The sequence below is a fragment of the Eurosta solidaginis genome, chromosome 1, assembly GCF_040869045.1.
Source record: "Eurosta solidaginis isolate ZX-2024a chromosome 1, ASM4086904v1, whole genome shotgun sequence".
NCBI classification, from domain to species: domain Eukaryota; kingdom Metazoa; phylum Arthropoda; class Insecta; order Diptera; family Tephritidae; genus Eurosta; species Eurosta solidaginis.
In genome coordinates this window covers 24,712,531-24,856,709 of record NC_090319.1, presented here as the reverse complement: position 1 = coordinate 24,856,709, position 144,179 = coordinate 24,712,531, and the positions used below count along the sequence as shown (strand labels likewise).

At 38.3% G+C, this 144,179-nt stretch overlaps 2 protein-coding genes and 1 pseudogene across 2 annotated transcripts; all 3 read right to left on the bottom strand.

Moving 5' to 3' along the window:
• Positions 1 to 1,568: 1,568 nt before the first annotated feature.
• LOC137238583 (uncharacterized) lies at positions 1,569 to 5,753 on the bottom strand (annotated as a pseudogene).
• A 31,516-nt stretch (positions 5,754 to 37,269) lies between these two features.
• On the bottom strand, positions 37,270 to 37,991 carry LOC137235505 (uncharacterized). The gene is made up of 3 exons (XM_067758513.1): positions 37,975 to 37,991; positions 37,729 to 37,909; positions 37,270 to 37,671 (listed from the first exon to the last, which is right to left on the bottom strand). Exons 1-3 carry the CDS (start codon positions 37,989 to 37,991, stop codon positions 37,270 to 37,272), a joined length of 600 nt encoding a protein of 199 aa, XP_067614614.1.
• A 26,073-nt stretch (positions 37,992 to 64,064) lies between these two features.
• LOC137250424 (uncharacterized) lies at positions 64,065 to 132,857 on the bottom strand. The gene is made up of 6 exons (XM_067783202.1): positions 132,787 to 132,857; positions 119,698 to 119,815; positions 119,424 to 119,569; positions 69,978 to 70,060; positions 69,794 to 69,913; positions 64,065 to 64,397 (listed from the first exon to the last, which is right to left on the bottom strand). The coding sequence occupies exons 1-6, from the start codon at positions 132,798 to 132,800 to the stop codon at positions 64,234 to 64,236; spliced, it is 645 nt and encodes a 214-aa protein (XP_067639303.1). The 5' UTR covers positions 132,801 to 132,857; the 3' UTR covers positions 64,065 to 64,233.
• Between the last annotated feature and the right edge of the window lie 11,322 nt (positions 132,858 to 144,179).

Below are 144,179 nucleotides of genomic sequence, written 5' to 3'. Positions count from 1 at the left end.
AATTGTTTTCGTTTGCCAAACAAAGGGAAATACATGAACACAAATTTTAAGCGTGAGTTTTGACCCGTACTGCTTTATCGACTTTGAGTCAGTAATGTGGCATGAGAAACCCTTTTGACTCCAACTGAACAGCGTGTCAGCTTCAGACAGATTTTGATTGCATTTATTTTGACCTGATGAAAACCAAGATAAAGCGATATACCCTAACGTGGAAGGGATTAAACGAAGGATACAAAAAAATATGGGATTGTTCGGAAACCTTCACAACATAAGCTTCAAGCCACAGTAATAACACACTCGCAAAGCTTGTAAGATCAATTTAAAAAATGTTTCTTTTGAACTTTACGCAAAGAATTTAATCCACCCAAAATGTTTCACGCGCTTAATCTTACTTGCTTATAAAAAAAAATAAATGTAAGGCGCGATAATCTCCGAAGATATATAAGGCCGAGCTTCTCTTCCAATTTGCGTCGTGCTCCTCTTGATTTTCCCTACAAATTGGTCGGACGGGACCTGCATGTTTTATGTCGACACCGAACGGCATCTACAAGGCAGATGGGTTTTCACTAAGAGCTTTTACTTACTTAATTGGCGCTTAACGGTTTAAACGGTTATGGCCGCCAGTCGCTCCTTCTCTCTGCCAACCGGCACAAATTGGGAGTTCAAATCGTTTTCCAACTGGTCCTTCCAACGTAGTGGGGGCCGTGCTCTACCTCTGCTTCCATAGGCGGGTTCCGATAGAAACACTTTTTTGGCCGGAACGTCATCTTTCATTCGCAAACCATGGCATAGCCAGCGCAGCCGCTGCGTTTCAATTCGCTGGACTATGTTAATGTCTGCGTATAGCTCGTACAACTCATCGTTAAATCTTCTTCGGTACTCGCCATCGCCAACGCATAGAGGTCCATAAATCTTTCGAAGAACCCGCTTCATCTGATGTTGTCATGGTCCATGCTTCTGAACCATACAGCAGGACGGGAACGATAAGTGACTTGTAGAGTATGATTTTCGTTTGCCGGGAGAGGACTTTACTTTTCAGTTGCCTACCTAGTCCAAAGTAGCATATATTGGCAAGAGTGTTTAGGCCGATGATATCAATGTCTACGCATATGCCAGTAATTGCACGCTTTTATAGAATATTGTTCCAGAGCGGTTAAATTCTGCAGCTAGTATAATTTTCTCCAGCATCAAGTTAAAGAAATCGCACGATAGGTGGTCACCCTGTTTGAAACTTCTTTTAGTTTTGAACAGCTTGATGGTGTTGCTCAATTCGTCGTCAAAATGTCATTTTGCACAGCCGTATACGTTTTGCGGGTAAACCAAATTCAGACATAGCGGCATATAGGCAGCTCCTTTTCGTGCTGTCGCATGCGGCTTTAAAATCGACGAAGAGGTGGTGTGTGTCGATTCTTTTTTCGCGGGTTTTTTCCAAGATTTGACGCATTGTGAAAATCTGGTCAATGGTAGATTTACCAGGCCTGAAGCCGCACTGATAAGGTCCAATCAGCCGATTCACGGTGAGCTTCACTCTTTTGCACAATACATTTAACAGGACCTTATATGCTATATTAAGAAGGCTGATTCCGCGATAGTTGTTGCAGTTTGTAGTATTCCCCTTCTTGTGGACTGGGCAAAGAACACTTAGATTCCAACCGTCGGGCATGCACTCGTCCGCCCATATTTTGCTAAGAAGCTGCTGCATGCGCCTTACCAACTCGACGCCGCCGTACTTGAATAGCTCCGCAGGCAATCCATCAGCGCCCACGGCCTTGTTGTTTTTCAATCTGGTTATTGCTATTCTAACTTCGTCATAAGCGGGCGGGGGGACATATATTCCATCATCATCGATTGCGGGATCGGGTTCGTCATCCCTGCGCAGTGAATCGTTGCCTCAATTTAGGAGAGCAGAGAAGTGTTCCCTCCATAATCTAAGCACTCTCTGGACATCAGTTGCAAGGTTGCAGTTTTCGTTCCTACAGGAGTTTGCCCCTGTCTTAAAACCTTCCGTCTGTCGCCGAATTTTTTTGTAAAATTTTCGGGCGTTATTGGTTGCTAGCAGCTCAAGATCCTCGCACTCACGCCTTTCTTTCTCTGCTTTTTTCTTCCTCAAAAGGCGTCACGCTTCCCTTTTTAACTCGCGATAGCGTTCACACACACCTCTTGTTGCACTCGCTTTTAACGTAGCCCTGTAGGGAGCGCCTTTTCTTTCGGCTGCAACGCGACATCCTTCATCATACGAGTTGTTTTTCCGTGGCCGCCGGTAACCAATATTTTCCTCGGCGGCAGTACGAAGTGCTTTGGAGATATGCTCCAACTGCTCCTTCACGCTGAGTTGAACTCTCAGAGAGCAGGTGTGGGAGTCGAGTTGCGAAATCATTGGCAGTCTGTTGCGAGTGCAGCCTTTCAACGTCTAGATTTCCTTGTGTTTTTTGTTCCTTGGTTTTAACCGCGCAGAGGCTGATGCGTATTTTGGCTGCGACGAGATAATGATCCGAGTCGATGTTAGGTGCTCGGATCGTGCGCACATCTAAAATACTGGAGGCATGCCGTCCGTCTATCACAACGTCATTGATCTGATTGCGAGTATTTCGTTCGGGGGACAGCCATGTAGCTTGATGTATCTTCTTATGCATGAACCTCGTGCTGGATATGACCATTTTTCGAGCACCGGCAAAGTCAGTCAGCCTCAGTCCATTAGGAGAAGTTTCATTGTGTAGGTTGAACTTTCCTACTGTAGGGCATTTTAACCGAAAAGCTTTTCGCAGTAGAAATACACAGAAATAAACACTTTTTAAATTTAATGAAAATCGGTTCGGATGTATACATTCTGATAAGATTAAGTAACTTATAACGAAAAAACTAGTAAAATATTGACGGCCTACTTGCTGTACAAGGAAATATTTTTGGGACACCTGTGTCGCATATGCCTGAAGTGGTTAAAAATACGGTTATGTTGTTGTTGTAGCGATAAGTTTGCTCCCCGAAGGCTTTGGGGAGTGTTGTCGATGTGATGGTCCTTTGCCGGATATAGATCCGGTACGCTCCGGTAACACAACACCATTAAGGTGCTATCCCGACCATCTCGGGAACGATTTATGTGGCCACATTAAACCTTCAAGCCATCCCTCCCTCCCCATCCCCAAGTTCCATGAGGAGCTTGGGGTCGCCCGGGCCTCGTCTGTTAATGAAACAGGATTCGCCGCGGTTAAGTGAGGTTGACTATTGGGTTTGGAGAAGATATATATTGCGCTGGCAACCTGAAGGGTTGCGCTACACAGCCCCTTGAATCTGGTATTTTAGTCGCCTCTTACAACAGACATACCTACCGCGGATATATTCTGACCCCCCGACCCGCTGGGGAAAAAATACGGTCATATTGTACACGTATCACTTAACCTATGTGAAGTTAATACCACGATTCAGCTGTACAAATATAGAAACGAACAATGAAGCACAATTAAATTTTCCTTTGAAAAATAATAGAATATACGCACTAATTTCATTTTGCTAGAATAAACATAAAAACCTTGAATTTGCTATTTCGGTAGAATAAAAGCTATTTATTTGTTTAACTGATTCAGAACTTGTATTACGCTTGACGCATTAACCATAAAAAATAAAAAAGAAAATAATGATAATTAGTGCTTGGCGCGATTTATCTCCATGAATATTTATGCCGAACGTCTCTTCAAATTTGCGTCTTGCTCCCTTTTGATTTTCCCTACAAATTGGCAGATGGGACATATATGTTTTACACCTTCTTTGCCCACCCTGGCGTTAAAGTCGCCAAGCACGACTTTTATATTATGGCCTGGGCAGCGCTCGTATGTCCCTTCTAATTGTTCATAAAAACCGTCTTTCATCTCCTCATCGTCTTTCTACTCTGTCGGTGCATGGGCGCAGATGAATGATATATTAAAAAACTTTGCTTTAATTCGGATAGCGGCGAGACGTTCCTCCACAGGCGTCAACGCCAGTACTTGGCGACAAAGTCTCTCTCCCACCACGAATCCAACGCCGAAACTCCGCTTATTTGTATGGCCACTCTAATAGATGTCACACTTCTTTATCTTCCTTCGACCTTCCTTCGTCCAACGCATTTCGTGATGGCGGTGATGTCATATTTTGCTTTGATGAGGACATCAACCAGCCGGGCACCTGCGCCAATCCCATTCAGGGAGCGGACGTTCCAGTTGCATACCCTCAATTCGTTGTCCTTCAAACGTTTGCCATTGTCTTCATCAATAGGAGCGTTTCTTTTTATCCGAGGCTTGTTGGTTCTTTACATTGGAGTGTGGTTTGACGTGGCGGGTTCCAAGCCCAGCGCACAATCCGGTCAGCGGAGGTGAAAATATTAATGGCACGTTTATATAGCTAGCCGCTTGATCCAAGACAGACGCCCGCTTGCAGCCGCACCTCGTTGTCGACAGACGCTGCTGATGAAAGATCCCCTGGGTATCCCTTAAACCGATTATATCAGAGTGGCCTAGCCAGGTTGTCGCCTTCTCACATTAGCTCACCACTAAACGGCTACCCAGAGGATACTTGGCCGCAGGCAACCGGAAGTAGTGAGCTGCTTGAACCGCATGCAAAAGAATCGCTCTGGCTATTTACAGGTGAATGGCGATCAGAAGTTTTGTTTTGCCCACTTTCGTGGCCTTTTACACACGGCTCCACCCACGCACTTTATCATTACTTGTTAATGCATTATCCAAGTTTTTTCATATCTCGAAACTTTCGATATGGAAAGACAGATGGAAGGCTGTGTATAAGAAGTAAGCGTGATTTCAAATTGTTTCCGCCTATTTTTTTCATAAACAGTTATTGTTGTAAAAACAATACTCTAATCAAATATTGTGAGAATTCGTGGATAATTTATTAATAATTTGGGAAATATTTAAAAAACGTCCAATCAGGACGGACAAGGTGACAGGTTTCGCTATTCTACTTTGTAAATATCTTCAGAGCCTTTTCTCACGGGAGAGTGATTCGAACCCGCACTCCTCCGAAGACTGAACCGTAACAAGCACATTCAGTAAAGGCTATGTCTTTTTTATTATGCAACGTGTCCCAATTGACTTCCTTGCATAGTTTATTCTTTGCACAGTACACACTTTGTATGTTAGCTTTGGCTCAAGGCATTTTTTTTTTGTGGTTCAAAGGACTGGTTTCTTTGTTATATTTATAGGAATACAATGAGCTTGTTTTATTATTTTATTATTATTAGGCCTCGAGGAACTGCAACCTTTATTTAGATATATTATTTGTGCTTGGCCTCTCAACCTTCTACTGTATGTGGAGGCTTTTAATGAATTTAGGCACTCCATCAAGCTTTTTGGTTCATATCGCGAAGGAAATAAGAGACACGCTACCTAGGCGGGAGTGTATCTGCCTTAACAGAGCTATGTATACGCAGAACCAGCGTTTCATCCTCCAGCTCACAGAAGTGACAGATTTTTTTGTCGGATAAATTTAATTTACTTAGGTGATATCGTAGACTACAGTGTGTTGTAAAGTACGCAGAGTTCATAAGTAATATCCGCTTAGATTAATGAGTGGGCTAATACTCTCGTTGCTGGGGGCATAAACGAATTGGTCTGTCTTTGTCCTGGTCATTCAATCCAGTGTTGTCTGAACTATTTGGCTTTCCAGTTACTTATGGCTTTCCTAGTATGTGCCTCTGTGAGCCCACAAAAGACATAGAATTTACCAAAATTGTTTATTGATATTAATTAGGCGAGGATTTACCTCATTGATTCTCAATGTATATGAATAAGAGTGATTTACTAAAAAAGTGGCGGTGCCACACCCATTTTCAAACATTTTCTAACTTTCGAACTTTGCTCCATTATATCAATTTCATTTGACTGTATATCGTAGTTGAATTCTTTGTTACCAGCAAGCTAGAAAAAACTGTGAAGTGCGCGTGCCCCCCAAACAGAGTGTAAAAAGTAAGTAAGTAAGTAAGCTATTTGGCCAATTTTAGTGTATTCACAAAAGATGTTTTGTTCTAAAAAATTGTCCAATTATAGATTAAACCCTTCGTTGGTCACCCTGTGTAGGTGAAAACATAACTGTCAAATGAATCTATCTGGTAGGTAGCTATCCTCCAGATAAGATCTAACTTAGCTGGAGATGGTAAAAAGGCCTTTAATGACTACCTCCAAACTGGTGCTAATAGGATGCGTATTGGGAGAGTAGGTAGCCACATTTGTATCAACAATACTGATTAATTTTAAAGGTTTAATTAATAAAAGTTTGCGACTATTTCAGAACCACCTAAGACTGAAGCAATTAGGAACGCTTTAAAAAGGTATACAATGAACATGCCTTTTGAACGCGTCTTTAATTAATTCAGTGGCAGGTGGTTTGGAAATAGTCGCAGACTTTGATTAATTTACTTAAATATATATACCTAGCTCGAACCTAAGCGCTATTGGTACAAGTGTGAATACAAAATATCCCGCTCTTAATTTTCTGCTGGGTACTCATTTTTATTCTAAAGCTTATTGCTTTTTTTTGATTCAATAGCACACAATTTTTAGTTTGGTTTTCTTAAAGTGCTATGAAAAGGAAATTATAAGCTTCAAAAATAAATTATTTACCTTTAAGAGACACGTGTTGTTTAATTTATCTCATTCGTAATCTTTTTTGCATATGTGACCTGGAATCATGAAACGACCTATTGTGCGAAAATACCGTTGTTCACTTTTTGAGTGATTCTTATGGGAAATTTAACGCTCTTTCCAATGGAGCAAACCGAAATTTTTTATCTTCTTAGTTTTTTCACAAATCGCATGTAAAGCCAAATCGGACCACAAATACGATTTTTTGTGAAATATTGCGATCCATGCGCCACTTAGGGCCGTAGAGAGGAAATCCGGGCCCGGGACTAAACAATTTACGGGCCCCTATAATAAATTCAATAATACATTTGATTAATTTGAATTAAGGACATCTCCTGCATGAATAATTATTGATAGATTACATCAAACAAGTTTTTGCCACATCAACTAATTGATTTTTGGCCTAAGATCTGAAAATAAAATCAACACAGAATATTTACTATTTATACTGTTTTATTGTAACGTAGAAATAAAATTCTCTTTTAACAGCCATATATTGTTTTAAATAATCTTTTCTAGTTATTTGGTAACATTTTAGTACATTTCTGATAAATATAATGATGATAATAAATTTTAATTATTCAATATAGAACGTTCGGATATCAAAGAGTGGCTTTTCTTGATTTTTTCGCTTCAAAATTTTTTATAATAATATCCAAATTTAACTGTGTTGCCAAAACAGATTCAACACAAAGCGTGGCAAACAGGGCTGGAGTCGCAACAACAAAATACAGCAAGCAGCTACACTTATGTACAAGTCAACGAAAAACATTCCACAAATATAACCAGCAGCTCGAAGTGAAGAGATACCTCACACACACACATGTAGTCATCAGCCGAAGTAGTTACTCACACATACACATGTATAAACTACAAATATACATGTATATAGCTTGTAACCAAGCCTGACTTACAACAGTTCGTGATATTACTAGACCTTAGGAGAGATGTGTGAACGAGAAAACCGAGAGTATAAAAGCAGCGCAACCTGAGGAATCAGCAATCTGTTTGATTTAACCACGCTTTTATGAAGTACGCCATATTGAAGTATAATTGTGCTAGTCCCAAAGTAGACTAAATATAGACGATATTACAATACTGAATATTGAAGTTATTTCTTCGACAGTTCAGCGTAACGACCGTTAGCAGAAGGTGCACAATATCAGGAAATCCCCAAATTCGTTATTCAAATATGTCATCCATCATTAATCCTTCACTCATTCATCAGTGTAGTTGAAATTTCCGCTTGAAGGGTTCTGCACCCTCTGTTCCAAAACTAACCGAAATTTTTCAAAATAAAACAGCCAGTGTACATTTTTAGATAATTCTTTTTTATACTCAGTTGAGCAGAGCTCACAGAGTATATTAACTTTGATTGGATAACGGTTGGTTGTACAGGTATAAAGGAATCGAGATAGATATAGACTTCCAGATATCAAAATAATCAGTATCGAAAAAAAATTTGATTGAGCCATGTCCGTCCGTCCGTCTGTCCGTTAACACGATAACTTGAGTAAATTTTGAGGTATCTTGATGAAATTTGGTATGCAGATTCCTGGGCACTCATCTCAGATCGCTATTTAAAATGAACGATATCGGACTATAACCACACCCACTTTTTCGATATCGAAACTGCCAAAGGCAGTTAAAGCGATGAAACTTGGTAGATGTGTTGACGTTATAACGCAGAATAGAAAATTAGTACGATTTTGGACAATGGGCGTGGCACCGCCCACTTTTACAAGAAGGTAATTTAAAAGTTTTGCAAGCTATAATTTGGCAGTCGTTGAAGATATCATGATGAAATTTGGCAGGAACGTTACCACTATTACTATATATGTGCTAAATAAAAATTTGCAAAATTGGATAAAGAACACGCGCACTTTTTAAAAAAAAAATTTTTTTAATTCAAATTTTAACATATATATATTATTCTGTTTTATGAGCTCTAGGCCTGTTTTAAATAAGAATTCCCGTTATTCAAATTGATAGCAGATGGGGAAAATCACATTCAAACTATTAAGGAAAAAGATAAACAGGAAATCGAAAGGAACAACTTGACGGCACTTCTACAGAACCACATTAACAAAACAAAAATTTCAGCTAGAGACAAATTCACGGTAGACACACTGCGAGCCACAAAACAATTTTTGAAAAAGAATGAACAAATCTTAGTTCTCAATGCAGATAAGGGAAATGTCACAGTGTTAATGGACAGAACTGAATACGACATAAAAATGCAGAAAATTGTTAATGATATTTCTATGTATAAAGTATTAAAACGCGACCCTACAAATCAGCTTCAAAGGAAAAACAACGATATAGTGGATAAATTATACAACAACAATGTCATTGATTTAAAAGAAAAAGTTAGTCTTAATTGTAAAACTTCCTATCCCCCCCGAATCTATGGCCTGCCCAAAATCCATAAAGCAGGAATTCCACTTAGACCTATCTGTTCGTCCGTCAAGTCTCCGTCCTATAATCTGTGCAAATTTGTCATACGAATTCTGAAAAATCTGACCTCTTCATCCAAATACAACATCAAAGATGCAGCTGAGTTCAAAAATAAGATACACAATACGTATGTGCATGACGACGAGAGTTTGGTGTCGTTCGACGTCGTGTCTTTATTTCCCAGCATACCAGTTGATTTAGCACTAGACATAATAGGTGCAAAGTGGGAAATGATAAAGGAGCACACGTCCATGACGAAAGAACTTTTCTTGACGGTAGTCAAGTTTTGCATTAAGGAAAATCGGTATTTCAAATATAAGGATAAGATATACGAGCAACGATCGGGAATGCCCATGGGATCCCCAGCGTCACCGGTTATTGCGGATATTGTGATGGAGGAACTTTTATCCCGGTTTGAAATGCAGGCACCGAACAAACCACGAATGCTTACGAAATATGTAGATGATTTGTTCGCGATAATAAAAACGGAGGACACAAATATTTTGCTTAACCTACTTAACGGATACCACCGATCGATTAAATTCACTATTGAAGTAGAGAGGGACGGAAAAATACCTTTTCTGGACACCCTAGTGATTAGGAGGAACAACCAATTAGCATTAGACTGGTACAAAAAACCTACTGCATCCGGCAGACTGATTAACTTCAACTCACAGCATGATAGAGGAGTAATAGTGAACACGGCCAATAATTTCGTGAGACGAGTTCTCTCAATTAGTGATAGAATTTACCATACCAAAAATATTAAACTTATAAAGGATACCCTCGAAAAGAATGATTTTCCAATTAAATTAGTGAACAAACTTATATATAATTATTACTCGCGTCTAGGTAAAGATAATAAGGAGAAAAATCAAAATGCCAAAATCTTTAAATCCGTCACATATATCCCTGGGCTTTCAGAAAGGATCAAACATTCAAAAATGTATGATATGGATAATGTTCAGCTAGCATTTACCTACAGCAATTCTTTAAAAAAGGTGTTCAGCAGATTAAAAGACCCAATACCAATACAAGAAAAATCGGATGTTGTTTATAGGATTCCTTGCAACGGCGACGGGTCCCACGTATGCGAGAAAGTATATGTGGGTACTACAAAATCAAAACTGAAGACAAGGATATCCGCTCACAAATCCAATATAAAATTAAGGAACAATTTTTCTGACAACAAAACGGCTCTATCATCTCATTGTAAGGATACCGGACATTACCCGGATTTCGAAAATATAAAAATTTTGGAAGAGGAGAAAAATTATCATAAGCGTTTTACTTTAGAAATGCTTCACATAGTGAACACCCCTAATGATAGAAGGATGAATTTTAAGGCTGACACGGATCATTGTGCTTACGCCTACCGCAACCTGATTTTAAAGCACAATCAATACTCTTGATAAAATAAAACAAAAATAATAACAATTTGCTCCATTCTCTGCACATGCACACTCATGTAGTTTCTGTGCCTTGGTACAATAACTATACACCTGATTACTTGTATGCATACCTACAGTATTATTATTTTCGCCGCTTGCCATATTATTGTTGTAAATTTTTCTCAATTTTTGTTTACAATTACGGTATTTCATTTGATTATCTACATGTTTACACTCTCTGTTTATTTTTTCGTTGGTTCCGATAATCACTTTTCTTCATAATTTTTAGTCTTTGCATCACAGCGGAAGATGTAAGTCGCGCTTATGCATTATGTTTAAGTAGATTAGCATGTTTTTATGTGAAATGTAATATGCTTAAGAGATGGATATGTTTTTTATGTGTAATTGAATGTGTGTTTTTATTGTTTTTTATTACAGTCCTGATGATGATCTCAGATTGAGATCGAAATATCGAAATTAAACACATATAAGCAACAAACGGAGTTGTTTTATTTAAAACAGGCCTAGAGCTCATAAAACAGAATAATATATATATTTATTCATTAACGGCCAATAAACAAATTAATTATGTCAAAACGGAGAGCACACCGAGAGGTAAACGGCAACACAAACGTTTACAAAAACATCAAAAATGGTTACAACAACAAAACCAAGAGAAATATTAAACAATACCAACGCAACACACAGCAAATCGCGAGAATATCAGAATCAACAAAGTTCTTGGAGAGATGTAGGAGAAATAGAGTTACACCGAGTTTCATAACCAATGCAACCAATACCATTCTTTACACTATTAACAACAACATCAATAGCCACAAAATACCAACAAAACTATCGAACACCGTAAATACATACATGGAGAGGATCGGGTACAAACTTTTAAACTTACTAATCACAATAAAACATGAAATTCTACGGCGAAAAGGAAAAGAGGTAAATAGGTTAAAAACACTAATAACACAATCCCTTACAACACACGATGCCACGACATTCTTTAAAAGCGAAGAGCTTTTGACGAATACTCTCAAGACCAACATGAAAAATACACAAGTTAGCAAGTACGAACATCTAAAACAAAAACAGGAACAAAGCTTTAACATTAGGGTGATACCTGAATATATTTGTAACACGACGGATATACAAATACCGACAAATATCATGTGGCTTCTTTCCCTTGGTCCCAAACATGCTCTGCCCACGTTGGTTAAAGAATTCCCGTTATTCAAATTGATAGCAGATGGGGAAAATCACATTCAAACTATTAAGGAAAAAGATAAACAGGAAATCGAAAGGAACAACTTGACGGCACTTCTACAGAACCACATTAACAAAACAAAAATTTCAGCTAGAGACAAATTCACGGTAGACACACTGCGAGCCACAAAACAATTTTTGAAAAAGAATGAACAAATCTTAGTTCTCAATGCAGATAAGGGAAATGTCACAGTGTTAATGGACAGAACTGAATACGACATAAAAATGCAGAAAATTGTTAATGATATTTCTATGTATAAAGTATTAAAACGCGACCCTACAAATCAGCTTCAAAGGAAAAACAACGATATAGTGGATAAATTATACAACAACAATGTCCTTGATTTAAAAGAAAAAGTTAGTCTTAATTGTAAAACTTCCTATCCCCCCCGAATCTATGGCCTGCCCAAAATCCATAAAGCAGGAATTCCACTTAGACCTATCTGTTCGTCCGTCAAGTCTCCGTCCTATAATCTGTGCAAATTTGTCATACGAATTCTGAAAAATCTGACCTCTTCATCCAAATACAACATCAAAGATGCAGCTGAGTTCAAAAATAAGATACACAATACGTATGTGCATGACGACGAGAGTTTGGTGTCGTTCGACGTCGTGTCTTTATTTCCCAGCATACCAGTTGATTTAGCACTAGACATAATAGGTGCAAAGTGGGAAATGATAAAGGAGCACACGTCCATGACGAAAGAACTTTTCTTGACGGTAGTCAAGTTTTGCATTAAGGAAAATCGGTATTTCAAATATAAGGATAAGATATACGAGCAACGATCGGGAATGCCCATGGGATCCCCAGCGTCACCGGTTATTGCGGATATTGTGATGGAGGAACTTTTATCCCGGTTTGAAATGCAGGCACCGAACAAACCACGAATGCTTACGAAATATGTAGATGATTTGTTCGCGATAATAAAAACGGAGGACACAAATATTTTGCTTAACCTACTTAACGGATACCACCGATCGATTAAATTCACTATTGAAGTAGAGAGGGACGGAAAAATACCTTTTCTGGACACCCTAGTGATTAGGAGGAACAACCAATTAGCATTAGACTGGTACAAAAAACCTACTGCATCCGGCAGACTGATTAACTTCAACTCACAGCATGATAGAGGAGTAATAGTGAACACGGCCAATAATTTCGTGAGACGAGTTCTCTCAATTAGTGATAGAATTTACCATACCAAAAATATTAAACTTATAAAGGATACCCTCGAAAAGAATGATTTTCCAATTAAATTAGTGAACAAACTTATATATAATTATTACTCGCGTCTAGGTAAAGATAATAAGGAGAAAAATCAAAATGCCAAAATCTTTAAATCCGTCACATATATCCCTGGGCTTTCAGAAAGGATCAAACATTCAAAAATGTATGATATGGATAATGTTCAGCTAGCATTTAACTACAGCAATTCTTTAAAAAAGGTGTTCAGCAGATTAAAAGACCCAATACCAATACAAGAAAAATCGGATGTTGTTTATAGGATTCCTTGCAACGGCGACGGGTCCCACGTATGCGAGAAAGTATATGTGGGTACTACAAAATCAAAACTGAAGACAAGGATATCCGCTCACAAATCCAATATAAAATTAAGGAACAATTTTTCTGACAACAAAACGGCTCTATCATCTCATTGTAAGGATACCGGACATTACCCGGATTTCGAAAATATAAAAATTTTGGAAGAGGAGAAAAATTATCATAAGCGTTTTACTTTAGAAATGCTTCACATAGTGAACACCCCTAATGATAGAAGGATGAATTTTAAGGCTGACACGGATCATTGTGCTTACGCCTACCGCAACCTGATTTTAAAGCACAATCAATACTCTTGATAAAATAAAACAAAAATAATAACAATTTGCTCCATTCTCTGCACATGCACACTCATGTAGTTTCTGTGCCTTGGTACAATAACTATACACCTGATTACTTGTATGCATACCTACAGTATTATTATTTTCGCCGCTTGCCATATTATTGTTGTAAATTTTTCTCAATTTTTGTTTACAATTACGGTATTTCATTTGATTATCTACATGTTTACACTCTCTGTTTATTTTTTCGTTGGTTCCGATAATCACTTTTCTTCATAATTTTTAGTCTTTGCATCACAGCGGAAGATGTAAGTCGCGCTTATGCATTATGTTTAAGTAGATTAGCATGTTTTTATGTGAAATGTAATATGCTTAAGAGATGGATATGTTTTTTATGTGTAATTGAATGTGTGTTTTTATTGTTTTTTATTACAGTCCTGATGATGATCTCAGATTGAGATCGAAATATCGAAATTAAACACATATAAGCAACAAACGGAGTTGTTTTATTTAAAACAGGCCTAGAGCTCATAAAACAGAATAATATATATATTTATTCATTAACGGCCAATAAACAAATTAATTATGTTCAAATTTTAACAAAAAATTTTATATCTTTACTGTATATAAGAAAATTAAGTCAAAATTCAACTCCAGTAATGATATGATGCAACAAAATACAAAAATAAAAGAAAATTTCTAGAATACTTTTAATGCCATAAGTCGAACAAAAATTTACCAATCCTTCTCAAGTTTGGAAGGGGCATAGATTCTATGACGGTAACTGTTCTCTGTAAAAATGGGCGAAATCGGTGGAAGCCACGCCCAGGTTTTATACACAATCCACCGTCTGTCCTTCCGCTCGGCCGTTAACGCAATAACTTGAGCAAAAACCGATATATCTTTACTAAACTTAGCCCACGTACTTATCTGAACCCACTTTATCGATATCGAAAATTACGAAAAATGAAAAAAAAATGCCATAATTCTATACCAAATACGAAAAAAGGATGAATCATGGTAACTGGATTGGCTTATTGACGCAAAATATAACTTTGGAAAAAATTTTGTAAAATGGGTGTGACACCTACCATATTAAGTAGAAGAAAATGAAAAAGTCCTACAAGGCGAAATCAACAGCCCTTGGAATCTTGGCAGGAATACTGTTAGTGGTATTGCATATATAAATAAATTAGCAGTACCCGACAGATGATTTTCTGGATCACCTGGTCCACATTTTGGTCGATATCGCGAGAACGCCTTCACATACACATCTAAGGGCCACTCGCTTTTAAAACCCTCATTAATACCTTTATTTTATTTCCATACCGTACAAACACATTCTAGAGTCACCGCTGGCCCACCCTAATGGCGATATCTCGAAAAGGCGTCCACCAATAGACCTCATGCCCACTCCCTCTTAAAATGCTCAGTAACACCTTTCGTTTGATACCCATATCGTACAAACATTCTAGAGTCACCCCTGGCCCACCCTAATGGCGATATCTCGAAAAGGCGTCCACCTATAGACCTAATGCCCACTCCCTCTTAAAATGCTCAGTAACACCTTTCGTTTGATACCCATATCGTACAAACATTCTAGAGTCACCCCTCGCCCACCCTAATGGCGATATCTCGAAAAGGCGTCCACCTATAGACCTAATGCCCACTCCCTCTTAAAATGCTCAGTGACACCTTTCGTTTGATACCCATATCGTACAAACACTTTCTAGAGTCACCCCTGGCCCACCCTAATGACGATATCTCGAAAAGGCGTCCACCTATAGACGTCATGCCAACTCCCTCTTAAAATGCTCAGTAACACCTTTCGTTTGATACCCATATCGTACAACCATTCTAGAGTCACCCTTGGTCCACCTTTATGGCGATATCTCGAAAAGGCGTCCACCTATAGAATTAAGCATTACTCCCTTTTAAAATACTCATTACCACCTTTCATTTGATACCCATATCGTACAAACACATTCTAGAGTCACCCTGGCCCACCCTAATGGCGATATCTCGAAAAGGCGTCCACCTATAGACCTAATGCCCACTCCCTCTTAAAATGCTCAGTAACACCTTTCGTTTGATACCCATATCGTATAAACATTTTAGAGTCACCCTTGGTCCACCTTTATGGCGATATCTCGAAAAGGCGTCCACCTATAGAACTAAGGATTACTCTCTTTTAAAATACTCATTACCACCTTTCATTTGATACCCATATCATACAAACACATTCTATAGTCACCCCTGGCCCACCCTAATGGCGATATCTTGAAAAGGCGTCCACCTATAGACCTAATGCCCACTCCCTCTTAAAATGCTCAGTAACACCTTTCGTTTGATACCCATATCGTACAAACATTCTAGAGTCACCCCTGGCCCACCCTAATGGCGATATCTCGAAACGGCATCCACCTATGGAACTAAGGATCACTCCTTTTCAAAATACTTATTAACAGCTTTCATTTGATACCCATATCGTACAAACATATTCTAGAGTCACCCCTGGTCCACCTTTATGGCGATTTCTCGAAAAGGCGTTCACCTATAGAACTAAAGCCCATTCCCTTTTAAAATACTCATTACCACCTTTCATTTGATACCCATATCGTACAAACACATTCTAGAGTCACCCCTGGTCCACCTTTATGGCGATTTCTCGAAAAGGCGTTCACCTATAGAACTAAAGCCCATTCCCTTTTAAAATACTCATTACCACCTTTCATTTGAGACCCATATCGTACAAACAAATTCTAGAGTCAGCCCTGGCCCACCTTTATGGCGATATCCCTAAATGGCGTCCATCCATAGAACTATGGCCTACTCTCTCTTAAAATACTCTTTAATACCTTCCATTTGATACACATGTCATACAACCACATTCCAGGGTTACCCTAGGTTCATTTTCCTACATGGTGATTTTCCTTATTTTGTCTCCATAGCTCCCAACTGAGTATGTAATGTTCGGTTACACCCGAACTTAGCCTTCCTTACTTGTTATTATTCAATATACTCCCCTTTCACTTCGATACACTTCTTTATACGCTCATACAATTTGTCAAATGAGTCAAAAATGTCCTTTTTAAGAACCTTGCCTAGTTCGTCGGTCGTCGCATTTTGAATGCGGTAAATTGAGTTTTATTTATTTGAGTAAAATTTATTTTCAGTTCTGGGCCTGTATTACGTGTTACGATTCGTGATCGAAACTCATTTTTTAAATCACAATAGCTCTTGAAATGTGGATCGGATTAATTGCATATTTGAACTAGCGACAAATAGTACTTGTTAGATCCATTCCTTATTATAATTTTTAAAAAAAAGTTTGACAGTTGCATACTTATTGCTTGAGTGAAAATGGTTTTCAGTCACTGATTGTAATACGTAATACGGGCCCTGAATATATTTTTCTTTCACTCTCTAGAATTTTATGTTGGTAAGAAAATTTTTGAAGACTTTTTACATTTTTCTAGGGCCCCCGATTTAGGCAACTCGCTATTCTGCCTACTGGTTAATCCAGCCCTGGTGGCAAGTCCTGAAACTCGCTCTTGAGATGAACACGATCTATGAAAGTTTTTGGTTCTTGCAAGGACGCTGAAAGAACGTTCCGCACTAGCTACAATGGAAGATATAGTGCTAAAGATACATAAAGCAACACAAATGTTGGGGAAAATTGTATACAGATTTTGAACATAGATGGCATTTAGGACTTCCATTGGCGACAGACCTTTATCAAAATTTGCTTCGTAAATGTGTTTCAAGTGAATTATTTCGCATTCTGGCTTTAAGAAACGTCCGACTTGTATTTTTCGACAAATTTTGCTGCGCTCGCCCGAACCGTAGTTTCATCTATGTCGTCAAATTGCCACAAAAAGGAAAACGTCTCGTTCAAATTTCTCAGTAATGCCGTGGTTACCGAATCAACGATCACCAAGAATGTATTGTTTTTAAAATCAGACTCTGGATCATCCGTAATCATCTCATTTCCATTATCTTCAAAACGTCTTTTGGGTGTTCTCCTCCGAATGTCTGGAAACTTTGGCGAGATGTTTAATTGAATAGCAACGGTTTTGCATTCGTTTCAAATTGTTTCCCATTGGTTCCTGATCAACTTCAAATCAGCAGATAAGGCATCTAGATGTCGGAACTTTTCATCTATGGTGGCGTCTCTAGCTTGGAGTACGACGTTTCTTTCATTAATGGTAGTCAGTATTTTGAACCAAATTGAGTACAGCAAGATACATTCGAACTTGTTGATGTACGGTAACATCTTAATATGCGTGTGCAGTCAAATTTAGCTTAGGTAATGCGAACGCCACTGCCCGCGCCCTACATCCTATTATACAATCAGCGTAGACAGGCTCCACAATTCCTGGTGAATGGAAAGAAGGGGTTATAATCACTATCCCAAAAAAGGCGGTCTTAGCCAATGCAAAAACTGGCGCAGCATTACATTGCTTAACAAAATCCATAACGTTCTAGCATTCATCATACTTGCAAGAATAACGCCCACGCTCAACGCACAATTGCGTAAAGAACAGAACGGCTTTATACCAAATCGATATTGCCTGGACCACATCAATACCTTACGAATAATCATAGAATAGTCTAATGAATGGAGATCGTCACTATATCTTCTCTTCGCTGACTTTCAACGTGCGTTTGACACAATCTTCCGTGACGCGATATGGAGTGCGCTGCAACACTGTGGCGTCCCAGAGAAAGTCATCGATCATGTCCCTTTACAAATATGCAATGATCAGTGTACGCTTCAAAGGAAAAAAACAGCAACAAATTTAGCATAAACAAAGGCGTACGACAAGGGTGCGTCTTATCACCGCTGCTTTCCATAGTAGTGCTGCATGATATCTTGAAGCGCACAAACGCAGAAGCCGCGGATGGGTTACAATGGAGGCTGAATCAGAAACTAAGCGATTTAGACTACGCTGATGATATAGTTTTTACTACTCACACACTAGCTGCTGTTGCCGAAAAGCTCGAAATAAACGCTAGCGCAGTCGGTTTGAAAATTAACTACGCAAAAACTAAGCTAATGAGACTGCAAACAACGAAAACATCTCCTCTCCAACTTGTATCAAATGGCAGCACTACCGTCATTGAGGATGTAGAAGAGTTCTGCTACCTTGGTAGCCAAATTACTAAAGATGGCGGTGCAGACTCGAATGTATCTGCAATGATCTGTAGGGCACAACTGCATTCCATAAGTTAAGCCGAGTATGGCGCTCTCGCATACTGTCGATGAAAACGAAATTGAGGATTTTTAACACCAGCGTGAAATCTGTTATATGGATCCGAAACCTGGCTTGTCTCTGACCGTATTAGCCGACGACTGCAAACGTTTATAAACAAGTATCTGAGAATAGTCTGCCGTATCTTTTGGCCAAGAACAATCAGTAACGCCGATACTGTCACTCACAAACAACCCCTCAATCAACACTGAAAGTAAAAAACGTAAGTGGGGTTGGATCGGTCACACTCTCAGCAGAGAAGATGATAACGTTGCCAAAATGGCCTTCCAATGGAACCCACAACCAAGCCGGCGCAGGGGACGTCCTCGACAAACTTGATTGCAAACGATTTTCAATGAGAGCTCTTCCACCGCCACATGGAATGAAATAAGATGTTTAGCTACTGATAGAAATCGTTTGAGTGCGTTTGTCTCCACCCTATGCTCCGGCTAGGAGCGATAAGTTGTGCTACTGGATGGCTATGGTATTAGTTTTAACTTTTGCGATTGTCAACTAGATGTTCAATTTTATCAAGGAATATAATAATAATAATGCGTTTAGTGCTTGTGTTAATCTTGGAATATAGTTTGCGAATGGTCTGATTGCCTTAATTCTAGCCGACCACCTAGTGTCTGAAAGATTGTGAAGAGAGCTCGGTACACTTTTTTTTTTGAGGATGTCGTTGTGGACTACTGCTGAAAATAGTAAAACATTTTTGTACAACTCCGAAGAAAGTAATTGCAGCCGTTCAACATTCTGCAGCATCAATACCACATAAATTGAGACTGTGGGTTGCACAAGGCGAATAATCAGCATTCGAGCTTTTGTTGAGAATATGTCGTTCTGCTCCGTTGTAAGCTCATTTCATGTTGGCGCCGTTATCATACCCTTGTGCACAACGATCTTTTAATGGGATTTCATGTTTACCTAGAGTATAGCAAATTAAATCTGCGATTTCCTGACCAGTTTGTTGGTTACAATCCACGAAAGCCAAAAACCGTTCTTGAATTGTAAAATTTGTTGCTTTCGAAATGAAATGGAGGTAGCGCAAAATGAACGTAGTCTGTTCAACGTGACTAGCATCAGGCGTAGCATCAACGATAATAGCAAAATACTTAGCTTCCTTGCGTTGATCTCGTATATCGTTAGCTAAATGTGAAAATGTGCTAAGTCACTTTTTTTGAAAAATTGTATTTTAATGCAGTTTTAAAACTGAATTCAAAATACATCGATCACAAGAAAAATTTTTTTTTATTTTTAATTTTTACGTGCTGTTTGCAATGATGTGTAAATGTGCTAAGTCGTCAACTGTTCAAAAAAAAAATGTGCTAAGTCAACCTGTCAGTAATATCAATCTGAATTACTAGTCATTTCTTTGTGTGCGCATTTTATTTATTTATTTAATTAATTCAGTCTAAAACTACATGCTTTGCTGTTCTTGTTGTATTAACGATAAAGACACTCCCCGAAGGCTTTGGGCCGATGTTGATGGTCCTTTGCCGCATATAGATCCGGAAAGTTCCGGTAACAAAGCATTATTAAGGTACTAGTCCGACCATCTCGGGAACGATTTATATGACATTAAACCGTCTAGTCCATCCCGTCCTCCCCACCCCCTAGTTCCATGAGGAACTTGGGGTCGCCAGAGCCTCGTCTGTCAATGAAACAGAATTCGCCACGGGTAGGCGAGGTTGGAAATTGGGTTGGAGAAGCTATATATTGCGCTGGGAACCCCTTTAGAGGGTTGCCTACACAGCCCCTTGAAATTGGATTCACCCAATTGAGACATGCCTTTGGTGTTTGATAAATGCTTTGCGCTGACCATAATCTACTTCAATTCTTACATGTCGATAACTACATGCTTTGTTACAGACTAGTTAAAAATAGAAAACAATTCAAGCTTAAACTTATATAAGCTGTTATTAAAATTAAGAACAGTACTGAATCGATTTGCTAGATGTATAGTCCTAGTTATAGGTTTATTCATAACATAATTCGTTTTATTAGTTATTTAGATACATAATCTATTATGCCGAAGATCATATGGAATGAGCAAATTAGATAAATCAGAGCAATTCATGCTAACGTTTATTAGATTATAGGATGGGAGGCCGTCTGGCCAGTGAAGCATACGTGAATGTAAAAAATTGTTGAACTCTCTCAATTTTATAGGAGTTATATTCATAGAAAGGATTCCATATTATTGAGCAATATTCGAGACGACTTCTGACCAAGGATACATATATGAAGTACCTTCAACGTCACAGGCTCCATAAAGTCACTGGTGTTATGTCTACTGAACCCAAACATTGCAACAAATTTTGAAACAACGAAGTCAATGGTACTAGAAAAAGAGAGTTTGGAGTTAAAAATTAGACTCAAGTCTTTACTCTCTTGACAACGATTAAGACATTTAGTATTTAGTTTGTAGATAAAGTATGTGGCAGTTGTCTTTTTGGAATAAGACACAACACAGCATTTGTTTGAACTTAAATATAAATTATTGTTTGCGCACCATCCGACAAAAGACTTCAGATCAGAACCATTAGAAATAGTTTGACAAATTATTATTATTATATATTTAGGAAAAATTAGTACAATAAGACCTGACTGCAGTCTTTTTTAGTACAACTTTTATCACATAAATCTTACTCAATAATATTTATGTTAACAAAACCAATTTAATTTAAATTTAAAAACAAGTAAGGAAGGTTAAGTTCGGGTGTAACCGAACATTACATACTCAGTAGAGAGCTATGGTGACAACATAAGGGAAAATAACCATGTAGGAAAATGAACCGAGGGAAACCCTGGAATGTGTTTGTATGACATGTGTATCAAATGAAAGGTATTAAGAGTATTTTATGAGGCAGTGGGCCATAGTTCTATAGGTGGACGCCATTTATGGATATCACCATATAGGTGGACCAGGGGTGACCCTAGAATTTGTTTGTACGATATGGGTATCAAATGAAAGGTGTTAATGAGTATTTTAAAAGGGAGTAATCCTTCGTTCCATAGGTGGACGCCGTTTCGAGATATCTCCATAAAGGTGGACCAGGGGTGACCCTAGAATTTGTTTGTACAATATGGGTATCAAAAGAAAGGTGTTAATGAGTATTTTAAAAGGGAGTGATCCTTAGTTCCATAGGTGGACGCCGTTTCGAGATATCGCCATAAAGGTGGACCAGGGGTGACCCTAGAATTTGTTTGTACGATATGGGTATCCAACGAAAGGTGTTAATGAGTATTTTAAAAGGGAGTGATCCTTAGTTCCATAGGTGGACGCCGTTTCGAGATATCTCCATAAAGGGGGACCAGGGGTGACCCTAGAATTTGTTTGTACAATATGGGTATCAAAAGAAAGGTGTTAATGAGTATTTTAAAAGGGAGTGATCCTTAGTTCCATAGATGGACGCCGTTTCGAGATATCTCCATAAAGGTGGACCAGGGGTGACCCTAGAATTTGTTTGTACGATATGGGTATCAAATAAAAGGTATTAGTGAGGGTTTTAAAAGGGAGTGGTGGTAGTTGTATATGTGAAGGCGTTTTCCAGATATCGACCAAAATGTGGACCAGGGTGACCCAGAACATCATCTGTTGGATACCGCTAATTTATTTATATATGTAATACCTGCCAAGATTTCAAGGGTTTTTTATTTCGCCCTGCAGAACTTTTTCATTTTCTTCTACTTAATATGCTAGGTGTCACAACCATTTTAAAAAGTTTTTTCTAAAGTTATATTTCGCGTCAATAAACCAATCCAATTACCATGTTTCATCCCTTTTTTCGTATTTGGTATATAATTATGGCATTTTTTTCATTTTTCGTTATTTTCGATATCGAAAAAGTGGGCGTGGTCATAGTCGGATTTCGTTCATTTTTTATACCAAAATAAAGTGAGTTCAGGTAAGTACGTGAGCTAAGTTCAGTAAAGATATGTCGATTTTTGCTCAAGTTATCGTGTTAACGGCCATGCGAAAGGACAGACGGACGGCTGTGTATAAAAACTGGGCGTGGCTTCACCCGATTTCGCCCATTTTCACAGAAAACAGTTCACGTCATAAAATCTATGCCCCTACCAAATTTCAAAAGGATTGGTAAATTTTTGTTCGACTTATGGCATTAAAAGTATCCTAGACAAATTAAATGAAAAAGGGCGGAGCCACGCCTATTTTGAAATTTTCTTATATTTTTGTATTTTTTTGCACCATATCATTACTCGAGTTGAATGTTGACATAATTTACTTATATACTGTAAAGATATTAAATTTTTTGTTAAAATTTTACTTTAAACAATTTTTTTTTTAAAGTGGGCGTGGTCCTTCTCCGATTTTGCTTATTTTTATTAAGCGTACATATGGTAATAGGAGTAACGTTCCTACCAAATTTCATCAAGATACCTCAAAATTTACTCAAGTTATCGTGTTAACGGACGGACGGACGGACGGACATGGCTCAATCAATTTTTTTTTCGATCCTGATGATTTTGATATATGGAAGTCTATATCTATCTAGATTCCTTTATACCTGTACAACCAACCGTTATCCAATCAAACTTAGTATACTCTGTGAGCTCTGCTCAACTGAGTATAAAAATGTATTTGTAATAATTTTAAGGCAATTCACAAATTCCGCTATCCATCGTGATTTGTCATGTGTTTTTTATTGATGTTTCGGATATAAAATATAAAAAGATATAATTCAGCAGCTTATGTACATTATACTGTAACAAATTTACTGCAAATCCTTCCTCTGTTGAATAAATAACTCCAATATTTAATAACGCAAAATGGCCTTCATTCAAGTACTTCACAATAAATAACTCTACTATTGCTCGAGAGATAGCGTGCTTAATCGAAACTTATTGTAGCGCCTCTACGGTTGCTGCCTTATATACTCTTTGATTTCCTCGTTGCATCTTCTAGGCGCTTCTGTTCTAGAATCTACTAGTAGGTTATCTGCTGTAATTATAACTACAGATGTACGTGTATAGCTCTCATATGCCCGTGTGTTTGTGAGCGACACTTTCACAATTATAATTGCATATCTCAGATAAGATATCTGCATGTGTTTGTGCGTTGCTTCTCCGCTGCTTGTTAGTCACATATGTGTAGATATAATGATTGATTCGTTTATGTAGATACATAATGATTGATTTATGGATGTGCTAACAATCACTGCTCAGCATCAGCTTAGAGATGGCGGTACCCCTTTGTGTTGCTAATATTCGTAACACTGCCCTCCACCTAAGTCTGATCGTCTCGATCTCTCGATCTAAATGGTGCAAACATCTCTAAATGAACCACCTTTCTATTTCGTCGTTTCCCAATGGTTTGAATGCGGTAGATGGAATTACTGATCTTCTTCACAACTTTGTACGGGCCTTCCCAACTGCATCGAAATTTGGATGGAACACCTTTCCGCCAGAGAGGGTTGTATAACAGTACCAAATCTCCCGCCAAGAAACCTTCCGAATTATTGTTCTCATCGTACCTGTGTTTCATCGTACTACTCATTACCCTGGTTCGTTCCCTCACACTCTGTTGTTTGGCCAATGAACTACTTCGTAGAGCTTGCGCTTGGCGGATTTGCTTTGCATAATCAATATCGTTCCGACGCTTCACAACAGTAGTGTACCCTTGCATTCTTTCTGCGAAATTCTTTGCTTCGTTTTAGTACGTCCGTTAGGGCTTTTCAATGCCAGTTTTCTCTCAAAGGTACCATTGGTTTTGATTTGTATGGCTCATTTGTTCCATCAACCTTTGCTCGATCTACTTTCCTTGACTTTCATGGTCTCTGTCGAATCTCCTTGTAGGGTTATATTTATATTCAACTTTAAATGTACCTACTTTAAATAAATTGAATTTTTTTGTTCTTGTTAATTTTTATTTTTCAATTGTAAAATATTGTCTTTCAAAAGTTCTTTCGGTTATGAATTTTTAAAACGTATTGTAACATACATTTAGGAGTCATTAAAATAAAGATATTTTATAAAAATAAAATAGTGTTTGTACAATTAAATAGTAGTATATTTATCAACTACCACATTGGCGATCAGCCAGGCCTTTTTTAAAAAACCTACAGTCATAAGAAAAACGCCTATCGTTAATTAAGACTAAGGATCACGCTGATTTGTTGGAAGTATTTTTAAAAGCTCTTTGGAATGATCAAAAATCGTAACTAAAACAATGCTGCCTTATGTTGCGAATAATGAAAGCGGAGAATCTGAAATATCAGTTTATTAAGTGATAGAGTCTATTGAGCCAACTAATACAAGAGTTTATATGTATGTAGCAGTTTATTTTCATTCCAAGCATTTGGCAACGGCAAATGATTCATCTATACAACAAGCTGAAATGAACGCAGCCAAACAGGCATTAGAAAATTAGCGTGATTTATTCCCTAAATTGGATCATCAAAAATGTGTTATTGCAAAAAGTAGTTAAAAAGCAAAAATTAGAACAAACAATTAGCGGTGCGATTTATTAATAACATCCTGTATAAAATTAAAATAATTAAAAAATAAAATCTAAATTTAACTAAAAGATTAATTTGAAATAAAGAGCAGAAAATTTACAAATGCTCAGTTACTTGTTAATATTTTTGAGATACTGAACGCGGAATATATTAAACCTAGAAAGCAACGAATCAAACGTTAAGCAATAACACCACAAAAGCGTGTAAGAAAACAAGCAGCTACCAAAATAACTACAAAGAAAGCAGGAACAAATAACAACAAATATAATAGGAAAAACAGCTCACTTGCGAGTGCAGAGAACGTGTAGAAAAGGAACTCAAGAATTTGTTATGCAATTTTGGATTTTCTGGACAAACATATTATTTCGAAATAAGTAAAAAATATACAATTGCGAGAAATATTTGGTGAGCTGTATCTAGCATTAATATTATTTATATGTATATGTATATGTATCAAAATAGATTAAACATTTTGGTTTTGTAAACGATCCTTTCCGGACATTTTTATTTCTTCCTATAATATAATTTTTGTAATTATTTTTATTAACAATGTTTCATTCACCATCAATCACCGTAAACGATTCGCTTATTGATTAGGATAATGAAAATTATCAAAATTATTTACCAAATCCATATGTGAATCAAAATAACGAAATTTTTGCTACATCGGTAAAACTTCCCCAATTTGGGACTAATTGCCCTGAAGCATGGTTCATCCATGCTGAAATGCAATTTAGTCGAAAGAACATTACTCAGGAAGGGACAAAATATGAATATGTCATAACTGCACTTACGCAGGATGTAATTATGACAATTCTTGATTTTATTCAAAATCCTCCTGAAGATGACAAATTTTCTGCATTAAAGAAAATTTTAATTGAACGGCACTCATTAAGTGAGAATGCCAAGTTAGATCGAGTGTTATCCGATTCAGAAATGGGAGATTGTTATGCAGGATGTAATTATGATTCAGAAATGGGAGATTGTAAACCTTCTGAGTTTTATCGGTCTCTAGTGCTACTCTCTGGAAACAATTTTAGCAAGGAAATTCTTAAAAGGCTTTGGATAAGGAAGTTGCCAAAAAATTTAAATATTATCCTTGCTAGTTCGAATTCGACTGAAATAAGTGAATTAGTTAAATTAGCCGATAATATTTGGGAAGCTTATAATAAAAATGAAATAGCTTCAGTTAGTAATTTTCCAAATTCTAAAAGCGAAAATACAATTATTTCAAATTTAGTTCAAACAACTAACATTATTTGCAAAAATTTTGAAAAATTATCATTAGAGATCAGTGAAATTAAAAATCAGATGAGTCAAAATTATTCAAGGTCTCGATCTTTTAGTAGGAATCGCTTTAGAAGTCCCTCTAGATATAGATCAAAGTCTCGTGACAACCCCAATTGGCTCTGTAGGTATCATTATAAGTTTGGTAATCAGGCTTTGAAGTGCGAACAACCATGCGCTTTTAAAAATAACAATAGTTCGTCAAACTAAAGTCATCCGTTGTTGCGGCGACAAACAACGGAGATTTAGACACCTTTACACGTCGCTTGTTTATTTTTGATAAAACAAACAAACTTAATTTTTTAATAGATAGTGGAGCAGAAATTTCAGTGCTTCCGGTTTCAAAATCTTCAAGTTCGAAAAATTCATCAGATATTATTTTAACTGCAGCTAACGGTTCAACGATTTCGACATACGGTAAAAAACTTTTAAATATTAATTTAGGACTGCGTCGCGAATTTCCGTTCACGTTTTTAATAGCGGATATAGCTAAACCAATTATCAGTGCTGATTTTTTGTGTAAATATGGTCTCTTAGTTGATGTTAAACGCAAATGCTTAGTAGATCCGATAACAAGTCTTTCAGTTAACACAATTTCATGTGTTTGTAATGTTTCGCTACCAAAAGTTTTCGCTGTTGATAACAAATTTACAAAGTTACTAAAAGAATTTCCTTCTTTATTTTCTGAACCAGATTATTCACAACCAGTTAGACGTACAACAGTTCACATATTAGTCACTGAAGGAAATTTGCCATTTTCTAAACCAAGACGTTTAGACCCCATTAAATTCAAAGTAGCTAAAACTGAATTCGATTTTTTAGTAAAGACAGGGATATGTAGACCTTCTAATTCAGCAGTAGCATCTCCTTTACATCTTGTACCCAAGAAGGAGTTAAATGACTGGCGTCCTTGTGGAGATTTTAGAAGATTAAATGTCGTAACAGTTCCTGATCGTTATCCTTTGTCCCATGTTCATGACTTCAACATGAATCTAAGAAATAAGAAAATATTTTCAAAATTAGATTTGGTAAGAGCTTATCACCAAATTCCAATGGCAGAAGAGGATATCTTTAAAACTGCAATCACTACGCCTTTTGGCATGTTTGAATTTGTACGAATGCCTTTCGGGCTTAGGAACTCCGCGCAAACTTTTCAACGATTTATTAATGAAGTAGTTAATGATTTAGACTTTGTTTTTACATATATTGATGATCTCTTAGTGGCAAGCGAAAATGAGGAACAACATTTCAAAGATCTTCGCGTACTATTTCAGCGCCTAACGGAGTACGGTTTAAATATAAAACCAAGTAAATGTACTTTTGGCGTAACAAATGTTGACTTTTTAGGACATAATATTTCTGAAACGGGAATTAGAACCTCAGAAGAAAAAGTTTTAGCCATTCGAAATTTTGATCGTCCAAAATCTATTAAGCAGGCACAAAAATTTATTGGTATGGTTAATTATTACCATCGATATATACCAAAATTAGCAGAGCTTACGACAGTTATCTATGATTTAATTAATAAAACAAATAAGAAGCGAGACAAGATTTTAATTTGGGACGATACATCCAATAAAGCTTTCGAATGCATTAAAGAAAAGTTTGCATCTGCGATATTGTTAAATCATTTTAACAAAGATGCAAAACTTTCCTTAAATGTAGATGCATCCAATACGGCAATAGGTGGTGTCATACATCAAACGTTTAATAATAAGTCAGAACCACTTGCATTCTTTTCAAAGAAATTGTCTCCATCCGAAATTAAATATAGTGCATTTGATAGGGAACTATTAGCTATTTATTTGAACATTAAACATTTTCGTTACCTTCTAGAAGGACGTGAATTTACAGTTTTCACAGATCACAAGCCTCTTGTATTTGCTTTAAATTCAAAAACAGAACGCAGTCCAAGACAGACTAGACATATGGAATTCATTGCTCAGTTTACGAATGACATTAGGTATATTAAAGGACAAGAAAATGTTGTAGCTGATACATTATCTCGTGCGTTTGAAGTAGAAGCGATTAATAATTCGGACATTAATTTAAAAATTTTACAAAGTGAACAACAACAAGACAGTGAATTAAGCAAACTTACCTCAGAGCAAACATTTTTAAATTTGAAACTAATAAAAATTCCTGTTCTTAACTTTAATATATGGTGCGAAGTGTCAGGAGAAAATCCTAGGCCTTTCATTCCAAACAAGTTAAAAAAAATAATATTTGATATGTTACATGGGATTTCACATCCTGGTAGTAGAGCTACACCTCGTTTGATAGTTAAGAAATATTTTTGGCCTAAAATGAATAAAGATATTAATACTTGGTCTAAAGAATGTATAAGTTGTCAAAAATCGAAAGTACATCGTCATACAAAATCTCCAGTTATGAAAATTCCAATTCCAAAATCTAGATTTGAACACATTCACTTAGATATTGTTGGACCCTTACCTGTTTCAAAAGGATATCGTTACATATTAACTATAATTGATAGATTTACACGTTGGCCAGAGGCATTCGCACTAAAAAATATTTCTGCAATTACGGCTGTAAATAAATTTTTTAAAGAATATATTTCACGTTTTGGAGTTCCATTAGAAATAACAACAGATCAGGGATCTCAATTTACTTCAAACTTGTTTTCAGAATTAACGAAACTTCTTGGAAGTCATCAAATAACAACTTCTCCTTATCATCCCCAAGCTAATGGAATGATAGAACGTTTTCATAGACAGCTTAAATATTCAATAATGGCTAGGAATGGATCCAGAGATTGGTATGAAGAGTTACCAATAGTACTTATGGGTTTGCGATCAATTTTTAAAGAAGATATTTCAGCAACACCGGCTGAAATGGTTTATGGACAAAATTTAAGATTACCTGGTGAATTATTTGTTTCAACTACAGAGAATATAACTTCAGCGGATGTTTTAAGTAGTTTGCGTGAACATTTTAAAAATTTTAAATCAAATTTGGAACATCATCAAAATTCTAGTGGTATTTTTGTTCCAAAAGATTTAAAAGATTGTCATTTTGTTTTTGTACGTGTAATAAACAAATATTCCTTGCAACATCCGTATGAAGGTCCTTATAGAGTTATTGAAAAAGATATTAAAAACTTTAAAATTGAAATAAACAATGAAATTAAATCTATCCCTATTGATCGTTTAAAACCAGCAATGATTGATAAAATACAGATACCTAACACAAAACCAAAAAAGAAAGTTACTTTTAATTTATTTAACATTAAATCTCCGGAAGGGGGAGTATTGTAGGGTTATATTTATATTCAACTTTAAATGTACCTACTTTAAATAAATTGAATTTTTTTGTTCTTGTTAATTTTTATTTTTCAATTGTAAAATATTGTCTTTCAAAAATTTTCTTTCGGTTATGAATTTTTAAAACGTATTGTAACATACATTTAGGAGTCATTAAAATAAAGATATTTTATAAAAATAAAATAGTGTTTGTACAATTAAATAGTGGTATATTTATCAACTACCACACTCCTCCACCAGCACTCGCTTACTGCTGAACCCTTTTTCCAAACTGAAGTTAAGTGGCACATCTTGGTTCTTATACTGCATAATCCTTCTCTGCATATCGATCCTGATATCATATTCAACTAAGAAATCCACTCCCAATATGACTTCATCAACGATCTCTGCCACAGCGAATTTGTGTAGAACCATGACCTCCCCAATTAAGACTTCACATACCACTTCTCCCTGGACTTGGTTATACTCGCCAGTAATCGTACGCAATCTTGCTCCAGGTAATGGCTTTACTTTCCTGTTGACCAAATCAGATCGGATCAAGGAATGAGATGCGCCCGTATTTACAGTCAGTACACGCCCCTTGACATCCACATTTCCTTTGACGGTAAGACTGCTCGATTTCCTTCCAGTTTGCGAGATAGGTATCACACGACATTCAATAGCTGGGGCAAGTTCTCGATCTTTACATTTGATTCGCTCTTGTTTATCTCCTCCAGCGTTGCGTTTACGACCAGCCAAGTTGGAACTACCATGACCGGTGCTGCAATAACGTGCAATGTGACTTGGGTTACCGATCTTGAATCACATCATAACTCCGGCATTGTTTTGTTGTAATCACTTCAGTGCTTCCAAAATTGTGTCTACCCAATGTGGCCTTTCCACTTCCACGCGATGAGTTTTGTATGCGGGCTTACTCAAAACTGACGCTGTTTCCTGAGTCAGTGTATGGGATACCGTTTCAGCAAATGTTGGCTTTGGGTTCGCGTATGTGGCTCGCTTCGTTTCGACGTCCCGTATGCCATTAATAAAGCTCTGAATCTTTACCCTTTCAGTGTATTCCACGGGTGCGTCCGAATTTGCAAGATGAGCCAATCTTTCAACATCTGAAGCAAACTTCTGTAATGTCTCATTTGCTTTTTGGTAACGGTTTTGCAACTCAATTTGGTATATCTATTTTCTATGCTCGCTTCCATAACGTCTCTCGACAGCGGCCATCAATGCTTCATAGTTGTTCCGCTCTCCTTCGGGAATCGTCTGTAGGATTTCGGCTACTGGCCCCTTCAATGCTACGAATAGAGCAGCAACTTTATCTTCAGCATTCCAGTTGTTCACTGCTGACGTCTTCCCAAGTTGAAACTTGAATACCTCGAAAGGAACAGAGCCGTCAAAAAAAAGATGGAGGGTTTACCTTCGGATTGCTCGCTGGAACAGCTGGGCGATTTAGTTGTAACTGTTGCATAAAACCTTTCAACGCTTCTATCTCGGCATCAATTTTGTCATCGAGTTGTAAAATTTTTGCATCCTGCTCTTCCAGTTTCGCATAGAGCTGCGATGATACCTGTTTCGAAATTTTTGTCGACATTCCAGATATACGTGCCTCTTGCTCTTCCACTTGAGATGACATATATGTCTTCTGTTCTTCCAATTGAGATGACATTTGCGACGCCATTTCTGTAATGCGTGCCTCCTGTGACTCCAGCTGAGATGCGATTGTCGATCTTTGCACAGATATTGTGCTCGTCACTGTCACATTTTTGTTGTTGTTTTGTCACTATCATAATGAAAGACATACTCCTCAGCATTGATGATTCCTGCAAATACCATAGCTACACTTAGTCGTTTTTGTAGCTGGGATTTATCGTCAAAAGTAGCCAATCCACGGACTTCCACTCCGCCTTAAGTTGCTGTATCTTCTATTCATTCAACTTTGCCATGTCCAAGTTGTATTCCCAATCTTCGGAATTTATTCAACAATCCCACTTCTCACACCAATTGTAACGAATTTACTGCAAATTCTCTAATTTGCAACCTTCTGGTAAGTTCGAATAAGTAAACTGTTGAATAAATAACTCCAATATTTAATAATGCAAAATGGCCTTTATTCAAGTACTTCACAATAAATAACTCTACTATTGCTCGACAGATAGCGTGCTTAATCGAAACTGATTGTAGCGCCTCTACGGTTGCTGCCTTATATACTCTTTGATTTCCTCGTTGCATCTTCTAGGCGCTTCTGTTCTAGAATCTACTTATCTGCTATAATTATAACTACAGATGTACGTGTATAGCTCTCATATGCGCGTGTGTTTGTGAGCGACACTTTCACAATTATAATTGCATACCTCAGATAAGATATCTGCATGTGTTTGTGCGTTGCTTCTCCGCTGCGTGTACATACATATGTGTAGACATAATGATTGATTCGTTTGTGGATGTGCATACAATCACTGCTTAGCATCGGCTTAGAGATGGCAGTACACCTTAGTGTTGCTAATATTCTTCACAATACATATATCGTGTGTTATGTTTTTTTTATACTCAGTTGAGCAGAGCTCACAGAGTGTATTAAGTTTGATTGGATAACGGTTGGTTGTACAGTAGGCCGGGTCGATTTGTGGGGAGGCAAAAAAATCACCCATTGCCGAAGGAACCATACCTCTAAAACGAATTCTGATGTCCCCCCCTTTGGGTCGTAGAGGCAAATTTTGAAAAATCCCACTTTGAAATGCCTAGGTTTTTTTCTTTTTGGAGATTATTTTTCTCTTTAGAAATTTATTTATTCAGAACATATGTAAATGAAAAAATGAATTTAACTTAGTAATAGAAAAGAAATTAAAAAAAATTATTAGAAATTAGCGTTTTTACAACCCACTGTTAAAACCAAGGCATCACTGTGATGCATTTGCATGTCGTAAACATAGTTGTGTGGGTTTTTTATTCAACCGTTTTAAAAAATGAAGGTATCACTGTGACACAATTGCAGATCGTAAAATTGCTTGTGTTGTTTTTTTTAAGCCCCACAAGACACAGCAGGTAGAATTGAAATTGCCCCTACCCAAAAGTTCGACCCAAAGGGGGGACATCAGAATTCGTTTTAGAGGTATGGTTCCTTCGGCAAAGTTTCTTATTTTGATCCCTAGAATACGTTTTTCACAGAGCAATGAGCGATTTTTAAATCGACCCGCCCTATTGTACAGGTATAAAGGAACCGAGATAGATATAGACTTCTATATATCAAAATCATCAGGATCGAAAAAAAATTTGATTGAGCCATGTCCGTCCGTTAGCACGATAACTTGAGTAAATTTTGACGTATCTTGATGAAATTTGGTATGTAGGTTCCTGAGTACTCATCCCAGATTGCTATTTGAAATGAACGATATCGGACTATAACCACGCCCATATTTTCGATATCGAAAATTTCGAAAAACCGAAAAAGTGCGATAATTCATTACCAAAGGCAGATAAAGCGATGAAACTTGGTAGGTGAGTTGAACTTATGACGCAGAATAGAAAATTAGTAAAATTTTGGACAATTTGGACACTCTTAATAGGAGGTAATTTAAAAATTTTGCAAGCTGTAATTTGGCAGTCGTTGAAGATATCATGATGAAATTTGGCAGGAACGTTACTCCTATTACTATATCTACGCTTAATAAAAATTAGCAAAATCGGAGAAGGACCACGCCCACTTTTAAAAAAAAAATTTTTTTTAAGTAAAATTTAAACAAAATAGTTAATATCTTTAAAGTATATAAGTAAATTATGTCAACATTCAACTAGAGTAATGATATGGTGCAAAAAAATACAAAAATAAAAGAAAATTTCAAAATGGGCGTGGCTCCGCCCTTTTTCATTTAATTTGTCTAGGATAAGGCTGAGTAACACAGCACTTCTGTGCTGTGTTATTGTGTTAACACTCAGTGATGTGCGGCACACACACGCACACTTATCGATTAATTTATAACACAGTGGCACACTCGATGGCACACTCGATGGCACAAAGCTGCCTGTTTCTATAGCAGGCATGCTTAACCAACGAAACGATATCATTTCGTTACGATAATCAACGTTAATAAACGAAACGAAGTCATTTCGTTTCGTTTATTAACGTTAAGATCGTCAAATTAACGAAATGATTTCGTTTCGTTTTCTGCCATATCAAAACGAAATCAAATCGTTTATGTTGATTATTAATTTCAAACTATGCTGGCAAAGCTGATTGATGGCGGAGTCATTAAAGGTGAAAGCATTAGCCAAGCTGATTGCAACTTTTCTCATGAATTTTGACAGTACAAACATTTCTCAGAGTATTTTTGACATTACCACCAACGAATTACACAAACAAATTACATAGAGTTTGTGTGTGTATGTGCGCTCGTTGTTGCCACCTTACGGCTTCACCATGGCTATAGCATTGCCAGCACAATTCAAACATAAAGTATCACGTTTTTGTTAACGTTTTTAACGTCAACGAAAGCTTTTCGTTTCGGTTAAAAACGAGATACAATTTATCTTGATAATTTCTTTATCGATAATATTTCGAAGTGTTTCAACGGAAACGGTGGAAATTTTTTGATAAACGATTAGCTTAACGTTAAGGTGCATCCCTGTTCTATAGCATAGAGAATGACACTCAGATCGTAAGTGCACATTCATACATACATAGTCCATTGTGCTTGTGTTTTGCTTGTGTGTTGATTGTACTCATAATCTTGCCTGTGTATTACGTTTAAAAGATGTTGGCACAAAATCATGCCTAAGATGGCAAACGTCGGATGGGTTGCGGCGGGACTTAAATCCATCCGCACTCGATTCACTTTCTTGCTAAAATGCTATCTTTGAATCCGACGGATGTACTGCATTACAATCCGTAAACTGTATTATCAACATAATCAGCTGTGCAATAATTTTAAAACACAAATAAATATTTGTTCAATGTGTAATATGGATTCAATAGCGTTTTATTTAGATTTTGATGAAAACACAAATAAGGATGCAAGACGAACCCGGAAGCAAGTAAGAGATAAAGCTGTTGAGGTACTTCGATTACCTGATGATGTGTAAGTTCACGGAGAATATATATTTAGAACAGTTGACGTTGTCAATTTATGTGTACTCCTTAGATTTGTTAAACAGTTCCGGCTCAATAAGTTAGCCTTTCAATATGTTCTGGATATATTAAAGCGGGAAATGCCTCCCGCTCGCAACTCATGGTCAATACCACCAGAGCTTAAACTAGAATCCTGTCTAAGATTTTTTGCTGAAGGTGGCTATCAAAATGGTACTGGACAAGATTTTAATATTGGCATGGCGCAATCCACAGTTTCCACAGCACTGTCCGACATTCTTAGTATTTTAGAAGCAACACTATGCCCTAGATGGATAAGCCTGACAATGACGGAGACTGAAAAGGTTGAAGCTAAAAGGTATTTTTTTTGGAAAAACAAGAATTCCTGGTATAGTTATGGGTGTAGATGACACTCATTTAAAAATTTTAAAACCTGCTGGGACAAAGCACACCTTTATTATAATAGGAAAGGGTATTACAGTATTAATGTCATGATTGTAAGTTAATTTCCACAAAATAATTTACTACGAAAATAATTTCCTTTCTTAAGATATGTGACCATAAATTGCGAATAAGATATGTGAATAGCAGATATGCAGGTGCTAGCCACGATTCCTTTATTTGGGAAAATAGCGATGTTTCAACATATTTCCAAGCCTTGTACGAAAATGGAGACAGAAGCACCAGATTGTTGGGTATGTATTTAAAAAAAAAAAATTAACCATACATTTGTAATTTTGTTTTACTTAATCTTGCCCTAGGTGACTCTGGATACCCACTTTTACCCTGGAACTGGAGCTAATACACCCCAAAGCCGATTCAATAAAAGTCATAGCTCGGGTCGCAATATTGTTGAACGCACTATAGGTGTCTGGAAGAATTGGTGTCGATGCCTGCTTTCTGCTCGGCAACTTCATTATTCTCCAGAAAAAGTGGCTCAAATTGTAAACGTTGCGGCGGCACTTCATAACATTCGAATCCATTACAATATTTCAGAGGAATATTTAGACGGGGTTTATGAAAACGATGATTATGAAATAGGTGAACCTGTACAACACCAAAGATATACAAATGAAGCATTGCGAATTTGCAATGAAATGTTACAGAACTTTTTGTGAAAGAAAATATGTTTATTTTCTCTAAACATATGTATATATTTGTTAAAATTATTTAAAAAAAACCTTCCTGGCAAATGTTGCACTTTAAAAACTAAAGCTAAAAAAATTTAATTATTCACACAGGTACTTAGTTTCGTTTAGATTTAAATACTCATACTTATATATACATTTAACATATGTATATATTTGTTAAAATTAAATAAAAAAGCCTTCCTGGCAAATGTTGCACTTTAAAAACTAAAGCTAAAAAAAATCACTAATTCAGTCAGATTTGAATACTTATACTTATTTTTTAGGTGTCAGTTGTTTGTTGATCCCTCCTAGCCCAATACTTAAAAGTTATTTTTTTACCCTCAATTTTTCAACAGCATTCGTCTCCATAGCGATATTGTGCCTTTTTGTCTCTTCAAGAAAAGCTTGGAAAATTACATTATTTTTTTTTTCTGGTACCCAGCCTTTCTACCGATCTAGTCAGTCGTTTTATATTGTTACGAATATTAGCAAAACTAAGGAGTGTTGCCATCTCTAAGCCGATGCTAAGCAGTGACGTGAATTCACATCCATAGATCAATCATTATGTATCTACATAAACGAAACAATAATTGCGTCTACACATATGTACCATGTACGTATACGAGCAGCGGAGAGTCAATGCACAAACACATGCATATATCTGAGATACTCCTATAAGTATGCAATGAGAAAAACTATAAAATTGTGCAATTGTAGTTACAGCTGAGAAGTTTGAGAGCTGCTGGACTAGTAGATTCTGGAAGCTCCTAGAAGATGCGAAGGTTGAAATCAAAGAGTATAAAGGCGACAATTGTAGAGGCGCCGGAATTCAGTTTGATTTGAGTTGTCAAGCAGTTTCGACTAAGACATTATCTAGCGGGCAAGAGCAGTATTATTTTGAATAGTAGAGTTTCATTTGAGCTATCAATCAGTTTGGTTATTAAGCAAACTATTTGTTGCACAGTTTGAGTGTTATTGTGAAGTACTTTAAATAAACGCCATTTTGCATTATTACAACAGATTAGTGATTCGAACTTAGCAGAGGCAAATAAGAGGATTTGCAGTAAATTTGTTACAATATCATCTTTAACATTTCTAAAATGCAGTTCTTGCGCACCAACACCTTCGCTAATTTTTGAATATAAGCTCTCCTGCACACCTATTTGCTTTTCTCATAAATCAAATTGCTCTGGTCTCTTTTTTTTGCGTGCATTGCAAATATTTTGCTGATTTTCTACATTTTCATTTCCTAAGAACTCATGGTCCATGGCATCTCGTGAAGTATATATATTGCTACCCTCACGAGTTCTCTTCGATGTAGATGGAGTAATGTCATCAACTGTCAGCTCTAAATTTATTGGAGTGGTATTCTCAGTTATTTTCTTCTGAGGAACTCCAAACTGCTTTGCATTTCTAATGCCACCGACACAGTCATTTAGACCTGCTAAATCAGCAACACCTTCTTCCAAACTAGTTAGCGGTTGTTGCCTATTTTCTCCTCCACAAGTTGCTTGCATATCTCTTTTGTTGTGTGCCAACTTTTTCTTAACTGCATACTTAAAGTCTGACCAAACCTAAAATTAATACGTAATTAAGTATATTTTCAATTAACTATTGTATCATCTACAAACCTTTTTCCATTCTGCAATGGTTTTCGATGGAGGTCCTAGAGAGTTGAGATCATCACGCACGCCTTCCCAAAATTGTTCTACCTCGTTTGTAGCATTTCTTGTAAAATTTTTGGCTATATCGGGATGCTCCTTCATTTTAGATACCAAGCATTTAAACTGGTCCCTGCTGGTTGTGTGGTTCCTAAAAAAAATAGAATTTTTAATATATATTACTCAAAAAAGATATATAAAAATATTTTCCCTTACATTTTATTGCTCTCCATCTTTATTTTAATAAGATCCGCAACACAATGAACTACGGATGAGAAACGAGTAAATTTGTTTGAAACGCGGATCGAATGCGTTATCGGTGATACCATTTATTTAATCGATCCGCGCACTACATTATCGATCCGCACACTGCTTTATCATGCGTTTATTATGATACCGAATACCGTCGGATCGAGTATAACTCCCTCCGCAACCATACGGCGGATACCATGATAGGCATGAATGTATACTCTAAGTTGAAAATGTTCTTTTTAAACAAAAGTTGTGGTTATATAACGTAGATTCCCTAAACATGGGAGTATGAAAGAAGATAAATGTTGCCATGATTTACTTTCAAATGTGGCGTTAGAGGTTAGTAACACAGTACTGTGCTCTGATATTGTGCCAACACTCATATCGACTTTCGATAATCAGTTATAACACAATGTGTTCACACTGCAAAGTGTGCCTGTGCTACTGTGTTAACACTCAAAAAATAGGGTCATTACCCACCACTAGTCTAGGATACTTTTAGTGCCATAAGTCGAACAAAAATTTACCAATCCTTTTGAAATTTGGTAGGGGCATAGATTTTATGACGCTAACTGTTTTCTGTGAAAATGGGCGAAATCGGTTGAAGCCACGCCCAGTTTTTATACACAGTCGTCCGTCTGTCCTTCCGCGTCGCCGTTAACACGATAACTTGAGCAAAAATCAAAATATCTTTACTGAACTTAGTTCACGTACTTATCTGAACTCACTTTATCTTGGTATAAAAAATGAACGAAATCCAACTATGACCACGCCCACTTTTTCGATATCGAAAATAACGAAAAATGAAAAAAATGCCATAATTCTATACCAAATACGAAAAAAGGGATGAAACATTGTAACTGGATTGGTTTATTGACGCAAAATATAACTTTGGAAAAAACTTTGTAAAATGGGTGTGACACCTACCATATTAAGTAGAAGAAAATGAAAAAGTTCTGCAGGGCGAAATAAAAAACCCTTGAAATCTTGGCATGCATTACATATATAAATAAATTAGCGGTATCCAACAGATGATGTTCTGGGTCACCCTGGTCCACATTTTGGTCGATATCTGGAAAACGCCTTCACATATACAACTACCACCACTCCCTTTTAAAACTCTCATTAACACCTTTCATTTGATACCCATATCGTACAAACACATTCTGGAGTCACCCCTGGTCCACCTTTATGGCGATATCTCGAAAAAGCGACTACCTATAGAACTAAGGCCCACTCCCTCTTAAAATACTCATTAACACCTTTCGTTTGATTCCCATATTGTACAAACGCATTCTAGAATCAGCCCTGGTCCACCTTTATGGCGATATCTCGAAAAGGCGACCACCTATACAACTACCACCACTCCCTTTTAAAACCCTCATTAATACCTTTCTTCTTTTTTTTTTTCTCGGACGTTGTGGCAGCGCACTGCCCTCAAGTGGCCCGATAAAACCCTGCTAATCCTGTTTTTGTTTTTTTTTTTTTTTTGTACCCTAAGTGGCCTCTTAAGCGCCGAGATCTAAAACCGCTCAGCTACAGAAACTCATCAGCTGAGAAATATAGATTCACAAAATACAATAGACTAGAAGTATAAATATAGTTTTTTAATTATTAAGCGAAGATAGAACCGTCTTTTTTATGGCAAAGAGCGAGTCCGAAACATCAATTCTTCTCGAGTGAGAGTTATAATCTTCACACAAACATAGAAAAGGTTCGTGTAGTTGGAAATTGCTTCTGCATTGTTTAAGAATTATAGGTTTATAATGCCTTGAAACTCGGCATGGAACATTCAAGTTTACTTCGTTCAATAGAAATGGGCTTGAAATCGATCCATTTAAAAGTCTAGCCATAAATAGTACACCTAGCATTTCTCTACGACTTGCAAGGGTAGGAAGATTTATTAGTCTTAATCGATTAGTGTAAGGAGGAAGATTATACGGAGAGTCCCATTGAAGATTTCTAAAGGCGAAAAGTAAAGACTGTTTTTGAATTGATTCTAGTCTATCCACATGAACTTGATAACGCGGATTCCAAATTATCGATCCATGTTCTAATATCGGCCTCACCAATGATCTAAAAAGGGTTTTTGTAATGTAAGGATCACTAAACTCCTTTGCCCATCTTTTCACAAATGCTAAAACTCCTCTCGCTTTATTGACTGTGGCATTAATATGAGGGTTGAAACTAAGTTTGCAATTCATTGTAACTCCCAAGTCGACAAAAACATCAACGCTTTCCAGAGTTTGGCCATTAATTGTGTAGGAAGCTGGCTGTATGTTCCCACGTGAAAAACACATGGATTTACATTTTTCTATGTTGAGAGGCATAAAATTCGCATTACACCAAGTAACTAAACGATTTAAATACGCCTGGAGTACAGAACGTTCTTCAACCGACGCGTATGACTTAAAAAGTTTTACGTCGTCGGCATACATTAAAATTTTAGAATATTTTATAGTTGTGGAAACATCGTTTATAAATATCAAAAACAGAATAGGACCGAGATGGCTGCCCTGAGGCACACCGGAGGGAACATCGATGACGTTCGAACAAATGTTTTTAAAAATGACTCTTTGAGTTCTACCGCAAAGATAGGAGGAGATCCAGCGAGTTAGGCCAGGTTGAAAACCAAGCAATTCGAGTTTATAAACAAGTAATGACTGGCGTACTTTGTCGAATGCTTTGCTGAAATCAGTGTATATAACGTCGGTATTATGATTGTTTCTAAACCCATTAAAGACGTGAGTTGTAAATACAAGCTGTGGTTGATTTTGCTCTACAAAAGCCATGCTGAGAACTATCTATCAATGTAGAAATCGAAAATGTAAGGTGATTAGTAACGATTGCTTCGAAAAGCTTAGGGATAGCGGAGAGCTTTGCTACTCCACGATAGTTTTCAATAGACGACTTGCTTCCTTTCTTATGGAGTGGGATAAGAAAAGATCCCTTCCAAGCCGTCGGAAAAATGCCAATTTTTAAAGAGAGGTTAAACAGATCAGTAAGGGGCTGGTAAATGTATTCCGCACATTTTTTAAGAAAACATGTTGGGATCAAATCGGGACCGTATTTGAAGGATTCTTTTAGGGTCTTTAGATGTAGTAGAACATCTTCAGGCAGCAAATGTGGGGCATATATTGAGTTACTAGAATGGAGCTCATACGGATAATTTGTAGGTGATGAATCAACCACAGCAGAGTAATTAGAGTGAAAGAATTGAGCGAAGAAGTTTGCAATCTCTTGATCGTCGCTGGAAATGCTATTTCTAAACTTCATGGCAGAAGGAAACCCGTTAATTCTGCGTTTAGAATTTACGAAATCATAAAAAGACTTCGGGTGGCAAAAAATGTTTCTTTTAATTACACATATGTAAGCTTTATAACACTTTTTATTAAGTTCAAAATACTTATGACGGAAAATAGCGCACTGTGCATAATGAGAATGTAAACCGGTTCTCTTATATAATTTGAATAAACGTGATTTCTGGGAAGTTTTCAGGATCCGTCCGGGATCCCGTCAGGGTTATTGTGACTATTTCGGAATCATTTTGGGACCCCTCCGGGATAATTTCTGGATTATTTTCGGGATCTGTCCAGGATCCCGTTGGAGTTATCAGGATCATTTTGCGACCATTTCGGAAATGTTATAGCTAAATGTTTTAGCTATAATTACAATCTTTGTAACCAACTAAATACCCGAAAAAGCAACATTATTTTCATCTAAAAATTATAAAATAAAAATAGTTTCACCCTTTTGTTCTATTAGTAGTAATTCTTTCACCCCTGTCATATCAATTAATTTAACTTAAAAACAAAATGTATTTTTATCATCTTTTTATTTTCAATTTTCTAGTACTGCCTACAAAAAGACAATTGCAACTTTGATTAGTAATTTCAGTAATTCCTAAGTGAAAATTCTTATCTTTATTTATTTATTCAAAATAGCTACCCGTTCTTTGGCGTTGCTCGGCCGTACTACCTCTATATCTATATTCGGCTTAGGTGACTGTAGAAAGATGTATGTGTGCTACATATAAATCGGTGAATTATTATAGCTGTTCGATGTTCTTGATATTGGTGGAGTGGGTGAGCAGGACAAAGAGGATGAATGTGGTGAATGATTCTTGTTAGCGATTATTCTCATAATTGGCGAAGCCGGATAGTGCAACGCAATCGATGTTGGTGAATATGATCACAATCAGTTGAGGGAGTCAGTTCAACACAATTGATGATGTGGTGAAGAGAATTCCACCTCGTTTGTCAGCTACTTAATTTGCACAGCTGAAATTCGTGGTGATATTCACATACGCCTAAAAGTCTAAAAGAATCGTGGTGAAAGTCGCCTAAAACTATGCAAGGACGTGCATTAAGTTGGGCCTTCAACGAGGTGGCATTCTGCAACGCCTGCAACACTCAGGAGGCTAGCCATGAAGGTATGGCCTAATCTTCTAAACAGTTCAACTTGTGCGTTACGTAGCTCAAATTTTTTGATCAAACATTGCACTTTCACCGAGTTTTAAACTATATTTCAGGTTTCAAGTCTCTATTTATCCAGGAAGTTAGTTAAAAATCGATTGCAAGATTCCCAATTTAAAACTAGTTTTCTCAATATCTCGATCCATGCGCCACCTAGCGGATTTTTTTTTTTTTTGATAAAATATTGCATTGTCACCGGGTTCTGATTTACTGCCCAAGTTTCATGTCTCTAGCTCATCGGGAAGTTACTCGAAAATCGATCGCAAGATTCCCCTCGTTTCTCAGGGATTTGTGGTTATCTCACTTAGCGCGCCACCTAGCGGAATTTTGTTTTTTCGTAAACTGTATTGTCACCAAGCCTCATATTGTGCGCCAAGTTTCAGGTCTCTAGGTCACCGGGAAGTTAGTTAAAAATGGATTGAAAGATTCCCAAATCAAAATAAATTTTCTTAATATCTCGATCCATGCGCCACCTAGCGAATTTTTTCACCAAATATTGCATTGTCACCGGGCTCCGACTTACGGCTCAAGTTTCATATCTCCAGCTCACCGGGAAGTTACTCAAAAATCGATTGCAAGATTCCCCTCGGTTTTAAAGGATTTGTAGTTATCTCAATTAGCGCGCCACCTAGCGGAATTTTGTTTTTTTTGTAAACTGTATTGTCACCAAGCCTCGAACTGTGTGCCAAGTTTCAAGTCTCTAGGTAACTGGGAAGTTAGTTAAAAATGGATTAAAAAATTCCCAAATCAAAACTAATTTTCTTCATATCTCGATCCATGCGCCACCTAGCGAAATTTTTTTGATAAAATATTGCAGTGTCATCGGGTTCTGACTTACGGCTCAAGTTTCATATCTCCAGTTCAGTTCCCTGCATTTTTTTCAGAGATTTTCGTTTATCTCGATTCGTCTGCCAATTGGCGGTATCTTGTTTTCTACGAATTGTAGTGCCATTGACTCACAAATTATGTGTTAAGTTTCAAGTCCCTGGATCACCGAGAAGTTAGTTAAAAGTCGATGGCAAAATTGCCATTTTAAAATTCATTTTCTGTATATCTCGATCCGTGCGCCAACTAGCGGATTTTTTTCACTTGCATTGTAATGTCTCCCAGATCTGAACTATGTTCTAAGTATCAAGTGTATAGCTCAACGGGAAGTTACCGAAAAGAATTTTCCGTGGGTCAAAAATTCGTATGGAAATGAGGTGACAAACATGAAAGGGACTGAACATAAAGGTATAATAATAATAAAAAAAATTTAAAAACAATTTTTAAGTTCAACGGTTTTAATGAAAACAATACTTACATGAAGTAATAATAATAATAACAGCTATAAAATAATTAGGTAGGTCCTAGGTACTAGTCATCACACTCCTCATCAATATAGGGCGTTGAGCAGACAATTAAATAAAAGCGTTGAGCACGTGAAATTTCTAAAAGTGTGAGGCGTAGCATAACCTGATTAAGGTTCAGTTGGTCTTATATATAACTATCAATAGAAATTTGACGCGTCCAACACTTTTATTTAATTGTCTGATCAACGCCCTATATTGATGAGGAGTGTGATGACTAGTACCTAGGACCTACTTAATTATTTTCTAGCTTTTAGTATTATTATTACTTCATGTAGGTATTGTTTTCAATAAAACCGTTTAACTAAAATTTTTTTTCAAGTTTTTAGTCTTTATTTAATTGCCTATTATTTCTCCTTCTATTTAGTTCATTTAATGACTCATTATTACAAGGACTTTTTCCTGACAATTTGTTACAATCTAAGTCCTGAATACATAATCCTTCCAAGGCTTTACTCTGCGCCACGTATGCTTGTCCCTCCTCCAACTCCAAAATATTTTGATGTCACTTCTACCGGACTGTATGTAATATTTGTTCCAAATATGAGCCAAATCGGACATCATAGGTCGCTTTCTATTCATGTATGTATTATGGTGTTCCAAATATGGACCAAATCGGACCACAAATACGATTGTTTTGAATATCTCGATCTTTGCGCCACCTGGCGGCGATTTTTTGTCATAGGTCGCTTTCTTTTCTTGTATGTATTAAAATAAAAATAAATGTAAGGCGCGATAACCTCCGAAGAGATCTAAGGCCGAGCTTCTCTTCCAATTTGCGTCGTGCTCCTCTTGATTTTCCCTACAAATTGGCCGGACGGGACGTACATGTTTTATGCCGACTCCGAACGGCATCTGCAAGGCAGATGAGTTTTCACTGAGAGCTTTTCATGGCAGAAATATACCCGGAGCGCTTGCCAAACACTGCCGAGGGGCGACCCCGCTTAGAAAATTTTTCTTCTAATTGAAAAACCTTATTTCTAAAATTTTGATGTTGCTTTGCCCGGGGTGCGAACCCAGGGCACACGGTGTGATAGGCGGAGCACGCTACTATCACACCACGGTGGCCGCCACTCTTGTATATATTATGTGTTCCAAATTGAGCCAAATCGGACCACAAATACGATTTTTGTGAATATCTCAATCCTTGCACCACCTAGCGGAGATTTTTTTTCATAGGTCGCTTTCTATTCTTATTCTTGTGTTGCAAACAGACATGTTAAATTTGAATTTGCATTAGTAATCAATTAACTAGATGCCTTTTGTAATGGCCAATGATTATCTCAATTGTTTTCCAAAAAAACAATTACTAATTAATTACCATTAGAAAGAAATAAAAAATAAATCATGTTTTTTTCCGATTACACAAGTATACACGGTTTTGGATCTGAGCAACTAAAAGTGGTTTTTAAGTCAATTTATGACGCTGAATCCGAATCTGCATTCCGTTTTTTAAGATTGGTTCTAGTTTTTAATATAGTCAATAAATTCATTTTTTAAGATTTTTGTCAAATAATATTCATTTTATTAATTTAAAAGTAACAAATCAGAAATGAAGATTGGTGGAACTTTGCCTTTTGTATTGTTTAGTATCTGTTTCGCGTATTAGAGTCCAACAATAGTCGCTCATCATGCCTTCATCCCAAAATCCTTGGTATCGTCTTTCAATGTTGGCTAGATCTTGGTGTAACCGCTCTCCCTGTTCGTCGCTCGTATCACCCAAGTTTTCGGGAAAAAAATCGAGATGGGAATGCAGAAAATGCATCTTTAGAGACATCCGAACTCCAATCTTGCAATAATTTTCCAACATATCGCCAATAATTTCCTCAAAATTAGGGGATTTGTGATTACCAAGAAAGTGGTGAACGATATCGGGCGTTAAACATTTTGTAAATTCTTTATCAGCCATTAGTTTTCTAATATCAGGTCCGACAAATATTCCTTCTTTGATTTTTGCATATGACAATTTAGGAAAGAACTTGACTAAGTACTGAAAAGCCGGTCCTTCACGGTTTAATGCTTTGACGAAGTTCTTTATAAGACCAAGTTTAATGTGAAGAGGTGGCAGGAAAATGTCTTGTGGATTTACAAGTGGTTCAGCGGAGACGTTTTGCTGTCCAGGCTCATATTGAGTACGACTTTGCCATTCTTTCCTCACATAATGATGTTCAGTTGCGCGGCTATCCCACAAGCATAAGAAACAACAAAATTTGGTGAATCCAGATTGCATCCCAGTTAAGATGCCAATAACCTGTTGAAATAATATAAAAAATAAGTGTTTTCGATTTAATTGGAATTAATGTTTATACCTTTAGATCACCACATATTTTCCATTTATGATCATTGTATTTGATGAAGCACAGGATCTTCCGCATTGTTTCGTAGCATTCCTTCGTTTGTACTGCATGAGCAATCGGAATAGATGTTTTGTTATTCCCGTTGTGGAGAAAAGCAGCTTTTAGGCTGTATTTGGAACCATCAATGAATAAACGCCATTCGTTTCGATCGTAGGGTGCATTCATTTCATTAAATAAACCATTAATATCGTTACAAAAACTTATGTTGTCTTCTTTTTTGAAGAACGGTCGAAGTGCCTCATTTCTGTTTCTGTATACAGTAACTTTTGTTCGAGAGTCTAGCTTTTCCATTGCTGCAGCCGTGATCCCCTCTGGGTGGCCGCTAAACATCCGTTTAGCGGTGAGCTAATGTGAGAAGGCGACAACCTGGCTAGGTCACTTTGACATAATCGGTTTAAGGGCTAGCCGGGGGAGATCTCATCGGCAGCGTCTGTACACCTCTAGGTGCGGCTGTAAGCGGGCGTCTGTCTTGGAGCAAGCGGCTCTCTATATAAACGTGCAAGTAATATTTTCACCCCCACTGAGCGGGTTGTGCGCTGGGCTTGGGACCCGCCACGTAAAACCATACTCCAATGAAATATAACAACAAGCCTCGGATAAATACACTCTCTATTGATGGCGACCATGGCACACGTTTGAAGGACAATGAATTGAGGGCATGCACCTGGAACGTCCGCTCCCTGAATGGGATTGGTGCAGATGCCCGGCTGGTTGATGTCCTCGTCAAAGCAAGAAATGCGTTGGACGAAGCAAGGAAGAAAGGAGATCACAAATTGTGATATCTATTGGAGTGGTCATACGAATAAGCGCAGTTTCGGCGTCGGATTCGTGGTGGGAGAGAGACCTTGTCGCCAAGTGCTGGCGTTCACGCCTGTGGACGAACGTCTCGCCGCTATCCGAATAAAAGCAAAATTTTTTAATATATCATTCATCTGCGCCCACGCGCCGACAGAGGAGAAAGACGATGAGGTGAAAGACACTTTTTATGAACAATTAGAACGCACATGCGATCGCTGCCCCCGTTATGATATAAAAGTCGTGCTTGGCGACTTTAACGCCAGGCTGGGTTAAGAAGGTGTTTTTGGCCCTACAGTCGGAAAGTTCAGCCTACACAATGAAACTTCTTCTAACGGACTGAGGCTGATTGACTTTGCCGGTGCTCGAAACATGGTCATATCCAGCACGAGGTTCATGCATAAAAAGATACATCAAGCTACATGGCTGTCTCCTGATCGAAATACTCGAAATCAGATCGATCACGTTGTGATAGACGGACGGCATGCCTCCAGTGTTTTAGATGTGCGCACGATCCGAGGGCCTAACTTCGACTCGGACCATTATCTCGTCGCAGCCAAAATACGCACCCGCCTCAACGCGGCTAAAACCAAGGAACAAAAAACACAAGGAAAGCTAGACGTCGAAAAGCTTCAATCACAACAGACTGCCAATGATTTCGCAACTCGACCCTCACACCTGCTCTCTGAGAGCACAACTCATCCTGAAGGAATACAGGAGCTGTGGGAGCATATCCCCAAAGCACTTCGTACTGCCGCCGAGGAAAAAATTGGTTACCGGCGGCCACGAAAAAACAACTGGTACGATGAAGAATGCCGCGTTGCAACCGAAAGAAAAGACGCTGCCTACAGGGCTACGTTAAAATCGATCGCGACAAGAGGAGTGACGCCTTTTCAGGAAGAAAAAAGCAGAAGCAGAAAGGCGTGAGTGCGAGGAGCTTCAGCTGCTAGCCACCAGGAATAACGCCCGAAAATTCTACCAAAAAATACGGCGACAGACGGAAGGTTTTAAGACCGGGGCAAACTCCTGTAGGAATGAAAACGGCGACCTTGTAACTGATATCCAGAGAGTGCTTAGATTATAGAGGGAATACTTCTCTGCTCTCCTAAAAGGAGGCAGCAATTCACCGCGCAGAGATGTAGAACCCGATCCCGCAATCGATGATGATGGAACATATGTCCCTCCGCCCGATTATGACGAAGTTAGAATAGCAATAACCAGATTGAAAAACAACAAGGCCGTGGGCGCTGATGGATTGCCTGCGGAGCTATTCAAGTACGGCGGCGTCGAGTTGGTAAGGCGCATGCAGCAGCTTCTTAGCAAAATATGGGCGGACGAGTGCATGCCCGACGGTTGGAATCTAAGTGTTCTTTGCCCAGTCCACAAGAAGAGGGATACTGCAAAATGCACCAACTATCGTGGAATCAGCCTTCTTAATATCGCATATAAGGTCCTTTCAAGTGTATTGTGCGAAAGATTGAAGCCCACCGTGAACCGGCTGATTGGCCCTTATGAGGGCGGCTTCAGACCTGGTAAATCTACCATCGACCAGATTTTCACAATGCGCTAAATCTTGGAAAAAACCCGTGAAAAGAGAATCGACACACATCACCTCTTCGTCGACTTTAAAGCCGCCTTCGACAGCACGAAAAGGAGCTGCCTATATGCCGCTATGTCTGAATTTGGTTTCCCCGCAATACTTATACGGCTGTGCAAAATGACGTTGAGCAACACCATCAGCTCAGTCAGTTGGGAAGGACCTCTCCGAGCCGTTCGAAACTAAACGAGGTTTCATACAGGGTGACCCCCTATCGTGCGATTTCTTTAATTTGATGCTGGAGAAAATTATACTAGCTGCAGAACTAAACCGCACTGGAACAATATACTATAAAAGCGTGCAATTACTGGCATATGCTGATGACATTGATATCATCGGCCTGAACACCCGCGATGTTAGTTCTGCTTACTTCAAACTGGAAAAAGAAGCAGTTAAGATGGGTTTGATGGTGAATGAGGACAAAACGAAGTACCTGCTGTCATCCAGCAAAGAGTCAGCGCATACGCGCCTTGGCAACCACGCTACTGTTGGCAGCCATAATTCCGAAATAGTAAAAGACTTCGTTTATTTGGGAACCAGCATCAACACTAGCAACAACATCAGCAACAACGTCAGCAACAAATCCAGCGAAGAATCAATCTTGCCAATATATGCTACTTTGAACTAGGTAGGCAATTGAAAAGTAAAGTCCTCTCTCGGCGAACGAAAATCATACTCTACAAGTCACTTGTCGTACCCGTCCTGCTATATGGGACAGAAGCATGGACCATGACAACAGCAGATGAAGCGGCTTTGGGAGTGTTCGAGAGAAAAGTTCTTCGAAAGATTTATGGACCTCTACGCGTTGGCGATGGCGAGTACCGAAGAAGATTTAATGATGAGCTGTACGAGCTATACGCAGACATCAACATAGTCCAGCGAATTAAAACGCAGCGGCTGCGCTGGCTAGGCCATGTTATGCGAACGAAAGAAGATGCTCCGGCCATGAAAGTGTTTCTATCGGAACCCGCCTATGGAAGCAGAGGTATAGGGCGGCCCCCACTCCGTTGGAAGGATCAGGTGGAAAACGATTTAAACTCCCTTGGTGTGACCAATTGGCGCCGGTTGGCGGAGCGAAGGAGCGACTGGTGCGACTTGTTGGACGGCCATAACGGTTTAGACTGTTGAGCGCCAATTAAGTAAGTAAGTAATATATTGTAACGAATTTACTGCAATTCCGCTTATTTCAAATCTTCTACTAAGGTTCGAATCACTAAACTTTTGAATAAATAACTCCACTTTTCAACTTAATTCAAAACTGATTGTAGCGCCTCTACAGTTGCTGCCTTTTATACTCTTTGATTTCCTCATTGCATCTTCTAGGCGCTTCCAGAATTTACTTAGTTACTTCTATAAAATTATAACTACAAATGCACGTGTATAGCTTCTCATATGCGCGTGTATTTGTCAGCGACACTTCCACAATTATAATTGCATTCTTTTGGGATCATCTCAGATAAGATATCTGCATGTGTTTGTACGTTTCTACTCCGCTGCGTGTACGTACATATGTGTAGATATAATGATTGAATTATTGGTGTGCATCAAATCACTGCTTAGCATCGGCTTAGAGATGATAGCATCCCTTAGTGCTGCTAATATTCGTTACACTGCCCTCCACCTAAGTCTGATCGCCCGGTAAGACAAACCTCTCGATCTAAACGCTGTTAGCCTCTCCAAATGAACCACTTTCATTTTGGTTCGTGGTTATTCAATGGTTTGTATGCGGTACACTACATCGTTGATCCGTTTTGTAACTTTGTATGGGCCTTCCCAATTACACTGCAATTTCGGGGACAAACCTTTTTTCGTTGTGGGTTGTATAACAGCACCAAATCTCCTTCCTGAAACCCTTCCGAATTAATTGCTTTATCGTACCTCGCTTTCATCTTGTCACTAATAATCTTTGATCTTTGTCTTACCAGATCGTGTATCCCTCTCAGCTCTTCTTCCAAGACACCAGTGGATTTCTTGACATTTCTCTCCGCATCGGCATCTATCCCATACTTCAAATCAGCTGGTAGTCGAATGTCATTGCCAAAAATTACCTTTGCGGGAGTTTGGCCCAATGTGTCATGTCCTTATGGTACTTGTCTACTACTTTCCTTAAATGCTCCTCCAATGTTCTATTGAAAAGTTCTACCATACCATCGGACTGAGGATGCAATGCAGTTGTCCGTGTTTTTCGAATGCCCAACTTCTTGCACATTTCTTGGAACACAGCTGATTCAATATTCCTGCCTTGGTCAGAATGTGACTCCATTGGTGCACCATACCTTGCAACCCAATCGTTTGTGACCACTTCTGCTACTGTTTCCGCTTCTTGATTTGGGATTGGGTATACCTCTGGCCATTTACTGAAATAATCCATAACCACCAGTACGTATGTATTTGTTTCCGCGGTTGCTAGTGGGAAATGGGCCTGCGACATCCATGGCGATCCTTTCTAATGGTGCACCTGAAATATACTGCTTCATCTGGCCATGACTTCGTGTTTTGGTCCCTTTCGCTGTGTTGCAAACTTCCCAGTTGGCAATCCACTCGGTGACCGACTGACGGCAACCAACCCAATAGAATCTCTGCTTAATTTTCTTGAGCGTCTTCGTGATTCCAAGATGACCTCTACTTGGACCATTATGCAGCTCGCTGAGCACGTCAGGATTCCTCTTTCTGGGAACAACTATCAGTCTCTTTTTGCATTGACCATCCTCACTCTCCCATGCTCGATGAAAGCAACCGCATATCAATTCTAAACTGTTCCACTGTGCCCAATATGACTTCGCAATGGGACTCTCTGCTGACATCTCTTCTCTGTTTGGCCTTTCGTTTCGTTCGAGCCCTTGCATAACATGTGAGAGATCTGTATCTTCTAGCTGACACTTAGTTGTTCCTTGTCTCAATCATCCGTACACGTTTTAGTCATTAGCCGGGCATATATAATGTCTTCTTTAGCCTCGGCCTTTGAACAGTGCTTGCATTCCAAACAACATGGTCTTCGTGACATTGTATCAGTATTTCCATGGGTACTACTTTTCGATGCTCAATGGAAAAGTCATAGCTTTGTAGTCGCTCGATCCACCGTGCCAATTGTCCTTCCGGGTTACGGAACTGCAGAATCCATTTCAACGCTGCGTGATCTGTCCTGACACGGAATCGCTGGCCGTAGAGGTATTTGTGAAAATGTTTAATGCACTCTACCAATGCCAACAGCTCTCTCCGCGTAACGCAGTAGTTCCTCCCTGGTTTTCCAATCGAACGGCTGTAATATGCTGTCCATCGACCAGTTGTGACAAAACGCCACCTATAGCATATCCACTCGCATTTGTATCTAGAATAAATGTTGCTCCTGGAATCGGATATGCTAACATTGGGGCAGTGCACAAACGCTGCTTCAGTGTTTTGAAAGCCACTTCTTGCTCCTTCTTCCATTCAAAAGCTTTATTTTTTCTTGTAAGCTCATGGAGGCTATGGCTACGCTGGAAAAATTTGGTACAAATCGGCGGTAATATGTGCACAGCCCAAGGAAACTTCTCAATTCATGTAGGTTCTATGGTCTTGGCAAATCCTTTACAGCCTCTATCTTTTCGTTCGCAGTGCATATGCCCTCTGTAGTTACCTTGTGACCTAATAATTTACTTCCTTTTTAAACAGCGCACACTTTTTGGGACTTAACTTCAGACCAGCGCCAGCTATTCTCTGGAAAACTTCCTCCAAGTTCTTAAGATGTTCATCAAAGTTCTTGCCCAATACGGTGATGTCACCCAGGTACACCAAGCATGTTTTCAAATGTAGTCCTTTCAGTACCTGGTCCATGAGTCTCTCAAAAGTAGCCGGTGCATTACAAAGTCCAAAGGGCATCACTGTATATTGCCAAAGACCATCACCGACACTGAAGGCTGTTTTCTCTTTATCTTCCTCCTTCACCTCAACTTGCCAGTAGCCGCTTTTCAAGTCCAGCGTGGAAAACCATTTCGTACCTGATAGCGAGTCCTTAGTGTCGTCAATTCTTGGCAATGGGTAGCTATCCTTTTTCGTAACGTCATTCAACTTCCGGTAGTCCACGCAAAACCTCATTTTTCCATCCTTCTTCTTTACAAGTACTACCGGTGAGCTCCATGGACTAGCTGATGGTCGGTGACGCCGCTGTCGCTCATTTCTTATATGACTTGACTCACAAATTCCCGCTTCGCCAGTGGAACACTACGTGGAGCTTTACGGATCGGCCTCGTATCTCCAGTGTAAATATGATATTTCACAACGTTGGTGCGGCCTGGTTTGGAACCATCCTGGTCAAATATGTTCGCGTACTGTAGGAGCAGTTGTTTTGCCTTACTCTGATAGGCTTCCCCTAGCCCCTGCATCCATGCCGTGATGTCATTTGAAAGGTCAGTATTTTTAAATGAAACGTGTTCCTGGAGCTGTTCGCAGTTAATAACTAATTCAGCCTCTTGGCATCTTCCCAAAATAGCTCCTTTGGTCAGTTTTAGTGGTGACTTGAACTCATTGACTACTCTTACCGGAATACGTCCATCTTGTTTTGTGAAAGCCAGGGTTTTTCCTACAAGTATGTTGGAGTGCTGATTTGTTTGCTGCTTCGACAACCCACAATTTGTTTTTCCCATAACCTCCATCAACCTTTGCCCAGATGACTGCTTCGGATTTTGGTGGTATTTGCTGTATCTCTTCCACCAGTACTCGTTTACTGCTGTAGCCTTCTCGTAGCCGAAATTAAGTGGCACATCCATGTTCTTAGATCGCATCGTCTTGCTTTGCATATCGATCTTGGTGCCTTGGTCGATTAAGAAGTCCACTCCAATTATGATTTCATCAACAATTTCTGCCACTATAAAATTGTGTAGAACCGTGGCGTTCCCAAGTGCTACTTCACATGCTACTTCTCCAATTACCTGGGTGTCCTCTCCCGTGGCTGTACGTAATCTTGCTCCAAGCAATGGTCTTATCTTCTTGTTGGCTAAATCTGATCGAATGATGGAATGGGATGCACCCGTATCTACAGTCAGTAAACGTTCCTTTCCATCCACATGTCCTCCACAGTAAGATTGCTTGACCTTCTTCCAATTTGCGAGATAGAGATTATGGGGCATTCAATTGAGGGAGCCAGCTGTCGCCCCTTGCGGCTGACTCTCTTGAGTTTAACGATTGAGTGGACTTGGAGATTTGCTCATCTCCGTCAGCTCTGCGTTTACGGCCACCCAGATTGTTGGAACTATTAGGACCGGTGCTGCAATGACGTGCAATGTGGCCTGGGTTGCCGCACTTGAAACATTTCATAACTCCAGAGTTCTTCTGTTGTGATCCCTTCAGTCCACCCAATCTGGCCTTTCTACTTCCACACGATGGGCTTTGTACGCTGGCTTACTCAAAAGTGAGGCAGTTTCCTGAGTCAATGCATGGGATACCGTTTCAGCAAATGTTTGCTTTGTGTTCGCGTATGTGGCTCGCTTCGTTTCGACGTCCCGTATGCCGTTTATAACGCTCTGAATCTTTACCATTTCAGTGTATTCCACGGTCCGCATTTGCAAGATGAGCCAATCTTTCAATATCCGAAGCAAACTCCTGCAATGTCTCATTTGCTTTTTGGTAACGGTTTTGCAACTCAATTTGGTATATCTGTTTTCTATGCTCGCTTCCATAACGCCTCTCTACAGCGGCCATCAATGCTTCATAGTTGTTCCGCTCTCCTTCAGCAATCGTCTGTAGGATTTCAGCTGCTGGCCCTTCAATGCTACGAATAGAGCTGCAACTTTATCTTGAGCATTCCAGTTGTTCACTGTTGCGGTCTTCTCAAACTGTAGCTTAAAGACCTGGAAAGGAACAGAACCGTCAAATGATGGTGTTTTTACCTTTGGATTGCTTGCTGAAACAGCTGGGCGGTTTAGTTGTAACTGCTCCATATGACCTTTTAACGCGTCTATCTCGGTATCAATTTTGTCCTCGAGTTGTAAAATTTTTGCATCCTGCTCTTCCAGTTTCACAAAGAGCTGCGATGATACCTGTTCCGAAATTTGTGCCGACATTTCAGATATACGTGCCTCTTGCGCTTCCAGTTGAGATGCCAAATATGTCTTCTGTTCTTCCAATTGTGATGTTTTACGGGTTTCCTGCGATTCCAGTTGGAATACCATATACGTCTTCTGTTCTTCCAGTTGTGATGAAATTTGTGTTTCCTGTGCTTCAATCTTCGATGTTATTTCTGACGACATTTCTGCAATATGTGTCTTCTGTTCTGCCAGTTGATATGACACTGTCGATTTTTGTATTCAATCCACGGCTTTCCAACTCCTTCTTCAGTTGCTGGATCTTCAATTCACTTAACTTTGCCATGTCCTTGTTGTCCTCTTCAATTTATTCAACAATTCCTCTTCTGACGCCAATTGTAACGAATTTACTGCAATTCCGCTTATTTCAAATCTTATACTAAGGTTCGAATCACTAAACTGTTGAATAAATAACTCCACTTTTCAATAATGCAAAATAGCCTTTATTAAAGTACAATAACACTACTATTTCTCGACAGATAGCGAACTTAATTCAAAACTGATTGTAGCGCCTCTACTGTTGCTGCTTTTTATACTCTTTGATTTCCTCGTTGCATCTTCTAGGCGCTTCCAGAATTTATTTAGTTACTGGTATAAAATTATAACTACAAATGCAGGTGTATAGCTTCTCATATGCGCGTGTATTTGTCAGCGACAGTTTATAATTGCATTCTTTTGGGAGCATCTGAGATAAGATAGCTTCATCTGTTTGTGCGTTGCTTCTCCGCTGCGTGTACGTACATATGTGTAGACATAATGATTGAATTATTGATGTGCATCAAGTCACTGCTTAGCATCGGCTTAGAGATGATAGTACCCTTAGTGCTGCTAATATTCGTTACAATATATATTAATTATATTATATATATATTTTTAATACAACCATAAATCAATCATTATTATGTATCTACATAAACGAATCAATCATTATGTCTACACATATTTATTTATTTATTTATTTATTTAAAATACACATATAAGACATAGTCTTTTACAGTGCCATATTTGCTATTATTCTTATTATTAGTACAAAGTAAGTTTAAAAGCTAGAAACAAAAATAGAAGTAACATTCAAACCATACAGCATATGTTCCATGGAGGTAAGTAAAAAAGAAAAAGAAAAAGTAAAATACAAACGAATGTTCAAGAACAAAGGGTGCGATGTACAGCTAATTTGAAGCACTTAGGATTTGATTCTAATTTTACTTTATTAGGCAAAGCATTCCACAACTGCACAGCCCTAACGAAAAACATTCTCGATGTTACTGAATACTTAAAATGCGGTACAATTAGATTGCAAGTACGGGATGATTGTGCGAAAGTAAGTTTTACAAAAAGGCATTCCGGCGTACGAGAAAAGATAATCTTATGTATAAATATTAGTAAACGACGGTCAAAGAATGCTGATAAACTGCATTCAAGAATAGTTTTTGAGAAGTTCGAAATATGATCATATTTCCGTTTAAGATAGATATATCTAGCACAATTATTAATCAGTAGTTGATATTTGTTCATGGAAGCTTTATCCAGGCAACCGTATATCAATTCATGGTAAGATATTATTGTTATTAATAGACTTTTGACAAGTTTAAGTTTTATATCTTCTCGAATAAAATAAGCCGTTTTCCATAAATGCCTTAACATATAATATAACCTACTAATTGAGGAATTCACATGATCAACACAAGTTAGGTGCTTATTTAAGATAAATCCAAGAGTTTTGACATTCTTCTCATATTTCACAACACTTCCATTTATAACTAGCGGAGAAATGCCATTCAGATTGTAGGAAAAATGTGAAATAGCGATCGCCTGTGTTTTGGATGCATTAAGGTGTAGCTTGTTCTTTTTAGACCATTGAAATATAGCTTCTAAATCTTCATTTAATCGGCAAACTAAATCCTCTATTAAGCCAAGAGGGGCAGAAAGGTATATCTGAGCATCATCCGCGTAGAGGTGAATGGATACTTTACGACAGCATTTTTCTATGTCATTAATGTACAAACTAAATAAAATTGGACCAAGAATAGAACCCTGTGGAACCCCAGATTTTACTGGTAATAACCTGGATCCACGATCCCCACATATTACCCGTTGGTACCTGTTTGTCAAATAGCTCTCAAGCAGCTTCACAGCATCGCTACTGAATCCAAAATATTTTTTTAGCTTATGCAGGAGAATTCTGTGGCAGACCGTGTCGAATGCCTTAGAGAAGTCCAATAACGTAAGAATTGTGAGTTCGCCATTGTCAAATTTTGGTCGTATGTCTTCCAAAACCTTGAGCATAGCGGTTGAGCAACTATGTCCAATGCGATAACCTGATTGATTTTCCGAAAGCAAATTTTCTTCAGTCAGATATTTCCTAATCTGGTTCGATAAGAGCTTTTCCAAAACTTTTGATAAAAAACTACATTATAACTCAAAAAAATTAAGTCATGGTCGCTAATACCTCCCAGAGAAAGCTGATCAAAATGTAAGACATTGCCCATGTCAGCCACACAAAATACATCAAGTAAACTAGGTTTGCAATGGGGTCCGAAACGAGTAGCAAGTTTATTTACAACTTCCAATCCTATGCCTGAAATGCTATCAACAAAATGTTTGGACCGATCGTTTTCCACAAGCAAATCAATATTTAAGTCTCCACACAAGAGTATGTGTTCATAAATTGCACTATATTTATCGAAACTCTTAAAAAAGTTACCCAAATCATATGACTTTTTCGGATTATATACACATACAACAAGGCAACGCTCAAAATTATTGAAGAACTCAAACATCAAAAACTCCACAGGATCAAGTTGATCCGACCTGTCAATTACTATTCCCTGCAATGCCTTTTTATAATAGATCGCAATACCACCACCGCGCTTGTCTTGCTGTCTGTCATTCCTTACAATACCGTAATCAAGAAATTGGTAATTATAATCAGCCATATCATTCTGAAACCAAGTTTCAGTAATACACAAGACATCAATACACGCAGAGCTAAAAACGTGATTTAAGTAATCAAGTTTTGTTTGATTTAAACTTCTCGAGTTAAAATGACAAACCTGAAATCCAGGATGACAATCACTCAAAATCTTCAGTACTATCTTATTGTTGCATTCATTAGAGCCAACAGCTGAGCTATTTACCTTCATAAATAAATCCACAAGTGTGCGTTTCAAATTGCCAACATACTAGAGTGCATAACAGAGAAGGGTCAACAGGAGAGTACATATGAAAAGTGGTTAAAGAATAAAATAAAAACTTAAACATATTAATAAATATTCCTAATGCAAAAGAACAAAGAAATATAACTAAAAGTATGGTCATATTAATCAGCTGCTCCTTTTCCATCTACGGTGCTCAAAAGAGAATCCACTTCCTCTTTGCTAGCTATCAATTTAGGCTCTTCATTGGGCTTTAATCGTACAAAAACTTTTCCACGAACTGAGAACGCAGATGCTAAAAGCCTCTTTTTCTTCATCTTCGTAGTATAAGACATAACTTCTCTTAGTCTCTTTGGCAAACTCTCATGTATATAAACAGATCCATAGCCAGGTATATTAATATCCGACAGCACAAGCGATCTCTGTTTATGTTTACAAAATGCAGCAATTGACTTAAACAGCTGGTTTCGTTCGCGCGCAGAGCACAGTTTTACAACAATAGGCATGACACCAATGTTATTGCTGTTGTTTTGCGTTTTGCTTTTTGCTTTTCTTATTCTAAAAGCATCACGCAATGGTGGTGGGGTGAGTTTCACAGCTTTGCATATGTTGGCGAATATATCAGGCAAACTCTCTTCGGAATCAAGTGGGATACCATTAATAATAATGTCAGTAGCGACTGCGCTGCTTTCTAGCTCGTTAAGCTGGCTCCGAACAGCAACAATTTCACTGCGCAGAGCTGCAACCTCACGATAAGAGTTTTCTAATGTAGTCACTCTTGTTTCCATTGTTGTGATGATTTGCTTGAGGTTTGCTGTCTCAGCAGCCAACTCACCTATTTTCTGCATCACCCTGTCTTCGGAATCGGCTATTGTCTTTTTCATTACTGCTGTCAACTCATCAACAATTGCCATTCTCTGCTCATCCATCTTGCGTTGTAATTTGTCTTCTACGCCAACAAGTGGTGTGTTTGGGGTTTTTGGCGGGGTAGAAGGTTTATGTACGTACACGCAGCGGATAAGAGATGCACAAACAGATATCTTATCTGAGATGCTCCCAAAAGTATGCAATTGTAATTGTGGAAGTGTCGCTGACAAATACACGCGCATATGAGAAGCTATACACGTGCATCTGTAGTTATAATTATATGGCAGTAATTAAGTAAATTCTGGTAGCGCCTAGAAGATGCAACGAGGAAATCACAGAGTATAAAAGCACCAACAGTAGAGGCGCGAGAGTCAGTTTTGATTAAGCACGCTATCTGTCGAGCAATAGTAGAGTTATTTATTGTGAAGTACTTTAATAAAGGTCATTTTGCCTTATTAAATATTGGAGTTATTTATTCAACAGTTTAGTGATTCGAACTTAGCAGAAGGTTGCAAATAAAAGGATTTGCAGTAAATTCGTTACAATATATACATTTTAAAAGTCTATAACAGTGGCCGGTTGCTAATACGCGCCCTAAAAGGCTTAGATTGACCTCAGTATTAATAATTCGAAGGCGGAAAACAAAAATTTTGAGTTTTTAATTAAGTATTAACGAAGAAAAATGCCTATATAGGATAAAGCTCTCTAAATGGGACGAAGAACACTCACATAGTGGCGATGATATGAAACCAATATTATTAAAATAAAGCGAAAAATATGATAAACTTTGATTACAAAACAATCAGTGCATAGCCATAACTTAATCCAAAATAGCAGATATATTAATTTTTGATACAAAACAGCTTGACTGAAGGATGAAACCATTATTATTTTATACAATGAGAATATGTTTGAATCAACGCTTATATACTATTCGCCCTATATGTTGCATGTATATATTCGCCTCGATAAGCGCTTACGATTTACCATTGCATCCTAAAATGTACTTGTATGTACTTTTGATTATTTTTGATTTTTTTCTGATTTTTGATTTTTTTTATTATTTTCAATAATCGGAAAAAATCATGATTTTTTTTTTTATTTTTGTTTTTAATCAATTAAAAAGTAATCATTAAAAATAGAAAATAATGGCAAGAAATCATTAAATGGCGTTTCAAGAAAATAATCAATGGAACGGCTAATCATTACCATTAGTAATCATTATTTAACAGGTCTGGTTCCAAATATGAACCAAATCGCACAACAAATGCGATTTTTGTGAATATTATTATATTATTGCATTGTCATACTCCAAGTTTCAAGCCTGTAGCTTATCGGGAAGTTACTTAAATTTCAATTACTAAATTCATGGCAGTCAAATCAACCTAAATAAAAACGTTTAAAAATAACCTTTATTTTCGCAATCAGGGCGATTTTACATGGGAATTTGGAAATGCCGTCCCTGATGCATTTTGACTGTAAACCAGTGTAATTAGCTTCACTTTATTCACGGAATTACAACGTCAGGGTCATATCGAGACCATTCCGGAATCATTTCTGGATGGTTTTCGGGATCCGTCCGGCATCCCGTCGAGGTAATTTTGGGACATTTTCGGGACTATTCCGGGATCATTTGGGGACCCTTCCGGCATCATTTCTGGATGGGTTTCGGGATCCGTCCGGCATTCCGTCGATGTATTTTCAGGAAAAATTATTGATGGTTTCCGGGATCATTACGGGCCTATTTCGGGATCATTTGGGGACCCTTCCAGTATCACATCTGGGTCATTTCGGGACTTTTCGGACCTATTTCTGGATCATTTGGGGTATTTTCCGGCATCATTTCTGTATGGTTTTCGGGATGCCGTTGGGGTAATTTCAGGACTTTTTCGCGAGTAATACGGGATCATTTGGGGACCCTTTCGGCATCATTTCTGGATGGTTTTCGGGATCAGTCCGGAATCCCGTCGGGGTCATTTCGGGGCTATTTCGGGATCATTTGGTGATCTTCCGGCATAATGGTTTTCGGTATCCGTCCGGGATCCTGTCAGGGTCATTTCGCGACTATTAGGGGATCATTTGAGGACCTTTCCGGCATCATTTCTGGATGGTTTTCGGTATTCGTCCGGAATCCCGTCGCTGTCTTTTCGGGGTCATTCGGGGACCTTTCCGGCATCGTTGCTGGATGGTTCTCGGGATTCGTCCGGGATCCAGTCGGGGTTATTTCAGGACTTTTTCGGGATCATTTGGGGTCCCTTCCGGTATCATTTGTATTGGTTTTCAGAATCCGTCCGGGATCCTGTCGGGGTAATTTCGGGACTTTTTCGCGAATAATACGGGATCATTTGGGGTCCTTTCCGGCATAATTTCTGAATAGTTTTCGGGATCCGCCCGGGATCCCGTCAGGGCCATTTCGGGACTATTGTGGGATTATTTGAGGACATTTCCGGCATCATTTCTGGATTGTTTTCGGGATCCCGTCGGGGTAATTTCGGGACTTCTTCGGGACTATTTCGGGATCATTTGGAGTATTTCGGCATCATTTCTGTATGGATTTCGGGATCCATCCGGGATCCCGTCGGGGTCATTTCGTGACTTTTTCGGGGTCATTTGGGGTCCCTTCCGGCATAATTGCTGTATGGTTTTCTGGATCCGTCAGGAATCCCGTCGGGGTCATTTCGGGACCTTCCCGGGACTAATACGGGATAATGTGGGGAGTCTTTCGGCATCATTTCTGGATGGTTTTCGGTATTCATACGGAATCCCGTCAGGATCATTTCGGGATAATTTAAGGATGGTTTTCACGATTCGTCCGGGATCCCGTCAGTGTAATTTCTGGACTTTTCCGAGACTATTTTGGGACCCTTCCAAGATCATTCGGATTTCCGCATCTGTCCGGGATCAAGTCAGGGTCATTTAGGGATCCGTTCGAGATCCCGTCTTTTTCATTTCGGGACTATTTCGGGATCATTTCTCGATGGTTTTCGGGATCCGTCAAGGTCATTTCGGGACACTTTCGGGATCATTTGGGGACCCTTTAGGGATGATTTCGTCACTTTTTCTGTATTATTTCGGGATCATTTGGGGACCCTTCCGGCATCATTTCTTGATGGTTTGTCGGATCCGTCAGGGTCATTTTGGGACCATTATGGGATCATTTGGGGACCCTTCTGAGATCATTTCTGGATCCGTCCGGGATGTGGTAGGAGTCCTTTCAGGATTTTTTTGTTACTTTTTTGGGATAGTTATGGGACCCTTCCGGGATAATTTCTGGATCCATGCGGGATTCCATCGGGGTCCTTTCTGCACTATTTCGGGATCATTTTCGGAACCTTTCGGGATTATTTCTGCATAGTTTTCGCGATCTGTCGTGGATCGCCTCGGGGTCATTTCGGAACATATTCTTAACTACATATGTCGGAATAATTTAGGGACCCTTCCTGTATATTTTCTGGATGGTGTTTGAGATCCGACCGGGAGCCCGTGAAGGTCATTTCGGATTTTTTTCGGGACTATTTCGGGATCATTTTGGTACCCTTCAGAGATCATTTCTGTGTGGTTATCTGGATAATCGTGTCGTTGTCATTTCCGATTTTTTTGGGACTATTCCGGGAGCTTTTGTAGACCCTTCCTAACAGATTATCAGCTCATTTAGTTTCTTGTTTTTACTCAATTACAAAAATAAAATGCTTTAGACAGGAACAAATTTTTAAACAGATAGCTTGATAAGCAGGCTAACGTGAATAGCCCATATATTTCATTTTTTTCCTTGCGGACGGAGCCGCGGGTAAACGCCAGTAATATATATTTTGTATAGCTTATAACGTGTTAAAGCGTCAAAGTTTTAACAACATTAAAATTTACTTTAACGAGATTAAAAAAATTGTAACGTTTTAGAAGAAAAACCAAAAATCTTTTTATTTAAGAAGGAAAAAGTAAAGAGTGTATCGAAGAGAGACCAAGTGATTAGTTTGTATGCCATTCTGCACATTCCACCTTAAGACCTGATAGCAAGGAACATAGCGTCAACAACTGCATCCAGGCTCGGTGCCTCGGGGCAGCTTGAGCGCCGACCATACGGCTATAGTAGTATAGCGTCATTAATCACAAAGCGAACAGACTACCTGATTCCCTATCTGCGCTTCGAGGGAGATCTTAAGGCCACAATAGAGGTGGACGGTTGGCGCAAGGAGCTCAAATGGCGCTCCAGGCGATACATGTGTACACGGATGGTTCCAAAGTAGTTGAAGGAATAGGGTCTGCGGTATCCTGTGCTGTTCCGGAAATAAACAGATCCTACAGGCTGCCGGATTACTCTAGCGTTTTCCAAGCGGAAATATTAGCCGTAACCAAAGCAGTAGAAACCCAGGAAGACAATAGCTTAAGCTGCAACTGTCTGTGTTAACTTTTATATTGACAGTCAAGTAGCAATTAAGACAATAATCTCGCATAGCACAGCATCTAAATGCCTGTTAGAGTGTAAGCAGTCTCTAGAGAGAATTGAGACAGGGAGAAGCATACATCTATATTGGGTCCCAGAGCATATGGGAATAGATGGGAGGGAAAAAGCGGATGAACTAGCTAAAAAGGGCGCATCCATTGAAGCTCCCTTGGCGAGAGCTGCACATGATCGACCAAGCGGGAAAGGCGTGGTTTAAAGCGCGGGGCTGTAAAGTGTCGAAGATTATTTTAAGGTCTTACAACCTTAGACTAACAAAGTTGCTCCTATCATTAAAAAGAGAGGACTGTAGACTCATAACGGGTATTCTGACTGGACACTGCCTTCTGGCGTCACATGCCTTTAAATTAGGATTTGTCAGTGATAGCAGATGTAGGAAGTGCGGGCTGGAGGAGGAAACGAACGAGCACGTTCTGTGCTCTTTCCCTGCGCTTGCCAGGCTAAGACTCCAGCTATTAGGAGTAATACAGCGGTCAGATCTAGAAGCAGCAAGTGGCTTAAGTCCTTGGAAGCTTCTAGTATATGCCAAGAGGACGGAGTTATTTTATAACATACGTCCTTGTTTTTGATAGGGTTTGTTAGTTTGGTCGTTAAAACAAACTTCTGGTAAAACTACGGACTCATTGAATCTTTTTTTATTTCCTCATGGACCGGCCAGTTCAACCTAAACTAACCTTGTCCGAAAGGTTTCCGTATCTTCAATCGCCAATCCAATAATAATTGAAGCAATCGTGTCTTTTTGCTTCCATGAGGGATCTCGAGATTCACGAACAGGACCTTCAATGACATCCCAAACCTTTTCCGTCTTCATAATAAGCTGCATTCTATATTTTCGGCAGCTCGCATTTATCGCGATACAATTTCGTAACGCCAACCTTAGATCAGCCATATCGTAAAGTGTCAATAAAATTACCGAACAAACCAATTACAAATGTAAAAAATTTCACAATTCTCTATTTTGTAATCAAATTCAAAAATTTTCAGTTTTATAATAAAGTTTCTGACAATTACAAATGACAACTAAATGTTTATAACATACAAGAAGTATATGCAAATGTAAAGTAGATATTATTCAAAACTATTTAACACTTAACACGTTTCCTCTCTTCCTTACTGAGGTGCTGCAGCTTGTGGGATTCCATAATTTCTGCAAAACGTGTGACGGATCTTGTAGAGTTTCCCTACGTCAATCCCTTTCGCCGTTAAAGCAGCCGTGTACGCGTTTTCAATAGTATCCAATGGATGAGGCTGTCGTGTATAAACCCAAACGAGTTCTAAATTTTGGAAGAGAAAATAATGTTATAAATATATTTATATGTGATTTTTGAATGGCATTTAAAATTGTGACAACGTTCGTCCATTTGTGCAGCATTCCTCAAATTTTATTAAAGGTATAAATGGATTGTTGAACTCTAATCCATTATATAGACTCTTGGTTCAGGCACTATGTTGAAGATAAGTGTGTGAATGATTTACCCACATCCCTTTTGGAATTTGGTTTGTTAACGAAATTATTACGATGTTCAGTGTCATTGTTTTTTCTGCATTCCAATATTTTGTAGAAAAAATAGCTAAAACATATTGCAAATACATAATACACGAAGCCCAACAATACAGCTGTCTTTTGCTTAATGTTAATTTGAGAGTTGGTGAAAATCTCATATTAAAAACTTGCCTACCAATTGTTGTTTGAGTTTCTTTTTAGAGCTAACGTATCAGGTTTGAGAACAAGGCTAACGTTAATTGACATGATGAATGAACAATGCAGAGAATCAAATTGGGAACCAAATTTTTCTACAACTTTTGAGAATTTTTGTTTTGTTCCTTTCTCGGAAAAATTGCCAATTGAAACTTATTGTAATAGTATTTGCGCAATTTTTCTTTTCTCTGCTATGCTAACGAAGGCTTCCACAAAATAAATTAAAAGCCCTATTCTATGCACTTAGACAAATTCACCATCTTGCTTATTTGTCAAGTTTGACAATTTATCAAGTAGATAATTGCTAATAAATAAATAAATCTTAATATATAAAAAACACGTGTCACACAATTGAGGCCAATGGACTCCTAAACTACTGAACCGATTTTGAATTTGTTTTGCACCCCGTGTGTAGTTTGATCTAACTTGAAATATAGGATAGGTGACTGTGTGACTAGGGTCTCGAGATATAGGCCAAAACGTGGACTCGGGTACGCCTAGATTGTGTTTATAGAATGTTGATATCAAATGAAATCTGTTGATGAGTGCTTTATTAGAGGTTAATTTTAATACCCCTGGGTGACTAGGGTCTCGAGCTATAGGCCAAAAAGTGGACCAGGGTACCCCTAGAAAGTGTTTATAGAATATTGATATCAAATGAAAGCTGTTGATGAGTGCTTCAGTAGAGGGTAATTTTCATACCCCTGCGTGACTAGGGTCTCGCGATATAGGCCAAAACGTGGACCCGGGTACCCCTAGAGTGTGTTTATAGAATATGGATATCAAATGAAAGCTGTTGATGAGTGCTTTAGTAGAGGGTAATTTGCATACCCCTGGGTGACTCGGGTCTCGAGATATAGGCCAAAACGTGGACCTGGGTACCCCTAGAATGTGTGTATAGAATATGGATATCAAATGAAAGCTTTTGATGAGTGCTTTAGTAGGGGGTAATTTTCATACTCCGGGTAAAAATCCAGAGTTTTATAAATGGCATACGGGACGTAGAAACGAAGCGGGCGACATATGCAAACCCAAAACCCACATTCGCAGAAACGGTATCCCATGCACTGACTCAAGAAACAGCGTCGCTTTTGAGTAAGCTCGCATACAAAGCTCATCGCTTGGAAGTGGAAAGGCCAGACTGGGTAGACACAATTTTGGAAGCATTAAAGGGTACGCAGCAGAAGAATAATGATGCAATCAAATGCTTTAAGTGTAGAAAGCCAGGGCACATTGCGCGTTATTGCAACACCAACCCTAACAGTTCCAACAATGTGGGTGGTGGTAAACGCAGAGCTGAAGGAGATGAGCAGATCTCCAAGACCAATCAATCGTTAAACTAAAGCGAGTCAGCCGCAAGGGGCGATAGCTAGCTCCCTCAATTGAATGGAAGAAGGTCAAACAATCTTACTATCGGAGGTCATGTGGATGGAAAGGAACGTTTACTGACTGTAGATATGGGTGCATCTCATTCCATCATTCGAGTAGATTTAGTCAACAAGAAGATAAGACCATTGCATGGAGCAAGATTGCGTACAGCCACTGGAGAAGATAGCACGGTTCTAGGATAAGTAGCATGTGAAGTCGCCATTGGGAACGTCATGGTAGTACACAATTTTATAGTGGCAGAGATTGTTGATGAAATCATAATTGGAGTGGACTTTTTAATCGACCAGGGCATCAAGATCGACATGCAAAGCAAGACGATGCGATATAAGAACATGGATGTACCACTTAATTTCGGCTACGAGAGAGGCTACAGCAGTAAACGAGTGCTGGTGGAAGAGAGTCAGCAAATACCACCAAAATCAGAAGCAGTCATCTGGGCAAAGGTTGATGGAGATTGTGGGACAAATAAATTGTGGGTTGTCGAAGCAGCAAACAAATCAGCACCGCACATACTTGTAGGAAAGACCCTGGCTATGACAAAACAAGATGGACGTATTCCGGTAAGAGTAGTCAATGAGTTCAAGTCACCACTAAAACTGACCAAAGGAGCTATTTTGGGAAGATGCCAAGAGGCTGAAGAAGTTATTAACTGTGAACAGCTCCAGGAACACGTTTTATCTAGTAATACTGATCTTTCAAATGACATCACGGCATGGACGGAGGGGCTAGAGGAAGATTATCAGAGTAAGGCAAAGCAACTGATTCTAAAGTACGCAAACATATTTGAACAGGATGGTTCCAAATCAAGAAGCGGAAACAGTAGCAGAAGTGTTTATAAACAATTGGGTTGCAAGGTATGGTGTACCAATGGAGTTACATTCTGACCAAGGCAGGAATTTCGAATCAGCTGTGTTCCAAGAAATGTGCAAGAAGTTAGGCATTCGAAAAACACGGACAACTGCATTGCATCCTCAGTCCGATGGTATGGTGGAACGGTTCAATAGAACATTGGAGGAGCATTTAAGGAAAGTAGTAGACAAGTACCATAAGGATTGGGATACACACATATAATTATTCTTGATGGCCTACCGATCGGCAGTACATGAGACAACGGGCCAAATTCCCGCAAAGGTAATTTTTGGCAATGACCTTCGACTGCCAGCTGATTTGAAGTATGGGATAGATGCCGATGCGGAGAGAAATGTCAAGAAATCCACTAGTGTTTTGGAAGAAGAGCTGAGAGAGATACACGATCTGGTAAGGCAACGAGCAAAGGTAATGAGTGACAAGATGAAAGCGAGGTACGATAAAGCAATTAATTCGGAAGGGTTTCAGGAAGGAGATTTAGTGCTGTTATACAACCCACAACGAAAAAAAGGTTTGTCCCCGAAATTGCAGTGTAATTGGGAAGGCCCATACAAAGTTGTAAAACGGATCAACGATGTAGTGTACCGCATACAAACCATTGTCAAACCACGAACCAAAATGAAAGTGGTTCACTTGGAGAGGCTAGCAGCGTTTAGATCGAGAGATTTGTCTGATCGGGACGATCAGACTTAGGTGGAAGGCAGTGTTACAAATATTTTTGAAAGTACTTTAATAAAGGCCATTTTGCATTATTAAATATTGGAGTTATTTATTCAACAGTTTAGTGATTCGAACTTAGCAGAAGGTTGCAAGTAAGAGGATTTGCAGTAAGTTCGTTACAATATGATGAAAAGCACAGGTCGTAGAGCTTTTTAGAGTTGTCAACTTATGCACAAAATAGAAATGTTTGTCAACTTGATAGAAATCGTGTTACTTGTCAACTTATTGACAATTTGTCAAGTGCATAGAATAACGCTGTTAGTTTTTATTACCTATATATCAGTTTGATCATTGATTGCAATGAGAAATTGTAAGTAGTTTGCCAAATTAATAAAAATCTATTTGATAAATATAAGTAGCCATAAAGGAGTAAAAAAATTTAAGAACTTATAAAACTATTACAAGAAAAATAGAAAAGGTTTTGATAAAAACTTGATTTAATTAAAACTAGTACAGATATTTGATACAAAAAAATTCGAAAAACAACTTTTTTATTTAGAAGTAGTAAAATAAATAAACAAATAATTTTTTTGGAAATAATTAGTAAACACAAGTAAGAAAGTCTAAGTTCGGGTGAAACCGAACATTACATACTCAGCTGTACACTTTAAATGCTGTTGTTGTTTGTTTTGTGTGCTTAATAGTGTTACAAGGCTGCATGTGTTGTGTACATATGGTTCTATTCTGAACTAATACTTCCCGAAACATAGAAAATTGCGTAGTCATAAAAGAGGCGTTGCCACGCCCATTTTTTAAATTTTAAGTTTTTCCTATTTATTGTTAGAAATCCGCTTGGGAAATGAAATACCATTGCTATAAAGCTCTTTTTTGCAAATATATAGCTTATTTTATTCGTCCACGAACCTTTTAAAAATCTTTTATATAAAAGTGGGCGTGGTCCTTTACCGATTTCGTTAATTTTTCTATAAAAAACATTTTTGATTTATGATTAATATTTGTAAAATTGATTTTATCACAATTTGGCGGTGCCACGCCCATTATAAAAACGTTTTTAAAATTTGCACACGTCAAGTTCCAACATTCTAGGTGTATTATTTACGAAATAATCAGGATTTTTGTGTTTTCCAAAATGTTATATATATAGAAAGTGGGCGTGGTTATCATCCGATGTCGCACATTTTCAATACCAATCTATTCTGGGTCCAGATATGCTCGTGTACCAAATTTGGTGAAGATATCTCAATATTTACTCAAGTTATCGTGTTAACGCATCGACGGACGGACGGGCGGACATGTCTCAATCACATTTTTTTCGACACTGATGATTTTGATACGAGTATACGGAAGTCTATATCTATCTCGGTTCCTTTATAACTGTACAACCAGCCGTTATCCAATCAAAGTTATAATACCCTGTGAACAAGTACAGCTGAGTATGAAAACTAAGTAATTTTTTGAAATGAGTATAAAAAATAAAAACAAGTAATTAGTAACAAGAACAAAAAAATTCATAAAATTTGTGAAAATGTAACAAAGTAGACACCTTGATTTCATTAAAATTAGTAAAGAATATTGGTAAAAAAAAAATTTATTTAAAAGAAGAAAGAAATACATACGTAATTGAGAAAAAAACTTATAAAAATAAAAATAATTAGTAAAAAACGGCACTAGGGGCTCATTCATCCTATTTGACGTCCTCACGGATCGGCCAGATCAACTATACATTGCGATACATTTTTAAATACATGTCCTGTATGTGAGAGAGTCGTATTAGCGTGTGCTCCTATATCTTCTTTACTGCCTTTATGGCATAGAGAATGAGAATAAGTTGGCGGAAATAATTTTTAGTAAAATAAGAATTGTACAACTGATTTTCCACCAATAAGAAAACCGCTTCTATTTATATTTATATCGCTCAAATGATCTTGCAGACCATTCGCTTTCGGTGACGAACATGCTTGATAGGGACCTGGTCCGGCGGCGTTCGGACACAGAAAAATATCGGAATGCTTAGTCAAATCAAAAATTACTAACCGGCGTGCTCTGACTCCTCTTCAAAATTCTGGCAGGCATAGATGATAAGTGTGTCACAATCAAGAGTTAGAACTTTGTACCTAAGGTTCTCCCAATCAATCGCTTCTGCTCCGGGATTAGCTGCAAAATATAAGTAAAAGTTATAGTTTAAATTTCTTAGAAAGATATGATTATAATAACATACCTGTTGGCCAATATTTAATTCGAAATTGTCCTTCCCAACGCGAAGGGAATTTAAGTGATCCGATGTTAGCAATTGAGGTCCGGCTAGTAATTGAGAAAAAAAAGTGTTAAGCTGCTGTGTATATTTTCAAAGTAAACAACAAAAAGAGTATGTGAACGCTACTGCGAGTTTAAAGAGGAAGTGAGACGCCTTTGCAGGAGGAAGAAAGTATAGGCAGAAAGGCATGAGTCCGAGGAGCATGAGCTGTTAATCACCACGAATGACGCCTGCAAATTTTAGCAAAAAAATTCGACGACAGACGAAAAGTTCTTAGTCCGTGGTAAAATACTGCCAGAATGAGAACGGTTACCTTTTAACCGATGTTCAGAGAGCACTTAGATTATGCAGGGAACACTTCTCTAACCTTCCAAATGGAGACAGCGATGTACATGTCGCCCAACTTTGAGCCCGCAATCGATAAACTTATGTTCCTCCACCCGACGATGATGAAATCAGATTTTCAATAACCAGATTAAAAAATAACAACACCTCGGACGATAAGTGACGTAGTGAGGTTTTCTTGCGCCCGGGAAAATATTTTTTTGGTTGCCCAAAAAGCTGACGTTGAGCAACACCATCAGCTCAGTCAGAATTGGGAAAACCCTCTTCGATTCGTTTGAAACTAAACGAGGTTTCAGACAGGGTGACCCCCTATCGTGCGATTTCTTTAATTCGTTGCTGGAGAAAATTCTACTAGCTGCAGAACATAACTGCTCTGGAAAAATATTCTATAAAAACGTGCAATTATTGGTATATGCTGATGACATTGATATCATCGGCCTAAATACCGCGCCGTTAGTTCTGCTTACTCCAAACTTGAAAAAGAAACGGTAAAGATGGGTGTGATGGTGAATGAGAACAAAACGAAGTACCTTTTGTCATCGAGCAAAAAGTCAGCGCATATGCGCCTTGGCAACCACGCTACTGTTGCCAGTCGTAATTTCGACATAGTAAAAGACTTCGTTTATTTGGGAACCAGAATCAACACTAGCAACAACATCAGCTCCGAAATGAGGCGAAGAATCACTCTAATGCTACTTTTAACTAGGTAGGCAATTGAAAAGTAAAGTCCTCTCTCGGCAAATGAAAATCAAACTCTACAAGTCACTTATCGTACCAGTCCTGCTATATGGAGATGAAGCGGTTCTGGGAGTGTTCGAGAGAAAAGTTCTTCGAAAGATTTATGGACCTCTACGCGTTTGCGATGGCAAGTACCGAAGAAGATTTAACGATGAGCTGTACGAGCTCTGCGCAGATATCAACATAGTTCAGCGAATTAAAACGAAGCGGCTGCGCTGGTTAGGCCATGTTATGCGAATGAAAGATGACGCTCCGGCCAAGAAAGTGTTTCTATCGGAACCAGCCTATGGAAGCAGAGGTAGAGGGCGGCCCCCATTCCACTTTAAGTATCAGATGGAAAACAATTTAAACTCCCTTGGTGTGACCAATTGGCGACGGTTGGCAGAGAGGAGAAGCGACTGGCGCACCTTGTTGGACGCCCATAAACGTTTTAACGGTTAAGCGCCAATTAATTAAGTAAAGTAAGTCGTGTAAATCTTGTACGTATTTCTTTTTGGAGACGATCGAGAACACTTTTGATTACGCGAGAAATTTCACATTCTGCGGAAAGACCAACATCTCTAGCCGATTCTTCAGGCATTTTGCGGCACCTTCTTACACGTTTTACTATATCAATATCGCATTTTTCAAAAAGAGACTTCGTTTTTTCTATTACTTCTTCACAGAAAGTGTCTCGAATTTCGGATAGTTCAGTCGCTAATGATTAAGAGCATGATACGCTTCTCTAAAATTCATCCCCGGATCTTTTAATCTGAGCTGCACACGATCAATCCTCCTTAAGATTTCATACCAGAAACCAACTAATGTTATGAAACTAAAATTTAGTATATTTTGGAAAGGATTGTAGCTTCGCTTCTGGTGTCACTTGTTATATGCTAATCTGCAAATTATTCTATGTGTTCTACTACATTATCTAGCCCATCGACGATAACGCTAAACGCTTGTATTCTGGCGCTGCATCGTGTATCAGATTCACGTTTGACATCTTAACGTAGAACATGAGAAAAAACATATATGCTTTCAATTATTCCACAACCTGTCGCAAGTTTTCCGGATATATGTATGCATTTTTTAGTATAGAAAATTTTTTCCAGAAATCAGTTATAATAAAAATACAAATTATCCAGGAAGTTCTGCTTTGCGAACCCTTTGGCGCCCCCTGTGTGTAGCGCCCGGTGCAAATGCTCTCCTTTCCTGCCCCCACTTTCCACTTGTAGAACTCATTCGTAGCGAGGATGTGTTTTCAAATACCACTAAATTAGATCATCGATATATCCTCCGGAGATCTGACTAAACTGAGAACAAAATACCATAACCTAGCGGCGAACCCTTAAAGAATGTATCGACAACATGATTTAATATCATCGTCTTCAATGCAGCTTCAACACGAAGAGGTTTTGAGTATTCGTCAGATCCCTAATGAATATTATCGGAAACCTAATCACCAGGGCTGCTTGAGCCTTGTTGAGAGCAATAATTAAGGCAGACCAGTTCTCCAGTCCAATGTTTACTTGACTGATTTGTGGCTCAATTTTTAATTTTACAAGAAATTTACCCCTAACCAGCATGTCTAGGTCATCTACATATGCAGGCAAACACTTGGCAGCAATTGTTTTTAAGGTTGCAGTGTAGAGCATACTGAACTCAGCTCTCACCCCCCTACGCGGCGCAATGAAAATTGTTTGATCGAATTCGGGCCATATCTATATCATAATCACATCATAATATTGTGGCGATTTTTAGCATCACTAAGCTGTTAGTAAATAAAGCCTCAACAACAGTAAAGCAAGCTGCCACTCTGTGTACCCGAACACACCAATTTATTCCATTTACACACGTACATAAAAGGCGACGACGCACACAGATGTAGTCATCGCCGAAGTAGTTACTCACACATACACGCATATGGCCAGTAGAAAGGCATTAACAACAAATACACATGTATATAGGTGGTAACTAACCAGGAGATCCAACATTTCTAGAAGGTGGAACGTCTAGACCTTTGGAGAAATATGCGGACGAGACAACAGAGAGTATAAAAGCAGCGCAAGTTGAGGAATGTGTAATCAGTTTGATTTAAATACGCTTTTGTTAAGTAAGTGATATTGAAGTACAATTATACTACACCCAAAGAAATCTAAATAAAGACCAGTTTGCAATACTGAAAATTGGAGTGAACTATTCAACAGTTTACCCATTCGAACTTTAGCAGAAGGTTTGGAATAAGCGGAATTTCACCGAAATTCGATACAATTGGTGTCAGAAGCGGAATTTATTTATTTATTTATTAAGTTAGCGAACACAAAAGTCTTACAGACTACCAATGCAAAAATTATACAGCATACTATTAACAAAATTCTTATAGGCTACTAACAATTTTCATAAAATTAAAAAACAGACTACAATTAATAAATACAAAAAGTTAACAAGTCAGTGAAAAACTAGCACTTACAGACTAATATAAAACTATAGATAACTAAAAAACACACTTTAATATATTAATAAAAACATTCTTCGACAAAGAGAAATCAAGCTCGATAAAATATGAGATCTTAAAAATTTCACTCATAGCGCGGGTAATTAGGGCATTTCTCGCATAATTCGTTTACTATTAATGCCATAAAAAGGGTAAAAGCTTCTAAGTTCTCTTCTGGGAACATTAAAATTTATTTACTCAAGAAGAGCAGCACAATCTGTATCCCCATGGATGATGCAATATAAAAGTTCAAAGAAAGAATAGACATTCTCGCTACTAAAGGTTTAAGATTTAAAAGAAATAAATGTGCATTATATGAGGCTAGTAAATCTAAGCGACCGCAGACAGTATTTAAGAAAAACTTTTTGAACTCGCTCAACCCTGTTAATTTCAAATTGTTGTAACGGTCGCCAAAATGATAGTGGCATACTCGAGATGAGATCGTACAAATGAATTGTAGAGCAATTTAAGTGTATACGGGTCAGAGAACTCAGAACTATTACGCCGAATAAAACCAAGCATTGCATACGATTTGGCTATGATAAAGTTTACATGGCTGTTAAAAGAAAATTTGGTATCATAAACCACACCAAGGTCCTTGATTTTACCAACAGTCTGCAGAGGATTGTTATCAATGGTATATGAACTATTAAACTTAAAGCGCAATTTAGAGTAGGTTACGTGAAAGCATTTACTGATATTTAAAGAGAGGTGCGATCTAAACGCACCAGGAATACAACCTATTAATTTCACACTGAAGTTCGAAAATATCACGCCAAGACTTTATAAAGGAGAAAATTTTAAGGTCATCAGCATACAAGAGAAACCTAGCATACGACAAGAAAGCGCTGATGTCGTTGATAACACTGGTTTACAGCCAAAATGCACCAGAGACGCCATTATGAAATTCTTATGTAAAATCTACCCCCGATTTCGAAAATCAAGGTTATTTTTAATTCTATGGTAACGTTTTTGAGATATTTACGAATAACTTTTTTTTCCAAAACAAAAAAAAATAAGGTTCACTTAATAATATATATCTCAAGAACAAATTGAGCAATTCCAAAACGGTTTGAAACTTTTAAAAGCTAATAAAATTTGCTATAAACCGTGCATACAACATTGTTTGCTAGGCCCTGCAGATTCAAAGATAAGGAACAATCATTACGGATTTTTCCATTTTTTGTTTTCTAAAAATATAAAAAAAATTGCACTTTGCGAGGAAGGATCTCGAAAACTTTTTATTTTATTACAGATTTTTTTTTTCTCTCTTAGTTCTGTTTTATTACAAAAAAAATAAGCTTTCATTCAACAAAATCGATGGAGGAGTACAAAAGTTATAAGCATTCGTGTAAATATTCCCATTTAATACTTAAGTAACCCACAGATTTTTTTGTTTTTTCTCTAAGCTCTGTTTTATTACAAAAAAATAAGCTTTCATTCAACAAAATCGATGGACTAATACAAAAGTTATAAGCATTCAAGTAAATATATCGATTTAATACTTAAGTACCTTACTGGTACATATGTGTAAATATTCGCTAACTGATTCGCTAACTAACTGATATGGGAATACTAACACATATGTACCAGTAGGGTACTTAAGTATTAAATGGATATATTTACTTGAATGCTCATAACTTTTGCATTAGTTCATCGATTTTGTTGAATGGCAGCTTATTTTTATTGCAATAAAACACAGCTTAGAGAGAAAAAACAAATCTGCAAATAAATAAAAAGTTTTCGAAGTCCTTCCTCGCAAAGTACACATTTTTTTTAATTTTTACCAAAAAAATGGAAAAATCCGTAATTATTGTTCGTTATCTTCGAATCTGCAGGGCCTAGCAAAAAGTGTTGTATGCGCAGTTTATAGCAAATTTTATTACCTTTTAAAAGCTTTACACCGTTTTGGAATTGCTAAATTCGTTCTTGAGACATATATGATTAAATGGACCCAATTTTTTTTTTTTTTTTTTTTTGGAAAAAACCGTTATTCGTAAATATCTCAAAACCATAAAATTAAAAATAACCTTGATTTTCGAAACCAGGGAGTGATTTTACATAGGAATTTCGTAATGGCGTCTCTGGTGCAGAAAAAAAATTGGAATTTGTGATCCAGTGTAACAAGACAAAGACAAAGGGTCCAAGAATACTGCCTTGCGGAACGCCGGAAGTCGCAAGGTATGGATCGGATGATACACCATCAGTACAGACAATACACCATCTGTTAATTAAATATGATTTTAGCCACTGCAGAAAAATTTAGTGAAAACCGAGACAGGAAAGTTTATGAAAAATGATCTCATGTGATACCTTATCGAAAACTTTGGAGAAGTCAGTATAAATACAATCCACCTGGTATCCAGATGCAAATTCAGATATACAATACTCACTAAACACCACTAGATTGGTGACCGTCGAACGTCCCGCAACAAAACCATGCTACTTGGCCAAATTAGGCTCTTCACTGAAAAGTATAACTTGTCTTTTACAACACATTCAAATAACTTCGAAACAGTAGTGAGCATTGATATAGGTCTGTAGTTACAGACATCACTCTTATTTCCAGATTTGTAGATAGGAGTATTCGATGCAAGTTTCCAAGCATCAATAAACTCCCCGCACTAAAGTGACATATTAAAGAGGATCTCAAGAGGCAAAACTAAGGCCGGACAACCTTTAATCAAGGCACTTTAGAGACCATCAGAATCGGTCTTGGCCGATTGCTTTAATTTACTAATAACACTTGAGATATCGTCACATGAAAGTGACATTGAACCGAAATCCAGAGAAGAATTTAAATCAGAAAGAAGGGGCATCATTATAGGATGCAAAATTAGCACTAAAAAGTCCGCAAACAGGTTCACTACCGCACTAGGATTTGTAGCTACATAATCTTGGTAAAAGACAGAAGCAGGAACCGAGGAGCAGGCCCTTTTAGATTTAATAAAATTCCAAAATATTTTAGGATTGGACTTAATGTTTGTCTCAAAGCAAAGAATATAGTTTTTGCAAAGAAACTTATCCAGACAATTAAACTCCTTTAGATACTGCTGATTTTTCTCGTAAAGAACAGGTTCTTGGTCTGACTAAAGTTTTTGTAGTATTTGTTTCGCAAATCCCTTAATTTTTTTAAACCCTTTGTTAAAGACTAGAACATGCCTTAAACATAGGTCAAAAAGCGTTGATCTAAATATTTCATAGCAAATGCTAACATCTTAGGGGGAAAAAAGATCAGCCCAGTTAATTTCCGAGAACATGGTTAAGTATAGACACATCGCACCGTACAAAATTAAAAGCGATATCATCATCGGCCACCGTGGTGTGATGGTAGCGTGCTCCGCCTATCACACCGTATGCCCTGGGTTCAACTCCCGGGCAAAGCAACATCAAAATTTTAGAAATAAGGTTTTTCAATTAGAAGAAAATTTTTCTAAGCGGGGTCGCCCCTCGGCAGTGTTTGGCAAGCGCTCCGGGTGTATTTTCTGCCATGAAAAGCTCTCAGTGAAAACTCATCTGCCTTGCAGATGCCGTTCGGAGTCGGCATAAAACATGTAGGTCCCGTCCGGCCAATTTGTAGGGAAAATCAAGAGGAGCACGACGCAAATTGGAAGAGAAGCTCGGCCTTAGATCTCTTCGGAGGTTATCGCGCCTTACATTTATTTATTTATTTATCATCATTTACAGAGGGTACACAAAACTCATAAAACTCAAGTTTAAGAATAATAGTAGTATGATGCATATCCGACGGAGCAAATGGTGCATGGCATTCGGATATGTTAAAATTAATATTATCACTGAGGAATATAAGATCTAATATTCTGTCAAGCCTGTTAGTGAAGTTATTGATTTGCAGTAAGTTTAAGCTTAGCATGTTATCTAAAAAATAAGTCCAAAAAGACTTCGATATATTATTTGGCATGAGGCCCGAGCCACAGAAACCCTGAGACCAAGTGACATCACTTAGATTAAAGTCACCTAAAATACATACATGATTATCACCAAGGTTATTAAGAACTACAGACGAAATATTGTCAGCATGAGCTTTATAAAGATCTTCAGAACTATTCGGCGGAATATAAGATGCCATCACGAATAGAGAGTCGGAGTACGTAGAGCCACATTAACACAGAGCTGGTCAAGTAGCGAATCATTATTATCCAGCTGAATTAGGGAAGCATTATACTTGCGTTGAACTGCAATAAGTACACCTCCACCTCGCGAACGCCCAGTTTTTCCTGCATCCCTGTCTTTACGGAAAACGACAAACAAATTGGGATTGAAGAATTCGCCCACAAAAAAATCTGGAGTCAACCAAGTTTCAACAATGACAACGATATCGTCAGAGAGGATAGATAGAATAAGAGACGTCATTTCAATTTTTATTTGTAATGTACCTGATTGGCGGGTATTAGGAAATTGGATTCTACCTCGCTTTAAGAAGTTTATATTAATATATATTGTGATTGTTGGAAAGAGGATGAATTGCTTAATTAATACGATTCTTTAAAACAATCAAAAATACCTCATGAAAATGTGTAGAAGCAATTTAAAATTATCCCTCAAATGGGACATTACAAATAAATTTCGCAAAAAGTATGAAATGACGTCTCTTATTCTATCTATCCTCTCTGGTTGATGCCAAATTCCAACGAAGTTGAATTTGAAGTCGAACACGTAGCAGTGCTAAAAATAAGTGCGCCATCATATATCGTCGTTACAATGCCAAAGTCACGAATGTGCTATTTTTGTTCAAACGAAATATTATCGATGCCTTACTTTCTCAACCTTGTATCTTAAATAAAGTTACTCTCGTTTTTTATATAAAAATTTTAATGCAATTATTAACACATGAATTATAGCTATGTGGACAAGTAAAAATTATATACTTATCTATGCTAGTTTACGCATAAAACGAATTTTTTAAGATACGAGTTTTCTGCATTAACAACGATAATTTCATTTTTGAAACTTGATTTATAAGTTACTCGTTTGCTGCACTTGGCTGCGATAATCTGGATTGGTTTATAACCATGTTAAAATCAGCTGGCACATAAAGTTCTCTTCCTTTCTTCTACCGTTCTATGGAGGCATGTACAGAATCGCACTCCATTTGAATGTGGCCAACTACAGGTATTTTTGTTGAATTTATGCATGTTGAGTTATAGTATACTGTTGCAAGGCATTCGAGAGTGTCGCGTTTCGATTTTGGGCAAAGCACACATCACTGTAAATTATTATCGGGTTTGATTTGTCTTCCAATTTCTTTAAAAAGTCAAACAAACAAGAAGTAAACACATTAGAGTCCATACCACATTCGGCTTCATGCCGGACATAGCAATTAACATTTTTGTCAAATTCTTTATAAATTGTGAATTGGTGCACACACAGTTTTGTTTTGAAGTAGTTTGCTTCAGTTGAAAGAAGAGGAATTGTTTGCACTGCTTGCAAACCTACCGTGAACATTTGGATATCACCTTTACAACAAAGTTCCTTGTCTTTGGATTTCTCTTTCATAGCACGCTCCTTATTTTTTATATGAATCTGATATTCAAATTCTGGAACACTTTTATTCTTGTACGCAAAACAGATATCACCTTGGTCTTTCTGGGCATGTATGGATATACTAATATAAGCTTTGTGTACAGCGCCTAAAATGCATTTGTACTTTGCCTTTTCAGTCTCATAGCAACATTACTATCTTTCAAATATTTTTCAAAATCTTTGTACACTTCTGCCCAAGTTTTGTACTGAACGTCGACATATTATCTACTTGTACTTTGTCGGCAATAGTGTGATGGCATTTTAGGCAAATTCTGTGGAAAACAGTTCACATGATTTACTTCGGCAATGTTTCTTTTGCTTTTTCGATTTACTGTTTCACTTTTCTTTACCAAGCCAATGTCGCTTGTACGTAGATTGGCAGTAATCCATTTGGACACGCTCCGCTCACCAAGAGTTCTTTCTGTTCTTATGTCCATTATCCCAGTTTCTTTTTTGCTGCTCTTAATCGATGCATACTGCCGACCACACATTCGCTTTAGTTTTTGACGGTTTCTAGTCCAGTTTTTCATATCTCCCTGGCCTTTCCGTGCTCTTTTTACTGTGATGACTCCAGAGGATTCATTCAACAATACTGAAGAAGATTCATTCTTAGATAGATCTGAATCAGTGCTGGGATGATACTCGCTTTCACTTGCGGAAAATTCGGATTCTGAGAAAAAGCCAGAGTTATCAGAGTCCACTGAGAGAAAATCTCCTGTTTTTTCATCCAAAATTACGTTTCCTTTCTGTTGTGTTTCAGGTTCGTGGCATTGATTCCTCATAACAATATTACCTGTTTCAACATCAAGAACGGCGGTTGTATTTTCATTCATATTAAGTACAGCTTGAGTAAAATTTAAATTCGCTTAAAACTAACACTTCTTCACACATTCCTTTTGTGGAATTTTTATAATTGTTTTTGTTTTTATCGGCCTATTGATAAATCATTCAAGGTTCGAATATACAATTTTTCAAATTTAGAAAAATTAAAAAATAACAATAATTATCATTAGAAAAAAATTATTGTTCTGGCCTTGAGCCCGATTCGAACCTTGAATGAATTTTTATAATAATAAAAAAAATTCCTCAGAAATAAATATTCAGCAAGCAAAATATAACGAAAACCACTACAATGCAATGAATGAAATTAACTTCACAGTCATCTTACTACAAGTACTACAAGGTAAACGGTAAATTCTTGTTCGTTCTAGCGTCGCCGAACGGGACCACATACGTTAAGCTATTGCAAAAGAAAATAATAAGATACTTTTGGGGGATAACAAAACGATTAATACGTCTTTAAATATACATGTATATTAAGATAAGAGTTTGACGCAGTTATGAAAAAAACATTGATTGAGATACCAAGATATGTATTCCTATTTTTTTACGATAGACACAATCTATTGAGATAGCAATTTGTTGCAGTTATAGAACAGAAAAATAGGAATCGTTTGATATGAAAATCTCAAAATCGCATTTTTTTAAGATACGAGGTTGAGAAAGTAAGTCATCGATATATCAAACTTTGCAAAGCCAAAACGAATGTGCATTTTTTTGAAAAAATAAAAAATAAACATATTTCAATTAGCATTACTTAGTGGTTTACAAAAGTAAACCTCCCAATAGTGGTTGAAATATACAAAATTAAAACTCTGTTAATTAAATCTCTATTTTTAACAATTTCTTCAAGGTTTGAAATGCTTTTTTCACAAAACATCAAATAGGGACATTCGTGACTTTGGCACTGGACCGTCTTATACATAACATTTATATTACATTGTTTTATTAAAATTATATAAGCATGAAATGTACACACCCAGTGATGATAAAAGTACCAAATAAAAAATAAAAAAGTATTTAAAAACAGAATACATACATACTTTCGAAAATACTTTGAAATCGAAAGCTGACATTTTGGTATTATTAAGCGCTGTACGCAGATCAAAAGAAAAATTTTCCATTTTCTTGAGCATGAAAATAGCAGTAGGCACAAAATTTTGGCATTTCACGTTGCATGGCAATTTATACATGAATACCGCTTTTATAAAAATAAAACAAAATTTATGAAAATTTTTGATACCAAAAAGATACGAGGTCCTCGGTAGTGTAATTAGGCAGCATATATGAATGCAGCTGTTTCCTTACCATTACTACAGAAACCTTTCCTCCCGATGACAGCCACGGCTCCTGAATCAGCGCCAAGTCAAGCGCTCCTCAAGGGTTAGGAGCAGTTCGTTCGACGCCACTTTACTGTATTGGAAGTTTATCTGTAGGACTCGCAGCACCTTTGGGCTGTTTGTCCCCCTCCAGCATCTTCGTCGTGATGTCGTCGTCCTCCCCTTGCCATTTTGGTTTAGAGTATTCGAAGCCCCCCAGCCTCTGGTAACTGTTGTGCCGGGTGTGCGACTCGCAGAACCAATATCTTTATAGTATATAAGTAAATTATGCCAAGATTCAACTCCAGTAATGATATGGTGCAACAAAATACAAAAATAAAATAAAATTTCAAAATGGTAGTGGCTTCGCCCTTTTTCATTTAATTTGTCTAGGATACTTTTAACGCCATAAGTCGAACAAAAATTAACCAATCCTTTTGAAATTTGGTTGGGGCATAGATTTTATGATGTTAACTGTTTTCTGTGAAAACGGGCGAAATCGGTTGATGACACGCCCATTTTTTATACACAGTCGTTCGTCTGTCCTTCCGCATGGCCGTTAACACGATAACTTGAGCAAAAAGCGACATATCTTTAATGAACTTAGTTCACGTACTTACTTGAACTCACTTTATCTTGGTATGAAAAATGAACGAAATCCGACAATGACCACGCCCACTTTTTCGATATCGAAAATTACGAAAAATGAAAAAAATGCCATAATTCTATACATGAAACATGGTGAGGTAATTGGATTGGTTTATTGATGCGAAATATAACTTTAGAAAAAACTTTATAAAATGGTTGTGACACCTACCATATTAAGTAGAAGAAAATGAAAAAGTTCTGCAGGGCGAAATAAAAAACCCTTAAAATCTTGGCAGATATTACATATATAAATAAATTAGCGGTATCCAACAGATGATGTCCTGGGTCACCCTGGTCCACATTTTGGTCGATATCTGGAAAACGCCTTCACATATACAACTACCACCACTCCCTTTTAAAACTCTCATTAACACCTTTCATTTGATACCCATATCGTACAAACATATTCTAAAGTCACCCCTGGGCCACCTTTATGGCGATATCTCGAAAAGGCGAACACCTATAGAACGAAGGCCCACTCCCTTTTAAAAATACTCATTAACACCTTTCATTTGATACCCATATCGTACAAACAAAGTCTAGAGTCACCCCTGGTCCACTTTTATTGCGATACCTCGAAAAGGCGTCCACCTATAGAACTAAGGCCCCCTCCCTTTTAAAATACTCATTAACACCTTTCGTTTGATACCCATATTGCACAAACGAATTCTAGAGTCACCCCTGGTCCACCTTTATGGCGGTATCTCGAAACGGCGTCCACCTATGGAACTAAGGATTACTCCCTTTTAAAATACTCATTAGCACCTTTCTTTTGATACCCATATTGTACAAATAAATTCTAGGGTCACCCCTGCTCCACCTTTATGGCGATATCTCGAAACGGCGTCCACCTATGGAACTAACGATTACTCCCTTTTAAAATACTCATTAACACCTTTCTTTTGATACCCATATTGTACAAACAAATTCTAGGGTCACCCCTGGTCCACCTTTATGGCGATATCTCGAAACGGCGTCCACCTATGGAACTAAGGATTACTCGCTTTTAAAATACTCATTAACACCTTTCATTTGATACCCATAGCGTACAAACGCATTCTAGAGTCACCCCTGGTCCACCTTTATGGCGATATCTCGAAAAGGCGACCACTTATACAACAACCACCACTCCCTTTTAAAACCCTCATTAATACCTTTAATTTGATACCCATATCGTACAAACACATTCTAGAGTCACCCCTGGTCCACCTTTATGGCGATATTTCGAAACGGCGTCCACCTATAGAACTAAAGCCCTCTCCCTTTTAAAATACTCATTAACACCATTCGTTTGATGCCCATATTGTACAAAAAAATTCTAGGGTCACCCCTGGTCCACCTTTATGGCGATATCTCGAAACGGCGTCCACCTATGGAACTAAGGATTACTCGCTTTTAAAATACTCATTAACACCTTTCATTTGATACCCATATCGTACAAACAAAGTATAGTGTCACCCCTGGTCCACTTTTATTGCGATACCTCGAAAAGGCGTCCACCTATAGAACTAAGGCCCCCTCCCTTTTAAAATGCTCATTAACACCTTTCGTTTGATACCCAAAATGCACAAACGAATTCTAGAGTCACCCCTGGTCCACCTTTATGGCGGTATCTCGAAACGGCGTCCACCTATGGAACTAAGGATTACTCCCTTTTAAAATACTCATTAGCACCTTTCTTTTGATACCCATATTGTACAAACAAATTCTAGGGTCACCCCTGGTCCACCTTTATGGCGATATCTCGAAACGGCGTCCACCTATGGAACTAAGGATTACTCCCTTTTAAAATACTCATTAACACCTTTCTTTTGATACCCATATCGTACAAACGCATTCTAGAGTCACCCCTGGTCCACCTTTATGGCGATATCTCGAAAAGGCGACCACCTATACAACTACCACGACTCCCTTTTAAAACCCTCATTAATACCTTTAATTTCATACCCATATCGTACAAACAAATTCTAGGGTCACACCTGGTCCACCTTTATGGCGATATCTCGAAACGGCGTCCACCTGTGGAACTAAGCATCACTCCCTTTTAAAATACTCATTAACACCTTTCTTTTGATACCCATATCGTACAAACGCATTCTAGAGTCAACCTTGATCCACATTTATGGCTATATCCCTAAATGGCGTCCACCTATAGAACTATGGCCCACTCCCTCATAAAATACTCTTTAATGCCTTTCATTTGATACACATGTCATACAAACACATTCCAGGGTTTCCCTCGGTTCATTTTCCTACATGGTTATTTTCCCTTATGTTGTCACCATAGCTCTCAACTGAGTATGTAATGTTCGGTTACACCCGAACTTAACCTTCCTTACTTGTTGCTATTAATATTGGTATTCCTTTTGTCTTTGTGCGTACAGCATCGTGTAGAGTGCGTGTAATTATTTGATCACGAATCATCTCGTCCACGAAATTCTGAGAGCAATTCTCTGCAGAGCACACAAAATTACATCGTCTTGCTATTCCGCGGAGGTCAGCGACATATTCTCTACATGTTTGTATTGGTTTCATCTCACGTATAAAAAAATCATACCTAGCGGCGACAATGCGCCGTTTTGCTTCAAAATGTTGTTAGCTTTTCCGTTAGCTGTTTGTATGTTTGTTGGTGTAATTGTGCACTTCCGAAGTAGAGTTGTGCTTTTTCGTTCATTTCAGAGATTCGGTTCTTTCGTACGTTTTCTGATGAACGAACAAGTTGTTCTTTTTGTTCATCAACAAGTATAGATGGGGGTGTGTTTGCAGCAATGCTTTTGTGTAGGTATATTTAAATGTGTTATGAATAAATAAGTTAATATATATAAATGTGTATAATTAACTTCAAAAAAAGTTACAATTTTCGGAAGATCCAGGAAGTTGAAAGAGTAGAGACACAAATTGTAAATATGAACTTTTCAAGTTTAATAAATGTAATAATTAGTTTCTTACAAAAGATGTTTTTCATAAATAGTCCACACATATCTTTTTGTAGCAGTGCCACACATACATATTTTTAGTGTAAGTGGCATCATCGACATTCGTGTTCACTGTGAAATTCTACGTACATATGTATGTATGAATTTACAATGTTCGCGAACGAGAAGAGAGAAAGAACTAAAAGAACAAATAGAACCGAAATCGAAGATCTAGTTCACTTGAGAGACCCGGTCAATTGAACAAGTTCAGAACGAAACGACCGAAGAGATTTTTCAAAAGTTCGAAAATTTCCGTGCCTATCCAGGCAAGGAAAAACGTTTTTTGCTTTTTAGCGCAAGTTACATTATAAGCTCTGAAATGTTGTTGCAACTGTTTGGTGGTCTTTAGAAAAACTGTGAAACGGCGGCACTATCATTTGGCTGCTACCAGCTTGATTTTTGAGGATGGATTCCATGCAATCATTTTGTTGCTGCAATTCGAATTAACTTAGCGCATTATTTACTTCACCTCGTCGCCAGTGATAATTTTTCGACCCGAGGCGTAAGCATAAAAAAACTGAACTAACTAGAGTTGGCAAACATCCGTGTACCTGTGATTTTGTCACAGCTACTGAAATATCACAGTACACTTCAGCGACAGCTTACAAGGAATATTCGTGACTGATTGCCTTTGACAGCATTTATTTCCCGTTACCAATCACAGACTCAAACAATTTTATTTTCCGCCTTCGGATTATTGTTGTCGAGGTCAATACGCGTCTTTTGACACCTCTCTCGATATTTTTGGACGCGTATTAGCAGTGTCATGCTGTCGTATATAATCACCAAAACTGATCCTGTTGGCGTGTTATTTGTTTTTTTTTTTCAGTCACAGTCACGGTTGAAGGCCGCTGTTACTGAGAGGTCACAATCACAGATGACATTGTTCCTCAAAAATCACGGGATCGGCCAACATTAGAACTAAGTTTATTTAATTCTTTTAAGTTGACATCTCACACTAAGCTAAGTCAATCACGCAGGGGTGCATTCAAATAGAACAATTACATTTAGTACTTCGATTATTCAACTAATTCTATTCTTTGTATTTTAGTATCGATAGTTTTAAATAATTCAATGACTCATGTATTTATTGATTATAACACTAACAATAAGGCAAAAGTTGAGTTCAGCAATTAAAGGTGAATCTGTAGGGGTTTTGACAGCAAAACTCTTAAACGTCCAACAACGCAGCAAAACAGCTAACCAGTACACTGCAAAAATCGAAAAATTTACAAAATCTTTGGAGGGTGCTTACATATCTGATGGTCTTGCACCTGATTGGGCAACCAAATATGCCCCACAATCAGCTGTAAAGGATATGTGTAAGAACTCGGCTAACGAAAGAGTTAAATTGATAATGCAAGCAACGTTCACATCTACGAATGAGGCAATTTCAAAATTTACGAATAGCTGTACTGAAGTCACGAGTAACTCACATACAGTGTTACGTCTGACGCGGTCACAAGGTAATTACCGTGGTAACTTCCGAAAAAGCTACCAAAATTTTAATAATCGAGGTAACCAAAACCGAAGATATTATAATAACTCTAACCGGTATAATAATAATAACATTAGACAAAATAATAATTTCCCAAGACGCAATTTTGGAGGTCAGTCAAGATCATCTAATCAAAGTAACACGCGAAATCTCCGTAATATAAACCAACAGGAAAACCAGCAAACTCCGCGCCAACAGTAAACTCCAAGGTAATAAAGTATGTGCATTCAACTTGCATCTGAACAGCTATATATCTTCCAATACTACTCTAAATAAGTCAACTTCAACGTTTCTGATAGTTACAGGAGCGGATATCTCAATTATAAAGAAGGGTCAAATTGACAGTAATGTCACAATAAATTACTCACAGATCACAGATTTAAAAGGTACTTGTAGAGGCATAACAAGCACACTTGGAACAGTAAAAGCAGATATAGCAGATGATAGTCTTTTAATACGACATAAATTTCACATAGTAGAAAATGATTTCCCAATCCCATTTGATGGAATTTCGGGACTCGTTTTCATTAAAAAATATAACTGCATTTTACTTACTTAAAAAATAAAAAATAAATGTAAGGCGCGATAACCTCCGAAGAGATCTAAGGCCGAGCTTCTCTTCCAATTTGCGTCGTGCTCCTCTTGATTTGTCCCTACAAATTGGCCGGACGGGACCTACATGTTTTATGCCGACTCCGAACGGCATCTGCAAGGCAGATGAGTTTTCACTGAGAGCTTTTCATGGCAGAAATACAATCGGAGCGCTTGCCAGACACTGCCGAGGGACGACCCCGCTTAGAAAAATTTTCTTCTAATTGAAAAATCTTATTTCTGAAATTTTGATGTTGCTTTGCCCGGGAGTTGAACCCAGGGCATACGGTGTGATAGGCGGAGCACGCTACCATCACACCACGGTGGCCCCCATTTTACTTACTTACTTACTTAATTGGCGCTTAACCGTCTAAACGGTTATGACCGTCCAACAAGGCGCGCCAGTCGCTCCTTCGCTCCGCAAACCGGCGCCAATTGGTCACACCAAAGGAGTTTAAATCGTTTTCCACCTGGTCCTTCCAACAGAGTGGGGGCCGCCCTCTACCTTTGCTTCCATAGGCGGGTTCCGATAGAAACACTTTCTTGGCCGGAGCATCATCTTTCATTCGCATAACATGGCCTAACCAGCGCAGCCGCTGCGTTTTAATTCGCTGGACTATGTTGATGTGTTCTTCGGTACTCGCCATCTCCAACGCGTAGAGGTCCATAAATCTTTCGAAGAACTTTTCTCTCGAACACTCCCAAAGCCGCTTCATCTGCTGCTGTCATGGTCCATGCTTCTGCCCCATATAGCAGGACGGGTACGATAAGTGACTTTTAGAGTATGATTTTCGTTCGCCGAGAGAGAACTTTACTTTTCAATTGCCTACCTAGTCCAAAGTAGCATTTATTGGCAAGATTGATTATTCGCTGGATTTCAGTGCTGATGTTGTTGCTAGTGTTAATGCTGGTTTCCAAATAAACTAAGTCTTTTACTATTTCGAAATTATGGCTGCCAACAGTAGCGTGGTTGCCAAGGCGCATATGCGCTGACTCTTTGCTCGATGACAGCAGGTACTTCGTTTTGTCCTCATTCACCAACAAACCCATCTTTAGCGCTTCTTTTTCCAGTTTGGAGTAAGCAGAACTAACAGCGTGGGTGTTTAGGCCGATGATATCAATGTCATGAGCATCTGCCAGTAATTGCTGGCTTTTATAGTATATTGTTCCAGTGCGGTTAAGTTCTGCAGCTAGTATAATTTTCTCCAGCATCAAATTAAAGAAATCGCACGATAGGAGGTCACCCTGTCTGAAATCTCGTTTAGTTTCGAACGGCTCGGAGAGATCCTTCCCAATTATGACTGAGCTGATGGTGTTGCTCAACGTCATTTTGCACAGCCGTATAAGTTTTGCGGGGAATCCAAATTCAGACATAGCGGCATATAGGCAGCTCCTTTTCGTGCTGTCGAAGGCGGCTTTAAAGTCGACGAAGAGGTGATGTGGGTCGATTCTCTTTTCATGGGTTTTTTCCAAGATTTGGCGCATTGTGAAAATCTGGTCGATGGTAGATTTACCAGGTCTGAAGCCGCACTCATAAGGTCCAATCAGCCGGTTCACGGTGGGCTTCAATCTTTCGCACAATACACTTGAAAGGACCTTATATGCGATATTAAGAAGGCTGATTCCACGATAGTTGGTGCATTTTGCAGTATCCCCCTTCTTGTGGACTGGGCAAAGAGCACTTAGATTCCAACCGTCGGGCATGCTTTCGTCCGCCCATATTTTGCTAAGAAGTTGCTGCATGCGCCTTACCAACTCCTCGCCGCCGAACTTGAATAGCTCCGCAGGCAATCCATCAGCGCCCACGGCCTTGTTGTTTTTCAATCTGGTTATTGCTATTCTAACTTCGTCATAATCGGGCGGGGGGACATATATTCTATCATCATCGATTGCGGGATCGGGTTCTTCATCTCTGCGGGGTGAATTTCTGCCTCCATTTAGGAGAGCAGAGAAGTATTCCCTCCATAATCTAAGCACTCTCTGGACATCAGTTACAAGGTCGGCGTTTTCATTCCTACAGGAGTTTGTCCCGGTCTTATAACCTTCCGTCTGTCGACGTATTTTTTGGCAGAATTTTGGTGCGTTATTCCTGGTGGCTAGCAGCTCAAGCCCCTCGCACTCATGCCTTTCTGCTTCTGCTTTTTTCTTCCAGAAAAGGCGTCACTCCTCTTGTCGCGCTCGCTTTTAACGTAGCCCTGTAGGCAGCGTCTTTTCTTTCGGTTGCAATGCGGCATTCTTCATCGTACCAGTTGTTTTTTTGTGGCCGCCGGTAACCAATTTTTTCCTCGGCGGCAGTACGAAGTGCTTTGGAGATATGCTCCCACAGTTCCTGTATTCCTTCAAGATGAGTTGTGCTCTCAGAGAGCAGGTGCGAGAGTCGAGTTGCGAAATCATTGGCAGTCTGTTGTGATTGAAGCTTTTCGACGTCTAGCTTTCCTTGTGTTTTTTGTTCATTGGTTTTAGCCGCGTTGAGGCGGGTGCGTATTTTGGCTGCAACGAGATAATGGTCCGAGTCGATGTTAGGTCCTCGCTAAAACACTGGAGGCATGCCGTCCGTCTATCACAACGTGATTTCGATCAGGAGACAGCCATGTAGCTTGATGTATCTTTTTATGTATGAACCTCGTGCTGGATATGACCATGTTTCGAGCACCGGCAAAGTCAATCAGCCTCAGTCCGTTGGCAGAAGTTTCATTGCGTAGGCTGAAATTTCCGACTGTAGGGCCAAAAATACCTTCTTAGCCCACCCTGGCGTTAAAGTCGCCAAGCACGACTTTTATATCATGACGGGGGCAGCGATCGCATGTGCGTTCTAATTGTTCATAAAAAGTGTTTTTCACTTCATCGTTTTCCTCCTCTGTCGGCGCATGGGCGCAGATGAATGATATATTAAAAAATTTTGCTTTTATTCGGATAGCGGCGAGAAGCTCGTCCACAGGCCACTCCAATAGATGTCACAATTTTTGATCTCCTTTCTTCCTTGCTTCCTCCAACGCATTTCTTGCATGGCGGTGATGTCAGATTTTGCTTTGACGAGGACATCAACCAGCCGGGCATCTGCACCAATCCCATTCAGGGAGCGGACGTTCCAGGTGCATGCCCTCAATTCATTGTCCTTCAAACGTTTGCCATGGTCGTCATCAATAGAGAGTGTATTTATCCGAGGCTTGTTGTTATATTTCATTGGGTCCCAAGCCCAGGGCACAACCCGCTCAGCGGGGTGAAAATATTACTTGGCACGTTTATATAGCGAGCCGCTTGCTCCAAGACAGACGCCCACTTGCAGCCGCACCTAGAGGTGTACAGACTCTGCCGGTGAGATCTCCCCCGGCTAGCCCTTAAACCGATTATGTCAGAGTGGCCTAGCCAGGTTGTCGCCTTCTCACATTAGCTCACCGGCAGTAGTGAGCTGCTTGAAACGCATGCAAAAGAATCACTATGTCCATTCCCAGGTGAATGACGGTCAGAAGCTTTCTCCACTTTAACTGCATTTTAGATTATAATAAAAATGGGTACAGTCTTATACTAGGACCATATGATTACCCAGAAGATATACCCCCCTATTGCGAGTGTCGATCGGAATAGAATCGACAATTTGTCGATTCCATTTTTTGCATTTAATATTATTACTATACAAATTAATCGCCAAATCTTTGGACCATTATAAACAGTTATTTTATACAAGAGAGATTTTGCTATTTTTTCAACTTTTCGATGTATATAACATAATTTGTATACATTATAAAGATAATCGATTATCGCTCAGCGGTCGACTATCTACTGCAATCGACACTCGCAATAGGGGGGATAGTTATACAAATGACGAATAAACCAACAATCAATAGCATTACAATACCCGCAAGATCCGAAGTAATTAGACAGGTTCATATCAACAGTAACAATAATGAACTATTAGTACCTCATCAAGAATTGACTGAGGGCATTTTTGTAGCCAACACGATAGTAAACTCAAATCAGGCTTTAGTAATAATAATAATAAATATAACAGATAAATATGCAAACAGAAAATTCAGAGAACTATGTAATAATTGAAAATACACCTCACAATAAAGCTAATAATAAAGAAAAATTGGAAAGATTGAATAAAAATTTCGCGCTATTCGCTAGTAAATCACTCAACACATTATGCTCAGAATTCGTTGATATGTTTTCATTAGAAACAGAACCAATCACGACCAACAATTTTTACAAACAAAAGTTGCATATGAAAGATAATACTCCTATCTATATTAAAAATTATAGACTACCTCAAGCACATAAGAGTGAGATAAACAAAAAAGTAAACAAATTTATTCAAGACGATATTGTGGAGCCATCAACTTCAGAATATAGCATCCCTATTTTATTGGTACCCAAAAAATCCCTTCCCGGTAAACAAGAAAAAATGTGGAGATTAGTTGTTGATTTCAGACAAATAAATAAAAAATTAACAGCTGATAAATCCCCTTTGCCTAGAATAGATGATATTCTGGATCAATTAGGAAAAGCGAAATATTTCTCATGCCTAGATTTAATGTCAGGACTTCACCAAATAGAACTCAGCCCAGAGTCAAGGGATATCACATCCTTTACAGCGGATAACGGTATTTATCGTTTCAAAAGATTGCCTTATGGCCTCCAGTACCTCCAAACTCATTCCAGAGGATAATGACATTGGCATTCGCAGGTCTAAAATCATCACAAGCATTTTTATACACGGACGATTTAGTCGTATTGGGCTGCTCCGAAAAACATATGATACAAAGTTTAAGAAATGTCTTTACAACTTGCAGAAAATATAATTTAAAATTACATCTCGATAAATGTTTATTCTTCAGTCAAGATGAGTGGACTTAAATGCAAAAGTACTGGAATTTTTTAAAATTGTTCAAAATTACCCAACTCCCAAAAATGCCGATGAAGCAAAAAGAGTTGTCGCATTTTGTAATTATTATAGAAGATTCATACCAAATTTCGCGGAATACGCTAGGGTACTAATAAGGCTTAGTAAGAAAAATGTCATCTTCAAATGGACAGACGTCTGCGAAAAATATTCTAACTACCTAAAAAATTAATTAATTAGTCCAAATATCCTACAATATCCTGATTTTGAGAGAGAGTTCTGTACTACAACTGACGCAAGTGGTTATGCTTGCGGTGCTGTGCTAAGCCAAGGAAGGAAAACAATTACCAATTGCCTATGACTCAAGATCATTTACAAAAAGCGAAATAAAAAATGCCACGATCGAAAAAGAATTGGCGGCCATACATTGGGCCATTACATATTTTAGACCATATGTTTGTAGCAGAAGGTTCACACTGAAAACAGATCAGCGACCCTTAACATATTTATTTTCAATGAAAAACCCTTCATCAAAATTAACTAGAATCAAGTTAGATTTGGAAGAGTATGACTTTGGGGTGGAGTACATAGCTGGATAAGAAAATTACGTGGCAAACGCTCTGTCACGAATAGATATCAATTATGTGAAAGAAATTTCAGTACAGGCATGTAAAATAATGAAAGTTACGACATGATCGGAAACTAAAAAGAATTCCAGTAATAAAAATGAAGAGAAAAAAAGTCACAAAGAGAACTCTATAGTATATGAAACGCTTAATAAATGTGAAGTAAAAAGACTAGTCCAGCTCGTTTTCGAAAGAAAATTTGTAGTGACATAAATATGTAAAATCACATTGTTGAGGCGAAGACCAGGTTCATAAGCCGGATATTTAAAAATAAATAAATTGCAGTTGTCCTTAGGAGACAAATTGTTTAAGTATACTCGAGTAAACACATTTAAAGAGATTTGTACCAAAGTTCTCAGTCCGAAGGTGCATGTGACGGAAAATGATAAAATTAAAAAGATTCTTCAAAAATATCACGATGATCCTGTTAATGGTGGCCACCCAGGAATCAATCGTACAACTAATAAAATAAGACGAAAATATTACTGGAAAAATATGAAAAATGATATAAGAAAATATTTAAAGAAATGCGTTGTAATAAAAATAAAATTTATAAAAATTTAAAAGAACCAATGATTTTGACTGAACACCACCGAAGGCGTTCGAAATGGTACAAATAGGTACAATTGGACCCTAACCAAATTAATTAAATGGAAATTAACGATATGTGATTTGACTAAAGACTGTTTGAGGAACTATGTAAGCTTCGGAATATTGAGCACAAAACAGCTACGCCGTATCCCCACCAAACTTTAGGCACTGTTGAACGTAGCCATAGAACTTTCAATGAACATGTGCGTTCTTACATATCCATTAACAAAGATGATTGGGCACTTTGTGCCTGAAGCAAGTTTAATTGAAGGGTCAAAGCACAACCGATTTTCTTGTGGATTCTCATTTTATGGACCGTATTAAGTCACAATCCAAAATTTAAGCTTTTTCTACCAAGCCGCTTTTGAGGGAATTCGATTTAAATTTTGAAAATTACAAAAAATCAGTACTAACTTTTTTGATATAACATCCATGGATTCTATTATTTTTACCAATTTTTTTTTATTGGAAAACATAAAAGTATGTAAATAATTAATTTTTTCTGGAACCATGTGTCCATAAGAAATTCATAAATTATATTCTTTTATTAGAATGTTTAGAAATCTTGAGAAAAAGAAACAATGACTTTAACTATAGAGGAAACATTACATTATTATATGTGGCTTGAATTATACTCTCGCACTGCTTGGAGTAGTGTTCTTCCATAATCTGTATGGTCTTTTGGAACCTTGTAATTTTTCCAAATCTAGAGTTGGGTCGTTTCGTTCTGAACTTGTTCAATTGACCGGGTCTCTCAACTTAACAAGTGAACTAGATCTTCGATTTTGGTTCTATTTGTTCTTTTAGTTCGTTTTATCTAATGTTATTCTTTCTCTCTTCTCGTTCGCGAACATTGTAAATTCATACACACAAACGCAGAAATTCATAGTGAGCAAGAAGGGTTTGGTGTGGCCATGTTAAATTGATCCCGCGGTAGTCGGGCTTGTACCCTTAAAGCGCATGTTACCGGAACGTGATGGAACTATATACAGCAAAGGATCATCAACATTGAAAACACAACCCACAACATTCAAGAGTGTCTTATCCCTGCAAGAAGAGTATTGGTGGGTATGTCGATGATGCCACTTACACTAAAGATATGTGTGGTCATCTTTGTGTGTGGCACTGCTACAACAATATATGTATGGACTATTTATGAAAAACATGTTTTGTAAGAAACTAATTATTACATTTATTAAACTTGAAAAGTTCATATTTACAATTTGTGTCTGTACTCTTTCAATTTCCTGGATCTTCCGAAATTTGTAACTTTTTTTGAAGTTAATTATACATATATATATTAACTTATTTATTCACAACACATTTAAATATACCTACATAAAGCATTGCTGCATACACACCCCCATCTATACTTCTTGGCTTTTTTCGCGGGTGCGAGCAGAATTGAACAAATTTGCTTGAAAAAAAGAACAGATGAACAAAAAGAACAACTTGTTCGTTCATCAGATAAAGAACGAAAGAACCGAATCTCTGAAATGAACGAAAAAGCACAACTCTATCCAAATCGTTTTGAAATCAGCGTGTACTGATTCCATAGTTCGCTCGCTATAAAATCCAAGACCTTGCTGTGTTCTTTTGCAAAACTCAGGAACATGAAAAAAGACAGCGAGAACCTTAATAGTGACAGAAATCGCCAAATCTTTGTAGCTTTTCGCGAATTTTTTTATATCTTCTTCATAAGTTATTTTGAGATCACTGGAAAAACATGAAGTTATTACATTATTGAAGTCGGCAAAGCAGCAAACATATTTCACGCATCCCAAAGAGCAAGAACTTCGCAATATATCCACTTTCTTCAAAAGTGTTCAACACGCGTTTCCTGCAAAGCCGTGTGCGCCATGAATAAACTGCTGGCTAACATTACATTTTTTAGCCCATTCAGCAGCATCTTTTTGGAACTCCTTGCTCATATGCTTATAAAGTGTGTTGACGACTCCTAACATTAAATGAAGTCAATTAATGTCAATTATTTGTGTATCTTTTTTATTAGAAATAATGGGTACATGCACACAATTTTCATAGTTTTTTGCTTGAATTTTCTTACTACCACTCTCCCGCCAAGCAGTATAATTTTTAGCACAAGTTTCTACAGTTCTGTATTCTCCGCAAATATCTAGGTGGTCCTTGTGAGCAGAACACCATGTACACGGGAAAGAACTAGAATGGGACGCAATTCCTGTGAGAATGTTGGCTAATTTCAAGTCGTTACTATAGTCGCCTCATATACACCTATTTGTAGTAATGACCACACATATCTACGTTTTCATAATTTTCTTCAGTATGAGCGTCAATTCCAAACAAAAACAATTTCTTTACGCCAGTATCCTTAAACTTGGATGGAATACCAGCTCCCTTGTACAAAGTTCTTCGTCCTTCATTGGTGAGATTTCTATTCTTGCTTGTACCGAAAGACAAATTTTCAAAAATCTACCTCCACCATCAATTCCAAATTTCATATGCGTTTCATTTACACCTCTCTTTTCACGAATGACGTCTAAAAGACCATCAATGCTACTACAATACGCTAATGTTTCTGTACTCTTAATCTTCTTAATGTTCTCTTTTGTACGAATGACATTGCACTCCTTTACCATAAAATAGTTGTCCAATGTTTGATTGGATAACGGTTGGTTGTACATATATAAAGGAATCGAGATAGATATATACTTCCATATATCAAAATAATCAGGATCGAAAAAAAATTTGATTGAGCCATGTCCGTCCGTCCGCCGTTAACACGATAACTTGAGTAAATTTTGAGGTATCTTGATGAAATTTGGTATGTACGTTCCTGAGCACTCATCTCAGATCGCTGTTTAAAATGAACGATATCGGACAATAACCACGCCCACTTTTTCGATATCGAAAATTTCGAAAAACCGAAAAAGTGCGATAATTCATTACCAAAGACAGATAAAGCGACGAAACTTGGTAGATGAGTTGAATTTATGACGCAGAATAGAAAATTAGTATTGGACAATGGGCGTGGCACCGCCCACTTTTAAAAGAAGGTAATTTAAAATTTTGCAAGCTGTAATTTGTCAGTCGTTGAAGATATCATGATGAAATTTGGCAGGGACGTTACTCCTATTACTATATGTGCGCCTAATAAAAATTAGGAAAATCGGAGAAGGACCACGCCCACTTTTAAAAAAAAATTTTTTTAGAGTAAAATTTTAACAAAAAATTTTATATCTTTACAGTATATAAGTAAATTATGTCAACATTCAACTCCAGTAATGATATGGTGCAAAAAAATACAAACATAAAAGAAAATTTAAAAATGGGCGTGGCTCCGCCCTTTTTCATTTAATTTGTCTAGGATACTTTTAACGCCATAAGTCGAACAAAAATTAACCAATCCTTTTTAAATTTGGTAGGTGCATAGATTTTATGATGTTAACTGCTTCTGTGAAAACGGGCGAAATCGGTTGATGCCACGCCCAGTTTTTATACACAGTCGTTCGTCTGTCCTTCCGCATAGCCGTTAACACGATAACTTGAGCAAAAATCGACATATCTTTAATGAACTTACTATATCTTGGTATGAAAAATGAACGAAATCCGACAATGACCACGCCCACTTTTTCGATATCGAAAATTACGAAAAATGAAAAAAATTCCATAATTCTATACCAAATACGAAAAAAGGGATGAAACATGGTGAGGTAATTGGATTGGTTTATTGACGCGAAATATAACTTTAGAAAAAACTTTATAAAATGGTTGTGACACCTACCATATTAAGTAGAAGAAAATGAAAAAGTTCTGCAGGGCGAAATAAAAAACCCTTAAAATCTTGGCAGGTATTATATATATAAATAAATTAGCGGTATCCAACAGATGATGTTCTGGGTGACCCTGGTCCACATTTTGGTCGATATCTGGAAAACGCCTTCACATATACAACTACCACCACTCCCTTTTAAAACTCTCATTAATACCTTTAATTTGATACCCATATCGTACAAACACATTCCAGAGTCACCCCTGGTCCACCTTTATGGCGATATTTCGAAACGGTGTCCACCTATAGAACTAAGGCCCACTCCCTTTTAAAATACTCATTAACACCTTTCGTTTGATGCCCATATTGTACAAACAAATTCTAGGGTCACCCCTGGTCCACCTTTATAGCGATATCTCGAAACGGCGTCCACCTATGGAACTAAGGATTACTCCCTTTTAAAATACTCATTAACACGTTTCTTTTGATACCCATATTGTACAAACAAATTCTAGGGTCACCCCTGGTCCACCTTTATGGCGATATCTCGAAACGGCGTCCACCTATGGAACTAAGGATTACTCGCTTTTAAAATACTCATTAACACCTTTCATTTGATACCCATATCGTACAAACGCATTCTAGAGTCACCCCTGGTCCACCTTTATGGCGATATCTCGAAAAGGCGACCACCTATACAACAACCACCACTCCCTTTTAAAACCCTCATTAATACCTTTAATTTGATACCCATATCGTACAAACACATTCTAGAGTCACCCCTGGTCCACCTTTATGGCGATATTTCGAAACGGCGACCACCTATAGAACTAAGGCCACTCCCTTTTAAAATACTCATTAACACCATTCGTTTGATGCCCATATTGTACAAACAAATTCTAGGGTCACCCCTGGTCCACCTTTGTGGCGATATCTCGAAACGGCGTCCACCTATGGAACTAAGGATTACCCCCTTTTAAAATACTCATTAACACCTTTCTTTTGATACCCATATCGTACAAATGCATTCTAGAGTCACCCCTGGTCCACCTTTATGGCGATATCTCGAAAAGGCGACCACCTATACAGCTACCACCACTCCCTTTTAAAACCCTCATTAATGCCTTTAATTTGATACCCGTATCGTACAAACAAATTCTAGGGTCACACCTGGTCCACCTTTATGGCGATATCTCGAAACGGCGTCCACCTGTGGAACTAAGCATCACTCCCTTTTAAAATACTCATTAACACCTTTCTTTTGAAACCCATATTGTACAAACAAATTCTAGGGTCACCCCTGGTCCACCTTTATGGCGATATCTCGAAATGGCGTCCACCTATGGAACTAAGGATTACTCCCTTTTAAAATACTCATTAACGCCTTTCATTTGATACCCATATCGTACAATCGCATTTTAGAGTCACCCCTGGTCCACCGTTATGGCGATATCTCGAAACGACGTCCACCTATGAAACTAAGGATTACTCGAAAAGGCGACCACCTATACAACTATTAAGTAGAAGAAAATGAAAAAGTTCTGCAGGGCGAAATAAAAAACCCTTAAAATCTTGGCAGGTATTATATATATAAATAAATTAGCGGTATCCAACAGATGATGTTCTGGGTGACCCTGGTCCACATTTTGGTCGATATCTGGAAAACGCCTTCACATATACAACTACCACCACTCCCTTTTAAAACTCTCATTAATACCTTTAATTTGATACCCATATCGTACAAACACATTCCAGAGTCACCCCTGGTCCACCTTTATGGCGATATTTCGAAACGGCGTCCACCTATAGAACTAAGGCCCACTCCCTTTTAAAATACTTATTAACACCTTTCGTTTGATGCCCATATTGTACAAACAAATTCTAGGGTCACCCCTGGTCCACCTTTATGGCGATATCTCGAAACGGCGTCCACCTATGGAACTAAGGATTACTCCCTTTTAAAATACTCATTAATACCTTTCTTTTGATACCCATATTGTAAAAACAAATTCTAGGGTCACCCCTGGTCCACCTTTATGGCGATATCTCGAAACGGCGTCCACCTATGGAACTAAGGATTACTCGCTTTTAAAATACTCATTAACACCTTTCATTTGATACCCATATCGTACAAACGCATTCTAGAGTCACCCCTGGTCCACCTTTATGGCGATATCTCGAAAAGGCGACCACCTATACAACAACCACCACTCCCTTTTAAAACCCTCATTAATACCTTTAATTTGATACCCATATCGTACAAACACATTCTAGAGTCACCCCTGGTCCACCTTTATGGCGATATTTCGAAACGGCGACCACCTATAGAACTAAGGCCACTCCCTTTTAAAATACTCATTAACACCATTCGTTTGATGCCCATATTGTACAAACAAATTCTAGGGTCACCCCTGGTCCACCTTTGTGGCGATATCTCGAAACGGCGTCCACCTATGGAACTAAGGATTACCCCCTTTTAAAATACTCATTAACACCTTTCTTTTGATACCCATATCGTACAAACGCATTCTAGAGTCACCCCTGGTCCACCTTTATGGCGATATCTCGAAAAGGCGACCACCTATACAGCTACCACTACTCCCTTTTAAAACCCTCATTAATGCCTTTAATTTGATACCCGTATCGTACAAACAAATTCTAGGGTCACACCTGGTCCACCTTTATGGCGATATCTCGAAACGGCGTCCACCTGTGGAACTAAGCATCACTCCCTTTTAAAATACTCATTAACACCTTTCTTTTGAAACCCATATTGTACAAACAAATTCTAGGGTCACCCCTGGTCCACCTTTATGGCGATATCTCGAAATGGCGTCCACCTATGGAACTAAGGATTACTCCCTTTTAAAATACTCATTAACGCCTTTCATTTGATACCCATATCGTACAATCGCATTTTAGAGTCACCCCTGGTCCACCGTTATGGCGATATCTCGAAACGACGTCCACCTATGAAACTAAGGATTACTCGAAAAGGCGACCACCTATACAACTATTAAGTAGAAGAAAATGAAAAAGTTCTGCAGGGCGAAATAAAAAACCCTTAAAATCTTGGCAGGTATTATATATATAAATAAATTAGCGGTATCCAACAGATGATGTTCTGGGTGACCCTGGTCCACATTTTGGTCGATATCTGGAAAACGCCTTCACATATACAACTACCACCACTCCCTTTTAAAACTCTCATTAATACCTTTAATTTGATACCCATATCGTACAAACACATTCCAGAGTCACCCCTGGTCCACCTTTATGGCGATATTTCGAAACGGCGTCCACCTATAGAACTAAGGCCCACTCCCTTTTAAAATACTCATTAACACCTTTCTTTTGATACCCATATCGTACAAACGCATTCTAGAGTCACCCCTGGTCCACCTTTATGGCCATATCTCGAAAAGGCGACCACCTATACAGCTACCACCACTCCCTTTTAAAACCCTCATTAATGCCTTTAATTTGATACCCGTATCGTACAAACAAATTCTAGGGTCACACCTGGTCCACCTTTATGGCGATATCTCGAAACGGCGTCCACCTGTGGAACTAAGCATCACTCCCTTTTAAAATACTCATTAACACCTTTCTTTTGAAACCCATATTGTACAAACAAATTCTAGGGTCACCCCTGGTCCACCTTTATGGCGATATCTCGAAATGGCGTCCACCTATGGAACTAAGGATTACTCCCTTTTAAAATACTCATTAACGCCTTTCATTTGATACCCATATCGTACAATCGCATTTTAGAGTCACCCCTGGTCCACCGTTATGGCGATATCTCGAAACGACGTCCACCTATGAAACTAAGGATTACTCGAAAAGGCGACCACCTATACAACTATTAAGTAGAAGAAAATGAAAAAGTTCTGCAGGGCGAAATAAAAAACCCTTAAAATCTTGGCAGGTATTATATATATAAATAAATTAGCGGTATCCAACAGATGATGTTCTGGGTGACCCTGGTCCACATTTTGGTCGATATCTGGAAAACGCCTTCACATATACAACTACCACCACTCCCTTTTAAAACTCTCATTAATACCTTTAATTTGATACCCATATCGTACAAACACATTCCAGAGTCACCCCTGGTCCACCTTTATGGCGATATTTCGAAACGGCGTCCACCTATAGAACTAAGGCCCACTCCCTTTTAAAATACTCATTAACACCTTTCGTTTGATGCCCATATTGTACAAACAAATTCTAGGGTCACCCCTGGTCCACCTTTATGGCGATATCTCGAAACGGCGTCCACCTATGGAACTAAGGATTACTCCCTTTTAAAATACTCATTAATACCTTTCTTTTGATACCCATATTGTAAAAACAAATTCTAGGGTCACCCCTGGTCCACCTTTATGGCGATATCTCGAAACGGCGTCCACCTATGGAACTAAGGATTACTCGCTTTTAAAATACTCATTAACACCTTTCATTTGATACCCATATCGTACAAACGCATTCTAGAGTCACCCCTGGTCCACCTTTATGGCGATATCTCGAAAAGGCGACCACCTATACAACAACCACCACTCCCTTTTAAAACCCTCATTAATACCTTTAATTTGATACCCATATCGTACAAACACATTCTAGAGTCACCCCTGGTCCACCTTTATGGCGATATTTCGAAACGGCGACCACCTATAGAACTAAGGCCACTCCCTTTTAAAATACTCATTAACACCATTCGTTTGATGCCCATATTGTACAAACAAATTCTAGGGTCACCCCTGGTCCACCTTTGTGGCGATATCTCGAAACGGCGTCCACCTATGGAACTAAGGATTACTCCCTTTTAAAATACTCATTAACACCTTTCTTTTGATACCCATATCGTACAAACGCATTCTAGAGTCACCCCTGGTCCACCTTTATGGCGATATCTCGAAAAGGCGACCACCTATACAACTACCACCACTCCCTTTTAAAACCCTCATTAATGCCTTTAATTTGATACCCGTATCGTACAAACAAATTCTAGGGTCACACCTGGTCCACCTTTATGGCGATATCTCGAAACGGCGTCCACCTGTGGAACTAAGCATCACTCCCTTTTAAAATACTCATTATCACCTTTCTTTTGAAACCCATATTGTACAAACAAATTCTAGGGTCACCCCTGGTCCACCTTTATGGCGATATCTCGAAACGGCGTGTACCTATGGAACTAAGGATTACTCCCTTTTAAAATACTCATTAACGCCTTTCATTTGATACCCATATCGTACAAACGCATTCTAGAGTCACCCCTGGTCCACCGTTATGGCGATATCTCGAAACGGCGTCCACCTATGGAACTAAGGATTACTCCCTTTTAAAATACTCATTAACATCTTTCATTTGATACCCATATTGTACAAACGCATTCTAGGGTCACACCTGGTCCACCTTTATGGCGATATCTCGAAACGGCGTCCACCTGTGTAACTAAGCATCACTCCCTTTTAAAATACTCATTAGCACCTTTCTTCTGATACCAATATTGTACAAACAAATTCTAGGGTCACCCCTGGTCCACCTTTGTGGCGATATCTCGAAACGGCGTCCTCCTATGGAACTAAGGATTACTCCCTTTTAAAATACTCATTAACTCCTTTCTTTTGATACCCATATTGTACAAACAAATTCTAGAGTCACCCCTGGTCCACCTTTATGGCGATATCTAGAAACGGCGTCCACCTATGAAACTAAGGATTACTCGAAAAGGCGACCACCTATACAACTACCACCACTCCCTTTTAAAACCCTCCTTAATACCTTTAATTTGATACCCATATCGTACAAACAAATTCTAGGGTCACCCCTGGTCTACCTTTATGGCAATATCTCGAAACGGCGTCCACCTATGGAACTATGGATTACTCCCTTTTAAAATACTCATTAACACCTTTCATTTGATACTCTTATCGTACAAACGCATTCTAGAGTCAACCCTGATCCACCTTTATGGCTATATCCCTAAATGGCGTCCACCTATAGAACTATGGCCCACTCCCTCATAAAATACTCTTTAACACCTTTCATATGATACCCATATTGTACAAACAAATTCTGGAGTCAACCCTGATCCACCTTTATGGCGATATCCCTAAATGGCGTCCACCTGTAGAACTATGGCCCACTCCTTCATAAAACACTCTTTAATGCCTTTCATTTGATACACATGTCATACAAACACATTCCAGGGTTTCCCTCGGTTCATTTTCCTACATGGTTATTTTCCCTTATGTTGTCACCATAGCTCTCAACTGAGTATGTAATGTTCGGTTACACCCGAACTTAACCTTCCTTACTTGTTCTATTTCTGGTAGTTCTACGCAACGCTGAGGCTACGCCAACAACAATATTATTTGAAAGTCCAAATTCTGTCCCGATTTTCAAAACATCTTCACTTCTAATAGGTTTTTGTTTATTTTCAGTTTTATTATTGAAAGTTACCCTTAGTGGTCGACCGACCTTTTGAGATAAAGCAATTTCAGCATCACGGTTTTTTTGCACACTATTATTCGAATTCAAAGTAATATTTTTCATCAAATCGACTACTAAATGTTCTTGAGATTTTGGAGGTAATGTGGACTGAATATGTTTCACAATATTGTCGTATTTCAGAGGGACACCTGATTTACGAGATCTTTTCTTTGTGGTTTTTATCCTACTTTTGACGAAATTCTGATGTCCTGGAAATTGAGTTATCCGGTAACTTAATAACAGAAGAAGAACTTCCACTTTTTCTAGCACGATAAACTCTAATTACACAAGCACTACATATAACTTTCGGAAAACGAATGTCTTCAAATTCGAACAATGGAAAAATTTCTCCAGCAAAAATTTTCGTTTCTCCCTCAAGTTTTCTCATATTCGGTTTTTTCTTCAAACAAAATAAACAAATCCTCTCGCGGTTTTCTTCATGAGATCGAGCGTGGTCTTTTTTACAGACATTTTTTCACTCCACAATTTCGCACAACCTATCACCCTGAAATATTTATGTTTCACGCAAATTCGTCCTTTGTCTGTACTTGTTTACGAAATTATATATGTATAATTCTCATACACTGAACATAGAAACTTTTTCCGAGAATCGAAATATGTAAACAAAGGAATTATATGAAAATCACTGCACTAGGCGCTTTATTAATGAAAGGAGGGCTCACAGGTTTGAGTCCTATGTGTTTTATTTAAAACTTTTAAGTAACAAAATAAAATATTAATTCATTTAAAATATTTCAAACAAAATTAGAAATGCAATAGTTGCGCGACGGCGGGCGGGCGTTAATACAAAAAAAACCGGGCGATGCGATGCGGGCACGATCGATGCGTGTGGGCGATTCGGTAGATTAGATAAAACTAAAAAATTGAGAGTGAGCGCGGTGGTGGTTGGCAAGCCACAGCTGAGCTGCACTGCCTGCGCTTGGCCGCACTGGCCGGGTGTTGCCAGACGGAGGGGGCGGACTTAGTCCGAAAACTCGATCATGTCTTCAACATGCTCCCCCCCCGCCCGACGCGTTGGTGGGTTAAGGGCGGCATCAACCCTGTCCAAGGCCGCCCGTGCCTCGGCTACTAATTCTCGTATTTTGTCGTCGCGCTGTCTAGCCGACCGGCTTTGAATTGCCCGTTGGCGATGTTGGGCTGTTGCGCGCTGTGGTCCTCTATCGGTGCGACGCGGGTTGGTGGGTGTGCGTCGAGCTCGGTGTAGGAGCGTGTGATGGCCGAGGGAGCATTTGCGGCAGCTTGATTTTGAGTCACATGCCCCGGTGCTGTGCGACACTGCCAGACAGTTGATGCAGTACCGGTGGTTCCTCGCGCACTCGTAGCGCTCCTCCGGCTTCATCGCGAGGAACGCCCGGCACTGCCTTAGCGCGTGTCGCTGGCCACACAGCCGACATTTTGGCATCTCCGTACGTCTGCCGGTCCTGTAAAGACAAGAAAAAAAATACGTATTTTTCAAAACAATGGGTTGGTGAGGGTAGCTTAGATATCTTTCCAGATTGCTAGGGGCATGGAGCAGAGCGTATCAGAGGTAGGGTTGGCACTACTAGGCAGTTGGTAGCACGCACAGTTTGGCAATATTTCGGGTTATTAGTCCGTTTTGTGTTTTGAGTTCCACAACTCGAACATGTTTATCCGATCCAGGGTGTAAAGTGATTACCCGTCCCAAACGCCATTCGTTCGGGGGTAGTAAATCATCCTTTACCACGACTAAATCTCCAACTTGAATATTGCGTTGAGGGCATTTCCATTTGTACCGCTTATGCAGCTCCTTGAGATACTCGTTCTTCCATCGTGTGCTGAATTGGTGGTGAAGCACTTTCAGTTTCTGCCATTTGTTGACCAAGGTGAGATGCTCTGCAGTTGGCTCCGGTAACGACAAGAGCGACGCGCCACGTAGGAAATGCCCTGGGGTTAGGACTAGGGGATCCATTGGATCTTCGGACATAGGGGAGAGCGGTCGGGAGTTGAGGACCGCCTCTATGCGTACTAAGAGGGTAGTAAGCTCTTCGAAGGAGAACTTCTGGTTTCCTGCTACTTTCGTAAAGTGTATCTTGAAGCTTTTCACGGCCGCTTCCCATAGACCACCCATGTGGGGAGCGTATGGTGGGATGAATTTCCATGAGAATCCGTGAGTTGCATACTTTTCGGCGACGTCTGTAGCGACTTCCTTGAGGAATGTGGTGAATTCTCTTTGTAATCCGCGTTGTGCGCCGACGAACGTCCTTCCGTTGTCAGAATATATCTGGTGGGGTAGGCCACGGCGGCCAGTAAATCGGGCAAAGGCTGCGTTGAAGGCATTCGTGGTGAGATCAGAGCACACTTCTAAATGAACAGCCTTTGTGGAAAAACAGACGAACACACAAACGTAAGCTTTGACATACGAAGCTCGGCGAAGGGGAGAAGTTTTTACCATAAATGGTCCAGCAAAGTCGACTCCTGTTGTATGAAAGGGTAGGGAATACGTTGACCTCTCGGGTGGCAAGGCTGCCATTATCTGCGTTGTCATCTGCTGTTTATAGATGGTGCAGGTTTTGCAGTGGAAGACGAGCTTTTTGACCTTTTGCTTCAAACGTGGAATGTAGTACTGTTGCTGTACCATTCGGATCATCAGCTGTTTGTCGGCATGAAGCAGGTTCGCATGGAGGAAGTCCAACAGAAGAGAACAAAATCGAGAGTCTTCGGGTATGATAATTGGGTGCCGCTCATTAAAGCTATAGGTGGCATATGCTAATCTTCCAGAAACTCGCATGATTCCTGAGTCATCTAGCATGGGGTTTAATGTCAGAAGGGTGTTCTTTTTGGGTAAGGGTCCTAACGTTTGAAGCAGCTCTATCGTGTCTCCGTAATGATTCCGTTGAGTTTGAATGATGATTTTGATTTTGGCATCATTCACTTCGGCGTGGGTGAGGTTGAGCGTGGCTGGAACTTTCAGTTTCCTTGCTTTCTTGATAAACCGCAACATATAGGCCACGACTCTAAGCGCTCGAGAAAACGACGAAAACCGGTCGAGTATGTCTATATTTTCTTCCTGCAGGGTGTGGTATACGTCCACATGTCGTTGTTCGGGTGGAGTTGGGTGGTGAGGTGTATCCTTTGGCCACGAAGTTGATGGATTGATTAGCCAATTAGGTCCTTCCCACCATAGCGGACATTGGAATAAATCCTGAGGCTTCCAGCCTCGAGTGCCCAAATCCGCTGGGTTATCCTTACTGGAAACGTGCCTCCAAGTGGCATTGTCGACGTTCTTAAGAATTTCAGAGGTTCTGTTGGCGACATACGTTTTCCAGGTATGGGGTGGTTTTTCTAACCAGGCCAGTACGATGGCAGAATCGCACCAGAGAATGAGTTCGTGTTGAGGTAGATTCAGCTCACTTCGCAGCTGTTTCACTAACTTGGAGAGTAAAACTGCTCCACAGAGTTCCAACCGTGGAAGACTCACGGTTTGGAGGGGTGCTACTTTGCTTTTAGCAGCTAGCAAATGGGATGAAAACTTATTTTCATGGGTTTGTACTCGTAAATATATACAGGCACAAAATGCTTTTTCTGAAGCATCTGAGAATCCATGCAGCTGGATTAGTTTATCGGGGGAATACTGTACCCACCTAGGGATTTTAATGTCTCTGATATGAGGTAAATTTTCATAAATTGAGGTCCATTTTTGGAGAGCTCCGGGCTTCACGTCCTCGTCCCAATCCGTTCCTTCCATCCAGAGTTGTTGCAGCAACATTTTGGCAAGAATCATTATTGGTGAAAGCCATCCTGCGGGGTCAAACAGTTTTGCAACTGCTGATAAAATCTGCCTTTTTGTAGTCGTGTTTTCTGCTGATGGTGGATCATACGTGTAGGTGAAGGTGTCGGTTAGCGCGTTCCACTGAATTCCAAGGGTTTTTGTGGAACTCGAATCATGGAATTTAAGGAAATCGACGTCTAGCAAATCAGGTTCGGGAACGGGTTTTAAAATTTCAGGGTGATTTGCCGACATCTTCCTCAAAGGGAACCCTGCCGATTTTAAGGCTTCGATAACTTGAGTCATAGAGTTCAAAGTGGACTGTATATTATGACCGCCTGACAAAATATCGTCGACATACATTTCACTCAACAAAATGTCTTTAGCGAGCGGATATTCATCTTGACAGTCGTGGGCGAGTTGGTGTAGGGTTCGAATCGCCAAATATGGCGCGCAATATACACCAAAGGTAACTGTTTTTAGTCGGAAATCTTCTATCGGCAGAGTTGGGTGTTTTCGAAAAACGATTCGGTGAAAATCTTTATCTTCTTCGTGGATGAGTATTTGGCGATACATTTTCTCAATATCGCCGTTGAAAACAAACTTATAAAGTCGCCATTTGAGTATGACGAGCATTAAGTCATTTTGTAGAATGGGGCCTGTATGAAGCACGTCGTTCAACGAGTTGCCAGAATGCGACATTTTTGATGCGTTGAAGACGACTCGCACTTTTGTGGTTTTGCTGTCGGGTTTTATGACAGCATGATGGGGTAGATAAAATGATAGATATTTACCATCTCTAATTATCTCTTGTTGGGAGGCGGGTTCCATGTGATCCATGGTTAAATATTCATTAAGGACTTCAAAATATTTGTCTCTTAATTCGGGTTTTCTTTCGAGGGTTCGTTCGATGCTGATATACTGCTGTTGTGCTGCGGGTCGTGAATGACCGAGTGCCAGATTGGCTGGAAATTCCGATTTGAAAGGTAGTTTTACTCTGTAGCGTCCATCTTCCTCTCGAATTGTGGTTGTCCGGTAGAGTGCTTCGCAGTATTCATCATCTGCTGATCGTTGTTGGGTTTGGTGAACTTCTTCCTGTTCCCAAAATTGTCTCAAAAGTTGATTGATGGGGTCATCGGTGCATTCCGTGACATGAGTGCTGAAGGTTGATACCTTTTCAGCTACAGGGCCGCTTAATATCCATCCGAATATTGTGTTTTGGGCAAGTAATGTTCCACTCACATTTCGTAGGAGCCCTTCGGTGAGGATTTGCGGGGTGATATCGCTGCCGATTACCACATCGATTTTAGATGGTATCGAATACTGCGGATCGGCTAACGGTAAATGGGACAGTTCTTCGAGATCGATGCTTGAAACTCTGACTGTGGGCAAGAACTTCGTTAGTTTTGGCAAAATTATTGCTTGTGCGTCTATCATTTGGGTTAAGTCTGCTGAACAGAATGTTATCTGGCAGACTTTATTGGCATTTTTCACAACCGTTCCACCCATTCCAGATATCTGGTGGAGCGACTCTTTTGTGGGTAGACCAAGAACCTTTTGTATACGGGATGATACAAAGGTTTTTTGTGAACCTTGGTCTATTAGGGCACGAATTTTATGAAATTCGCCAGCAAAGTATACTGATACTATTGCTGTGGGTAGTAGGGTGGTTCCATGATTACTCGAGAAGAGTGAAGAAACCGGGTTTTTGTCTTGAGACTGTAGGGAGGAGGTGGCTCTTGCGGCGGCTTTCGATGTTGAGGCTCGCTCGTCGTCCGTTCTCCTAGGGGTACCGGCTTGGGCATTTTGAGCTCTGTGGTTTGGTTGTGATTGTTGGGGTTTGGGCTGCAAATGCAGTAGCGAATGATGACGCTTTTGGCAATAAACGCACGTGAAACTACTTTTACATTCGTTTTTGGGGTGTGACGTAGACAAACAGTTTTCGCAGTAACTATTTTCTCTCACAAATTTGATTCGGTCTGATACCGATAAATTTCTAAACCTAACGCAAGATTTGACTGCGTGGTATTGATTGCATAATCTACACGAAGCCGTTTTATTGAACTCCGTGTGATATGCATGGGTTCTATTATTGTTAGATTGGGTCGGGTTTTGATTCACCGTTCGTGGCGCAAAACTCGAAAATTGGGGTTTCGCCTTGCCTGGTCGATAGGTACTTATTCTCTCTACTACCTCGTATCTGCTGGTCAAAAATTTATTCATATCCTCCTAAAGTGGGAGTTCTTTTCGGGAGCTGAGGGATTGTTCCCATAGTGAAAGGCTTTCACTTGGCAGCTTGGATGAGCAGAGGTAAACGAGGATTGGGTCCCAGTCCGTTGTCGGGATTCCTTGGGTGTTAAGGGTTGACATGCAGTTGTTGATTGTTGTCTGCATCTTCTGTATTTGTTCTCCGCTTTCTGCGAATATTGTGGGTAGGTTGAACAGCGTCTTCAGTTGGTTGTCGACGAGTATCCTTTTGTTGTCGTACCTAGATCTGAGCGCTTCCCAGGCAAGCTCGAAATTATTATCGCTCAGTGGGTATTGTTTTACAATAAGCCCAGCTTGTCCTTTTGTTTTCAGGCGTAGGTGGTATAATTTTTGAGCGGGTGATAATTTAGGGTGGTTTTTATAGACTGCCGTGAACATATCTCTAAAGGATGGCCAGTCTTCGTATCCACCATGAAATACTTCGGTGTCGCATGGTGGTACTTTTAAATAAAAACCGTTTGCGTCTGAATTGTTTATTGGGTGGGAGGGTATTTGTTGTTGGTTGGTGCTAGCAGTATTAAAAAGCTGTAAGGCTTCTAAAATTCCTGATTTGCATGTTTGGTAAGTTTCCAAGCATTTAGCGAATTTTTGCTCAACCGAGCCGCTAACATCTGTGTAATTATCTGAAAAACTTACTTCTCGATGGGACTCTAGCACCTTTGCCCATATTTTATCAAGGTCTTCTAATTTGACCTTAAGCATACACTCTGATAAATCGGTAGCTTGGGAGGGTGACCATCTTGAGCAGTAAACCTCTACTTGGTTACCGTCATATATGAATTTCTGCAGGCATTTATCTGCAGGGGTCAATTTTTGGGTTTCGTCCGACGATTTCGGCATTATAAATTAGTTTGGTTTATTAAGAAATGGGAGCTTTTATTAAGCTGTGAAAATCGAAAAAAAATTTTGTCAAAAGTGCAAAAAAAAATTTTTGAAACCAGCCTAATGTACGCTTGGTTCTTTATACGGGCTTGTCTCAGCGCTTCTGAGTACAAGTAATGTGGGTATATAATAATATAAATATTATAATATTTGTGTTCACTGGGATTTTATTTTTTATTTTTTGAGACCGGCCTAATGTGTACCGGCTTTTTGCTTTGTTATATGTACTTGTCTCAGCGCGTCTGAGCACAAGTAATATGGGTATATAGTACGTATGTATGTATTTATATATATGGGTGAAATATATTTGCCGACAAACTGTGGTGTACCAACAACCTTTTGTTTGCCGTGCCAATGCACTTGATCTGTATTGACAAAGTAAATGTATGCAAAATATGTAACCGATGATCTTCTTTGTTGATTCCCTCTATTATGTTGTTACATATGCTCATGCAATTACTTTGTTGAGGGTGGGTTTTTGGCTTATGCAAAAAGATATACCAGTGCGTGTGGGTATTATGGGTGCATATAATTGTAGGTTTGTATGCAAAATTAATATTGGGTGCACCGGTAAAATAAACTTTGAGAAAAGTGACAAAAATTTCGCAAAGTTCGTTGCTATGGGTTTTTTTTTTATAAAATATACTTTATGTAATATATGTATATATGGGTAAATTGGGCAGCGGTGAATTTCACGCTGGAAAAATATATATAGCTCGTGGATGATTACCGAACTAAGTGGGTATATACATATATTACATATATACGTATATACTTTTATAATTAAGTAGGTATTTAGCGCAACGAACTTATTGGGTATATAGAACCGGGCAATAGATTTTCCGTTGGTACGGGAATGCAAATTTATTTGTTGAAAAATTTATGTGTTTTTGAAGGGACTGTACCTGTTGGTAACAGTGAGTAAGCAAATGAAAATTCTGCCGTTTAGGCTTTTGATGTGGGTTATATACCCAGGGTCCGGATCTTTAGATCGGAGGGGTATATAAATTTTGGGATTTTAGAATTTCGGGTCCGTGCCTTAGACGGAGGGAATATATATATATATATGGGCGTGTATATATTGGGTAACGAGTACTTACTCAGACATTTCTTATTGAAAATGTGTTCCTTGTGAGTTGTTTGTCCTTTAGCCTTGGTTGTAATTTGCTCCTCGATGATGTTGTGTTGTACCTCCTTGTTGGTGTAGTTAGTGTTAGTGTTGTTTTTTCGTATATGTATGTGTTTTCCTATTATTGTTTTCAAACTTTTATTTTATTTAAAAAAATTTGTATTTTCCCTCTTGGTTTTTTCAAACAATTCCTTATATCTTTTCTTTTGCTTTGTTTTTCTTTTTTGCAAATTTTCACTTTTTATCTTTTATTTTATTTTTCAAAAAAAAAATTTCTTCTTTGGTTTTTATTTTTCAATTATGTTTTTCAAACAAACATTTTTCCTCTTTTTCCCAAAACTTTTTCTTCCTCACCCAAGTGTGTTAGTCGTACAAATTTTCAAATATTTAAAAATTTTTCTTAAATTTTTCTTTCTCCTTTTCACCTTCACCCACTTTTGCCTTTGTACAAACTTAGTTTTGTTTTATGTGTGTTTTTGTAAATAAATCTTGTGTTACGAGTTTTGTCTTTTCCAATAGTGTGACATTTTTTTTTTCTCTTTTAGCTCTGTGTAAATTTTTCAATCATTTTTTTTTGTTTAAATTATTTCCAATAAATAGGTTTTTGTTTTTTTTTTTTTGTGTTTGTAAACCTTTTGTTTTTTATTAAACTTTTTTGCGCTGCGTTTAATTTCACAGACTCCCGACTAAAATTGTTTTAAAATTTTGTGTCACACCTTAATGTTTTAGTTCTTTATGTATTCATGTATGTGCACTATTGTTTTGTTAAATTCTATAAATTTCGTTTATTTGCCGTACCGAGCACGTAATACTTTTTGTTTGTTTTTTTTATATAAAATTGTTTTTAATTTTTGTATAAAAAATTTGTGTTTTTTAATTACTTTCACTTTTTTTGTGTTTGTTTTTGGTCGCTGGTGCAACTTTGGCCGCGAAAGGACCATGTATAAAAATCACTGCACTAGGCGCTTTATTAATGAAAGGAGGGCTCACAGGTTTGAGTCCTATGTGTTTTATTTAAAACTTTTAAGTAACAAAATAAAATATTAATTCATTTAAAATATTTCAAACAAAATTAGAAATGCAATAGTTGCGCGACGGCGGGCGGGCGTTAATACAAAAAAAACCGGGCGATGCGATGCGGGCACGATCGATGCGTGTGGGCGATTCGGTAGATTAGATAAAACTAAAAAAATTGAGAGTGAGCGCGGTGGTGGTTGGCAAGCCACAGCTGAGCTGCACTGCCTGCGCTTGGCCGCACTGGCCGGGTGTTGCCAGACGGAGGGGGCGGACTTAGTCCGAAAACTCGATCATGTCTTCAACAGGAATTTATTCTAGAAAATAATTTACGTAGGCAAGACTATTAAGGTACAGACAGTTCGTATGACAATTATGTGACACAAACACAAAATCCATGGATCTTATATCAAAAAAGTTAGTACTGATTTTTTGTAATTTTCAAAATTTAAATCGAATTTTCTCAAAAACGGCTTGTTAGAAAAAGCTTAAATTTTTGATTCTGCCTTAATTTGGTCCATAAAATAAGAATCCACGAGAAAATCGGTTGTGCTTTGACCCTTCAATTAAACTTGCTTCAGGCACACCGTGAGGGATGAGTATCTTAAATATTTTGCATATTGTTACAATACAACCCCATCTACAGTTCATTGTTGTTGCCCGTTCGAACTCGTTTTTGGTAAAAAATCCCAGACTTACGAATTTTTACAAGAAAATACGGTAAGCCCATTATGCAATTATGAGGCTTGCGATAAAGAAATTACATATAGTTATAAATAGCACAGGATAGGGCCCTTAAGTTAGTAAAAGAAGCTAAAGAAAAACAAAAGATTGGTGATGATAATTATTATAATTAAATTATTCTTCTATATAAGTTTACGCTTAAACTTTATATGGACTGCTAAGCGACAAACTTTAAATACACCTCTGAAATTGCTGCGCATAAAATGTGTCCTACTAAATTTCAATATGCATTATACTCAATGCTACTGAAATATGTGTATCTGTTTCACCCTCTACACTAATTCTATATACTCTATGTGTGTCCACAATTCATCGCAACTGATTCAGCAATATTTTATACCCTATGGCCATCAGAGGGTTGTGTATCCACTTTTCGGTACACCCTGTGATGTAGCTATAGTTATTTAACCACTGCCGGAAATAAATATAGGAGATTCAGTGTTAGTTAAAAATGAAACCAGCCATAAGTTAGATAGTAGATATAAAGAGCCCTATAAGGTAGAAAATGTCGATAAAAATAATAATTTTACTCTAATACCCTATAAGGTAGAAAGCATAGATAAAAATAATTACGCTTTAAGAAATGAAAATAAGAAAATTATAATACACAAAAATAGACTTAAATTGCTTAAATAATACTATGTTCAAACAGAAAAATAAATTGAGGAAATTTCGATTTGAATTGAGTGCTGTTCATACAACCCGATTTAGCTTACACAATAGTAATTTGATAGCTGGTTGGCTCATCTCTACAATAAGAACATACCTTTGTTCGTACTGTCAAAATGTGCGTGTTGGTATAGGGCGAATGAAATGGAATGAAAATATAAAACTTTGAAATTTTTGTGTGTTGTAAGAAAACGTGTTCAATGTTTTGGTTTCATTTTGAGTTTGCCATCTTCCTTTGACAATCTCTACTCCAGTGAAATGAAGGACATAAAATCAGCTGATGAGATGAGCCAACCATATAGTTCAGCCATGCGTAATTGACGTTTAAATATACTCAATAAACACACTTTGCATTGTTGCATTTGCAGTTTGAAACAATTTATTACGCAATTTTTTTTAAATTGGCAATTTATTATTACAATTTATTATATGACAAATTGCGTAATAAATTGCCCAAATAGTATAAATTGCCAATTTGGTGTGTGTTTGAACCTAGTATAAAACTACCTTATCTCGACTTGGATGTTAACTTTCTCACTCATAAATTTCTACTAAACATGTCCAAACAAACATATAAATCAAGAAAATTATTGTACGCAAGACAGGCACAAACCATTAAAAATAAAATGATTTAATTTTTTACTAGCATAATCAAAAATACAAAGTAACAACAACAAAGTAAGAAAAATGTACCTCATGAATAAATATATAAACAAATAAAAATCTGAAATAAATAAAAATTACCCAAAGCCATTAAATGAAATAGAATAGCCATCGATTCTTTTTGAAAAGGGAGGTGTAATGCATACATATTTACACACATATGTAACACGCGCGGTGTCTAAGTTGCTTAGTCTGTAACTAAGAATTTGCTGACACCGCGTATTCCTCTACTCCAACATTTCCACACGCTTTCAGCAAGTGCATTGAAGCAACTTATGAATGTGTGTACGAATGTGTATGCACACGCTTGGCTACATGACTTTTGTTATTTTGTTAGACTTAGTAAGAATGTAAGAATTAGAGTAAATATGTATATGTTTATGTAGTAACTAAGTAGCGCATAAGAATCTATAAATCTTATAAAATAAAGTCGCTAAATGCCATGTATGCACATAACTTCACACAGAATGCTCCGATTTTAAAACTGTTTTTTGCATTTGAAAGCTTAGCTACGTGAGATGGTACAGTTAATATAATTTGAAGGTATATATTATAGGGGCGTAGCAAATTGCTAAAATGTAGTAAAAAATCATAAAATTTTTGTTTACACAGCTATAACTCATAAACGGATGGATGGATTTAAAAAATTCTACTTTTCAGTAAAACTTTGATATATTTACCCTAGATCTGCATCAAAAAAATTCTTGATTCCTTTCTTATATCAGCCAAATTGTTTAAACAAAAGTAAAATTTTTATCAAAAAATGCGTATGTGTGTTTGTTCGCTGTGAACTGTCCGCGCTAATTGCTTTTGAGTGAGGCTTGATGCGACACATACATACGTACATATATAGCACTCGCTGCGTTATTTAACTTCGGGCGTAGGTTTATAGGTATGTATGGATGTACATCACTACATAGTATAAAACAAAGTCGTTTTTCTGTCCCTATGTCCCTTTGAATGCTTAAACCTTTAAAAACACGCAACGGATTTTGATGCGCTTTTTTTAATAGATAAAGAGTGATCGAAGAGGAAGTAACGGATGAACATATTTGGCTGAAAATTGGTGGAGGGGTAGCTTAGAACCAGGAGACAAGCATAGGCTAATTTTTATCCCGTTCTGGATAGGGTCTTGAAATCAAAACGTGGACGTGGGTAATCCTGGGATATTTTTGTACAATATGGGTATCGAATGAGTACTTTGATACGGGGTATTTTTCGTCCCCGCGGGTGACTAGGGTCTCAAGATATGGGCAAAGCCTGGACACGGATACCCCTCGAATGTGTGTGTAATATGGATATCAAATGAAAGTTGTTGCTGAGAGCTTTAAAGTAATTTTCATTGTGATATTCGATTTAGTTGCATTAACCTGGCAAAACTGATAAATGTACATACGAAGCCGAAATAAAGACATGAATTAATAATACCCACATAACTATTTACATACGTCCTATTCGATTTGCCTGGCAATAAGTGATGAAGAAGAATGGGGAAAACTTTAGAGAAGAGAAAAGAGAGAAGGAGACTGAGAAAGGGATAGAGTGTGACGAAAATAGAGATAGATGAAGCGAAAATACGGAGGGAGGAGTAAATAAAAGGATTAAGAAAAAGTGAGGAGCAGAGCTTAAAAAGCTTATTAAAATGTATGGAGGTAGACCAAATTTAGGGCAGAACAACGTCTGACGGGTCTGCTAGTTATGTATAAATACGCTGAAGTTTTTATTAATAAAGAAGATCGGTATTCAGCACTCAATGGCGCCACCTCCTAAAATAATCTTGTTTAAATATTTAGGGGTATGGTGCCTCCACCCCAATAAATAATTTAATATATTCTACACAGGTACTGAAAGGACTACATTGGAAAACATGCTTAGTGTACCTAGACGACACCATCGAATTGGGAAAGAACTTTAAAGAACATCTTAAGAACTTAGAGGAAGTTTTCCAGACATTAGCTGGCGCTGGTCTGAAACTAAGTGCCAAAAAGTATTCGCTGTTTAAAAAGGGAGTAAGTTATTTGGTTCACAAGGTAACGGCAGAGGGCATCTGCACTGCGAATGAAAAGATAGAAGCTGTAAAGAATTGGCCAGGAGGACAGAACCTGCATGAATTGAGAAGTTTCCTTGAGCTGTGCACATATTACCGCCAATTTTTACCAAAATTTGCCAGCGTAGTCTATAGCATCCATGAGCTTACAAGAAAAAATAAAGCTTCTGAATGGAAGAGGCAGCAAGAAGTGGCCGCCAAACATTGAAAGAGCGTTTGTGCACTGCCCCAATGTTGGTATATCCGATGGCAGGAGCAACATTTATTCTAGATGCAGATGCCAGTGAATATGCTATAGGGGGCGTTTTATCACGACGGACAGGAGATTACAGCCGATCAACTGGAAACCAGAGAGGAACTATTGCGTTACACGGAGAAAGTTTTTGGCATTGGTAGAGTGCATTAAACATATTCACAAGTACCTCTACGGGAAGCGATTCCGCGTCAGGACAGATCGCGTTGAAATGGCTCCTGCAGTTCCGTAATTCAGAAGGTCAATTGGCACGGTGGATCGGGCGACTACAAAGCTATGACTTTTACATTGAGCATCGGAAAGGTAGTACCCATGGGAATGCCGATGCAATTTCACGAAGACCATGTAATTTGGAATGCAAACACTGTTCGAAAGCTGAGGCTAAGGAAAACATCATAGATGTCCTGCTCATGACTATAATGTGTTGGGATGAATGGGCCATGGAACAACTAAGGAAGTGTCAGCAAGAAGATACAGATCTGTCACATGTTATGCGAGGGCTCGAACAAAACGAATACCAAATAAAGAGATGTCAGCGGAGAGACCTATTGCGAAGTCATATTGGAACAGTTTGGATACAAGATGGTCAATGTAAGAGGAAACTAGTTGTTGTTCCCAGGAAAAGAATTCCTGACGTTCTTAACGAGCTACATAATGGTCCAAGTGGAGGTCATCTGGGGATCACGAAGACGCTTGAGAAAATTAAGCAGAGATTCTATTAGGTTGGTTGCCGTCAGTCGGTCATGGAGTGCATTGCCAACTTCGAGGTTTGCAGCAGAGCGAAAGGGCCTGAATCCCCAAGTCGTGGCCAGATGAAGCAATATAGCTCAGGTGCACCATTTGAAAGGATCGCTATGGATATCGAAGTTCCATTTCCCACTAGCAACCGCGGAAACAAATATGTACTGGTGGTTATGGATTACTTCAGCAAATGGCCAGAGGTATACCCAATCCCAAATCAAGAAGCAGAAACAGTATCAGAAGTGTTTGCAAACAATTGGGATGGAGGTGTACCAATGGAGTTATATTGTGACCAAGGCAGGAATTTTGAAGCAGCTGTGTTCCAAGAAATGTGTAAGACATTGGGCATTCGAAAAGCACGGATACAGTTGTATTGCATTCTCAGTCCGTTGATATGGAGGAACGATTCAATAGAACCTTGGAGGAGTGCTTGAGGAAAGTAGTGGACAAGTTCCATAAAGAGTGGGATACATACACATCATTATTATTGATGGCTTACCTATCGGCAGTGCCTGAGACAACGGGCCAAACGCCCGCAAATGTCATTTTTGGCAATGACGTTCGACTGTCAGCTGATTTGATGTTTGGGATAAATGTCGATTCGAAGAGAAATACCAAGAAATCCACTGGCGTCTTGGAGGAAGAGATGAAGGAAATATACGATCTTGTAAGACAGCGAACCCAGATTATGGGTGACAAGATGAAAGCCAGATATGATAAAGCAATTAATTCAGAAGGCTTTCGAGAAGGATATTTGGTGCTGTTATACAACCCACAACGAAAAAATGGTTATTCCCCGAAATTACAGTGTAAGTGGGAAGGCCCATCCAAAGTTGTAAAGCGAATCAACGATGTAGTTTGCATCATACAAACCATTGGCTAACCACGAAAGAAAATGAAAGTGGTTCATTTGGAGTGGCTGGCAGTGTTTAGATCAGTAAATTTGTTAGATCGGGACGAGCCGACCTAGGTGGAGGGCAGTGTGGCGAATTTTAGCATAACTAGACTGTTAGTAAATAAAGGCACAACAACAATAAAGCAAGCTGCTACTCTTGTGTACACGAACATATCAATTTAATCCATTTACATACGTACATAAAGGCGACGAAGAGATATTCCACATACACAGATGTAGTATCCCCGAAGTAGTTACTCATACATACACACGCATATGCCCAGTAGAAAAGCATTAACGATAAATATACATGTATATATATAGCTGGTAACCAAGCAGGAGATACAACAGTTACAGAAGGTGAAACGTCTAGACCTTTGGAGAAATATGCGGGAGAGACAATAGGTAGAAGAAAAGCAGCGCAAGCTGAGGAACGAGTAATCAGTTTGATTCAAACACGCTTTTGTTAAGTACTTGATCTTGAAGTATAATTGTACTATTCCCAAAGTAATCTAAAGAAAGATCAGTTTGCAATACTGAAAATTGGAGTGAATTTTTCAACAGTTTAGCGATTCGAACGTTAGCAGAATGTTTGAAATAAGAGGAATTTCACCGAAATTCGTTACAATATAAAGAAAATTGTAGTCATTTGGGTTGAAAGAAATTTTTTTTCAAAATCAAATTTTATAGTTAAATTGTTTTTGTTGTTTCGTTCTCGATAAATTGCACTAAAGATGTCGCAACGCCGAAACCGGTTTGTCTCCCAACCAAACTTGACGAGGAATGGCGGAAAATGGTCCCAATTCAAGTAATTGCTGTATATTGGAACAATTTCCATCATTCCTTGTAAAATTTGATTTGAATACGAACCGGGTTCGGTGTTGTGCCATATTCAGTGCTATTTTTTGAGAACGAAAAGGGAAACAAATATTTTACCTATGCACTTGGAATTTGAAAAATGTTTCTTTTGATACAAGTCTTCACCTTTGCACCCTATCGAAAAATCAACAACATAAAAGACAACATAACTTTCAACTAAAACCAAAAGCTTTGTCTACAATTAAAAATACTTACTCTACAGTGCTTATTTTGAAGTTTCTTGCTCTATATCCAATTTCCTCTGGCTTTGTATATAAATACTCGTAATCCATTCTTCCGCAGCGGAAAGCTCTTTCTTCGTTGAGGGCCCTTCCACGTTGCATAAACCAGATACCTTCGAACTATATATAATTAAAGCATAAGCTTTTAAAATGGTTTTAAAGTCTATGCATATTACTATAAAATTGACCTAGCTATATACATAGAGCTGACACTTAATTTATTTAAGTATATAGAACTTAACACTCACCGCTGCTCTGCCCACGCTTTGCAAATATTGTATATCTGTTCGACACGAACCTGGCTTTCGACCTTGTCCGGTCACCAAACATGATGATGTCAAAAAAATTAATATTAACAAAGGGGAACTGAAAAAAAAATGTAATTAATTAAAAACAAGTAAGGAAAGCTAAGTTCGGGTGTAACCGAACATTATATACTCAGCTGAGAGCTTTGGGGACAAAATAAAGTAAAATCACCATGTAGGAAAATGAACCTAGGGTAACCCTGGAATGTGTTTGTATGACATGTGTATCAAACGGAAGGTATTAAAGAGTATTTTAAGAGGGAGTGGGCCATAGTTCTATAGGTGGACGCCATTTCGGGATATCGCCATTAAGGTGGACCAGGGGTGACTCTAGAATGTGTTTGTACGACATGGGCATCAAATGAAAGGTGGTAATGAGTATTTTAAAAGAGAGTGATACTTAGTTCTATAGGTGGACGCCTTTTCGAGATATCGCCATAAAGGTGGACCAGGGGTGACTCTAGAATGTGTTTGTACGGTATGGGTACCAAATGAAAGGTGGTAATGAGTATTTTAAAAGAGAGTGATACTTAGTTCTATAGGTGGACGCCTTTTCGAGATATCGCCATAAAGGTGGACCAGGGGTGACTCTAGTAAGGGTTGTACGATATGGGTATCAAAAGAAAGGTGTCAATGAGTATTTTAAAGGGAGTGGGCCTTAGTTCTTTAGGTGGACGCCTTTTCGAGATATCGTCATAAAGGTGGCCCAGGGGTGACTCTAGAATGTGTTTGTACGATATGGGTATCAAATGAAAGGGGTTAATGACTATTTTAAAAGGGAGTGGGCCTTAGTTCTAAGGGTGGACGCCTTTTCGAGATATCGCCATAAAGGTGGACCAGGGTAACCCAGAACATCATTTGTCGGGTACCGCTAATTTATTTATATGTATATGCAATACCACGAACAGTATTCCTGCCCTGATTCCAAAGGCTTTTGATTTCGCCATGCAGAACTTTTTTATTTTCTTCTACTTAATATTGTAGGCGTCACACCCATTTTACAAAGTTTTTTCTGAAGTTATATTTTGCGATAATAAACCAATCCAATTACCATGTTTTATCCCTTTTTTCATATTTGGTATGGAATTATGGCATTTTTTTCATTTTTCGTAATTTTCGATATCGAAAAAGTGGGCGTGATCATAGTCGTATTTCGGCCATTTCTATACCAAGGTAAAGTGAGTTCAGATAAGTACGCGGACTAAGTTCAGTAAAGATATATCAGTTTTTGTTCAAGTTATCGTGTTAAAGGCCGAGCGGAAGGAAAGACCGCCGACTATGTATAAAAACTGGGCGTGCCTTCAACCGATTTCGCCCATTTTCATAGAAAACAGTTATCGTCATGGAATCTATGCCAATACCAAATTTCAAAATGATTGGTAAATTTTTATTCGACTTATGGCATTAAAAGTATTCTAGACAAATTAAATGAAAAAGGGCGGAGCCACGCCCGTTTTGAAATTTTCTTTTATTTTTATATTTTGTTGCACCATATCATTACTGGAGTTGAATGTTGACATAATTCACTATATACGGTAAAGATATTGAATTTTTTGTTAAAATTTTACTCTTCCACATTTTTTTTTTATATTGGGCGTGTTCGTCATCCGATTTTGTTAATTTTTATTTGCCAAACATATAGTAATAGGGGTAACGTTCCTGCTAAATTTCATCATGATATCTTAAACAACTGCCAAATTACAGCTTGCAAAACTTTTAAATTACCTTCTTTTAAAAGTGGACGGTACCACGCCCATTGTCCAAAATTTTACAAATTTTCTATTCTGCTGTCATAAGGTCAACCCACCCACCAAGTTTCATCGCTATATCCATCTTTGATAATGAATTATCGCCCTTTTTCGATTTTTCGAAATTTTCGATATCGAAACAGTGGGTGTAGTTATGGTCCGATTTCATTCATTTTAAATGGCGATCTGAGATGAGTGCCCACGAACCTACATAGCAAATTTCATCAAGATACCTTAAAATTTACTCAAGTTATCGAGTTCACGGGGAGACAGAGTGTAAAGATGTCTCAGATCGGGTGTAACCGAACATTATATACTCAGCGTGAGCTTCAATTGTACATTTCATTTCAGATAAATTACTTTTCTACATAACACGTGGCTCCGCCCGTTTAAAAAAAATGTTTCCCCATTTCCTCGTATAATAAAACTTGATAAGTGAAATATCATTGATTCAAAACTATTTTTTGCTAAGTTATAGCTTATTATTTTCGCCCACGACCCTTTTAAAAATATTTTATATGAAAGTGGGCGTGGTCTTTAAAAGATTTCGTTAATTTTTCTTCAAAGCATTCCTTATAGTAAAGGCAACCTCTTTGCCAAATTTTGTTACGATAAGTTTAACGACTTTTGATTTAGGATTAATAATATTTGTAAAATTGATTTTATCACAAGTGGGCGGTGCAACGCCCAAATCACAAATTTCAATCTTCTAGGTGTATTATTTACTAAATTATCAGGTTTTTTGTATTTTGCAAAATTTTATATATGTATATAAAAAGTGGGCGTGGTTATCATCCGATTTCGCTCATTTTCAATACCTATTCTGGGTCCAGATAAGCTAGTGTGTCAAATTTGTTGAAGATATCTCAATATTTACTCAAGTTATCGTGCTAACGGACGGACGAACGGACAGAGAGTTTGCTGGCATCAGTTCTGCATGGCTTTCGGGATCAATCTGGGATCCCGTCAAGGTCACATCGGGATCGATTAGGGACCCTTTAAGGATCATATATGGATGGTTTCTGGCATCCGTCCGGGATTATTCCGGGATAATTTGCGGATCCTTTCGGGATCATTTCTGTATGGTTTTCGGAATCCGTCTGGGATCCCGACGGGGTAATTTCGTGACTATTTCAAGATAATTTGAGCACCCTTCTGAGATCATTTCAGGATCCGTCCGGGATACCATAAAGGTCATTTCGGAAAATGTTTGGCACTATTCCGGGATCATTGGGGGATGCTTCCTGTATCATTTCTTGATGGCTTTCGGGCTCCGTCTGGGATCCCGTCAGAGTAATTTCGGGAATTTTTTGAGACTATTTCGGGATCATTTGAGGACCCTTCTGGCATCATTTCTGAATGGTTTTCGAGATCTGTCCGGGATCCCGTCAGGGTCATTTCGGGACTATTTCGGGATCTTTTCGGGACCATTCCGAAACCATTACTGTATGGTTTTGGGGAACCGTCAAGGTAATTTCGGAACTTTTTCGGGATCATTACTGTATGGTTTTCGGGACCCCTGTCAGAGTAATTACGGGACTTTTGCGGGTGATTTGGGCATCCTCACACAAAGTACCTACCTATTTTTATACTCAGCGTGCTTTGCACACAGAGTATATTAACTCTGATTAAATAACGGTTGGTTGTACAGGTATAAAGGAATCGAGAAAGATATAGACTTCCATATATCAAAATCATCAGTATCGAAAAAAATTTAATTGAGCCATCACGAAATGATCCCACGGGATTCCGTAAACCGTCAAGAAAGTATCACCGAAGGGTTCCCAAACGAACCCGAAAAAGTCCCGAAACGACCAGGACGGATCCCGAAAACTATCCAGAAATGATTTCGTAAGAGTCCAAAATGATCCCGAAGAGACCCTGACTGGTACCTGGACGTATCACGTAAATCATCCAGAAATTATACCGCAGGAAGAGTCCCCAAAAGATCCCGGAACAGTCCCGAAATGATCCCACATGTATCCCGAAAACTATCCAGAAATGATAGCGAAAAAGTCCCAAAATGACCCTGACGGGATCCCGGACGGATCGCGAAAATCATCCAGAAATTATGCCGGAAGGATCCCCAAATGATCCCGAAATAGTCCCGAAAAAGTCCCGCAATGACCCTGGCGAGATCTCGAAATTTTCAGGAAATGATACCGGAAGGATCCCCAGAGGATCCCGAAAAAGTCCCGAAATAACTCCGACGGGTTCCCGGGCGCATCCCGAAAATATTTCAGAAATTATACCCGAAGTGTCCCAAAATTATCCCGAAATAGTCCCGGAAAGGTTCCCAAATAATGCCGACGGGACGCCGGACGGATCCTGAAAACCATCCAGAAATAATCCTGTAAAAGTTCCGAAATGACCTGACATAGTCCAGAAAAAGTCCCGAAATTACCCCGGATCCCCTAAACTACCCAGAAATGATCTCGGAAGGGTCCCAAAAAGATACCGAAAAAGTCCCGATATGACCCCGACGGGATCCCGGAGGGCTCCCGAAAACCATCCAGAATTTATCTCTGAAGGGTACGCAAATGATCCCGAAATAGTCCATAAACATTCTCCAAATTACCCCGACGGGATGCCGGAGGGATCCCGAACCCCATCCAGAAATGATGTCGGAAGAGTCCCCAAATGATACCGACATAGTCCCGAAATGATCCCCAAATGATCACGGAATAATCCCGAAAATCTCCCAAAATAACACCGACGGGATCCCGGGCGTATCCCGAAAACTGTACAGAAAAGAGCCCGGAACAATCTCAAAACGATCCCGAAATGACCCCGACGGGATCCCGGCCGGATACCGAAAACCATCCAGAAATTATCCCGGAAGGGTCTAGATATGACCCTGACGGGACTACCAATAAGATGAAGGTAATTAATAATAAAAGCACTTTAATAAGGCAGCAGGCGCGTTGAAGAGTTACAAACAAACATTCAGGTAAAGCTAACAAAAACAATTGAAGGAGGGGGGATGCCGGGAGGAGAAGGAGAGCACCTCTGATCGTTTTTCCAAAATTGTTTAGATCTCGAACTGTATGGGCCAGATACCAAAAATAATTGATTTAAGGGAAAATTTACATGGAGTTATACCAATTTACAGATTGTGCACCAGAGGGGATGACGAGGGGGGCGAGGGGGTGTCACTGCTCACTTTGTAAGCCCTCGACTTATTTGACCCATTGAGTTTGTAATATTGGTGAAGGTGAAGGTTATAATGTGTAAAAATTGTTAAAAAGTAATTATTCGAAGGGGTCGTAAAAGATTTCGCCAGTAGACTATTGTCTCTGTCCTAAATCCGTGTAGCCATTCTGGCGTGATTCAGTCACAAAGACGAAAAAATATAATAATTTAATTATAACTGTTCCTAGGGGCGGGGACTTCCCCCCCCCCCCCCCCCCCGCATTTCAAAAAAATATAGCTAGTAGATCCTTCTAGACTATTGGCTACATGTGTGGAAATTTCATCCAAATCTGTATGTTCGTGCCTTATTGAGTCACAAAGACAAACGTGTGGACAAACATCCAAACTTTTATATTTATAATATACATTAGATTAGATTAGATTAGATTAGATATTAGATATATACCACCGATCTCCATGATTTTTTCAGACAACAATATATGCTATATATGTGAGCATTTGGTGAAATTTGAAGCTTCTAACTGCTAAAATGGGGCAGTATTTACGAAAAGTTTCCTATCTGAACAATCGGTTGTGGGAGATATGTGCTATATATACGACCGATCTCATCCATTTTTTCAGACAACAATATGTGCAATATACGAAAGCATATTGTGAAGTTTGAAGTTTCAATCTGATAAATTGAGGAAGATATGACAAAAATCCTCTTTTTCTGAAAAATTGGTTGTATGGAGGATATATGCTATAGTGGTCCGATCCGGCCGGTTCCAACAAATGTCTAATCGGACACCTAAATACACCCGCTCACCAAATTTTATTAAGATATCTCAAAAATTGAGGGACTAGTTTGCACACAAAGAGACAGACGGACAGGCGAACAGACGGACAGACGGACATGGCTAAAACAACTCAGCTCTTCATCCTAATTGTTTCGGTATACCTAGTGGTGGGTCTATCTATTTTCTTTTAAGGACTTACAATATTAGGATTCGATAGTGAGGTTCGACCCGAAGGAGAGCGCAAGCATGAACGCAATATCCGCTTGTCTTTTGCGACACCGAAGTATTTAAGGGCGATTACCTATCTTGTCCAACTTTCCAGGACATTTCCACGGCCATATACACCAACAACACCGCTTAATGCCGAGAGGTTGTATTACCTCATTCACAAGACTGAGGGGGAAGCAAAGGAAATTGTTCTAAAGTACCAACTCACAAACGACTTTTTCACCACAGCATGGAAGAATTTAACTGACAGATACGCAAACTAAAGTATCCTGATCAACACCTAACTAGAGATTTTATTTAGTTTAAAAAAATTTAGAGTGGGTGTGGTAACTTAATTGAACAAGAAGCTGCAACGCGAGATCGATAATTGTACCGCGTACCTTAAAACGCTCAGATCGACATCTCAAACTGGGATGCCATCATTACTTACCTACGCTCTTTGGGAACAGACAGTCGACAATAAGACAAAAGTCTCCAAGTGGCAAGAAATGGACAAATTATTCCCATAGATTACAGGCACTGGAAACTGTTTCGGGCATTACCGGTAGCGATACTAGTAAAGCCCCGAAACAGTAGAACGGTAGAAAGGAATGGTGGGAAGCAGGAGTCAAAAGTTTCACAAAACATTTCACTAAAATATCTCAAAACTCCAAATAAACATCCGAGGACTTTGCCACGCTATTGCGCAGAATTAAGTATTGTCTCAATTTTCGAACCTTAACCCCATCCTCAAATGATACATTCGATATGGAACCACTAACGCCTGGGCATTTCCTAATTGGAGGTCACTACTTGCTCCTCCACAACACGATGCCAGCGAAAACCCACCATCGGTCATCAACCTAATCGAACTCCAAAAACGTAACAAATGGAGGCGCACAAAAACAAATATGAAAATCGGGGATTTGATGAGCATAAAGGAAGACAACCTTCCCCCGAATGAATGGAGACTGGGCAGGGTGGTGAAAGTCCACCTTGGCTCCGACGACCGAATTCAAGTGGTCGAAATCATGACCGCTCGAGGCCAAGTGAAGAGACCCCTCGTCAAACTGATACGCCTCCCTCCTGGCAATGAAGGAGAGGACCCTACAAAAGCACAATAATTATCTTAACTGTAACCGGAATTCCACTTCGCAAATGATTACCGGAATTCCCCTTCGCAAAATCGCAAAAAAAAAGTAAGGACGGGACTTTCTTCGGCTGTGCTGAAGACTTCATACCTTTCATGAATGGGGTTGAACAATAATCTTATCCCATTCGTAATCTCCAAATAATAAGCTTTATAAGATAAGAAATATATAGTGAACAGATGTACATACCTAAGCGATTTTTAAGGTAAATATAAAATATAACAAGTAAAGGTGTCTAAGTTCAGGTGTAACCGAAATTATATACTCAGCGTGAGCTTCAATTTTTACATTTCAATTAAGATAAATTACTTCTCTACACAACACATGGCACCGCCCGTTTAAAAATAATTTCTCCCCATTTCCTCTTACAATAAAACTTGATAAGTGAAATATCATTGATTCAAAACTATTTTTTGCTAAGTTATAGCTTATTATTCTAGTCTACAACCCTTTTAAACTTGTTTTATATCTAAGTTTCCGTAGTATTTAATCGATCCCGTCCATTTTGTACTAGAAATATTTTCTGCTATAAGGAAAATACGTGTACACAATTTCAGTACGAGTGGGAGTGGACTTCTTAGTTGACCATGATATCAGGATCGATATGCGCTATGAGAACCAGGATGTGCCACTTAACTTCAGTTTGGAGAAAGGGTTCAGCAGTAAGCGAGTGCTGGTGGAAGAGACTCGCAAAAGACAACGAAAGTCAAAGGTAAAGGTTGATGGAACGAATGGGCCAAATAAAGCAAGATCAAAGGTATCTGCGAGAGAAACACTGGCGTTGACAAAACCAAATGGACGCACTAAACCGAAGCAAAGAATTTCCCAGAAAGAATACAAGGGTAATTTCACGCCAGGACGCACTACTGTTGTGAACTGTGAAGACTATACTGAGGATGCAAAGTCAATCCGTCAAGATAAAGCTCTGCGAAGTAGTTCATTCGCCAAACAACAGAGTGTGACGGAACGGTCCAGGATAATGAATAGTAGGATGAAACACAGGTACGACAAGAACAATAATTCGGAAGGTTTCCTCGAGGGAGATTTGGTACTGCCATACAACCCTCACCAGCGGAAAGGTGTTCCATCCAAATTTTGGTGCAATTTGGGAGGCCCGTACAGAGTTGTGAAGAGGATCAGTGATGTCATCTACCGCATACAAACAATTGGGAAACCACGAAATAGAATGGTGATTCACTTGGAGAGGTTAGCAGCGGTTATATCGAGAGATTTATCTGATCGGGACGATCAGACTTAGGTGGAGGCCAGTGTGACGAATATTAGTATCACTAAGCGATACTACCATCACTAAGCCGATAATAAGCAGTATGTACGTGAGCAAATCACTCATCATGTACACACAAGGCAGCAGAGGGATACTCACCATCAGCTGAAGTAGCACTCACATATACACATGCATGTGGCTATGCGAGAGACTATAAACTACAAATATACATGTACATATATGTTTGATAACCAGGCGTGAAGTTCTCGAAGTTACTAGGCCTTAGTAGAAACGGGTGAACGAGCACCAGAGAGTATAAAAGCAGCGAAAGCTGAGTAGTCAGTAACCAGTTTGATTTAAACACGCTATCAGTTGCGAAGTGAAATATAATTGTGAAGTATAATTGTACTACTCCCAAAGTTATCTAATAAAGACCATTTTGCATTACTAAATATTGGAGTTATTTATTCGACAATTTAGCGGTTCGAACGTTAGCAAAAGGTGTAAAACAAACGGAGTTTCACTAAATTCGTTACAATAATTACATAAATTATACGACGGAGAAGTAACGGACGAGCATATGGGTCTAAGTGGAACTCCCTCTTTATGGATTTTCGGCAAGCCATACAACCTAGGCGTATTTGCAGTTTTACTGAGGAGACTATATTTTTCTTTTATATTTATCACATTTTAATAAACAACAAAAATATTTATCACATTTTTTTAAAAAGTTATTCTACAATTTCATTTTTCTTGTCCTGTAACTTGTTTGTGGGGTCGCGTTTCAAAACCCAATATGAGGAAATATCGTTTACCATTTTCTGTAATTTCTTATCATAATCAGATTTTTCCATCAGAACTGTTACGTTGCCCTTGTCAGCGTTCAGGACTAATAGTTCTTTATTGTTTTTTAAGAACTTCTTAGCCGACTGAAAATCTGGTGACTGGGGACAGCGCCTCGAGCGAACCCGCAACCGCCACAACAAATCTCGAGGACCCGTGCAACACTTTGAGTGGACATGGGGCCGATATAAAACTGGCACTCAGCAATCCGGATGCCGAGAGCGATACATTCTCGGTATCTGAGATTGCGGGCCAGTTCTTTACTAGCATGGACGAGCAACTTCTGTTGAAATCCGATCCGTCGGATGCTGAATTCGACAATACTATCGTGAAACCGACCGTTAACGAGCGCGCAGGTAATAAACTTGCACCACTCTAAGGCAGCTTCGGCTGCGCTAATATTACGCCACAGCACAACATATGAGGACGTCGTTTTAGACCAGGAGCCTTGGGTCGTTGGCAGCAAGGTCTGCGTGCTCTGGTGTCATGGCAAGAATACTGTTCGTACATATATAAATAAATTAGCGGTACCCGACAAATGATGTTCTGGGTCTCCCTGGTCCACATTTTGATCGATATCTTGAAAACGCCTTCACATATAAAACTAAAGGCCACTTCCTTTGAAAACCCTCATTTATACCTTTAATTTGATACCCATAACGTACAAACACATTCTAGAGTCACCCCTGGTTCACCTTATTGCGATATCTCGAAAAGGCGTCCACCTATAGAAATAAGGCCCACTCCCTTTTAAAATAATCATTACCACCTTTCATTTGATACCCATGTCATACAAACACATTCCAGGGTTATCCTAGGTTCATTTTCCTACATGTTGATTTTCCCTTATTTTGTCTTAATCTTGCTTGTTTTATTAAAAACTTTTGATTTGATCGACTAATGTGTAATAAACGAAACACTTGTAAGAATGCGATTTGTGGAGTTAGGCACTTTTGATATGTGTGGACTCATATTTAAAGCAGAGAAAATGTAGTACTTTCACAATCATTGTGTACAATATAAAGTGTGTCAACTAAGGGATAAATGTCAAAATTACAAACAGCCTCGCTCACAAATCTCAGGTCTAGAGTTGCATTTTTTTGGTACGTAAGAGTACCGTGGTGTGATGGTAGCGTGCTCCGCCCATCACACCGTATGCCCTGGGTTCAACTCGCGGGCAAAGCAACATCAAAATTTTAGAAATAAGGTTTTTCAATTAGAAGAAAATTTTTCTAAGCGGGGTCGCCACTCGGCAGTGTCTGGCAAGCGCTCCGAGTGTATTTCTGCCATGAAAAGCTCTCATTGAATACTAATCTGCCTTGCAGATGCCGTTCGGAGTCGGCACAAAACATGTAGGTACCGTCAGGCCAATTTGTAGGGAAAAATCAAGAGGAGCACGACGCAAATTGGAAGAGAAGCTCGGCCTTAGATCTCTTCGGATGTTATCGCGCCTTACATTTATTTTTTTATTTTTAAGAGTACTTTAAGCTGAGTTGCATTTGATAGTTTAATAAAACTTTGTAGTAGATGAAACAGTTGCATATATTCCCACAGAAATATAAATAATAGAAGACTTGTAGCCTCCAAGAATACGGAAACATACGGAAAGCAAAATGTATTTAAATTAGAGTCAAAAAAGTCTAGAGAAACTTAACAAAATATAAAGTGCCACACGTGTAACATTGTTGGTTTTATACTCAGTTGAGCAGAGCTCACAGAGTATATTAACTTTGATTGGATAACGGTTGGTTTTACAGGTATAAAGGAATCGAGATAGATATTGACTTCCATATATCAAAATCATCAGTATCGAAAAAAAATTTGATTGAGCCATGCCCGTCCGTCCGTCTGTCCGTTTTGAGGTATCTTGATGAACTTTGGTGTGTAGGTTCCTGGGCACTCATCTCAGATCGCTATTTAAAATGAACGATATCGGACTATAACCACGCCCACTTTTTCGATATCGAAAATTTCGAAAAACCGAAAAAGTGCGATAATTCATTACCAAAGACGGAATGTGAAACTTGGTAGGTGAGTTGAACTTATGACGCAGAATAGAAAATTAGTAAAACTTTGGACAATGGGCGTGCACCGCCCACTTTTAAAAGAATGTAATTTAAAAGTTTTACAAGCTGTATTTTGGCATGATATCATGATGAAATTTGGCAGGAACGTTACTCCTATTACTATATGTATGCTTAATAAAAATTTGCAAAATCGGAGAACGGCCACGCCCACTTAAAAAAAACAATATCTGAACTCACTTTGTATTGGTGTAAAAAATGGCCGAAATCCGACTATGACCACGCCCACTTTTTCGATATCGAAAGTTACGAAAAATTAAAAAAATGCCATTATTCTATACCAAATACGAAAAAAGGGATGAAACATGGTAATTGGATTGGTTTATTGACGCGAAATATAACTTTAGCAAAAAACTTTGCAAAATGGTTGTGACACCTACCATATTAAGTAGAAGAAAATGAAAAAGTTCTGCAGGGCGAAATCAAAAGCCCTTGGAATCTTGTCGGGAATACTGTTCGTGGTATTACATATATAAATAAATTAGCGGTACCCGACAGATGATGTTCTGCGTCACCCTGGTCCACATTTTGGTCAATATCTCGAAAACGCCTTCACATATACAACTACCACCACTTCCTTTCAAAATACTCATTAACATCTTTCATTTCATACCCATATTGTACAAACAAATTCTAGAGTCACCCCTGGTCCACCTTTATGGCGATATCTCGAAAAGGCGTCCACTTATAGAGCTAAGGCCCACTCCCTTTTAAAATACTCCTTAATACATTCCGTTTGATACACATGTCATACAAACACATTCCAGGGTTACTCTAGGTTAATTTTCCTACATGGTGATTTCCCCTTATTTTGTCTCCATAGCTCTCAGCCGAGTATGTAATATTGGGAACTTAACCTTGCTTACTTGTTTCATTTAGAAATGTTGTTACCAGATTCTTGTATTACACAAATATAATGAACTTGGGTACAGAAATTCAGAAATCCTAGAAAATATTTTACCGACTTACTTTGCTGTTGTGTTTAAAAATTTTTTTCACAATAATTAGGAAAACTATATGTTTTCTATGCTTTTTACATAAATGAAAGTGCAAAAGTGTGTTCCTGCGATTGCATAGACTAGAGAAAAATTTTGGGTTTTGCAAATATTTGCAAAAAATCTCTGTTTGGACCATTCGCCATATAAATTATCGAAACAAAGAAAAATTCAAAACGCTGCAGTTAACGATCGCCTAAATATCTGCTTAGAGGCCAAAATTCTGGCAAATTATTTATGAAATGAGTTTATATCGCTGTAGTAACTGCAAAACGTATCGAATTAGTTACTTCCTGGTGATAGACGATACAATTATTTAATAATATCTGGAAGGAAAACTTTGAAAAGGCATGCATAGATATGTTTTTCAACCGACTGCAGAAATAAATCACCAATTTGATAACGTGGCTGAGTCGATCCCCTCGGTATTTTAAAATTTAGTTTGAGTGTGAACGCATTGAATGTAGCCAATAGCCTATCAGAAATCAGATCAGCGGGCTCAATAAGGTTATGTTAGGTTGAACTAGCTGGTCTGTGAGGACCCCAAATAGACTATATGCGTCCATTGTGTTTGTTTAAAGGCCAAACTGAGAAATAATATTTAAAACCAGGACCTATCTTATAAAATAAGTCCGTCCTTTTGATAAAGCTTTCTAGGACTTATGCCACTAACTGTTCTATATCCGATTTAAATACAGGAATAATTCCAAAACAGAATTTCTCTAAATTTAAACTAAAGGACATATAGCAGTATGTGCTTTACTAATATATCGATTTGACTCTTAAACTATCTTTTAATTTATAATACACTTTTTTTCTGAAAGGAAAATATAATTTAGTTACTTACCTAGCAATCAGCATTTTGTAAAGTATTAGATTGAAGAAATCACAACAAAATATCACTTACGTCTTCGACACTAAAACTGACAATGTGATATTAAAATTTTTCACACCTTTTATACTTGCAATCTATGCCGATTTTTTTCAGCGAAAATTCCACACATACACAAAACACATTATACCATTCCAAATAACAAAACAAAAACAGAAAGTAGCCTAAGTTCGGGTAATATTGGATAGACTCTACAGAAAAAATGAGATACAATCACGCAAAGCGACAGTTTCGCAATAGATTTAGGTCCGCCCCTTTTTTCTAAGATACATATACAAATTGGCGGCCATCGTGGCGTGATGGTAGCGTGCTCCGCCTACCACACCTTATGCCCTGGGTTCCCATCCCGGGCAAAGCAACATCAAAATTTTAGAAATAAGGTTTTTCAATTAGAAGAAAATTTTTCTAAGCGGGGTCGCCCCCGCCAGTGTTTGGCAAGCGCTCCGAGGGTATTTCTGCCATAAAAAGCTCTCAGTGAAAACTCATCTGCCTGCGTCTCTGTTATGTGCATTTCCTAACACAGTGTAAAAAAAGTAAACTGTTTGGCCAATTTTCGTGTATTCACAAAAGATGTTTTGTTCTACTTATCGATTTAACCCTTGGTAGGTCACACCGTGTTGGTGAAAACATAAGTGTCAAATGAATCTATCTGATAGGTAGCTATCCTCCAGATAAGATATAACTTAGCTGGAGATGGTAAAAATGCTCTTAATGACTACCTCCGAACTGGTGCTATCGCATGAATATCGGGAGACTGAACCAATTAGGAATGATTTAAAAATGTTTTCACTGAACTTGCCTTTTGAACGCGTCGTTAACTAATTCAGTCGCAGGTGGTTTTAAAATAGTCGCAGCATTTGATTAATTTAATTAAATATATAAACCTAGCTCGACCCTAAGCGCTATTGGTAGAAGTGTGAGCACTAAATGTCCCGCTCTTCATCCGATTTATACCCGTTCAAAACCGTTCGTTTTTTCTGCTGGGTCTTCATTTTTGTTCTAAAACTTATTGATTTTTATAATTCAGTAACACACAATACTACTTTAGTTTCCTTAAAGTATTATGAAAAGGCAATTATAAGCTTCAAAAATAAATTATTTACCTTTAAGAGACACGTGTTGTTTAATTTATCTCATTCGTACCCTTTTTTGCATATATTGATAATGAGCCAAGCAAGCAGAACATAAAAAGTTCCAAAAAGTAAAAAAATCAATTTTCATCTCTTTTATCTATAAATATAAGCAGACCTGGCAGACATTGTTCTGCCCTAACATTGATCTATCACATAAGCTTTTATCTCTAGCTCTTCCTCCCCCTTTTTCTTGTCCTTTTATTCACTCGTCCCTCTGCCTTTCTCTTTCTATACGTCCCTTTCTCCTTCTCCGTATTTTCTTCTCTATCTTCGTCTAACTCCATATCTTTCTCAGTTTCTTTCTCCGTCATTATTTTCTCCCTATAGTTCTTATTCTTCCCCATCTCTTATTCCCAGCCCCAGTTCCAGTTACAGTCCCAGCCCCAGTCAAAGCCCAAGTCCCAGTCGGAGTCCCTGTTTTAGTCCCAGTCAGTCCCTTGTCCGCTCCCCGGAAAAGGTCTCGTAAATACTAATCCAGACAAGGGGCTGCCCAAATACCTAATTTCAGACAAATCGAACCGTGAACAGAATTAGTTGGAATGGATCGTTCCCGGGTCCTCTTTCCAGGAAGGGATTTGACAGGAATTCTCTTCGGTTTGCCATGAAGCGACCCTAGAAATTTCATCAAAATCGGAGAATGATTTCGGAGTACATTAGTTGTATGCAAACATACATCTTCTTCATAAGTATATTTATAGGTAGATTAAATCTCCTTAGTGCACAAATATTACAAAAAAATTGAACTTTTGTTTAAGAATTTTAACGAAATGTTAAAAAATTTTAACGAAAGAGTTTTTTCAAATAATGAACAACTTTTAACCATTTATGTTGCGTGAACCGGACATTTTGCAAATTTTCCCTGCACTATAATATATGTATACCTTCAAATTACATATATCGAAAATGTCAATCTCATGTAGCTTAGCTTTGAAATGCAGAAAACCGTTTTAAAAAGCGGAGCACTCTCTGTGAAGTGATGGGCCTACAATGACATTAGCGACTTTATTTTAAAAAATTTATATATGGATACAGATATATCATAAATTAAAGTCGGAAAGATGTAATCTGATACAATACTAAACGTATTAGAATACAAAATGCTTTAAAAAAAATCTTAAACGTAGCCTTTTGAAATAGCTACTTAAAAGAAAAATGAGCCTTACAATTTTTTACACTACGCACAACATTGCTGCAAAGGAACGCACTACAGCACTTAGTGACTAGAAGTATGATTGTGTGATACGTAAATCAACAACCCTACGTTCTGTTGAAGAAAGTGCACACTAACTAATAAAATGAAAAAGAGAATACGGATTTGGGCTATCCCATATGCAAAGTGAATTTTTTAAAAGTCAAGCCATGACGAAATCAATGAAGTGAAGGCAGTGTCAAATTTAAGGGAGTTCGCTTTTCTGACATGCAACTGAATTTGGTAAATACTGTAATGTTTAACCATGTCAACAAAAACGGTTTTTATACAATGTCAAATGGTGTGCCGTCGATTTTGACTACAAAGTTACAACTAAGTTGACCAATAAATGAAAACAACAATTGCCCATTTACCATTAAAATTTCATTTGCTAACATGTTGCCATTTTATTTTCGTTTGCCGACTGTCGTCCCATCATCATATAATGACACAGCGTGTAAAACAACGGAAAATAATGAAATAGATTGTGAAATAAATGAACACAAAATTTTAGCGTGGATTTTGACCATGAACTTCTTTATCGACTTTGAGTTAGTAATGTGTCAGAATGAAACGGCTTTGACCCCAACTGACCACAGGGTCAGTCAAGCTGCAGTTTTGATGTCAGTCATTTTGACCTAATAAAAAACAAACATTAGATGTGTGTGTTTTGATTTGTTTCTCAATGCTTTTTGTTGTTTATGTTTTGTCTTCATTTCAATTTTCAGGAAATTTTCAGCGAATTTAACACGAAAAACGTTTTTATTTGGTAAAAAATTATACTTCCCTTATTTTATTTAATTAGGGTGGGTCGATCTGTATGGACGAAAGTTAACCGATATTGCGCTATCGATCTTTCTATAGGATTTGTGCTCAGGAAAAAAAGTTCCACTACGCATACCCATAAAAATAATTTTCGACCCTGCGAAATTTCATTTTTTGACTTTTTTTCGACTTTGATTTTTAAGGTTTTTTTCATGACCTACTAAAAAGTTGTCATATGTATAACCTGTCCGACTCAAAAATGTAATTTCGCAGGAGTAGTGGAACTTTTTTTCCTTAGCCCAAGTCCAATCGAAAAATCGATATCGCGATATCGGTTAATAAATCGACCCAGTCTAATGCCTCGGCACTATAGCAATGACAAGACGCAAATCCCATTTCTGGATCAGCGACGAAACAATGCAAGATTGCGTGTTACACATACGAATGTGCGTTGTCAGCGAAGGTGCAATAAAAAAACGATAATGCAGTTCCTTATGAGTGAAGTGAAGCTTAAAGAACTATTTGGGTATCTATTATTGAAGGCATGGGAATTCCCGGTTCTCAATGCATTAGTATCTAGGGCTTACATTTGTTTACTTAATATACCTAATTCATTCGTACAGTAAAGGATTTAGTTATTAACATGAAAGGGATCAGTCAAAGGATACAAACAAATTAAAGAATGTTCCAAAACTCTTTCAACTTTAGTCACTGACCTTAAAACGTTTTTTTGCTATGGGTTCATTGGGAAATATTTTTTTATTTTATTTTTAAGGTATTATTTTTCTAGTTTTTGCCATTTGTTTATACAAAGCCAACAAAGCACATTAATTAAGGTTTCAATTATGAGGTTTGACAATTAATCACCTATTTATTTGAAAAAATAAAATAAAATTGTTTGTAAGATATTTTTCACCTGTTCAAAAGTAAACAAGGAAGTATTTCTTGAAAAATAAATAAAGTGGCATTTAACCTGCAGAAATTCTCATCTACTCCCAACATCAAATCCTTTGAAAATGACTAAATCCACGTTATAACAACCTATAGCTTGATTTTCGTTTGGACAATTTTGGTCAAATCAATAAAAACGACTTGTCATACAACTTCAAAAGCGATAATTAAATTGCTTGCTGTTTATCGGCAACTTATCTTTTAGAGTTGCTTATCATATTTACGCACGGCGACTCTTTTTAAGCAACAGTCTGACATTTCATTTCATCTCATTCTAAAAAGTTGTTTCATTTATTGAAAATTTGACAAAATTGTTGTGAATTATTGGAAATACCTATCAATTAAAAGCAAGGCGAATTCAGTACCAGGTGTTGTTATCCCAACAGCTGGTTGCTTCTTCATGATTATTTTCCATAAAACGTACCAAGGCGAATCCATACCAGGTGGTGGCAAAGCGAATTCAACCAATTCGCCGTGCAGAAGAATATCAAGTCAAAAGAAAATTTTCATTGATTTCGTTTAACTGATATATTGTTGTACAAGGCTTTGTATGGAAAATTATCAAGAAGAAGAAATCAGCTGTTGGGATAACACCACCTCTACTGAATTCGCCTTGCAACGTACAACACCTTGTACAACAATATGTCAGTTAATCAAAATCAATGAACATTTTCTTTTGACTTGGCATTCTTCTGCACGGCTAATTTTTTGAATTCGCTTTGCCATCACCTTGTTTGGAATCGCCTTGATTAAAACTTAAAAAATTTGTGTTTCAAATCAAAATAAAGTTCTTCAATAAAAAACGTTTAAACAAGTAAGGAAGTCTAAGTTCGGGTGAAACATTACATACCCAGCTATACACTTGAAATGCTATTGTTGTTTCTTTTGTGTGCTTAATAGTGTTACAAGGCTGCGCAATAATATATATACATATGGTTCTATTCTGAACAAATTTTTCTTCGAGTTATGGCTCCCGAAACATAGAAAATTGCTTAATTATAAAAGGGCGGGGCCTCGTAAATTTTTTTTAGTTTGAAGTTTTTCCTATTTATTGTTATAAGGCCACTTGGGAAATTAAATACCATTGCTATAAAGCTCTTTTTTGCAAATATATAGCTTATTTTATTCGTCCACGACCCCTTTAAAAATCTCTTACATAAAAGTGCGCGTGGTCCTTAACCGATTTCGTAAATTTTTCCTCAAAGCATTCCTTATAGTAAAGCCAACCTCTCTGCCGAATTTTGTTACGATAGTTTTAACGATTTTTGATTTATGATTAATAATATTTGTAAAATTGATTGTATCACAAGTGGGCGGTGCCACGCCCATTTTAAAATTTTTTTTTTAATTTGTATCAAGAGTCAATATCAGTCCACACGTCAAATTTCAACATTCTAGGTGTATTATTTACTAAATAATCAGGTTTTTTGTGTTTTCAAAAATGTTATATATATAAAAAGTGGGCGTGGTTATCATCCAATTTCGCTCATTTTCAATACCAATCTATTCTGGGACAGATATGCTCGTGTACCAAATTTGGTGAAGATATCTCAATATTTACTCAAGTGATCGTGATAACGGACAGACGGACAGGCGAACGGGCGGACGAACGGACATGACTCAATCAATTTTTTTTTTCAATACTGATATTTTGATATATGGAAGTCTATATCTATCTCGGATCCTTTATACCTGTACAACCAACCGTTATCCAATCAAAGTTATAATACTCTGTGTACAAGTACTGCTGGATATAAAAAAACCAGAATTTGACAACAGAAGAAAGACAGCACAAAGCAAGTCGCCTAGCACAAGTAACTCGGTCCTTGTCCGCTTTCGTCGTCACCCCCTATTCTCAAGTAAGGAGTTTCAGCAGCAAAAATTATTGTGTCTAAACAGGGACTAAGTGAAAACGCAATGGCCTAACGGTGTGGCAAATTTGGCCTTCAAGCTTCATTTGTCAACGTGTTGGTAGTTTATTGGAATTGTTTTCGTTTGCCAAACAAAGGGAAATACATGAACACAAATTTTTAGCGTGGGTTTTGACCCGTGCTGCTTTATCGACTTTGAGTCAGTAATGTGGCATGAGAAACCCTTTTGACTCCAACTGAACAGCGTGTCAGCTTCAGACAGTTTTTTGATTGCATTCATATTGACCTAATGAATACCAAGCTTAAGCGATATACTCTAACGTGGAAGGGATTAAACGAAGGATACAAAAAAATATGTGATTGTTCGGAAACCTTACAACATAAACTTCAAGCCACAGTAATAACACACGCGCAAAGCTTGTAAGATCAATATAAAAAATGTTCCTTTTGAACTTTACGCAAAGATTTAATCCACCGGAAATGTTTCACGCACTTAATCTTACTTACTTACTTAATTGGCGCTTAACCGTTTAAACGGTTATGGCCGTCCAACAAGGCTCGCCAGTCGCTCCTTCTCTCTGCCAACCAGCGCCAATTGGGGGTTCAAACCGTTTTCCACCATAGGCGGATTCCGATAGAAACACTTTCTTGGCCGGAGCGTCACCTTTCATTCGCATAACATGGCCTAGCCAGCGTAGCCGCTACGTTTCAATTCGCTAGACTATGTTAATGTCTGCGTATAGCTCGTACAACTCATCGTTAAATCTTCTTCACCATCGCCAACGCATAGAGGTCCATAAATCTTTGGAAGACTTTTCGTTCAAACACTCCCAGAGCCGCTTCATCTGATGTTGTCATGGTCCATGCTTCTGCACCATATAGCAGGACGGGAACGATAGATGACTTGTAGAGTACGATTTTCGTTTGCCGAGAGAGGACTTTACTTTTCAAGTGCCTACCTAGTCCAAAGTAGCATTTATTGGCAAGAGTGATTCTTGGCTGGATTCCAGAGCCAAAACTGCGCTTATTTGTATTTCCACTCCATTAGATGTCACAATTTTTTATCTTCCTTCTTCCTTGCTTCGTCCAACGCATTTCCTGGATGGCGGTGATGTCAGATTTTGCTTTGACGAGGACATCAACCAGCCGGGCAGGGCCGTAGAGAGAAAATCCGGGCCCGGAGCTAAACAATTTACGGGCCTCCTATAAAAAATCTGCTAATACATTTGATTAATTTGAATTAATGACATCTCTTACTTACTTACTTAATTGGCGCTTAACCGTCTAATCGGTTATGGCCGTCCAACAAGACGCGCCAGTTGCTCCTTCGCTCCGCCAACCGGCGCAAATTGGTCACACCAAGGGAGTTTAAATCGTTTTCCACCTGGTCTTTCCAACGGAGTGGGGGCCGCCCTCTATCTCTGCCTCCATAGGCGGGTTCCGATAGAAACACTTTTTTGGCCGGAGCATCATCATTCAATCGCATAACATGGCCTAGCCAGCGCAGCCGCTTCTTTTTAATACGCTCGACTATGTTGATGTCTGCGTATAGCTCGCTGGAGGGTGGAGCCGTGTGTAGAAGTCCACGAAAGTGGGGAAAGCTTCTGACCGCCATTCACCTGGGAATGGCCAGAGCGACTCTTTTGCATGCGGTTCAAGCAGCTCACTACTGCCAGTCGCTTGCTGCCAAGTATCCTCTGGGTAGCCGCTAAACATCCGTTTAGCGGTGAGATAATGTGAGAAGGCGACAACCTGGCTAGGCCACTCTGACATAATCGGTTTAAGGGCTAGCCCGGGGAGATCTCATCGGCAGCGTCTGTACAACTCTAGGTGCGGCTGCAAGCGGGCGTCTGTCTTGGAGCAAGCGGCTCGCTATATAAACGTGCAAGTAATATTTTCACCCCCGCTGAGCGGGTTGTGCGCTGGGCTTGTGACCCGCCACGTAAAACCATACTCCAATGAAATATAATGACGTCTCTGTCATGAATCATTATTGATGGATTACATAAAAAAAAAAATTCCAACATCAGCTAAATGAGTTTTGGAAAATAAAATTAACACAGAACATTTATTATTTATACTGTTTTATTGTAACGTAGAAATAAAATTGTCTTTTAACAGCCACGTATTGTTTTAAATAATCTTTTCTAGTTATTTTGTAACATTTTAGTACATTTCTGATAAATATAATGATGATTATAAATTTTAATTATTCAATATAGAAGGTTCGGATATCAAAGAGCGGCTTTTCTTGCTTTTTTCGCTGCAAAATTTTTTACACAAATCGTGGCAAGTCCTGAAACTCGGCCTTGAGATGAACACGATCTATGAAAGTTTCTTGCAAGGACGCTGAAAGAACATTCTGCACTAGCTACAGTGACAGATATAGTGCTAAAGATACGTAAAGCAACACAAATTTTGAAGAAAATTGTATACAGATTTTGAACATAGACTGCATTTAGCAATTCCAATGGTGACAGACCTTTATCAAAATTTACTTCGTAAATGTGTTTCAAATGAATTATTATGCATTCTTAGCTCTGAGAAACGTCCGACTTGTATTTTTCGACAAATTTTGCTGCACTCGCCCGAATCGTAGTTTCATCCATGTCTTCAAATTGCCATAAAAAGGAAAACGTCTCGTTCAAATTTCTCATAGCTGCAAAACGTTCAGTACTGCCAGTGATTACCAAATCGACGATCACCAAGAATGTATTGTTTTTAAAATCAGACTCTGGATCATCCGTAATCATCTCATTTCCATTATCTTCAAAACGTTTATTGGGTTTTCTCTTTCGAATGTCCGGAAACTTTGGCGAAATGTTCAACTGAATAGCAACTGTTTTTCATTCGTTTAAAATTGTTTCCCATTGGTTCCTGATCAACTTCAAATCAATAAATTCCGAAAACAAAAATTCAGAAACACATTTTTTCAGAAAACATTAGTCAGAACCCTTTTTTTAGAAAGACAAAATTCAGAGGTCGAAACTCAAAAGTCAAATCTCAGAAGGCAAAATTCAGAAGTCAAAATTCAGAAAGTAATCAGACGACAGAAAAAACATTAGATTTTTCTCAAAATTCAGAAACGTTCATTTATTTGGAAGAAATTATGTATAATGAAAAAGTAGTAAAATCTAAAATTTTAAATTGTGTGCAATGGCAAGCATGTAATTAATCAAATCTTTTCGCATTTATCCTTTTGAAATGAATTTACAATGTTAAAAAAACGAAGTCTTTATATTTTATCTTGCAATGGCTCGCCTCCAGCTGAAAATTACTGCAGTTTTGTTTCTGTTATTGCATGTTTGTTTTTTATTTTATTTGAAATGAAATTATGAAATTAAATATTTTAGCGTGTGTCCCAAACGCACTTCGAATGACATTGTGCCACCTTTCGTTAGAATTATTTGTACGGACTTCACCCAATTTCCATAGTTCGATTGAATATGACGCGTTCTTTCGACGTTGCTATGTTCCAGGCTGAAAACAATTTCAGAAGTCAAAATTCAATTTTGCGCAAAATTTAATGTTTGTTTGCTGTCTGATTACTTTCTGAATTTTGACTTCTTAATTTTGACCTTCTGAAAAAAGAGTTCTGACTAATGTTTTCTGAAAAAATGTGTTTCCAAATTTTTGTTTTCTGAATTTATGGGGGGAACCAGATGTCAGACCTCATCATCTATGGTAATGTTTTTTGCTGTCTGATTACTTTCTGAATTTTGACTTCTTAATTTTGACTTTCTGAAAAAAGGGTTCTGAATAATGTTTTCTGAAAAAATGTGTTTCCAAATTTTTGTTTTCTGAAATTATGTGGGGAACCAGATGTCAGACCTCAACATCTATGGTGGCGTCAGCAGCTTCGAGTCCGACGTTTCTTTCATTAATGGTAGTCACTAATTTAAACCAAATTTCGAACTTGTTGATGTACTTGATAATTCCGGTATAATCTCCGTATGCTTGTGCAGTCAAATTTAGCTTAAGTAATACGTTTAGTGCTTGTGTTAATCCTGGAACATGGTTTGCGAATGGTCTGATTGCCTAAATTCTAGCCGACCACCTAGTGTCTAAAAGACTGTGAAGAGAGCTCCGTACATTTTCCTTGTGGACTGCTGCTGAAAATAGTAAAACATTTGTGTACAACTCCGAAGAAAATAATTGCAGCCGTACAACATACTGCAGCATCAATACCACATAAATTGGGACTGTGGGTTGCACAAGGCGAGTAATCAGCATTCGAATTTTTGTCGAGAATGTGACGTAGTGCTCCGTTGCAAGCTCCTTTCATATTGGCGCCGTTATCGTATCCTTGTGCACGACAACCTTTTATGGAATTTCATGTTTACCTAGAGTATGGCAAATTAGATTAGCGATTTTCTGACCAGTTTTTTGGTTACAATTCACGAAAACAAAAACCGTTCTTGAATTGTAACATTTGTTGCTTTCGAATTGAAATGGAGGTAGCGCAAAATGAACGTAGTCTGTTCAACGTGACTAGCATCAGGCGTAGCATCAACGATAATAGCAAAATACTTGGCTTTCTTGCCTTGATCTAATATAGTTTCCCTCACGTGCTTTGCACAAATTTCTATAAACTCGTTCCGAATGTCTGGGGGAAGATAGTGAACTTGTAAACGTTTGTGCTGCTGTTTCACAACTTTCTCCAAATTATCTCTAAATATCGGATCATAATGGCTTATGAGATCTTAGATGCCCAAAAATGTCCATTGTTTCGTTCACCAAGATATATACTTTCACCTTTGAAAGCTAGGCCTCTTTCACCCAAAAATAAAAAAGTATCCAAAATTCTATATTAAATTTCTTTCCACTTTTGAGTTTCAGTGATTAGCTGTTCATTAATAAGTGTATCAATTGTAGCCTCCTTTTGAATTAGATTTTGTAAAGATCGCCATTGAATATAACATTTAATGTGATCTTGAATATTTTCGTGTGCTGGCAGTATATAGTATAGCTTCTTCCATACCTGGAATTTCGAATATCCGCCAGGACAACAAATTTTAGGTCGATTTAAAGTATTGGGGCTTAACAGAAGACATGGTAGGCAATAAAAAGCATTGCTACTGGCACTCCACACTAACCAGTCACGCTCCACTTTCTCTCCATTTGGCAAGATTCTGTTTAACAACGAGGTAGGAAATGCCTCGTCATGACGGTCACGTGGACAAATAACAGGACACTTTTGATGACCTCGACGAATTATTTCGTTTACTTTTTCAGATCGCAAAAACTCATTATTCGCGGTACCGATGTCGAAGTCGTTTAAATAATCTGGACTTTGATACAGAGTTGGTGGTATTGTTGGAAGACATTGTGAAGATGAACCTTCATAAGTGTCACCACGAAACCTTAAGATTTCGGATTCATGTAAACATATATTTTTGTTTGATGTTTTTATTGTCCCCTCACTGTTCGAAGGCCCAG

Coding starts and splice junctions, on each gene's coding strand:
- LOC137235505 (XM_067758513.1), bottom strand. Junction 37,672..37,728: donor CCATTGCAGAATGGAAAAAG/GTTTGTAGATGA, acceptor TATTAATTTTAG/GTTTGGTCAGACTTTAAGTA.
- LOC137250424 (XM_067783202.1), bottom strand. Junction 69,914..69,977: donor AATTAAATATTGGCCAACAG/GTATGTTATTAT, acceptor TATATTTTGCAG/CTAATCCCGGAGCAGAAGCG. Junction 64,398..69,793: donor AGAGGAGTCAGAGCACGCCG/GTTAGTAATTTT, acceptor TCCAAAATTTAG/AACTCGTTTGGGTTTATACA.